Source organism: Lissotriton helveticus, chromosome 2_2 (assembly GCF_964261635.1).
Source record: "Lissotriton helveticus chromosome 2_2, aLisHel1.1, whole genome shotgun sequence".
In the NCBI taxonomy this organism is placed as follows: domain Eukaryota; kingdom Metazoa; phylum Chordata; class Amphibia; order Caudata; family Salamandridae; genus Lissotriton; species Lissotriton helveticus.
In genome coordinates, this window is record NC_136060.1 from 13460907 (window position 1) to 13605085 (window position 144179).

The following is a 144179-nucleotide window of genomic DNA, read 5'->3' on the forward strand; positions in this document are numbered from 1 at the left end:
TCCTTCGAATACCAATAAATTCCTAGTTAGACATATCTCAAGGATGTGTAGGGGGAACAGCCTTTACAACGCAGGCACTACCACGCGCTGCCATTACTACACTGCTTTTACAACGCAAGTCGTTTCACCGACTTGCACTGGAGGGCGCTGTTGGCAAAGGAATAGTTTAATTTTCTATTCCAACACTTTCCCCACTGTCAACGTGGGCTGGAGTTGGAATAGAAAATTCAACTATTCCACTATCCAGCCCTTACAGCGCAAGTCATTGTAACGACTTACGTTGTAAAACAGCATTGTAATGGCACGCGTGGTAATAGCCCGCGTTGTAGTGACATACATCCATTTGTAGCATAAAGTTGGTTGAGACAGTGTGAGGGCGTGGGCATTTGTTGAGGACAATTTCCATCACAAGTAGTAGTAGTTCTAAATCATGGGCGCCTAGTTGAATAAAGCCTGCCTTCTGGTCTTTTCCTTCTTGCATTTTTTTGTATTCAGTCTTGCAGTGTCCTGGCTCCTCTAGTGGTGCTGTCTAGCATCGGTCAGTAGTTTATTGATCAAGCATGCAGCCATGTTGCTTTGGATGGCCTTGTAGGTAATGCAGGTGGTCTTGAAAATGTTACCAGCCTGGAAGGAGTCCAATGTGGTTCCGCTGTCACAAATCAACAGTTTGAGAGTGACATCTATGAACAGAGTCATTAGGCATATATGACATATATGGACACCTGAATTCACTGAAAGCATACATATGCACAATAACTCATAGAATGCAGATGTCAGATGACATGCAGCACCTGTAGTACATTTTTGCTCCATGACATAGATTACCAGTGGCTGATGACCCATGTACAACCCTACTATTACAAAATCAAATGAAGCATGCAATTGTTCTCTTAGAGGGACACACAGTGTAATGGTGTGAAGAATTTTCATTTAAATGCCAAGTTCTTTCTGACAATAAGCTGTTAAAAAGGTCAAAAATAGTTTTAGATATGATTGTTGCAGGGACATGGCCAAGCAAGCAGCCAAGATGGCTACACAACATTTAAGCTCCGGCGGACTCAGCCCGTTAGCTAACTGGGATTGTCCCTTAATGTCTATCTGCACCCATCCTGAGCACAGGCCTATGATCCGCCTTACTGCGGGGCATACCTGTTGATGAATGAGAGGCAACTGAACCTTGGTTGCGGTGCTGGGGCAAAGACAGATCTGGCCTACACCTCAGAGCCCCCGCTGCTAAAGGGGCCACGGGCAATCCTAAGGTGGAGAGACCATCCGGTCTCACTGGACCGTCTGCTCTGTCCCAATGTATGAGGTGTACTAGGGCTACACTGGTGCGCAGGATCAGTCTACTGCTGCCCTGCGACCATCTGTGACCACCTGAAATCCTCTGGCCTGCTGTGGGCCGTGTTTGGTCCGGGTGCACCTCATGCCTTTGGCACGTCACAGTGAGTGTCGACTTAAACTGGTTACTGCCCCGGTTCCTGATCTCTGGCTGGAGCTCCCGAACCCTGCTGTAGCTGCATGAGAAGAGCACTGGTCTGACTGTGTTGCCCGTGGTTGGACCTCGCCCTTGCTTGCCCCTACAGCCCTGGAAGGACCACCAACATCATTGTGCCTGCTAAGGTGCCCCTGGGGCTCTACTAATGTGGGCCTCTGTGCTGCACATTCAACGTCGGTTCTGCCCGGGCTGCTGCTCCTTCATTCCCATGAATGGACCTACGTCCTGAGCAGAATGTGACTGGCCTTCTTCCTCCACCATTCTTTGCTCCAACGAGGTCCATAATTTGGTGAGCTGCGCGGTTGGAATAGATTACTACTGGATTCCCAAGTGTGCTGATCTGGATGGCCTCTCTGGCCTTGAACTCCTCAGCATAGCCCCCCTGTCCTGTACCTGCTCCTCCACTGGCCTGTCTATGTGCCTCCTGCTGTGCCTGTGAGTGACAGGTGTTTTGGCACTTTCTTAGCTGACTGCAGGGCCCCCACTCTGACCCTTGCCTCACCTGGTATGTTAATGAGTCTGTAGCTCCCTGCCCCTTTCTTCACATTCCCGCAACACTGATTGGCCACCGTTGGCCACCAGAGATATTCTTTGTGATTGCCTCACTTGTCACACAACTGTCTCTCATATTCCGCACATCCCGCGGGAGTTGCTGGTGAATGCACCTACCCGACGCCCCACTGCCGGCCATGGTACGAGGCAGCCAGAAGCAGCGGAAGCTCACGTTTGATAAAACTAAACATACTGAAGCTAAAGAGACAGCATCCATGCAAGAACTTAGAGCCATTGGGGATGCTGAACCTGAAGGACTGACAGGCACTGATGCCATTATGGTGAATTTAGGGTGGGGATCCATGTTATGGACACCCTGACTGGACGCCTTGATGCTTTGGGCTTGAGACTGAACAAATATGACATCCGCTGAGTAATGTAGTGGAACAGATTTTGACCCTCGAAGATGGCGCCGAACAAACTGCAAAGCAGCTGGAGCGATTTAAATCCCTGTTGAGAACAGTGGCAATCAAAAGATTTTGAGGCCAGAGAACATCACAATAACCTACGCATTTTGGGGATCGCCGAATTCACCAAAACAAAGACGCCTAGACTGCTTAGTCAAATGTATACTGACCGAGTTGCTGGGCAGGTCAAGCTTCACCGATGCATTTGTGGTGGAACACACCTATCACACCTTAGTCCACGAGCCATGTCTGGCAGACCACAGTGACCCATATTTGCTACACTACTCAATATTACAGACCTTGACACTGCTCTCTGATGGAACGGGCACCCTACAATGACAAGGGTGACCCATTTCTTTGTTCCACCACTTCACCATGGCAGTCCACGAGGCCTGCCACAAATACACAGACATCAAATCCAGGCTCCGCAAATTTGAGTTCCATTACAGCATGCCCTATCCTGCCTGCTTTTTGGTGAACCCTAATGATAAAACACACATGGAGAAGCACACCATTGCAGCGATTCACCCCGGAGTGCTCTCCCCTGGACTTGCAGCCCAATGCCAGTGCAAATTTGTTCCCTACAGGATTTATTTCCGGTCTCCTGCAAGTTCCTGCCCTGAGCTCTGTACATTAGCTTGCCTCTCCATGCTGCGCCATACAGCAACATCTTCTAATGTCTCTAATACTTATGAACAGTGACCCATCACTACCATCTATTCACTGAATTCGTCCATCGATCGGCCAAACCGCCAAAGTGTTGCCCACCCTCAGTGGAATACACACCATGTTGATTGTATCTTTTCTTGTGTGTCTTTTAGGGTGTTTGGGAAGTGTTTTGTGGGATTCGCTGGGATACAGTTGGCCTGGTGTGTGTAGGGGGGTGAGGGGACTCGAATCACAACATTTCTTGTGTTGATATTTGCTCTGTCTCTATGGACCACACATGCTAATCCTATTACATATACTTCCATCTACATAGCTAACCACCAACGACCTTATGGTGCCACGACACAACCCTAGGTCCCATTTGGCAGATGACACACTGGAATATTAGGGGACAGAATAACCGACAGCAGGGCAAACAGGTTTTGCAATATCTATTGTCATGAAGCAGGGATCGCCTTCTTACAGAAGATGCATCTTCCACCTGGGAATTCCCATACATTTGCCTCCACATGGGGACCTCATCATTAATATTCATGGTCTAGCAAGTACTCACACGGTGTTTGCATTCTTGTACATAAATCACTCCTGTTCCACTCAATAGGCTCTATCTTGAATGATAGGGGCAGATACACCCTGGTCACGGGAACATTGGCGGGACATAAGTTACTGCTTGCCAATGTGTATGCCCCCAATATTGACTCTTTCACATATTACATGCTCTAATCGGGAATATGAACTTCGATCACATCATCATGCACGGTGATTTCAACCTCCTGTTAGATCCCACTCGGGACTCAACATCGGAATCTCCGACTGGTAAACAGAAATCACGGATGTATGTCAGTACAACGCGATCTAAAAGATCGCGGTACTTGACAACGCGGGCATTACAACGCAAGTTGTTACAACGACTTGCGTTGGAGGGCGCGGATTTTGGAATATTATAATTTTATATTCCAACACCAGTCCACGTAACAGTAGGGAAGGTGTTGGAATATAAAATTACAACATTCCTTGCCCAACAGCGCCATCCAGCGCAAGTCGTAGTAACGACTTGCGTTGTAATGGCATCGACGTAAAGGCACTGCGGTGTAAACACCGCGTTGTAAACGATGTTCCCCAGAAATCACTCCACATCTTGCGCGATCTCTGCAATACACATGTGCTTCAAGATGCTTGCTATTTGCGCAGCACCCTCCCCCCCCATGGCCTACACACACTATTCAGCTACCCATAACACCTGGACTCGCATCAATTATTAATTCTTATTCCAGACTCATACTGAATGAAAAGGGAGGCCAGGAGATCACTATCCACCCTAGCATGAGAGGAATTTTAAATCTTTTGTGAAGTATTAACTTTAATTTCGTGTCCACAGCCAGCGAAAAAGGAACAACAATAGCGGAGAGCTTTTCCAGAGACTCCTGTCCATGTATTCAAGTGTCCCAATAATCTTTTTTGATACACGGTGTCATTAGATGCAGACAATTCAAGAAGGATTAAGATTTATGGGTGACCATAATTCAAGGATACTAGGAGGTAATTCTTGATGTCAGCAATGGTGTTTTCAATGCCTCACCATGGTCTATTAAACAGGCTTGCTCTCATTCAGTATTGAACTAAATTGTATAAATATATGCTGTGGTTGTGTGGCCTTCCCCTTCCATGATTTTGCTAATAAACTGTAATGACATAGGTCTATATTTCTCTAGTTCTAATTGGTAAGTCAACACTTCAATCAGTACTGGAATAAGTGCTGCATGCACTTGTGACCATTTCTTGTTGAAGAGTAGCATTTATGATAGTTGTTATCTATGGAACAAGTGTAAAGGACATATACAATTATAGGTGGGTAACAGTGAATTATGGGCATGTTTTTCACTGAGGGATTTCGAGTGACATCAAATCATGAATGAGAGTGAAGCTCTCATTGTCTGGGATGTCACCCAGAACCCTAAGGTGTCAAATATTCATGTAATTCACTTTTTCCCATCTATGATTTTATGTTATCTATGGGTCCCGAATCCTCTGCCCTAGTTTTCAGCTGCTAAGCAGTGGCATAGTAGTAAGGGGGGAGCTATACATAACATTGCCTCTCCTCCTTGACCCAAATGTGACAAAGATACCATACCTGCCATCCCTAACCAACCACCACCACATTTTCGGCCTTCTTCCCTCCTGCAGCTGTGCTTTCTGCTTTCAGTCAAAGCCGATAAGCACCGCTCTGCTGACTTGCTGACAGGAAGCAAGGTCAGGCTAAATTGCGAGGCCTCTAAGATGTAGCAACAGTGGGTGATGAAATTTGTCATCAACTATTGCTATGTTATAGCAAAGAGTAACCAGATTTAGAAGCTACTGTTAACTATTCCTATGGGAGCGATGTATAACATGGCTTTTGTTGGGTTAGCTGTACCTGGCACGGGCAGATATATTCAAGACTGTCAGCTACCCAGCCGCTTTATACTCTTGATCTGGGCTTAAGGCTACAAAGGAGGAGAAATCAGGTTTTCTTTTACGGAAACAGGCTTTTTACCAGGTAGTCACACAGATGTTTTGTTTTCTTTGCCCAATCTTGATTATTTTATCATTAAAAAAGGCTATAACATTTTCGCAAAGCATATTTTCTCTGAGACTAGTTTTGTGACGTCCCACTGGTCGTGTGTTTACATGCTTGGTCGAGTTTGGCCGTCAAAATTGACTATTTTTTTGTTTCTGGATTAGCCTATGCTATTACCTAGGTTTTGCCAAGCTCTCTGTCAGGCTCTTCTTGGGTTTTCCAATTTTTTGCTCACACTTTTCATTCTGCCACTTCTAAAACATTTGTCAGGAGCCTTCTCAATTGATCTTGATTTTTTAAGTTGAAGAGGAGCTCCTGAATTAAGGGTTCTGGAAAGGTCTTGAGCAATAGGGGAGTGTAATGTATTACGGCAAATTTGAAGTTCTTAATATGCGCCTCTTTTCCACCGCATGTAGAGTGGTATTAGGACTGTGTTGCTGATCTGTGCATGGAAAAAAAGCCCAAAACTAAACGTTCCCCTTGCATTTAGAAGCTATGTGAGTGGATATAAATGTCCTGTCCATTATACTAACTGTAGGGATGTCAGAGTGCAGCAGCTGTCTGCAACGCCCTCCTGGCGTTCTAGCAGGCAGGCACAATAAAGAAGTTGCCCTGCTGGGAGAATTCCCATGAAGAGCATTATAAGGGGCTTGCTAGTGAAATTAATTAATGTGAATACTATTAAGGACTGTGCAAGAATTCCTTGTACCGTGAATTTCCCACTGCGCGGAATGCATAATTCTCTGCAGGGCATTCCGACCGGCGTTCCACCTTCCTTCTAAATCATGGATAGACAGATGTGTTACCATGAGAAATGGAGGAATTGCCCACTGTTTGCACTTTTTTACCGCAGATTTTTGTTTTTTTTTAAGGAATTTACCCACCCCTTTTGAGGAGAGCCACTGGCTTATGGTCCATTAGCGAGGGAGGCATATGAATGGAAGGCAAATGTTTTGCTAAATAGTATTAGGGAAACATGTCTTCTTTATTTGTGAAGGGAGGAGAAGGTATGACTTGTGGCTTTCACTCTTTTGTGAACTCTTTGAGCTTTTGGGTTAAATGTGATAGGGAGGTGACCTGCCAATAATAAGGTGTGGACTTTGTGTTGGATGTGAAGATAACACAAATGAAGGTATGTTTAATATACGTGCTTCCAAGCAGGTGGGTGAGGTATCTATTGGTAAAAGCACAAGGATTCTTGATTGTCAGTGACTCCTGAAATGTATTTGTTACTCAGGATCTGCACCTGGAGATTGAGTCACCCTAAAACAGAATGTTCTGCAAGATGGCTTGAGTTGGCAGCATCGGATCCGAGATGGTCCTTCATGAGATAAGAGTAATGTGTCGATTCGGGGACCAATGCAAGAAGAGCTGGGACATGTGAAAGTTGCACATTCAACTGCTGAACATTCAAGTGCTTTAAAGAATGTTAATCTGAATTGTAATGACAGTAGTGTTTCAAGTCAAATGAGCACCAGACTTCTGCCTCTACCATGAGGCCGGTGTTCATTTTAGAACTGCTGCTACCTTGAGGTCTGTTGTCTTTTCTCAAACCTGCGGATATCACAAAGCAAAGGAAAAGATGCACATGCTTGTTATGAACCACACTCAGGGGCTGCAGGACAATTGTCAGTCAATATTTTCATCCGGGTCGGTGTCGATGGCCTTCTAAAGCCATTGAAAACATAAATGTGACAGGTACCCCGCACCACCTCAGCCAGGTAAAGGAGGAGCACAGATTTGAGGCAGCATTGCATGTGACATGCTGCTCTGTGCAATGGTCTGAATGCCAATGTCATCTGTTGGCAAAATACGCAGAAGCTCTGACAACCTTCCGTTTCTGCAGGATGCAACCAGCAATTCAGGACAGGGTACGCCTAGCACCCACCAATAAATGACCTGCATTTGGAAGACAGTTGAAACAAACCACTTTAATTTTTGAAGCTCATACCTATTGTCCATAAGACAACAGTCCTAAACCCGTATTTTGGTATGAATTCTTCCTGAAGCTGGACACATGCACTGCATCCAGGCAGCACCTGTCACCAGCCCACATCAGTTCAAAGTCTTTACCTGCCTAGTATGACCACACAACGTGTGAGACCACCTTCCCCACTGGTAAGTTTCTCTGTGAGTGACGTATAGGAAACCTGTCACCCACTTGCAAGTTCTTGAATAATATCCATATTCCAGGATCTATCAGGCTATCTGGTGAGTATGATGGAACGGTGGTTTCCAACAAATAGGTTTCAAACATTTGACATAATTATATTGTCTAGTTCATTGAGCGCCCCAAAGGTTCTGCCCACAAGTTGACAACGGCCCAAAACCAGTGATTCTATCAAAATTAGCTCATTTTGAATTTTCTTCGCTAATTGCCCGAGATGACCGCAACTCGATCAAATGCTGCACTTATTTTATACTGTTAGACACAAGATGATGTAGACAACATTGCTTTGATTATTTTTTTGTAATGTATGGTAATCCGATGAAGAAAAACATGATTAGAAGACTGATACAGTTTGATAGCAAACTTAAAAATGTTTTGCATTATGTGTCTACTGAGCTAACAGATATACGTGCCAGGGTGCACCAGTAAATAGCACTTAACATATAAAGAACCATCATTTTTCACAGGTTCACAGGAGGTTAAATGTGCCACAATGTTTGAAAGGCCTATTAGAATGAGTTGCAAAAAAATTATTTACAGAGGTGTGGAAACATCGTGGCAGGGTAATCATTAATTTATCGCTTTCATAGTCAGCTGAGGGAAAGCGTGCACTAATCAAAAAAACCTTTATCAAAACCCCCATTTAAATTATGTCAGTTTCTTATAGAGATCTAGATATGTTAAACCATTTTTTAAATCCAATCTGTGAACTCGAAGTTATGAAAGACTAGTTTGATTTTCTTAGCAGGGTATGAACGTGCAATGACTTGTGGGTAATTGTGTTCCTTGTTCTGGGTGTCACAGCAAAGAGGTGGAAAAGAGCGAGAACTGATTTCAAGCTTTCCCAATGTCCACTTTTTTTATTTTTTTTGCAGAGTTTTATATAGCGCGAACTAGACCCGAACCGAATCAGGTATCAGAGCGCTTTACATAGCACCAGTTACGTTACATGAGGACACGCTTTAATTTTTGTAGGCACGGGGAGATTAAGTGATTTGCCCAGAATCACAGGAGGTTGTTGGCGTCGTTACCGAGGCTCGAACCCAGATCCCCAGGTCCGAGGTCGAGCGCCTTAGCCGTTAGACCAACTCCTCTAAATCAGTACTTAGACCAGCAATATCAGCTACACAACTATCCAATTAGTAACACTTGTGTTCACAGTGAGGGACCACCTGACACTGCCAGTAATTGGCAACACAGAGTAGAAGTAATGTGCAAGGGCCCATCAATTGGTTAAGATATAGCGATATCTGAGTCTGTTTTATGTAGACTGTGGTGAATAATGACCTCTTGGAAGGACAATTTCTGCCTGCACAAAAAAATGTAGGCAGTCTTTGAGAGCCACTGAGGGAGCATGCTGTGGGTCCTTGGGCAGCTGTCTGCTTCTCCATTGCAATAGCCAGTATTCACAAGGTGGGACCAGCTTCCACTTTGCAAATGATAACATCCCATTCAAGGACTCTGTTTCTGATCAATTGACTGTACCCCAATAGTACTTGGCACATTACATAGCAAACCACAACTGGGGGAGGGGGCGGGGGGGGGGCAGTGCGTTGCAGGTCACAAATTGCATTTGGCAAGTGCGACTTGCAATGCACCTTAGGAATACTGTAATTTGTCTTTTTGCAGCCACAAAGCCTGGGATCCTTCAACTCACAGGGGGTTTTGAGGCTGCAAAAATAGGCTTGATACAGCAAGCCCTAAGACAATTTAGTAGGCCCAGGCAAAATTTAAATTACACAGGCGTAATGAGCATAATTTCTGCAATTGTGTTTAAGCTTATTACTTGAAATTCCCAAAATGGCTTCATTATACTGCATTGCGAAGTTACGCCACACTTCATGGCAACATTTTAGTACGGAAGCACAGGAACCATGCAAACATTATAAAGAGTATGTTGGTCATGGCACTTGTGTATTTCACACTTTTTAGCACATTATGCACCCTCGTGTCTTACAATATTATGCTAAATGACAGATTTGCATTTATCTTAAAAATATATGATTTCACTTAATTTACTCGCAATTTCATGTAATTATACTAAAGCAAATTACTCATATTTTGCACACCCCTACAAATTAACATGGCCTTCACAAAATGTATGCATATTTCTGAATATTACAGCTGTGCACGAAAGGCATCACCGTGGTTTTGATGGAGAAGTACAAGGTAATTTCGCCTCAAAACCCTTTCCCGGTGAAGCTGATACCATAGGCATTGGTAACTTGAGGCATTGGAGAGGGGAGCTAGAGGTATTCGGGTCCTGAGGGTCCCCTTATTATTATTTAAGAACTACCAGGAAATCGAGTAGCTGAAGACCATAATCCCATGAGTGAAACAAAAGAGTTCTGTTACTGCTGAATCTGTAATTCGCATAGGGACAGGAACCCCTATTACTGGCATCATCTCAATTAACAGGCCGATCAATAAGAGAACACAGCTTGCTCCTGAAATTTGGAAAATGTTACTACAGGTATCTTGCAAAGGATAACTATAGGGACCATTGACCTGGTCTCTTGGGATCACTGGCATTCACATTTTAAAACTGCTTCAGCTAAGTGTAGGCTGTTGTAATAGGCCTCCAGTAACGTCGTTTTTATGTTCTTCTAAGTGTGACTATAGTTACTCAACTAATGTGGTTACAAATGTGGTTAAAGTCCACTATTTGCAAATATTTTCTAGGGAGAACCCCCAAAAAACCTAGAAATTACGTTTCCCATTCATGGAAAGTAGTGCTTGGTTTGTGGCTGTGTTTACTGATGCTCGGCATCAGCACTTATTTCATAACACTAGCATATAAGGTGGAACTGGCAGTATATGTAAAAAAAAAGCTAAGTGTTTAAAAATTCAATATAGGATAAAAACATATTTTAATACCAGTGCGTGTCCTCATGCCATTCTTACAGCTTTGGGTCACTTTCTATAATCCAAATCGTCACATGTGTTGAACTCTAATGGTAAGAGTGCTTAACCTGAGCCGGTGGTTGCCGGTTGGGGCCACGAGCACTTAATTCTGCGGACCAGCACTTATTTTTAAGGACCTGCATTTCTCGAGAGCAAGAAAGTGAAAACCAAGCAAAGGAGAAAGAGAGAGTAGGAGGGGAGAGAGACGGAAAAACCTTTACAAGGGAGAATGAAGGCGAAAGCCAAGAGTGAAATAAAGAGGAAGGGAGTGTCTGGTATTGGATTAAAAAGGCCTGAGGTGGATGGAAGTCTATGCAGTCTTGGTATTCAGCACGCTGACATTTGATAGTGCTGGTCACAGGCTTCTGAGCACAGCTTTGGGCACCGGCACTCATTCTTTCACACATTAAGCACTGAATGCTAACTAGGGGTAATTGGAATTGGTGTTTGCCAGCTCTGGCGGTGACAGTAGGTGGTTAAGCTACAGTGGCCTCCTTGAAATCTCCTGGTCCTGGCACTTATTCTTTTAAACATTAAGCACTGAATGGTAAGTAGGGGTTATTGGAATGAATATGTGACGTTACAACGCGATTAAAATGATCGCGGAATAATACATCCCAGTTTTTACAATGCAAGTCGTTACAACTTGGAGGTTGCTGGACTTAGGAATAGTGTGAATTACTATTCCAACACCAGTCTAGGTACAGTGGGGAAGGTGTTAGAATAGTAAATCATACTGGGGCATATTACCAACAAGTAGCGATATTTATTGCTAAATAGGCTTAGCGACGTTTTTTTTATCGCTGAGCATCGCCGGAATTTATCGCTGAGATAACGTGCTATTAGCAACGTTTATCTCCAAAGTGATACATTTTACGGCGATGACGGCGAAATGCGTGAATATCGATGAGAATACAGCGATATTCACGCATTAGCGACGAAATGCTCTTAGCCATGTTATCCACCTCCCATTGGATAACATGGCTAAGAACTGGTCTGGGCAGGTGTTAGTATTTGGAGATATTCGCGCTTAGCGCAAATATTTCCATCGCTACGCCTGCTTTGCTAATAGGCGATAGCGATGTTAGCGACTGTTTTCAGTCGCTAACAGTTTGGGTACACCCACTTTGCATGTCATTAGCGATAAATATCGCTAACATGAAAAGCGGGCCCCAAACAGCTCGCTATCACCCAAAAGCTGTCGTTAACTGCTGTTAGCGACAGCTTGCTAATAGGGCGATAGAAGTATCGCCGCTTAGCGGCCGAAAACGGCCACTAAAGCGGCAAAAATTCACTATCGCCACCCTTGATAATATGCCCCACTATTCCTTAGGATATAGCACCATCCAGCGCAAGTCATTGTAACAACTTGCGTAATACCCGTGATGTAAAGGCATAGCGATGCAATGTCTGTGTGGTAATGGATGTTTCCCCATTGGAATTGGTGTGTGTCAGCTCTGGCAGGGACCATATGGTACAAGCTACAGTGGCCTCCTGCAAATCTCCCGGTCCTGGCACTCATTCATTTACACATTAAGCACTGAATGATAATTAGGGGTCATTGGAATTGGTGTTATCCAGCTCTGGCAGGGTCCGCAGGTGGTGCAAGCTACAGTGGCCTCCTGAGAAATTTCCTGGTCCTGGCACTTATTCGTTTACAAAGTAAGTGCTGCTGCCAGGTGCCTGTCCCACATTTCTCCAAAGACTAAACGGTCACTTTACATCTGTGGACATCACCACCACCTTGTTTGCTAATCCCTTGTTAAATGAATTGCATTGAATTTCCTCTTCAACATCACTGACATCCGTGTCGCATATCCTTAACTGCAAAAATATTGGCTGCGCTGTGGAAGTGCCGCAACTATTCAAAGATGACTTTCAATTTTGTTAACTATATTGTTTTTTTGTTTTTGTTTTTCCCTTTCAAACTTTGCTTGTGTGGGTAAAAAGTTGCTGAGCCTTTGTTATCGTCTAGCGCTTTGAACATGTGCTCGTGCATTATATCATGAGCCATTGTTCTTAAAAGTGTCTCCTTCCTGCATTACCAATTATTTTAAAATTATGTGACAGATCACGGGGATCCTGTGAAGGGGACGCTGCCTCGCAGGAGGCTGGCTTTTAACTGTCGAGAAAAGCATTGAAGAAGGCTGGATGCAAACACCTCCGAAACAACAAATAGATGCATTATAATCCATTAGGCATTAAAACATTTCGAACTATTGCCTAAAGTGTAGGTTTTATTGTTAGTGCGAGAGGTGCCGCTGTGTACTGCTGCTCATGGTGCATTTCACTGCCGCTGCTAAAGAAACATGAAGAGATTATTATGAATTGGATACCGCGATGATGCAATTGCTTACTTCAAATGCATGTGGGTCTTAGTAGTTATTTAACCAGTTCTATGAAATGTATTGCAGCCTATGTTATGTTATGTTATGTTAAATTGGCTCTTCTATAGCGCGCGGCTACTCCACGGAGTGTCCCGGTGCTTTGGCGAAGAGAGAAACAAGGAAAAGTTTACAGCATAACAGTGCTCCACGAAGGGACGGGATTTACCGGGTGAAAAGCCAGGTCTTTAGCTCCTTTCTGAAGGCTAGCAAGTTGGTAGCCAATCTTAAAGATCGAGGGAGATCGTTCCAGCAGCGCGGTGCAAGGTAACGAAAGGAGCGACATCCGATTCGAGTGCGCCTGATGGAAGGAACCATGGCTTTGGCCTCATAGGCAGACCTGAGAGTTCTTCTAGGGACATAGAAGGCGATCCGTTTACAAAGATAGTTTGGGCCAATACGATGAAGTGCCTTGAAAGCCAGAGTCAGAATCTTGAAAGTGACTCTCTTGGCGATCGGAAGCCAATGAAGTTGCTCTAGAAGCTCCGAAGCCCGCGCCCTTCGCGGGAGTCCAAAAATGGCTCTGGCCGCTGCATTTTGCACCACCTGCAAACGGGCCATCAGATATTTAGGGAGGCCCAGATAAAGAGCGTTCACGTAGTCAAGACGTGACCCTATCAGGGCCTGCACAGTGATTTTTTTGTGCTGGAGGGATAGTAAAGGGAGGAACTTCCTTAGCATTTTAAGGATGCCGAAACATTTCCCTGTCAGCCCGATGACCTGGGGTCTAAGGGAAAGGTCGACATCACACAGGAAGCCCAGATTTTTCGCCTTTACTGATGCAGTGTTGGGTGGAGACATGTCACCAGGCCACCATGACTTCCAGCCCGGATCGGGCGGACAGCCAAAGAAAAGCAGCTCGGACTTGTCCGAGTTGCACTTCAAACTGTGTCCCTGAAACCACTTAAAAACGGCTTCGAGGCATTCCTGAATCCGCCCGCTGTCGAAATTTTCCCCCTTGCCACATGAAAAAAGAAGCTGGGTGTCATCCGCGTAGGATAAGATCTGGGCACCAAAAGACTCCGCCACTGCCGCAAGAGGGGCCATATAGATATTAAACAGGGTGGGGCTCAGGATAGAACCCTGAGGAACCCCCACGTCAAGCGGCGGCATTTCGGCGGAGAACGGAGGTGCCCAGACCACTTGCCGGCGGTTGGTCAGAAAGGACTTAAACCAATTCAACACCGGAGACCGGCATGGGGCACGGTGTTGAACGCCGCCGACAAGTCCAGCAAGACCAAGATGGCTTTTCCCCCTCCATCCAGTATCTCTCGAATGGCATCAGTGATTTCAAGGAGAGCCGTCTCCGTGCTATAATTAGCACGGAAGCCCGACTGAGAGTCGTGCAGAATGTTATTACTCTCTATGAAGGTGGAAATAGAGAGGTGCACGTGCTTCTCAATCACTTTAGCCAATGAGGGGAGGAGGGAGATTTGTCTGTAATTCACATGTGCAAGGGGGTCTAAAGATGGTTTCTTCAACAGCGGGAGGATAAGGGCGTGCTTCCATGCATTAGGTACCTCTCCAGAAGTCAGGGAGGCATTAAGCAAGGGATTAAGCAGAGTATTAACTGCCGGTGTTATTTTCCCCAAACACTTGGCAGGGCAGGGGTCCAGCGGCGAGCCCGATTTAAGCCGCGAGAGCAGATTTAAAGAGGAAGCATGAGAGATAGAGGGGAAGTCCCAAAGCAAAGGGCCAGCATCCTTGCCGGGTGAAAACATAGATGCGGGAAGGTCGACCGCAGGGGAAAGCCCCGATGCCGGAAAAGAGCCTTGGATGAGTTTGATTTTATTGGTGAAGAATTCACCAAGTTGCCTGATCCAGGCTGCGGTGTGAGCATGATTAAGTGTGCAGGATACAGGTGATACAAATTCCCGGACAACTTTAAAGATTTCCTTGCTCACGCATTCAGCAGCATCAATTCTGCGCTCTAAATACACCTTTTTTGCCTCGAAGATGTGCTAATGATAGAGACAAATGAGCTCCTTGTATTTGCTCTTGTCTTCTAGGTCGTATCTCCGTCTCCAGTCCCTTTCTGCCCTCTTGCAGTCTTGGCGCATCCTGGCCAAGAGTGGAGTAAACCAGGGGGCCGATACCTGTCTCCCCGCATCCTTACTAGGCTTCCCAGGGGCTAACTCCTCCAGTCTGATAGAAAGCCATTTCTGAAACAGTTCCAGATCCTGTTCCAGATGACCTGTGAGCTGACAGGGGAACCGACCCAAAGCATCTGCTAGCATGTCCGCAGTGACTCAATAGAAAGGTCGAGACACTCTTGTTGCGTCTCTCACTCCTCTCGGGCCGGACGTGACTGCAGCTAAGAAGCAAAATTTGATCAAATAGTGGTCGGTCCATAAGACTGGCATAGGAGGAGATGCCTCTATGATCCTAGGGGAAAAAATCTGATCCAACACATGGCCTTTGTCATGAGTAGCACTGACAACATAGGGAGTCGTCCCAAGTGGACACACGATGTCAGACAGTTTGATGGTGTCGGGGTCTAAAGGCTTATCCATGTGTAGATTGAAATCACCCAGAAGGATGCAGTGCTCCGATCTAAGACACGGCACTGAGAGAGCAGCCTGTAGATCATCGAAAAAGGTGCCCAGCGGGCCGGGAGCCCTATAGATGATAATCCCTGAGCAGGTTTGGCGGGGGGACAGTTTAAGAATGAACCCCAGGGCCTCACTGCCAGCAATGTTTTCTACCGCAAAAGTCGAGCAGGGGATACTGTTGTCCACTATTATTGCCACTCCACCACCTCTGCCGTTATCTCTATCCCTCCTAAAGATGGTATAATTAGGGGGATAGCAGCGGCAACATCGGGGGCGGAGCTTTCGCTCAACCAAAGTCTCAGTGAGAAACAGACACGAGATTTTAGAGTCTGTAAGCAGATTCCAGATGTCTATGGAATGCTTGCTGAGCGATCTGGTGTTAAGCAGACAGCAGGGATACTGGAGGGAGTTATGCCCAGGAGCACACTCTTCCTTGGGAAACAACTTCCATCCACAGCCCGAGCAGCCCTTCCTGAGCAGACGACCGCCCGGAAAAACATGGTGGCAAGAGGGAGCAGAGCGCCTAAGCGCAAATAACTCACTTGCAGAATAGCATACCATAACAGCGCTATCGCAAAAAATAAAGAACACTAACTTTAAAAAGCCTACCACGCCTACATGTCCATACTCTAAAAAAAATCTATAGTTTAGGATTTGCCATACTCTAATATGCTGAGCCAGATGTGTTGCCGTGTAACAGATCGAATAATGGCTTCCTGTAAATTGGAGGGGGTTGGCTTTGTCCGCCCTTTTGTTTTGGCAGAAGTGCTATGCCCCACGTAGTTCCATCCTTGCCACCACGGTCGTGCACTTTGACCACAGTCTCTAGACGAGAAAGCCTAGTCCAGTGTTGCAATGCTCAGCCTTTCAAAAATACCAACTCATAAAGTCATTCATGTCTAGCACCAGATTCATCATCCCAATGTAATTGTAATTGGATTTATGTCGCGCCAACTACCCTTGATGGGTCATTGATGCACTTTACACATGCTACTCTGGAACCCAAGGTTAGTGGTTAGTCCAGTGGTTATTGTTGGTTACTGTGATTAGTTATCTGCTCTCAAGAAAATGTGCATCCATTTACTCCAGTTACTTTGTGATGTATTAGTACGAGTTAGTATGACAAAATCATTAGTGGGGGCAATGTTGTTTCAGGTATATGGTTGGTGGGATAGATAGGCTGACTGAGATTAGTTAATGCTACATTACAGGGATAAGGTTTTAAAGCAGGAGAGGTTGTGATCTATGAAATGAGGTATCAGCCAGTTTCAGAAATACAAAAAGAACAATTGAGGCAGACTGACAAGAGAAAAGTTGGCAGAATGATGACCTAGCAAGATGAAACCCTCTAGATGATCACCCCAAAGGGCTCCATGAAACTGAATAAAATATTGATTCAGAAGTGTGCCTAAAACTGGTCTAGAGACAGTGAACAGTTGATCAATCCTGCAAGACATAACTTCATATAAGGTGATTTCAGATTTTACTGCTAATTCAGCCAAGAAACATTGTTAAGGCCACAATACAATATCATGCTGTGAGGAAGAGGAATATGAAGCAGGGCCTTTGGCAGAGTGCACTTACACATATAAGGTGAAACAACACTTGAATGATTCGAATTAAATCAATCTCTTGGATATAAAAATATGATTACACAGTTATCACTCACAATCTAGTATGTGTTTTGGTCACATTATAATACTATTCTACAATACAATCTCAGAAAATAGAAACAAAAAACAAATTAGGTATCAGTAATGCGATGATCTTGCGATGGGCACCACAATGATTTAAGAGGGCACATTTTCTAAGGGTGAATGCAAGATGTTTTTGAGGGATTTTGATCATGCGTGGGCTTGGGTTTAACTTGTTTCTTGCATTTGTTGATCTACCTGACAAATGACCAGATTTTGGTTCTTTCAAGCAATGTTCAAAGCGCAAACAATATTGTTGAAAAGACAACTGAGGCCTTTATTGCCATATTGTACAATTACTCAGCATTACCGTTACAGCGGAATATTTTTTTTCTCAACATCCTTGAATTATCTAGTTCATTTTTTACATCCAAATGTAATTATTCTTCATTGTAGTTAACCGATTTGCCATGGAATTTTAACTAATTTTTTTGTATATTCATAGAAAGTAGTACTTCTCTATTCGCCTTGTACAAAGTGAGGCATGATTTTTTCACAGTGTCAGATCTCCCTATGGTAAAGAATAGGGAAAAGTAAATAAGTTATTCAAACTTGGAAAAAACTAGTACAAATATTTTTATTTGAAATTATATTGTAAATTAATGTTATATATCTAGTTTAACTATAGAACTAAATAATTAAAAAAAATATGTAACTAATTCAAATATATCAAATTAAATTAATTCATGGGGCCTAATTCGCAAAGGTAAAATTACACTTTTGATTAGCCCCTTTCCTGCGGCCGCGATTTTGCGGCAGTGCGGCACTTCCGCAAAATGGGCGGGGCCGCGTCGGCCGTTGGCCAACGGCAGCACTAGCGAGGTAGTGCTCCCGTCGGCCAACGGCCGACAGAAGCACGCAAGGGGATAAGTTTACACTTGCTGTAGTAACTTTACTACTATTTTGGTACTCACAAACTACAAAAACAAGTTTACTACTAGTAATTTTATAAGTGTAAAATTACACTCGTACTTTGTGAGAAAACAAAAAGTAGTAAAGTTACTACAACAAGTGCAAACTTACACTAGGTGTAAGTTTACCTTTTTGAATCAGGTCCTGTTTGTTAAAGATTTATTAAAAAAAATATCACCTAAATTAAAATATGTATATGCATTTATTATGCATTAATATTACAAAAGTTATGTATAGAATTAATTTTAAAAGTGTAATTATTTTTAAAATTAAAGTTGCACTTATTTAGTAAAAAAAAGTTTATTATATAAGTTACCATACTAATATATAGCTTTTTTGGCTGGTGCTCAACTATCATGAGACTGCCAGTTTTTTCCCTTGTTAGAAGCACACACTAGATTGGCCATTTTAGTTCTGCTAGCTCCAGTGTTTCTCTTTTCTCCTGACACCATGTGCAGGCCAGGCTACTTCTGGATGTCTGACTCGCATTTGTGCAGCTAAGCACTCTCTGCTTTCTCAGTCATTCGTATGAATTAACTGCTATATATTTTAAAGAGCTTTTAAACCCTTTAGATTTTTGATCTATATTGTTTTAACTGTATGGATTTGTATCTGTCTGGTTATAGTAGCATTTTTGCTTATTCGTGTCTTTGCACATTCTGGGCTTGTAGCTCGCCTATCTGTTTTACGTGGCCTTTTAGATTAGCCTGTTGAAGGTAGGGGTTAGTGTTTAGATGTAACTCTGTGTGGGAGTATTGTTTTTTTTTTGGTTCTGTTCCCCTGTTGGCGTCCCACCAGCCGGCTCCTCCGTTTGATTGGAATAGTCCCAGGTCAGAGCTGAAAAATAAAATGGGAATAAAGTTTATTTATTACCATTTTATTTTTCCGCAATTGACCCTTCCCAAACTGAGTGAAAGGACGGGGAGTGGCCACTGCTTCCGAGTGGCAGCAGGGAGCTGTGCACTTTAAAATGTGCATGTCTCTTTGGTCGGCAGTCTTGCGATAGCTAGCCAGTCATGCCTTTTAACTTTTCTTACAGAAAGTGCAGGGCTTCAGAGCTCTTGAGAGCGCTGAGTGAGGCTGTTCCAACCAATCATGGTGCTGAGATCAGCACCAGGATTTGTTAGGGTAGATGGCTAGGTCTTATAGAAGAGAGACATCGCATCTTACGGTAAGAGTGTTTTATTACTTTAGTTTTTGTATAGTGTCCCCCACCCCAAGACCCTCGGTGCAGCCACCACTGCATCCGACTTTGGAACAGTCCTTTTGGTTCTTCACTTTTTAGTGTTTTGCTTTTCTCCATTAGGATGACCCATTTGCTTCCACATAACGGATGGGGGTTCAGTGGGTGCACCGCTTACACGCCGAAGGCAAGTCAATCTACGCCCGTTCTCACTCCCTCCAGAACCCAGCAGGCTGCCAAATTTCCCTAGGGTAGCCAGGTTTTAAAAGCAACAATCACAAACTGATTTTTCTCCAAACCCCCTGGAGGCCGAAACGCACAACCAGTGGGGTGAGTGCATTAGCTGTAATACTGCAAATGCGGTATAATGATTTATTTTTATAAGATTTATGGGGAGCAGTACACTTAGATTTTTACTTTCCCAACAGGTATACAGCTGGAAGTTGGAATGAAGCTGTTCAAATTTATAGATTTATGAATGGAGGCACATTGGTAAGTGCCATTGAGATTACTCACAGACGCATTTACCGCTCTGACCATAGATTGCGTATTCATATTGGGTATGGTGATTTTAATGAGCCATTCCACCATTTTTCAGATGATCCTCATCTGTAAAACAGGTGCTGGTTGACAAGCTCCATCCGGGCTCGGAGGAGTGGATTCATTTCTTTTTGAAAATCCAGCTAAGAAGGGTGAGTACTCCTAGAGCATGGCGCCTCACACTCTTCTAATTACTTTATCCCACACCGCACTAATGGGAATCTCATTTCCTTTTTAAATAGGCTCACTTTAGCTACTAATTTAGGAAATAGTGCAAGCTAGAGTGAAAGACCAGAAAAGGACAGATAATTTATGTTTTGTTTTGTTTGTTTTTGGAATTTGAAAGGTCACTCATTTCACTTTTTGTCACCACAGTCACCCATTGAATTGTCTGCTTATTTGTCATTGTGTTTTTGTTAGACAGCCCGTATTAGCTTTCTGTGTAAAATGTTTATAAAGTTTGCCTGAAAAACAGAAAAATCCAAACAAAATAAGTAATACATTTATATATTTTTGCTAAATTGTTGGAAGTGTGGCACATTCATTAATGGTTAGTATAATCCCATAGGGATTCTGAAGTAATGTTTTGTTTCTTAAACTAGCACCTCGTGGTGCTTACCCAAAATAACCACTTGTAGCTTTGTAACTATACAGCCAGGTTCCCAAGGGAGACAGGATGACCCCATTGATCTTAAGTGCATATGGCCAGAAGCACACCTGCCTCGCAACCACCCACAAAAACTCTCTATCGTGCCTAGGCGAAATTCGACAACACAAGATTAAGGGATTGCTTAAAAATGGATATTCAGTCAAATACCATTGTTGACCATACCTTACTATTGTTGACAAAGCTAGTCAGTTAAATACCGGATTGTTGGAGTACTAAATGAGGTGCTGTCTCTTAAAACAAGAATCGCATATTGAAAATTGCCAGCCGCTCCCTGGTATTCTCAATAATTGACTCAAGCAAAAAGGAAATGTAAAAGGCTAAAGAGGATTTGGAGACAAGATCATTGTGTGGCAGGGCAAGATGCTTTAAAAATAGAACATATAATATATAATAGGCTTTGAAAGGGTCTAGGTGTATTTTTTTAATATAAAAAAAACGCAACTCTGCAAACGATTTTACTAGAGAACATTTTGTGGTATACAACTCTCTGGTAAAAAGTATGTAGCATTTACCCAAGGCTCCTCCAACACAGATGCTTTGCTCAGAACTGGCCGATTTCTTTCAGAATACAATTTCTATTATTTTATCATCAGTCACCCTGACATTGGAATCTGAAGAGAGATTTGATCAAGTTGCTAATCATTTTAATTGTTGGTCAGATTTTAGACTTATCTCAGAGGAGGAAGTAATATCTAAAATTTCCAAAAGCAAGTCAGGCTGTCCTCTCGACCCATGTCATGTTATCATTTTAAAGAGCTAGCCTCCTTTTTCTCTCATTTATTAACTATTATGTGTGGTACCTGCTTTTTGTAAATCATAATTAGTTACTCTGCTCTTAAAAAAGGAGACTCTAGTTATTTTGAGAATAACCTGGAGAGCTGGGTAAAATCACAGTTAGCTTCTTACAGCGAGGAATATGGTGTGTTTTTGATTATAACTGGTGCATTTCGGTGGTTTTGTAATAATAAAGAGGAAAAGCACCATGCACAAAATAAACTGACTAAACGTTTCATCTCGAGGGGCTATAAGCAAGCGATTATCCAAGTTGCTAGGGTTCAGGCTAATGGTAAACCACAAGAGGGCCTGTTATTTTCAACAAAAGCCCAACACAAGGGATAAGGCCATGAAACCAGAATGATCATGTTTATTGTACACAACATCGTCCATATATTGATCATACTATGTTCAATAAATCACAAATGACCATTAGAAGAGCTAAGGCCATGAGGCGTGAACTTGTGAGTGGCAGCCCTCAAACAAAAATGTCAAACAACTGGTTAGTCAGTAATGGAGGTTACACAGATGTCACAAATATAAGGCGTGTAACTATGGTGACAATAGGTCTGAGGTGATATCATCTCTCAAACACACCCCATTCAAGATCCATGGAACATGCCACTGTAAAAGTGACTATGTGGTGCACACCTTAGAGTGTTCATGCCCTAAAATGTATGTGGGCAATACCATTTTACAGGAGCGCTATAGGATTTTACAGCATGAAAGGACTATCAAGAACTAAGATCAGAGTTACCCTGTTGCCAAGCATTTCTAAAAAGTACATACCAGTAATGATCAATAGTTGAACTATTTTGTGATTGATTCAATATTGTTGAGCATTGCGAGGGGCAATAGGGAAAAGAAATTAAGATGATTAGAATCCTCCTACATTCTAGATTTAAATACTAAGACACCGGTTGCTCCAAACACTGAATAGGAGCTGTATATACATCTCTAGGCTATTTTCCCTCCCAACAGTCAATAGAGCTGATGAGATATGAGGATTGTAGCGTGCATATCCACCCAATGATATGTAAAACAGTTTTGTTTAGTCTTCTTATGTTGGAATAAGTGGTATGCTAATAGGCCTATTTAAAATCATGTATGCTTAATTTAAAAGGTGCCCTAGTTTACCATTAGGTTTAATTTGAATTCTGAGCAGCTGTTTTGTTTTGTTTAGCATATAGGCACTCAGAAAAAGATGTGACTGAATGCTTGAGATACATAGGACATATGGACATGTACTTCTGCTATAATCCTAATTTGCCCATTTGGGCACAATTCCAGCAGCTCAGATATTGTAAATTCAGTGTGAAAATTTAGTGCTGAAAAGTAAATGTTTAACACATGAATACAATACTTTTTCTGAATCAAATGTGGGTTGTGCTGATCAAAACATTGAAATACAATTGAACACAATTATGACATGAATAAACTCAGCAATGATTTTTTAATAGTAGCAACTCAGTATGAAGCAAGTATTTTGTTTATGTCTAACACGACTGACTAATCTTGAAACCATACTGTAGAATTGTGGCATGTATAAAATGATTAACACAACTATTCTTTACATTGTGATTAGATTCACGTGCACTTTATTCACAAAAAGAAGGTTTGATGATTTGTAGTAATTCTTTGTTGTGAAGTATGAGAATCATAAGCGTGTAAATAGTACCCCCAAAGTGCTGCTAGCTATGTGATCAAGGCTGTTGTAACAGCCGAAACGCATTGTGGTGGCTTTGCACAGTAAAATAAATGAAATTCAGACCATGTGGCATCTGAGCTTGTTTTGGATTGGCATTTTGAAAAGATATATATATATTATTTTGTATGTATTGAGGTCGCCATTGTGTAGTTTTAGTTTGGACCTAGTTACCATACCAGAGAAAATTGATTTTTTGCTCACTAATATTTGTGGCTCCATTTCGCAAATCTCCACAAGGGTGATCCATCAAACTGGAGTCAAGAAAAGAGGGGGGGCCAAAACACAATTTCCCCATGCAATTTTTATTAGGGTTTTTTGAACAGTGCTACAGCCAGATGGCTGAACAGAATTACACAAAATGTGGGAGAAAGATTGATTTGGTCTAAATCTGTTCATTTGTTTTTGAGAAATTAAAGTTAACATTTTATAGAGATTAGGGGGAATATTTCCAAAGAATTGGTGGAGTGAGGCGTTACCCGTCATGGCTTAACGCCTCACTCCGTCACTTTAGAAATGCAAGGCAGCACCATATTTACAAAGATATGGTGCAGCCTTGCGTTTCCTCCTGCACTAGCGCAATATTTAGCAGTGTAGAGCCAATGCATGCATCCTTGCACCACAGGACAAGGGTGTCTGTGTGCAGGGGAAGACTGTTTATGTGTAGGAAGTGTTCCCTTCCTGACCATGGCCAATCTTTAAATGTCGTTTTGTCACTTCTATGTGTGCTACTTAATAAAGCACACATGGAAATATCAAAATGTCATTTTTTTCAAAGATTGTTTACGTGCAGGAAGCGTGACCTTCCTACTCATAAACAATCCAAGGCATTTAGCTTTTTCCATGTGTGCGGCACAAGGCAGCACACATGTAAAACGCAAAAACAAGGAGAAATAAAGCATTTCTCCTAGTTTCGCCAAGCTAAGACCGGGTTTTTCCTGGTCTTAATTTTAACGCAACCTCCTATTTACTCTGCCCTTGTAAATAGGAGGCAGTGTCAAAATCACGCCAGCTGCAACACCACTGCCCACCCCTTTCACGCTAAGCATAGCTTGAAAGTGGGCCTTATTTACAAGGCAGCATTGGATCTTGTTTCAAACTAATATAGTGTGTGCATAGGCCTAGGTCTGTCCCTTGACATAAATGAGACATTGGACCTGCCAGTGGGGTTGCACCAAGCATGTCATCATTTGTTGGACAGAGGACAACCATCTCCATCATGGATTTAGCATGTCGAGTGGTGTGGCAGTGCACTATATTTTGTTACTCAGCAGTGGTGACCAGACCTTTTTTTATCTGTGTCACTGACAGTTAGTCCTACTGGCAAACCTGTGTAAATGTTCACTTCTATGTTGTAACTGAGATCCTAGCACGAACATCCCAAGTGTATTGTGTGCATGTTTGTGTTTCATTTAATACATGCATGATAAGAATGAGTGACCCAGAGTAATTGAAGATTTGGGATCAATACTGAATACCGCAAGTGTGGACTTGTGCACAGATGAAGGTGAGGTGATTTTCCCAGGCAATGGAAGTGCATTGCTGACATTTCTGAAGATGTAGGTTGGGGACTTAGATAGAGAAGTTTGTAAAGATCTGCACACACTTAAAAGGTGATGGGAGGAATGGTTGCAAATAGTGTAATCACTTGTAATTGCTTGGGGTAGCATTCAAACCCATCATTTTTCCCATTATGTCCCTCAGATTAGACCCAGCCATATGCAAATAAACATTAGTCCTGCTCCAATCAAAACAGCGAAGCCCAAACTGCCGAACCAGGTCCTCTCTGAACTGGAACACAAGCAATGCTACCCTGGTTTCGACCTAGTTGGCCTCTTCAGTCTCGCACAGTTTGTTTCCAGTGTTACAGTGAGAAAAGGGCCAACGTCAGGGCATAACTTGGTCACTTAGGGCATTACATCAAACACACAAAAGGTGAGGGGAAGAATGCTTGCAAATAGCCTAACTGCTGGCAATCACATGGGAAGCATTCCAATCAATTTTTTTGCCCATTATGCCACATCAGATTTGACCCACCAATAAGGAAATCAGCCTATGTCCTACTTTAATCAGAACAGTCCAGCCCGAACTGCCAAGCCATGTCCTCTCTGAACCAAAAGACAAGCAATGCAAGACTTGTTTTGGCCTAGTTTTGCTAATTTAGTCGGTGAAGCTTGGTTCCAGTGACACAGTGAGCACAGGTGTAGAGGAGACTGGGGCACTTTTAGAAAGCTGATTAGGTAATTTTGCAGTATGGACCTGCTGATTATTTTCCCTAAGCATTTGATATGATAGATGGTGAGGGTTGATTTTGAGAGTAAAGAAGCCATTAGTAGAGGCCAACCGTTTGCATAGTTTCTGGTCATTGATCAGAGTGGCTGGTGATAGCCATTTAAAAGCTCACACCTTTGTGTGCCTCTGTTATGGGTGGTCTAGGCTGGAAACTACCTTGTTGTGAAGAGCATTGCTCTACATAAGGGATATGTCTGGAGAGGCCATGTGATAGGAGAACCATCCAAAACTAGTTCTGAAAGTGCAGACAGTGAATCTTCATTGTCTGTTTGCTATGACTGTTTAAAAGAGGGACTCACTGACAGACTTGTTGGTTCAGTTATACATTCTCAATGACCAATTAAGGGAGTGCTCGACTGAGTTCTCATAGGACTGCTGTGCAACTGGGGGAATATTTATCAATATTTTACATAGCGCAGTGCAGCAAAACACCTTGCTGCACTGCGTGAAAGGGCAGGAATGTGCCAAATTTACCATTATATGGCATATTTTGGTCCTTTCCTAGCACTGTCACACTTTGGCTGCCTAGAGCAAATGCAGACACCCTTGCATCATTTTGCTTGGCTGCCTGCATTGTAGGTAGGATTTTTTGGTGCAGACAGTGACACCTTCCTGCACAAAAACAATCCTGAGAGGCATTTTCCTCTTTCTATGTGTGCTACACAATGCAGCACACGTAAAAAGATGAAACAAACTAGGAGAAATAAAGATATTTCTCCTTGTTACACTTCACCTGGGGTGGCTTAGCATTTTGACACATTCCCAGGTCTAGCACTAATGTACATCTGGGAATGCGCCAAAATCCATTGGGGGTGTGTGTTAGAACACCCATGCTCCAACCATGGAACGTCTCCCTGCCACAAAGTAATGCAAGGCAGCGATTTGCACGTCTGTGAGTTACTCTGGATTTATCAAGCCATGAAGACCTGCACGTGGCCATGATTGGCTTGATAAATCTCTCTGGGGTTTTGTGTTGCTCTTGCATCCCCTTGAGTGATGCAATGGCAATGCAAAAACTTCATAAATCTGGCCCCTGGTGTCTGCCTGACTGCCAGATTCACCTTAGTCCACCCCTTGCTGCAAGAGCTTATCACCAGTCCTGAAGCGCCTAGAAGCCTACCTACCTGCTAAGGGAAGGTAGTATCCACAAACACTGCATGAGGAGTGACTGTGCAGGAGGAGCGAAGTACAGTCTGATCCAGATGCAGTCAGGCTGGTGTTGGTGTGTCCCAGGCTCTCCAATGTGCTTCTGGTGAAATCGTGAAGCTGCGGTGTGACCACAGCAGCTGTGCTGGAATTGTGGAGATGTGAAGACACCTGGGTCTGTGAAGTTGCACCATGACCTAGCCCACTGAGCCGGAATTGAGACTGTGGGGTCGAAGCAGCTGCGCCTGCACCTAGTTACAGTGTGACCCAAAACAGCGGTTTGATCTCCTGAGACTACGGTACGTCTTAAGCCATGGTCCACCATCCAATCAGCAAAGCATGTGTGGGGCCTTACCATCTGCTTGAGCCTTGCTGGGCATGGCCACATACAGATCCAAACAGCTCGAGAGGGCCTGCACCAAGCACCTGCTGGACCAGCCATGAGAAGTTCCTTTGAACTCCTGATCAGCTGTTCCCGACCGCAGTCATATCACCTGGAAATGATGGCTACAGAGGCCAAGAGGAACTGCAGGCTCACACTTAGTCCAGAAGAGGCTGAGTTAATGAGCACTTGAGCAGTCTGGCAGCACCTTGCAAAAGGCCAGCCCATCCAAGGGCTGAAAAACACTTCTTTGGTGAGAATCAATGAACTAAGTTAAAAAGAATGTCTGCTAACATAATAGTACAGTAGTACCTGAACCTGATCATTATGAAACCAGACTTCGGAGTCAGCTGCTTGGACCATAAGGGAACTGCAGTATTAGTGAGGACAGGCCGGTTCTGCTGGCATGTTGAACTAATGCATCCACTGTAGGGGCCTGTGTTCGACCTCAGGGTGACAGATTCAAATCCTGGCAGGTCCATTCAGCCTTTCATTCTTCTGAGGTTGACAAAATGTGTACCATTGAGGTGGGTAACAATAAACATCTGTTATTCAATACCAAGATGCACTTGGGTGAACATGTACTTTCAAATACACATGTAATGTTATAAGAAGTGATGGCCTTCTTAAGTACCAGGACACTAAAATGCATCATGTACATTTCCCAGTGTGTAGTATTCAGTACTACTGTGCATTAAAATAGTAAAGTACTTTTATTATACTGATGCGTGTGTATTGAGTGCTTGGCTCCAGCACCCCAACATTACCTCCCTAAGAAACATATTTTTACTTTCAGTGCTCTCATTGAGAGTCATGTGGGTTAGAGGTTGTGCTTAACCCAGTTTGCAGATCCATAATAGGACATACACTGGGATATGCAAGACAAATTACCTCAAATCCCACAATTGTGACACAGGAGCCCCTGCTTGCTCCATGGCTCTAAAGTATTACCTGACACATCATGTACGATTTTGTTTTTTTAAATAATTCCCAAGACAACGAGATAGAGTTACATACAACTTTAATGCACCTTTAGTAATCACAAACAGTACACAGGATCCGACATATCGCCTAATCAGTCAAGTTGAGCTAAGGTTTCTGCTTAGTGCTATATGATGTGATTTTTACGTCTCACCTACCAAAACTTGATTTTGACGAACCTATGGTATCGAATACTTTAACGTAAAATTAAAGTGCCCTTTGAGTCAACCCACTATGGACCATTGGCTTTTTTATGTTCTTCCTCTTACAGCCATTAGTTTGGGACATTGAGGATTACTTCGTAGGTCAGGCTGCAGGCAAAGAGCTCTCATCTCATTCTATCAACCATTTATTTGTCCTCTCACCTCCTAAACACTTTTTGCATTCTAGGGTATGAGTGACAAATGTTTTCCTTATCTCTCTCTCTCCCTCTCTCTCTCGCTACTCAGCACTTCTCTCTCTGTTGCCCCCAGGCTCCCATTCCTTTCTTCACTCCCTCTCTCTTTATTTACCACCACCACGTTTTTATATCCCACTTCACATATCCCTTATGTCCAGTGTTCTCTCCCTCACCCCCTCTCTCGTTTTGCTCTCTCCCCACTTTCTTGCTATCTGTGAACCCCTCCTTGCGCTCTCCGCACCTTTAACACTGGCTTTGAAATGCCTGTATAATTACATTGGTAAATTAAATATCGGTAGGCAGCTATCTTTAAATGATGAAATGAATAAGGTGGTATGCACTCCATGTTTTTCAATGTTTTTTCTCAATCGGTATTTCACAAACTTAACTTGTCGCGTGCTGAATGAGCTGTGCTATGCCCTGAATGCACCTAGTAAATACAAACATATGGGGAGAGCCTCATCGACTCTCCACACCCAGACGCACTGCGTTATATGGATACCAGATCCAGTCATGTTTTCTCCATTTTGCCATTGTTCAAATTAATCCAATTTAAATCCAAATTTTTATCAAACTTTAGCCAGTTCTTCTCCTCCACGTTGTGCCATACTATGTTTTAGGAAAACTTCTCATATTTTCGTATGTCCATCCGGACCTTTTCGGAAATACGATCCCAAACCAAACAAGTGTTCAAAGCAGCATTTCTTTATTTTGAAAAACCCAATGCATTTCGGGCTCATTACGAGCCCTTCGTCAGGGGTAACTGTAAAGCAACAATTTCAGAAGAATATATTGTTACTGGGTTTGTTAAGTGCGTAGTCAAATCAATAATTCGTTATGCGCATGCAACATTATTAAAAAACACATATATATTAGGAATAACATTTTATGACAATTGAATTGAATGTGATACAAAGTCCCTATAACCCGTGGAAAATTATTTGTCACCACCCTTTGTTTTAAAATATAAACAGCGGCAGATAATATCGAATATTTAACGGACTATCTTTCCTTTGCCGCCCGTTTACTTCATCCTATTTAATTGTACAATCGTGCTGTGTTGACGAACCTTTAAAGAAAAATGCATGTTCTATACATTTTTCCCAAATATGAAATACTTCAACGTTTTCTATTGCATACTTGCATTAAAATTAAAGTATATTTAACATGCCTACATTAAACATCAAGAATATTTAACATGCCCTTCTCAAAGGAAAAACCCCACTGCACGCGTACCTGCTCGCTATTTTATCTCCTAGCAGTCAAAAACCGCTTTCATCTCAAGTGAACCGGAGCCTTCTTTGTGGCGCGCATTTAAACTGTCGGAGCTCCACCCCCTGCCCATTACGAGGTAATTCATTACCAAGCTATCTTTAAATGGCATTTTTTGTCCTGGAGGCATTTTGAGATGGCTTCTGGTGCAAGTCAACGCACCGCAGGCCACCTTTTAATAGACTAACGTATTCTTACTTCAATCTTTGCCAAACCGAACAAAATAGTCGCAAAACAATTAGGTATGTAGCTTATATTACAAGGGGAATCAATTGTCTTTGCCAAAGCTTGTTGTAAAATGTACCTGCTTCGAGGTTTTAAAGCTTCTGATATTTTGTCGGTGTTGTAGAATCTGATCAATCTTAATAGGTCACGACAGAGCAATAATCCTGAACCAAGTGCAGCTATCTGAATCATAAAAAATATTAGACCCAGACACAGTCTGTTTGAACCCCACAAACCCCCCAGCGCCACATCAGAGCCTCTGCTATTGGGAACCATACAACCAACAAATAACATTCTGCAGACCAAGGATAAGAGACAAACAGCCTGATTCATGAAGCAAAATTGCACTCGCAAAGGGCAAGATTCTCAGAATCTTGCCTTTTGCGAGTGCAATTTTGGCATTTGGGATTCACAATCCCAAATGCAAAAATCGCTAATGAGGAATTAGCAAATATGCGAGGATTAGCATTTAAGGAATCTCTATTAGAGATTCCTTAAATGCTATTCATGACACTTGCAAAAATTGCGATTTAGCAAAATTGGGCCGCTATTTACCGAGAGGTCAGACCTCTCGGTAAATAGCAAAAACATAGAAAAATGCTTTTAAAAGCATTTTTCTAAGTTGCATGTTGCACACACACATGTCCTTTGGACATGTGTGTGCGCAACACCTGTTCAAATGTGCATTTTAGGGGTGCTACAGGGTGTCCTTTGGACACCCCTGGCACCCTTAAAATCGCTATCTGATTTGCGAGTAGCAAATTGCTACTCGCAAATAAGGGATACTCCCCATTCATTCCTATGGGCCTTTTGGCCCATAGGAATGAATGGGGAGTTATTCCTTTTTTTGCGAGTAGCAAATTGCTACTCGCAAATAGAGAACATGTAGGAATCGCTATTGATTTAGCAATTCCTACATGAATGCCGTTTTGCGTGTCCTCAATAGCGAGTCGCTATGATTCGCTATTAGGGCCACGCAAAACGGCCCGTACATGAATCAGGCTGAAAGACACTGGTTAATACGCGGTTGCAACATCCGGCACCCCAATGGCTAAAGCAACACCATATCTATAACAGATGATATTCACAAACCTAAGTAAAATAACTGGGCCAACTCAATTGTAGTACTAACCATTGTAACAATAAACATAATCATATAGCGTCTGATTCTGCAAATCCAAACTTCAAAAGCTGGAAAGCGGCTGTGAAATTTCAGGGCCCCAGCAAATGAAGAAGACCACAAATCCAGCTGTGAGTAAGTAAGTGGGGTTTAATAAAACTGAGCCACCAACTGTTTAGACATAAACTGACACATAGAGGACTCTCCGCACATGAGATGTGGGAGAGTTCTAGTGTGATGTCACAGAGTTATTGCTCCAAGGATCGGACATCATAGGATGAACTCCACGTAGGCTCCCATAACTTTACACTGACGTTTGGAATATATTTCTCAGCCTTCACAAAAAATGCCAGGAATTCTCGTGGACATCCATGATAGTTGTATCTATTTAAGAGTAGTCCAACTTCATAAATTGAAATTGGTCAAGTTCAATCCTGGAGACATGCATATTATTTTGGTAGAAGTGTATATTGCCTTCCACTTTGGATCCATTATTTCCCTCCCAATGCCTTTTTCCCATGCTTCAATAAATATAATTCGATTTGAACATAAAAAATATCATTCATCAAATGAAGTTTCATTAAATAATGACACTCTTCTGACAATCATTTTTTGAGCAAAATGTAGATGCGGATTCCACTGATTCATACAAACTGTCTCTTACAACGTAGGCTAACTTAGACAACATTACTAGCATGTTATACGCACAACATTGTATGAGAATAATGTACTTTGTGATATTATCAATTTTGTATTAAAATATTTATGTCACTGATTTAGAGGATGGTTGTATGTCCATCAGGGAGACTGTGTGTATCTCCCCCTTTCCCTGACAGACAACACATTCCCCAAATCTAAAGTTGTCCTACGCCCCTGCTGACATCTATTAACATTTGCAGGATCCCCCATCACAGGGGTACCTGTCAATGTTGACCTATGGCTCTGTCAAACCGGACAGCCGTCCGTCAAACTTCTACATAGTTTTTTTCTTTTTTTTAAGGAACTGACAAACTTGTATGAGGGTTATTTTTTTCTTTTTACTGTCCCTCACCTCCAGTTTTTACCTGCTGATTACAGAGAGCAAAAACACATTTCTAAACTGGACAGACAGTAAGATGGCCAAACTCCAACAGCTCATACTATGTTGGGCTGTCAGAGGAGTATGTCAGCAACAAAGTCAGAGTATGCTCTGTTCACTGCATACTTAAGGTCAGACCAGCCCTAAATCGGGTGGGCAGACCATGAATTTGGCAGAGAGGGAACTCTGTTGCAACGGAGTACCTTCTCAACCAAACTCTAAATAAACCCCTACGTTTCAGTGGATATTGAATTGGCAATGCAAGTTTATGTGTCTCCTTCGCTGATATTTATTGACATCTATATGGAGAAACAATAAAGTGGTAGAAACATTAAAGACCACTTGTATCAATATTAGGAATAGCGATTACCTAATTGCGACTCTCTGCGAATTGCAATTGGGAAATCGCTATTCCTAATGTATGAAACTCATAGTTTCAATTAGTGATTCCTAGTGGATCACAAATCGACCGACCTCATAAATTTTAATGAGGTAGTATGCAATTTGCCACCCATTTGGAATCGCTAAAAACACAGGGACGATGGTCTGATGGGGTTAGCAGACCACAATCTCTGTGATTGCGTTTAAATAAAAAAAATGTATGCAGCCCATTTTCCTTAAGGAAAATAGTTTGCATTTATAAAAGAAAAATGAAAAGTTTGCTTTAAATTTTTTATGAGTAGACAGCTCTTGAAAAAACCTTTTTACATAACCTTAGGTACTCCTTCCCCTTTGTGAATGGGTTACAACCTACTTGAAGTAGGCGGTAAAATGTGAATGTTTAGCAAACACATTTCGGTCGCAACATATTCTTACATACCACTGCGATTCAATATCAGTAAGGGATACGTCCATTCTTGATACTGAGTTCATATGTATTCGCAATTGCAAACTGTGATTCCAAAACACATTACTGAATCGCAATTTGGGAATGATACATACCAAAATGCATTTTGGCTGTTAACCGGAAAAATGTTTGATAGATCTGGACCTAAATTCTCTGCATCTAATGAATAGGTTCATGGGGAATCCAAGTACATTTAAAATGGGGAGGGTAATTGCTAGCTATGCTTGGTAATGGAGATAACCTAATATAGTCGAGGTTTTACCATTCCTTTTCCTCTTCCTCGTTCCATTCGTTACATTTTAGGATCTCCTCAAGCTTCAAAACTGATAGAAGGCATGGACTATTTCTTCTCTGCGCAGTTGACGTCAAACCTGAACAGTACCTGAGGAGAAAACAGCAGTTTCCACCAGCCGCGGTCAGTAGTGGGAGTACCTGCCGGACGGTCACGTGGGGGGTAGCAAACTATGGATTACGGAGGTTTACAGGTAAGTAATTGCACTGCATCCCCAAATGAGATGCAGCACGCGCAAATAAATTAGTTTTATTTATTTATATGTTTACTTACCTGTAAACCTCCAAAATCCATAGTTTACTACCCCCACCCTGCCCCTCCCCTCCCCACGTCACCGCCCAGCTGGTACTCCCACTACCGGCGGCGGCTGCTGTCCACTGGACACACGAAAAAGAGGAGGGGCCAGACTAGGTTGTCCCTTGTAATTGCCCCCCCAGGTGGGAGTGGGAGACTAGGAGAGGAAAGCAATCCAGGCAGTAAAAGTATGTGTAAAATTAAATCCGGAAGTCCTAATCCATATGTCTGTTGGGAGGTGGAATGCCTCAGCGCTAATGATTGGAAAGAGGAGGAGAGCTAAGGGTAAGTGTGGAGAGTACCGAGCACAGGGCCTTGAAGACGAAACCAGTCAATTTGTTGCAGTCTGCATTTTTAGACATAAGCCTGTCAAACACCAATTTCATCCCACAACCGCTGTTTTCTTCATGTCCCCAAGAACATCAAAAGTAACAGGGAGCCTTTTTTCAAGCACAATTAACAGTTTGCTGTTAAATGCTTTTAGCTGTAAGTGGGGAAAATGCAGAGAGCCCCTCTGACAGATGTCAGTGTGATAATCTGTTTTAGGAAGATTTAAGTAATTTTCTTTCCTCTGTCCATGCTATAAGGCTATTAGAAATAGCTGGTTGAAAGCTTTGTACGTTGCTTCTGGCAAAATAACTGCACTGGGAGCACTTAGATTTCTTTTTGATCTTCCCAGCATAGATCTTCATATTCAGCAGGTTATTACGTGATACATGCCTGGGCCAGAACATGTAAGTGTTATGTATGGAGGCGCAGCGCTGCTCCTAATGACGGTTCTTACTCGCATTATTCCCCAGCGCTGCCGAGCTGATTTGTATGTCCTAAAGTTAAGGACGTCTGATTTAATTTCAGTTCTTTAAAACATCACTGATATATGCTTTTGGGAATGGTGTATATTGAGAATGTTATGTGCGCCAGGAAGGCACCGCACAATGTGTGAGAGCACGCCACAAATTCAAATGCTGTGGGGTGTTATTTGAATTGATGATGAATATTGTGCGATGTCCTTGATGGGACACGTTGTGTTGTGGTATGGTACGGTACAGTATGGGAGGGTAGGGTAAGGTATAGTATGGTATGCTATGCTATGCTATGGTATGGTAATGAATGAGAGGGTAAGATATGGTATGGTATGGTACGTTAGAGTGCAGTACAGTAGGGTACGGTATAGTTTGGTATGGTAAGGTAAAGTATGGTGCACAATTGTTTTGGTACAGTACGTTATGGTATGGTATGTAATGGTACAGAACGGGATGGTATGGTGGTATGGTATGGTATTGTGCTGTATGGTATGGGATGGTACGGTATGGTAATGTTATGGGTACAGTATTGTATGGTATGGTACAGTACAGTAGGTTACGGTATGGTCTGGTATGGTATGGTATAGATGGAATGGTATGGTACGGTACTGTATGGTATGGTACGGTATGGTATGGTATTGTATGGTACGTTACGGTATAGTATGGTATGGTATAGTATGGTACGGTACGATTTGGCGTGGTACGGTTTGGTATGGTATGGTATGGAACAATATGGTATGGTATCGGAAGCCGCAGCCCATGCATGGAAGAGCGGTGGGGCCGGGGGGGGGGAGGGGTTGGTTGGGGGAATTTTGATTGACGATGACGAGTGGAAATTAATTAATTGTTTAATGTTTCCTCATTGTTGTCTGGGGAAATCCACCCCACCCCAATCCGGCCTCACTGCTCTTACCTGCAAGGGCCGCGGCTGGGTATTGGTAATGTTATGTGGCATTATGCCACGTGATGTTTCGTGAGGCTCTGTTTATCAGACACAGGGGGTGTGGATAGCGGTGATGATAATACTTTGTGTGTGCGTTTCCATAGAGAGTCTCAGCGCCAGCTGCTAAGTGTCCAGTCTGAGTGTTTGTCCAGTACCATCCTAAACATCCAACGTACGTTTATCCACCCTAAATATACGTTTTTCTTTAATCAAACGTAATCCAAATAGATTACATGTTGGTAGAACAATACTGAACTGAATTTTGCAGCGCTGGCAGTATGGCCAGGGACTGCCGGAGGACCCCCACCCTTCCGTTAACCAACATTATTAACAGGACATGAGAGGGATTTCTTTGGAAGGCGGGGGATCTTTCGACCCCCCTGCCGTATTTATTAAAACATACAAAATAATTCAAAAAATTTAAATAAACAATATTTACACAATTACGCAGAAAACGTTTACAATTGATATATACAGATATCAGATGGCTAAACTTAACATACTTCTAGTACAAGGTATTTCCTATCCGAGACTAACATATCAATCACTTACAATATTTATTTTCTGCGTACCTATTTGGGCCTACGGCAAGGTCAATAACTGGTGTCAGATCCTTCCTAAATCACGCCCTCCTGAAGGAGTGCGCATGCGCAGAGGGCCCATTCACTGGGCGGGTACTTCACCCCCCGGTTACCCCCACACACCCTACTAACCACGCCCTTCCGTCGAAGTGCGCATGGGCAGAGGGCCCGTTTATAGGGAGGGTACTTTTCCCCTGGTTACCCCCGTACGCCCGATTAATCACGCCCTTCTGACAAAGTACTCATGCGCAGAGGGCCCGCTTACCATGAGGGTACTTCCGCCCTCGGTTACCCCGTACGCCCTATTAACTCCATTAAAAGGGGGCCCTTGCATCTCTGTTTACTGGCGTCATTGTGCACGTGCGGGGTGGCCAACCAGCCTAGAGAAAGCGTGACTCTCCCCTCCCCCGCACCCATGCACCCAACAGGCTGTATCTGCCCCCGGAGTTCTAGAAGAGACCACTTGTCCCTCCCTTTGGGCGACCCCATTCGAGAATGGCGCCGCCCCCCAAGGATCTTAAATTAACTGCTCAGCAATCATGACCTTACCGCCTGACCAAGGAATAGCAATAAATACAACGATTGAGGCATCCATTCTGTGACCCACTAAAGTAGCCCTGTAAAACATGCCTCAAGCTTGCCACTGCATCCTGTAACAAAGTTTTAAACTGTAATTTCACCTCTTAACCTTCCTTTTTATTACCTGTCGGTCACCTCTAAAATATGCCCTAAAAGTGCATCAGGCAAGATGCATAGTATTTGAAAAGTAGGACATGTGAGTTTAAGTTTTTCATGTCCTCACAGTGAAACCCTCCTAGAGTAATTTTTCACTGCTGTATGGCCTATCTTTCTCATAGACAGGGTTGCATTATTACCTTTAACAAGTGATAACTTCAGATGGGAGAGCAGATAGAGAAATTGTGTTTATATGCAAATTAATTGCAATTTAAAATCCTCTTTAATGGTGAAGTCAGATTTTAAGTTACAACTTCAAAAGTGCCACTTTTACAATGTTGACCTTTTTCTGCCAAAACCAACTGTGCCTTACTGCCAGTGTACTGGGTCACACAACTGTGAATGGCTCTGCTGTTGTGGGTTCTGTATTGCTCCCAGGCAGTGAGACAAAGAAGCACAAGGGTCTACCTGACAGTATACCTGGAGAGGAGCTGTACACTGCCCTGATTACACTTCAAAGGGCTCTGCCTGCAGCACACACAAGAGAACCTGATACCTGGGCTACCCTTGCATTTGTTACCCTATAAAGTTTGGAGCATGGACCATTGGAAGGGGAAGAACTGACAAGGACCAGTTTTGGGGGAGGGCCAGGGAGCTCCTCCACACAAAGGCTGTCACCAGGTATAAAAGAGGGACCTTCAGACCCTCTCGTCAAAACGTTCCTGGGCCTGTGGATGATTCAGAAGGAGGACTGCCCTGCTGTCTGGAGATGTGGGATTGCCCTGATGACTAAATGAGACTTGGTGCTGCTTGCTTTTATTCCCAGGGTACCCGGAGTGACTCCAAAGGTCAGTGGCTGACTTCCAGCATGGGCTACAGGGACACAACAAGTTTGTAGAGGTTTCCTGCAACCTTTTAGCTAATGAGTACCAACTAGATCCACCTGAACCTGTCTGAGCTCTGCAGCTGACCTATGCTTGAGTGTTTCCTGATCCACAAGAGTCCCCCCAGGTCCCTGACCATTGGCTGGCATCAGCGAGAACACCTCCTGAATAAAAAGTGAAGTTACAGAAGGCTGTGGGCTATTCATGACCACAAAGTAATCTATTCATGTGGAGAATCGACTGCCAACGCGAAGCTTCAGCAGGGCCTGCTGTTCGTGCCAACAGCAATCATTTGCAATGACCCGCAACACGAGACCTGCACTTCACGCTAACAGTGACCTTCTGTAATGATCTACCAACAAGAAGCTCTTTGAGCTATAGCAACGACCATCTGCGATGCTTGACCTGTTTCTTGCGCTGACAGCCTCATCCTCAAGTCCCCCCTCCAGCGCAAAAGGCACAATTTGCCCCGGGCTTGAGAAGGTAACTCTTCAATTGGACTAACCTGGTCCCAGGATCCAACCTGCACTCCGTCAGTATCATCCTGAACTTGTGACTCTACCCCAGTCTAGCGCAACCCGATAACTGTGAGTGTTGCTTTGTTCTTTTGGCTCTATTTTCACCGAAATCTTTAAAAATATATTTATCTTTTTGATGATTTTCATCATTTTGCCGACATTTTATTTATGAAACATTTCTCAATTTTGTAAATTGGTTTGGGATATTTCTTGTGATGTGATTTCACTTTATTACTGTTTGTGTACTGCATAAATACAGCATGAATCCTTTTCTCATTCAATGGACACTCCTCTGTGCTATCTAACACACAAAAGATGGCGTGCATGAAAACATGTTGCAACATCCTGACAGCAGGATCAAGGGTGTCTAGACAGTCAGGAGTATATTCACAAGAATGTGTAATAACTACCGCAAAAGTAGCACAATACAACTTTCAGCTTCGCCGCGTAACGCAGGAAAATAACCACGTGACAACGTGGAATTCACAAAAAATACAGTTGATGGACAGAATGTAGAACAATGTCATACATTCACCCCAGTACAAGGATCTGGGCCTAAATCCATCGTTTTTTTGCACTCCACACCACCCTGGGTTAGACACTGGCTATATGCAAATCAGCTCTGACCCTGTGCCTCATGGGAACAGTCCAGTCCGAACTACCAAGCCATGTCTTTCCCAGACCGGAATCAAGCATCCAAGGACCGGTTTCTGGCTATCAGCCTTCTTCAGCCTGGATAGCTTGACTCCAGTGGTGTGGAGAGCCTGGGACTCACGTCTGAGCATCCCCAGCCCACTCAGGGTGAAATTGCAAAAAATACAGTTGATGGACAGAATGTAGAACAATGTCATACATTCACCCCAGTACAAGGATCTGGGCCTAAATCCATCTTTTTTTGCACTCCACACCACCCTGGGTTAGACACTGGCTATATGCAAATCAGCTCTGACCCTGTGCCTCATGGGAACAGTCCAGTCCGAACTACCAAGCCATGTCTTTCCCAGACCGGAATCAAGCATCCAAGGACCGGTTTCTGGCTATCAGCCTTCTTCAGCCTGGATAGTTTGACTCCAGTGGTGTGGAGAGCCTGGGACTCACGTCTGAGAATCCCCAGCCCACTCGGGGTGAAATTGCCAAAAATACAGTTGATGGACAGAATGTAGAACAATGTCATACATTCACCCCAGTACAAGGATCTGGGCCTAAATCCATCGTTTTTTTGCACTCCACACCACCCTGGGTTAGACACTGGCTATATGCAAATCAGCTCTGACCCTGTGCCTCATGGGAACAGTCCAGTCCGAACTACCAAGCCATGTCTTTCCCAGACCGGAATCAAGCATCCAAGGACCGGTTTCTGGCTATCAGCCTTCTTCAGCCTGGATAGCTTGACTCCAGTGGTGTGGAGAGCCTGGGACTCACGTCTGAGCATCCCCAGCCCACTCGGGGTGAAATTGCAAAAAATACAGTTGATGGACAGAATGTAGAACAATGTCATACATTCACCCCAGTACAAGGATCTGGGCCTAAATCCATCGTTTTTTTGCACTCCACACCACCCTGGGTTAGACACTGGCTATATGCAAATCAGCTCTGACCCTGTGCCTCATGGGAACAGTCCAGTCCGAACTAACAAGCCATGTCTTTCCCAGACCGGAATCAAGCATCCAAGGACCGGTTTCTGGCTATCAGCCTTCTTCAGCCTGGATAGCTTGACTCCAGTGGTGTGGAGAGCCTGGGACTCACGTCTGAGCATCCCCAGCCCACTCGGGGTGAAATTGCAAAAAATACAGTTGATGGACAGAATGTAGTACAATGTCATACATTCACCCCAGTACAATGATCTGGGCCTAAATCCATCGTTTTTTTGCACTCCACACCACCCTGGGTTAGACACTGGCTATATGCAAATCAGCTCTGACCCTGTGCCTCATGGGAACAGTCCAGTCCGAACTACCAAGCCATGTCTTTCCCAGACAGGAATCAAGCATCCAAGGACCGGTTTCTGGCTATCAGCCTTCTTCAGGCTGGATAGCTTGACTCCAGTGGTGTGGAGAGCCTGGGACTCACGTCTGAGCATCCCCAGCCCACTCAGGGTGAAGTTGCAAAAAATACAGTTGATGGACAGAATGTAGAACAATGTCATACATTCACCCCAGTACAAGGATCTGGGCCTAAATCCATAGTTTTTTTTGCACTCCACACCACCCTGGGTTAGACACTGGCTATATGCAAATCAGCTCTGACCCTGTGCCTCATGGGAACAGTCCAGTCCGAACTACTAAGCCATGTCTTTCCCAGACTGGAATCAAGCATCCAAGGACCGGTTTCTGGCTATCAGCCTTCTTCAGCCTGGATAGCTTGACTCCAGTGGTGTGGAGAGCCTGGGACTCACGTCTGAGCATCCCCAGCCCACTCGGGGTGAAATTGCAAAAAATACAGTTGATGGACAGAATGTAGAACAATGTCATACATTCACCCCAGTACAAGGATCTGGGCCTAAATCCATCGTTTTTTTGCACTCCACACCACCCTGGGTTAGACACTGGCTATATGCAAATCAGCTCTGACCCTGTGCCTCATGTGAACAGTCCAGTCCGAACTACCAAGCCATGTCTTTCCCAGACCGGAATCAAGCATCCAAGGACCGGTTTCTGGCTATCAGCCTTCTTCAGCCTGGATAGCTTGACTCCAGTGGTGTGGAGAGCCTGGGACTCACGTCTGAGCATCCCCAGCCCACTCGGGGTGAAATTGCAAAAAATACAGTTGATGGACAGAATGTAGAACAATGTCATACATTCCCCCCACATTCTTGCAATTTTCACCTCGAGTGTGCTGGGTATGCTCAGACGTGAGTCCCAGGCTCTCCACACCACTGGAGTCAAGCTATCCAGGCTGATGAAGGCTGATAGCCAGAAACCGGTCCTTGGATGCTTGATTCCGGCCCACAGGAATGAGCTGATGCTGGCAACTACACCACCAAAATGTATAGGGTACAGGGGTAGGCCAGGATGACCATGGAGTGTTGTGGTCGTGTCTGGTAGGTGTACGTGTAGTTTGACATGTTGAATATGTAATGAACTGGGAGATTGAATACCTCCTCCCCTTTCTTGCCATATGTGCTGCAAATGGCCAATGGAGATTTACAGCATTTTCAAACAAATGGCTAGCTTCTTGTTCTATCATAAATAGAGGAAAAGAACCCCGGCCCTCTTACGGGCTACTTAACTAAACCTTTTGTACCTTCTTGCATTTTCTTGTTATGTCTTGTCTTCTGCTTTTGTACAGTATTATATATGTTGAACGTTGGTGTAAATAATGCATCATCCTCATTACATTTACATTCAAATATACCTAATTTAATTCCAGAATCATACAATTAAATACAACACAGTAATATCTGGATGTTTAATTATTTACAAAACATAAATTAATACAAATTAAATAATAATATAATGAGTGTCATTAAAAAAAGTAAGAAAAAACCTAGATTAAAAACTAACTATAAAATTACCCCACAGGCAAATGGAAAGTAGTTATTATGAAAATGTCAACCACATGCCAGGCAAGTAGATACTACAAAAGCCATGCAAGGCTGATCAGGCCATTTGCATAAATTATAAGCTTATTATCTGCTACGGATGCCCCGGTCACAAAAAATAGGTTTGAGCAAGTTTCTCACAGTATGCACGTATGGAAGAAATGCAATAATAAATGTTCCCTAATTTCTTTGTACACATGACAATATGCACATATAGAATTTACAAATGTAATCTTGTTCTGTTTCATTTTTCTTGCATCAAGGTAAAGTAATCTTCTACATAGGAAAAAATCAATTTCATTCAAGTAATGATTTTGCCTCAAATTACGTTACAATGAATGAACAATGGTGTCAGAGGACCTAACCAAATCTTTTGGAACTGGGAGTAAGTGATGTAGTAGCTGTAGCCCCCTTCTAGTAGAACTATCATTCATTAGTCCTTATTCTTCAAAATATTTCTGGACCCAGAGGAAAATATAGTTTGCACTTGTCCTTGTGGTAATAATTATGCACAATCACTATTGCACTTTATGTTTTTCTGCAATTTGCACAGCCTAGCACATAAGCACTTTTTAACACCTTTTCTGGTCTACAGCGTTGTCTTCCAACGCTGTAGACCAGATCTCCTTTACATACAATCTTGTGTCCCACTTTCAGTATATTTGTCTGTGCATATTTTAATGAATTTTTGGTAAATTAAACATTGAACCTCTGTCCAGCTGGATAAGTTTAACTAATACAGCACTGATCAGGTCTGTATGTATTGCCTCTCGTTCATCCCTACTCACCCCTAGGGACCACTGTTGTGTTTAATGTGTGAAAAAAGTATTTGACAGTTTCCACTGCTACAGCCTTTCGAGTGTACTGAGAAGCTGTGGTGAACCGCAGCAGATAATTCTCTTGATCAAGAACTTCTATAATAACTTTATTTGCAATGTAGGAGATAGTGAGTATAGCTATAAAGTCAATACAGGTGTGAGACACAGATGAGTGATGTCAGCGTTGCTCTGCAACAAAGCCATTGGATGGGTGATATAGCACACAACGGAAGACTAAGCCAGAATCTCTGGCAGGATTGTACTCTTTCCTTAATTTCCTCAACTACTCACTCTTTCCCTGACACATTCCCTTAATGTGTCCCAGAGCTGCTACTGCTCCATGTCACCTTTTCTCCATTCCATGCTTGCTCATTCTAGGCAGTTGAGCAAATGGACTCTTAACTTAGATAACTTTCCAACTGCAGTGAGTTTGTGGTGATATTGTTGACAGAAATGGTACAAGTGTGGCAGTTTTCATAACTCAAAGGTCCTGATTATAAGTTGAATAAAGATGTTGACCCCTGTAAAAGCACATATTTGCAAAGTGATCAGAATTCTGAGTTGAAGAACAATTATTGACCCATCACTGTATTTCCTTTATACGTTTCACCAAGTAAAATTAGCCAACATTCATCACAGTAAAATAGCATTAAAAAAAGGGACAACATGATAAATGAAATGCTGCATGTTATGCCTCATTTCCTGGTCCAAACCTTGAACTTGGTAACATTTAGTGCACTGAGTAGGTTCCTAATCCGGGTTACTGAAAAGAGACAGGTTGTACAGAAATACAGCACAAATAGTCTGTGTGGGTTTGTGTATGCTTCTGTTTACATGCAATTGTACTTTAAGGTGAGTTTGATTAGCTTTGTAATGCTTGTTTCTTAGTGGTGCTAATCTGTAGATGTTTTGGAAACTTGTTTTTGCGTGCTCTCTATTATTTTATATTACACCTGGAACAATGTTTTCCTTGACAAAATAAATCACCTCTTCCTGTTGCAACAAGAGAAACCCTATAAGCTCAACCTCCCAGGGACAGTCAGTTTGTGTATTGCAGCTGCTATTCTATCTCTATCAGAAGGCTTCATTTCTTGGCTTTCTCTTGCCTTTTTCCTCGCATTCTAGCTGGTTACTTCGAATCTATAAAGTAAAACTCACAGACAGACCTGATACACTGCACTTTCATACTGATGCTGCACAAGCTCAACTAGTTTCCACAACAAGGTTAGGGCAACCTGAGAATAGCCTCGGCCTGTGCAGGTATGAGCGGTGAGGCCAGGTTGCGGGGGTGGGGGGGTGGGGGGTTATTCGACAGACGATCTTGAGGGAAACTTAAATAAAGAATAAATTTTCCTTCGTTGTCATCTGTCATCACCCCATCACTCTTACCTGATCGGGCCGCGGCTGCCTGAGAACTTCCACAAAAATCATGGGCAAACAATTTGCACTGCGCATTATTTCCCGCTTATTATTATATTGTGGGTTTTTGGTTGGTTTCATCCCAAGAAGAAAACAAAGGATCCAAATGTTGCCTGCTTATTCCATCACCCATTGATGTCATACTGTCACTGATAGGCCATCCACCTTACTGTTGAGCATATAATTAAACAATTTCCAGCTGTAAACCTACTCTTTCTTGAAATTGTGTTAGTTCTATGCCATTTCCTATAAATTACACTTTGACCTAAACATACGTGTACAGTTTATGTAAACATACTTGTATACAGTTTATTTTCTAAAAGCTCTGAATACTCAAAACTACACCCCCATTATTGAGTATGTTTAATTGTGTCTTCTTTTATCATTTACCTGCACTTTCAAATACTGTGTGCAGCACTGAACACATCTACAGCACTCTACTCAAAACCATGTCTCTTCTTTTACCAGCAGGCGTTACAGAATTCATCTGAAATCAAGCAGCACACCTCAGGTGTCTACAAGGTAAGTCTTTTTAGTTATTTTCCTCACTAAACACGTCCTTTCATAATAGCGGTTAATGGTATTTTGTTGTAGGATACATGGAATTGAATTTCACGCTAATGACCAAACAACAAACACAGAACACATTCTAATCCATCAAACATATATTTGATTAAAATGAGAATTATATGGTTTCACAGTGTGAGTTTTTACGCAACGATGTGTTTAATGTAAAAAGCAAAAAGTGATGGATGTAATGCTTGAATTAAACATCACGGCAGGATCCAACTATATGCCAAGATGTCTTTTCCCTGCCTCAGCAAGGACAGTTCAGACAGATGTATGACAGACTATATGTTCACAAAAATATTGTGGTCCTAAATGATCGTTGTCAAAACACAGACAACCAAAATATTGACTGTACCTACTTCTAATGTAAAGTACAAGAATGTTGACTAGCAAAATATCATGCTTAGACATAGTGATATTATACTGATAAGTATATGTATGTAATTGTAATTAACATGATTATGAATTAAAATTAAAGGTTAAAAGATAAATATTTAACACATACATAATGTACAAAATAAGATAAACACATGCTTTTATTAACTTCCAAAAATATAATATGTATCTTTAAATAATGATTTAATTTATATAAAATAATTAATAAATTGCAGATTCGAATGCATTTAGTGTACACATAAAACCAGCTAATTTGAATTATCATATAGCCTGATTACTTTTGATTGAATAAATAATCACAATGTAAACATGTATAATCATTAATACATTAAAAATAACCATATTTTATATACCACATACCATTCTATGATTTTTGGGAAAATATGTAACAAAACGTAATAAAATATACCCACAAAAACACATGACAAAAAATAAAAAATAATTTAAACATCCATAAGGGAAAAAAGAGGAGTAATCAAAAGAAATACAATGAATCCCTGTGCTGGCACCAATTTGTCTGCCTATCGCCAACGTAGACACCCTTGTACCATGGTGCAAGGGTGCCAGCATTGCAGACAGGATTGTTTTTGTGTACAAGGAGTACCTTCCTGCACAAAAACAATCCCGGGAGGCAAATTCCTCTTTCTATGTATACTGGAGAAAACATTTAGCAAAATTATTATAATATATCAATAAATATAAAAAGTTACATACTTCAAAAATTACCCATCCAATTTTCTATTAAATCCCACAACCCTAAATGTATTCATAATTTTAAAAAACTATCTACCCATTCCCTAAAAAGGCTAACAACCCACAAACATTAGATAATAATTACAAATAAAACTTACAAAACATAATTAAATAAAAAACTGAAAATATTCAATAGAACAACGTAACAAGAAATATTATCACAAACAAAATGTTAAACTTAAATGCTATTGGAGATAAATTAGGAAAGTATTACTTATCTTCATTATTTGTTTTGTTGAGGACATTTGTGTTGTCACAATATTTTGACAATGATATTATGATATTTTTTTGTTGATATTTAGGGGGAATGCCATTCTAACAGACCTTGTAGACCACACACCCTCCAAAGAGAAAAACGAGCAATCCCAGACACGTTTGGCACTTTATAATCCCCATCAATAAGTTTCCTTTTAAGTCCTGTAACTTAGTCAGTCACAGGATCCAAGTTTTGTCATACATTTGCCATTTACTGCAACTCATTAAGAATGGGTTGGGCCTGATCACCAGTGCTTTCAATTGACTGCCGATTTCCAGCCATCACTTTTGTGCTGTAATGTTATGAAGATTTCCTGTGCCTTTTCTTCAATTTTATAGGAATCAGCTGATTCTGTTGCTACACGCATGTGTAAGTTAGTATTAAATGTGTTGTGACTCTAAAACTGAGGTTCTTTAATCCAAAAGTGACCAAAGTTCTAGCTGTGTATATTATTAAGCCAGTGGTTACCCAAACGGTGTGCCATGGCTCCCTGGGGAGCCATCAAACTTAGTCAGGGGAGCCACAAACTGAGCACTTTAATGCATTTAATGTTGAAGGGTCTGTCGGCTTCAGTTAAACTAATTAGACTTAAACACATAATGTTCACAATTTGTAAGTGACATTCCTAAAGCCGTACACGTAGTGCTTAATTGATGGCATGTCAAGGGAGATAACCTCCATATTTCACTAGATTCAGTTCCAACACTCCCAACGTAAGCAGAAGATGCCAGATTTATATTGTTAGACTTGTTAATAGTTTAGTTTATTTCCAAATGCATTGTACACCAATGCAAGCTATCAGGAAAGTACAGTTGTCCTGTCTATTAAACACACTCAATATTATTAAGTATTGACATTTGTACGTAAATCATAGGTATTCCAGTACCCATTTCTTTCAGTACACACACATTTCCAGAGAGGCCTGCTCTCTCCTTGAGCCAAGGGTAGTAAAACCCCATATACAGCATAATGAAAAGATTTGGAAGCAATAAAGAGGGACGTTTAAAAAAAAATCTGAGGAATTTATTTTACTTCCATTGGTTTGGAGGCAATTTTAGGGAGGAGTTGTATGTGGTTTAAAACACCTTGAGTCACCCTCCTGAGACAGGTGTGTTGGCACACATGACATGGGTAGAAATGGAAGTGCTTGCAAATATTCTTCAACCGCAAAAAAACACTTTGGCAATGGGGCCTACATGCGTAGGGAGGGTGCACCCCTATGCATGTAGTCACTAGGAGTATTTTGTTAGAGGCATCGCTTTAGTAATACAAAACACTATGTGTATATGTATGTAATACCACCATCAGCATCATCCCAATTATTTTCAGGTAGAAAATACAAGTACTCCTGAGGCCGGGCTTACATCCCCCCACCCTCCAAAAAAAGTAACAGTGGGAAGCCACGAGCAATGGCCAATGGGTCAAGGGAGCCGTGGGTCGAAAAAGTTTGGGAACCACTGTATTCAGCATATATTTTATATGCCCCCTGCATAAAAGAATAATTTTGTTTCCAAGTGGAAGGCTCTTTAACCCTTGCAGTGGGTGTGTGCATTCTTAAATTCTGAAACCGCTGTGTTTAATGATTTGCTTAATTTCCTTATTCCTTGAAGATGGCAACAGCCCCAAGGAGAGAGAATGATCTAATAGCTAAAAGGCAATTCAGGGAAAAGGGAGACCTTTTGAATTAAGATGACATTGAATCTTTATAGCTCTTACTACCCCTGATGAGGCATTGACCACCTGTATGGTGAGTAGCATGCAATCCTAGTACCGAAAATTAGTGGTTAATCAAGTTTTGAAAATGTAGCAGAGAAAGAAGATAATTGAAATAATTCAGAAAGTTAGAACCTCTGTGGCATGGATGGTGGGAGTCGAAATTGTTTCAGTGATAGGTTGTAAAGGAGTGCAATAGCATAACATAAAATGTGGATTTGTTCAGAATACATTCACCCCTTGGCGGTCTCTTGGCACTAATACCAAATAATGGATGTTATTTGTTATCAATATATTGGTATTCATAATGAAAAGCTAAGTCAACCTGCCTGGATTCGAACCTTTGACTACGGGATCATGCATAGATCCCTGAAAATGAAGTGGTGATCATTTATGAAACATTCACACATGTATGCTATGGTTATGAACTTTGTCTCAGTGTGTTCCCAAATAGTGGCAAACATGGTTCAAATGTTTCCCTAAAACTGCATTAAGGTCATCTGTGGCTCGCTCTCAACATGCTTAACTGTCCATAAGGAATGAATGGAAAACTTTAGCAGCTGACAAATCCATCTGAAACCAGCACTTCAAGGGTCCCCAGACACAGCCGCGGCCCATGCAGTTAAGAGCGGTGGGGTGGTGGAGCCGGGTGGGGCGAATTTGAATGGAAAATCGAATAAATAATTAATATTCCTAATGATCATCAGTCAAAATCCTCACCCCCCATCCAGCCCCACCGCTCTTACTTGCACGGACTGCGGCTGGCCAGGCACCTTGAACACTTGCAGCATTTTCTGAGGTCTCTCTGGATCTCCATGTTTACGAGGTCAGAAGTCAGAGAGGGCAAGAATTATTCATAAACAACACTGTTGAACATATTTAAATGACATAAACTGATTGAAAGAGAGAACTGTTTTAGTTGTATTGGTCATTACATGCATATAGGCTCGTTTTGTGTATTCACCATGATGAAGAATAAAATCTTTGTTTCACTTAGTGTACATGCAACAGTACTAACTACCAAAGTGGAGCATTTATCCCAAAACTGTAGTGGACATTTTATTGGGAAAACAAAAACAGTGGTTAGTGGGATGTTTGAACTAATCTCAGTCACTGGTAACTACTCTTGCAGCATTCCTGGCTATCATTTTGTTTGCTGAATTTGCCACTTCAGACAAAGAGGAATGTTACATAATTATGCAACGGTGCTCATCCAATAGAAACAGTCCACCACAAACCGTCAGCTCATAGCCTCTATGAAGGGCAACACAAGCAACACCAGACTGGTGTCAGCCTTGCTGTGCTCATGCATGCGTTGCAGAAGGGGAACAGGGTTGGGATATGATTGCTCTATTGGCATTGAGTTGAGTGCTCTATTGGCATTGCGTCAAACCTCCTTCTGTGGATGCACCCTGATGAAAGGAAACAAAGGGGTATATGTACAAGACCCTATTGCCATCACAACGTCACTTCCAGTGATGTTATTTTGGCGATAGGGACCTGCCTTATTTTCAAGGCAGCGTTAAGCCACTTAACATGGCTTAATGATGCCTTGTAAATAAGGCCCCCCTTTCACGTTATGCTTAGCCTGAAAGGGGTGGGTAGTGGGTGTTGCGGTGGGTGTTCCATCCCAACACCCATTGATTTTGACGCTGCCTCCTATTTACAAGGGGCAGCGTAAATAGAAGGCAGCGCCAAAATTAAGACCAGGGAAAACCTGGTCTTAAGTTGGCAAAATGAGGAGAAATGCTTTATTTCTCCTCGTTTTTGCTTTTTCCATGTGTGTTACCTTGTGCAGCACACATGGAAAAAACAAAATGCCTTGGATTGTTCATGCACAGGAAGGTCACATTCCTGTACAAAAACAATCTGAAAACAAAATGCCATTTTGTGACTTCCATGTGTGCTGCATTAAGTGACACAATGACATTTTAAGATTGTTTATGTACAGGAATGGGGACCTTCCTGTACATAAACAATATTTCCCCTGCACGCAGACACCCTTGTGCTATTGTGCAAAGGGTGCCTTCATTGGCGCTATACTGTTAAGTGTAGCTCCAGCGCACGGTGAAACGCAAGGCTGCACCATATCTTTGTAAATATGGTGCAGCCATGCATTTCTGTAGTGGCGGCTAACTCCTCACTCCGCCACTTCCTTGAACATATGCCCCAAAATCTCATTCGCCCAAAGTATATTCGTCAGCACTAATATGCAAGGTTGCACCGGAATGTGCCTCACTAAATTTGATTGGAATATAGGCACAGAATTGCAATATTTGAATGCAGAATTGAATGCATATAATCAATAACAAAGATCACCGACTGCATAATCACTATAAAATACATAGTTTAATTGCTAATTGTTAAACTACATCAAAAGAACTAGGAAAGACTGCTTGAATAGCCATCAGAGGAATTGTTGAGTGCTGAATACTAGTTGTCAGGGTCATCGTAGGTAACTGTTTCTCCGGCTTTCTCCTTTGAGCCTCTCTGCTTTCCAGAGGCTTTCAATTCTCTTCCTTGGCAGGGAAGACGCTTGCTTTTTAGCCAACATAAAGAAGACAGTATTCACAAGCTTCAAAAGTGGCTTTCTTCCACGCACAACCACATGCCTCCTGTCGAGTGATGGAGACGGTTGAAAACTGATCAACCATCCTCAAGCCTAGCAACAGTACATTCAAATAGCAAATGCATTTTACTGTAGCTTTTGATAAAGCAGAGTCGCATTTCCTCTGTGACCCACATTGTACTCTGTGGTACGCAGCATTGCACTGAACTGCAGAACTGGGTCCAGGAAATATTTTCATGTGTGACATTCCCACTGTCAATCAGCTCAGAGATGCTATCAGCTCTTCTTGGATTAAGCTGATAGCCCTGCTGCATTCAAGAAACTGGTTAGCAATGCCTTTAAGGGGAAGATTTACAAATATTTTGTGCTGGGTTATCATCACAAAAGTGACACTAACCAGCACAACATGTTTTTTTGCTAATTAACTTTCCAGTGCAAAACTTGTTTTGTGCTGTAAAAGGTACCTTGAAGGTAATGCAAAGCAGCACAAGGACTGCTTTGTGTTATTTAGCGCCGAAGTGGCCTTACATGGGTGGTACAGGGGTGTTCCCATGCAACCACCCATGCATTTTGTCGCAAAATCCTATCTACAAACAATAATAGACATGGTTTAGTGCAAAAAGCTACGTCCTTTTCAAAGGAGGCGTTAAAAGGAGAAATGTTTTTATTTCTTCTTTCTTTTCTTCATTGTGAAGCACACATACGAAGTAGGAAATGTTTTAAAGTGTGTCTAAGCATAGTATTTTGTACTGAAAGTGTATCCTTCCAGTACAAAATCTATTGCAGACTCAGGCACACACCCTTGCACAGTGGCGCAAAGGTAGGTGCCTGGCGCATAGCAGCTGAAATCAACACCAGCGCCACGGAGAGGGGAGGACAGAGCCACATCTCTATAGATATGGCACTCTCCTGCTTCCTCTCTGTCATGCAATGAAGCACAGTACTTTTGGTTGGTGCACTGCGTTCCTTGCTAGGTATGAAAATCTGGCCCTTAGTATGCACCCTCGTAAGCAAAGGCTGTTGCATGAAGAAACAGAGTAATAAATACAGTTTTGGAGAAGCAAGTAGTTACATCACTTAGCATTGTCTGTAAAAAACTTGAGCCCTCATTACAAGTTAGCTAGAATGGGTGAGATTTTTACCATATGTGGTATATAACACTTGACCAGAGTGAGGTACTTACCTCATCAGGTAAATACCACTTATTCCAACTTTTTAACTTGCAAATGTGGCAAAACATGCGGAATTAGAATTTAAGACATCAAATTCCACGGGCCTCATTTATGAGGCCTTGCGTGAGTTTTGCGCTTCCGATGCGTCACTTTTTGTGACGCATCGGCGGCGTAAAACATGCCTCCTGATGCGCACTATTTACAAAGTGACGCATCTAAGCAGATGCGTCACTTTGTAAACCCCTGCGCTACATTATACCTGCGTCAGGTATAATGTATGCAGAGGGGGCGTTCACCCGCAAAAAGCCTCATATTAGTGACGCAGTGAAATCTATGAGATTTCACTGCGTCACTTTTAGGATGCTGTTGCGTCAAAATCTTGTGCCTGCCTCACAGCAGGCGTAAGACTGACGCAAGCCCTTTCACAGCTTTCCCCATGTGAAAGGACGCATTGCTGGAGTTGCGTCACTTTTGTGACACACTCCAGCAATGCGTCACTTTTGCGCCTACAGATACGTCAGAAATACTGATGTATCTGTAACTCCTTGCGACATGATGCGTCATATTATAAATATGACGCATCAATAATGTCGCATGGAGAGCGCAGTGAAAAGTGACGCATCGCTGTTTTCACGCAGCGATGTGTCACTTTTCATAAATGAGGCCCCACATGTTTTGTATTTTTTAAAGTCCTTTTCCCCTCCGACACATTTCGGCAAGTTTGGCCTTCTGGAATTTCTCTGGGGAAAACTGAGAGCATGTGAAAATGATCACATAGTTTACTGACCCGTCTGCAGACATATGATTGCACGTGAATTGGAATTTAGCCCTGCACTTGTAATCAGGACCTTAGAGTTGTATTGTGCTTAAAACTATGTGTTACTTGTTCCAAACTCATGATATTGCCTCAAAATGTTTAAAGGCTGAGTGAGTCCTGCCAGAATCCAACCCTGCAATCCCGAGGCCACAGACAATTAGAGCAGAAGCACTATACACTAAATTACCTAGTTATTATAAATATGTTGCGGTATGATTGTAGGGACCTTCCTTGGCATGATATGCAGAATCCCCTAATGTTCTTTTGCTTTTATTGGGGTTGTGATCTGAGTAGCAAGATAATAGATGTATGAGATCTTTAGCAAACAACATAGTTAAAGAAATAAAAGTGCTGAAGTCCCACAATAAGTTTAAATAAAAATCTAATAAACATAGATGAGGATGAGCAAGGAGTTCAAAGGTTATAAATGAAAAATAAAACTTAGTATAAGCAACAAAATGGCTACTCCTCCTTTCCATTGAAAGCTTGGATAAGGATCTGCATCAGCCTGTGTATACCAACAGCTGTTTCATCATGCATGCCTGATGCTAAAAACACCTCGGTAACAATGGGATCAAGGGTAAGCAGGTAGCAGAAAGTTATATGCCTTTTCAGCTCCTGTAAAAGGTCAGTCATTACCTACTTGGCTTCTATCAATATTTATGGCCTCGAAAAACCTACTCTCCAAATTGATTCTATAACTGCCTCTCTCTTCCAGTAAATTACTTAAAATCATCTGTCTTTCTCCATACTTCTGCCTCTTAAATCTGATGAAACCTGACATAATTTAGCTGAACCCTAATCTGGAAGTGCCTCAATTTATTCAAAACAGCCTATTTTCTTCCTGACCCTACTGTACACTGACATCCTGTTGAACATCTTCAAAATATAAAGCTGCAAGAATCCATTTTAGTTTGCATTCTAAATTCAACCACTTCAAAACACAGCCCAAGTTATTTAACTTCTCCTTAGGGACCCCAATTGGGTGTCAAAGTGTTTTTTCTTTTTTCGCGTTGCCTCAGGCATGCAGTACACTTGTGGTTTATTTATTTATTTTGTGTTTTATAGAGCGCGAACTTGACCCGTGAGGGTATCAGAGCGCTTTTCACGGTATACGTTGTTGAACAAACAAAAGGTTTAAAGCGCAGAGACAAACAAGATCAACGTGTATGGTTACAATCACCGTAAGAGTCAGTAACAAAACAAAGGTCCCATATGTTCTCGACGTGGGGAGTTGGTGATCTGGGAAAGCGGTAGTCATAGAATAGTCAGGCACAATGTGGTGGTTGCAGGCAGGCCTTAGGCGAGGGGTTTACCATGAGGAAGGTTTTGGTCTCTTTTTTGAAGCGTGCTAGAGAAGGGATTTTGCGGAAGTATGACGTTACAACGCAGGCTATTACAACGCCTGCCTTTACAACACGGTTTTTACATCGCAATCCATTACAACGCATAGTGCTTTTGGGTGTTGGATAGTGAATAGTTTAATTTACTATTCCAACTCCAGTCCCCGTGGACACTAGGGAAGGTTATTGGATAGTAAATTAACCTATTCCCTATCCTAGAGCGCCCCCCAGCGCAATGCGTTGTAATGGTTTGCGTTGTAATGACCACGTTGTAATGGTAGTGCGTTGTAAAAGTTTTGTTGTAAAGGTTGTTTACCGGATTTTGCTGATGCAAGGTGGGAGAGAATTCCAAATTATTGGTGCTACTCCGGTGAACGCCCTGTTGTAGGTTCTTTTTTTCTGAAAGGAGGCAGGTTGGAGTAGGAGGTTTATAGCGGACCTGGAGTTCCTGCTTCCTCCGGATATCACTAATTTCCGTGCCAGATAAGCAGGGGAATTTGTGTGTAGAGCCTTGTGTATAGTGCATGCCAGTTTCAGTTCAGAAATTTCAGTTCAGTTCAGTTTCAGTTCAGAAATTTGCAGAAGCATTGCAAAATTACTGCAGGATTACTGTGGGATAAAAAAACTCGAAAAAAGTTTGGTGGATGTCCATGGGTTGTTGAGCAAGCGTGGGGGATTGGCCAGTTAATCAAAGACTATGCACAGCGTAGGGTAGGACTACTTATGGTAATTATTAATTTACTTAAAAAACAAGAAAAGAACTTGAAATTCACTGAAAAAAACAATGGTTAAAGTGACATCATAGTTTGGTGAAAATGTCAGTTAAAACATTACATTTAAGCTCTAAAAACCACTGCAGTTCAGCAGTTATGGTTAACTTAAGGAACTATGACTCGTATAACTCGTGCCCTTGACATGTAATGCTTATGACTTCACATGTTACATTACTCATGGAATGCTCTATGCAATCATTGATAACATCACTGATAACATCCAAAATGACATGATTGATGACAACACTGTAAAATGTAACATTTTAAATCAAATGTATATATATTCACTCAAAAAACAACGGTTAAAGTGACGTTATAGTTAGATGGTGGAAGGAGACACAAGGTAATGTTTAATAAACCCAAAACACTAAAATACACCAGTTCTACTTTAGTGAACTAACTATCATGCACTGCTTTTGACGTCAGATATAAACATTGTTTTTCTCTTCTTTTTTTTAACTATATTTAGCTCCTTTAAAAACATATTATGCCACAAATAACTAAAAACCCACACATCACGTCACATTTTTAACCCTCTGCTTTTGTGCCTGCATTGACATTTCGATGCTTATGTACTACAGCCTAACTTTCCAGGAAAGGTTTAACATTCAACAGCTCCTATTTCCCACAAAATGGTGTTCTGGGGTGCCTTGATTTTGTCTTGACTAAAAAATGTTAGCGCTCTAGTTTTTTATTACAACTCTGTGGTGATGCTGTGGTTCATTACTAGTGAGCTGACAGACAGACAATAAATATATATGTAGTATGCACTGCAGTGATTTTTTTTAAACAGGGCTGGAAGGGCTAGCAGTCCTTCTATGTTTAAAAATCACTTTAGATTAAACTTTAATCTGCCGTGGTTTTTAAACAAAAGGGACTGCTCCATCTCCCCGCCCTGTTTAACAATCACTTCAAAGCACGGGACAAAAGTGCATACCTTTCAGTGCCCATACACACTCTGTAGTGATCCATATTCAATGTAATTCTACAGAATTCAATAGAATAAATCAACACCAATTCCGCCCACCCCCAATACTTAAATCCTTAGAGATGGGGGTGCAAAGGGAATTAAAAGCCCCATATATGTTCTTGGGTGCTTCGTTTGGGGTAGCCAGTGTTGTTATTTCACAACTATTATCCTTAATTTGCCTATGTGAAAATGTCTCTGTATCTTTCTTATCTCATTTGATCCAAATTCCTTTATTACATGTGTGTGCTAGAGTCATATTCTCACGCCCTACACCATCATACAAGTATAGTTCAGGAGTAATTACCAGTGAGTTATGGTTTCTTAGACAAGAGGATACTACCAGCAAAGCAGTAAAATCCGAGCACAACATCACACAGTCAATGTAACTGCTGTTCCCATTTCCTTTAAATGTTTGAAGGGGGTGACTCTGTAAGTCTATACTCTTTTGCAAAATACAGGTGTTTAGTAACTATAATCCTCTTTAATGTCTCCCTAAAAGGGACATGTTGGAAATGGGACATATCTTACCATTCCTGAGTATTTTTTTCCACAAAAAGGGGTATAAATCCTCCTTTATATGCCCATCTTGGAACCCCTAGCCTATGATTAAAGTATGGCTCTATGGGTTGGGGGTCACACACCCCATACCCCATAGTAGAGAAGTGTGGCTCAATGGTTAGAGCGCCAGACCCTGATGCAGTAGTCTGGCCGGGACCAGGGTTCAATTCCTGCCTCGGCGGCTCTCGGGCTCAATTTCCTCGGACCTGATAATTCTCGCCTTGGTGCCTTTTCTAATCATGAGTCCCACTCTGCACCTCTGGGCAATAGCTTGCTTAATCTCTACAACGGCCCCAACAACGCTGAGGATGCCTGACTTCACCTTGGGGGTGCCCAGGAGTGGGCTCCTCACAGGGAAAGGCCAGGAAGGGTTCCTCGGCGGTATTCGTACAAACGCCGAGATGCCTACGAGTAGTCGTGCGCTATACAAGTGCGTAATCATTTCATTTCATACCCTAATATTAATTATTTGGACCTAGGAGAGGAGGGTCACTGGGGCATGTTAATACTCGGGGAGGGGAGCCATGCACTCCCATCCCCTGTAATTAAAGTATGGCCCTGGGCCCATCTGGGCTCAAGGAAGGAGGCCATGTCCCCCCGCCCATAATAATATATTTTTTGGCCCCAGGGGATGGGGGAAGTGGTTTTGGGAGAAGGCCACATGCCTCCCTCCCTTTAAGTAAAAAAGAAGGTCCTGGGGGTCAGGCTCCCTGGGGATATTAGAGGCTCGGGATGGGGGCTGCATGCACCCCTGTCCCTTTTTAAAAATGAAACGCTTCAGGATGGAGCTCTCAGGGCCAATAGTGGCTTAGGAAGGGAGTTATACCTTTATACCTATAGTTATTCTCATCTGAAGAAACTATACCTCATGCAGTTATAGGCCACAAGTATATATATATTCACTGAAAAAAACATAGGTTATAGACCATATATAGTTAGGAATTAGCATTTACAAAACCTTGAAAATTCACTGAAAAAACCATAGGTTATAGACCATAATTAGTTAGGAATTAGCATTTAAAAAACCTTATTTTACTCACACAAAACCATTGAAATTCCATATATAGTTAGTTGCACTAACTATATATCGCGCACCCGCAATCCACTGCTGATGATGTCACATATTACATCATTCATGACATGGTCAGTGACATCACTGATGACATCACTGATGACATCTCAAATGACATCACTGATGACATCACTGATGACATCATCCAGTGACTGTGTGTTTCTGTAAAGTTTAAATATGTTTTACATATTGAAGAATGAGTAGATGTATAAGTGTCTGGACGAAGGATTTAGTAGGTGCATGACTGAATGTATGAGTGAGTGATTAAATGTGTCTCACTGAGTGCATGGGTTAGTGACTAAACTGTCTTAATTTGTGCATCATTATGTCTGTTGTTCTGTAAACTGCTGCATGTGTTGATCAGTAGCTATATGATTAACTATATGGGTTATTGATTGATTGTCCAAGTATTTGTATGGGAGACTGAGTGTGTGTGTGGCTGGCTGGGAGGTGTGTGACTCTCTGCAGATCAATGTGTACTTGTATCAATGATTGTATAAGAAAGTAAGTATGTGTTAGTATATGTTTGAAAATGTAAGGTGCTCTATGTTTAACTGTATAGACAAGAAAATGGAAGTGTGATTGATTCTTTACAGGACTGACTAGGTGTGTGAGTAACTCCATGGATGAGTGGCAGAGTGTGAGTGTCTGTATAGGTGTACGAGTGCATATGATAGTGTTGTAAAGATGAGTGATTGTATGTTTGAATGATTGTATGGGTGAATGAGTGAATGTGTGTGTAGACGTAGGAATCAGTGAGTGCGTATGTAGTAACTAGTATTGGTGTGTCAATGGTTTCAAAAATTATACTCTGTATTTAACACTGGGTGAAACAGAGGTTATATTAAAATGTGAGGAGATGCATTGTATTGTCACATGAATGATATCATCAGTGATGTGGTCATTGATGTCAAATGAGATGTCATCAGTGATGTCATCAGTGATGTCATTTGAGATGTCATCAGTGATGTCATCAGTGATGTCACTGACCATGTCATGAATGATGTAATATGTGACATCATCAGCAGTGGATTGCGGGTGCGCGATATATAGTTAGTGCAACTAACTATATATGGAATTTCAATGGTTTTGTGTGAGTAAAATAAGGTTTTTTAAATGCTAATTCCTAACTATATATGGTCTATAACCTATGGTTTTTTCAGTGAATTTTCAAGGTTTTGTAAATGCTAATTCCTAACTATATATGGTCTATAACCTATTTTTCTATTTTTCTATTTAGGGGGTTTTGTAGAGCGCTTGGTGACGCACAGCGGCATGTCCCCGCGCTAATGAGCTAATGTGTACCAGACTGATAAATGCAGAAAATTACTGTGAAAATAGAGCAGTCTTCAGCTTGGCTCTGAAGAGTGTTTCTGAGGGTTCTAGTCGCAGTGCCATTGGTAGCTTGTTCCATCTGGATGCTGCAAGGAGCCTAAAAGATCTTCCACCCATCCGGGCTCTGGACACCTTGGGAATTGACAGGAGTCCTGAACCGGAAGATCTCAGAGAGCGAGATGGCTCATAGGGTGTCAGCAATCCTTTCAAAGGGAGCGGAGCTCTCCCGTTGATGATCCGGTGGCACGTGCACAGGGCTTTGAATTCCACCCTGCTGCGAATCGGGAGCCAGTGCAGAGACCGGAGGGCTGCTGCGGAGCCCGCTCTTCTAGGTAGCCTAAGCACTAGTCTAGCAGCGGCATTCTGGAGAACCTGGAGACGGCTCAGGTTCTTTTCCAAGGTTCCCAAGTAGAGAAGATTGCCGTAATCCATCTTTGACGTGACTAGTGCATGCACCAGAGTTTGGCGGGCTCTGATAGGTAAGAATTTTAATACCTTCCTGAGACTTTTAAGGGTCCCAAAACATGATCCAACCACCTGATTGATCTGAGGACCGAAGGCAAGGTCAGAATCAAACCAAATGCCCAGGTTCTTTGCTTTCTGGCAAGGGGCAGGTAGTGGGCCCAAGCACGGTGGCCACCACGCCGACGTCCACGCTGATTGGCCTCCCCCCACTACCAGTACCTCGGTCTTGCCTCCGTTGAGTTTGAGGCAATTGGCGGACATCCAGGCCGCGAGATCTTGCATGCAAGCTCTGAAGATGTCCGCCGAGGGACCGGGGGTACGTGATAGGGAGATGACCAACTGCGTGTCGTCGGCATATGATACCATTTGGAGGCCATAGCTCTCTACCAAGGTAGCAATCGGGGCGACATAAAGATTAAAAAGAGTAGGGCTCAGGGACGAGCCCTGCGGCACCCCCTGATCCAGAGAGATGCGCTCAGAGTAATGGTCACCCTGCCTCACTTGGAAACCCCGGCCTGTAAGAAATGAATAAATCCACTTCAATGCTGCCCCTCTCACCCCGCCTTTGCTCAGACACTGTAGCAAGATGGAATGTGCTACAGTGTCGAACGCGGCGCTGAGGTCCAGGAGGATTAAGGCCATGGTTTGTCCCTCATCAGCACCTTGCCTGAGGGTTTCGGTAGCCCTAAGAAGGGCACACTCCGTAGAGTGACGCGGCCGAAACCCGAATTGCGTAGGGTGAAGGAGGTTACTTTCTTCCACAAATTTCATTAGCTGCTTATTTGCCACTTTCTCTGCGATCTTAGAAAAATAAGGCAGCAAGGAGATGGGACGAAGATTCTCTAGCTTCTCGGCGCTAATGTTGGGCTTCTTACGTAAGGGGAGCACCACAGCCTGTTTCCAGTCCTCTGGTATGGAACTGGATGAAAAGGAGATGTCTAGCAGATGTCTGATATAGGGTTCTAATGTTTCCAGACTGTCTCCCAGCCTCTTTGGAGAGGCGGGATCCCGAGGAGAGCCAGATTTAACAGATCTGCAAATCCCAACTAAATCCACCGGTGGTAAAATTAAGTAGTAGATTGTGATCGGCTTCATCACTCAATAAGTCTGCTGACATTTCCGCTGCAGGAGGTATAAGGGGAAAAGCGTAGTAAATCTTGGAGACTTTATCTCCGAAGTAGTTCGCAATGCGATTACATGCTGCTACTGAGTGGTCATCCTCTAAGGTAGAGGTTTTAGGGGTAGCCAGGGTTTTATATATGCTGAACAGTTCCCTGGACGAGTTCTCTGCCTCGTGGATTCTGTCAGCATAGTATGTGGCCTTCTCTATCCGTATCTTGTTGTGATAGGCACGTCTCTTAACGAGATAGGCCTCTTTCATCCGGTCGTCGTATGCCACTCTCCACTGCCTTTCTGCACGTTTACAGTCCCTTTTGGCACAGCGCAGCACCTCGCCAAACCAGGGGGCCGTTCTTTGTCTCTGTGCCCCTTTGGTTGGACGTCCCAGCGGGGCTGTGCAGTCCAAAGCAGCAGTAATACGGTCGTTAAGCAACCTATTCGCTGTATTCACATCATTGCCTCCTGGAGGACCTTCCGCCGTGAGGGCCGTATTAAAGTTTTGTAGGGAAAATCTTGCCCACCTACGCCGAGGATAATTGAGAGGGGTGGGGGCGCTGGCTTTATATTTGGGCAGGAAGATGGCAAATGGGACCAAAAAATGGTCTGTCCAAGGCAGGGGCACTGGAGGAGCAACTGAAACATCCTCCCAGTTTGCAAATATAGGATCAAGCAGATGCCCGCGATTATGTGTAGGAAGCAGCCCCTTTAGTTCCAGCTGTAGGGTGTGAAGTTCATCCCGGAACTCCACCGCTCCTTTATCTGCTGGGTCGTCAAGATGTGTGTTTAGGTCTCCTAACAATAGAAACTTATCCCTCCTGATCGCTGATTCAGTCACACACTCTAAAAGATTCCCTTCGAATCTGGACATAGGTCCTGGAGGGCGATAGACTAGCAGACCCTTGATCGTCGTGCTCCCATCAATGGTTTTTTCAGTGAATTTCAATGGTTTTTTAATAGCAAATATCATAAGCTGTCGAATGTCAAGTACGTGGTAAGTGAAAACATTTTCGTGTTTATGCACACTGATCTGCTTTGAATGGTGCCCCCCCCCCTCATTTCTATTAGGAGTACTCTCTCTTTGCAGATAGTGAAAGGTAGTTAACGCAGGCCTTTGCCCCCGTTGTAATACGTCGTGCCTGCTTCTCTCTCCATTTGATTGATTGTTATCCAAGCATTTACTGTTTTAGAATTGGTTCTCTTTGGTTCATTCTCTATTTACAAACAGACACAGAGTCGCAATACTCTGTTTAGTCTTTGCAGATAACGAAAAATCGTGTAAAAAAAAAAGAAAAGGAATCGAGCAAAATCAGTAGGCCACTAATGGGATCTCTTTTTGACCTCGCTAAAATAGAAACATTAGGAACAACCCCTCATGACAAATACAAAACTAATGAGATGAACTGAACTCCACACAATGATGGCTGCAAAACAGCTCGGCTCCGCCACCCACCCCGCCCAAAACAACGATAAAGAGCGGCTGCCATGATTGGTTGCGGAATGGCCACGACGGAGCTACGAAATGGTGGTGCTCTCATGCTAACCCCAGCTTCAGTCTGAAACATCCAGAAACACTGTAGACTACCAATTCGATCAGTTCCGGTAGCGCCCCAATGTAACCCGGTAGAGAAGAACTAGCCCTCCCCTCTTTGACTGATGGTTCTTGTTGCCTGTCCCTTCTGTTGTCATTTAACAGAACTATTTAGCCTGCTGAAAGGGGTTGTGTTCCGACCGCTGGTTGGTGGAGACATTTTGACTATATTCTGGACCTGCGTTGTCGCGTAATGCGTCATATGACGCGCCGCGTTAGCGCATCCGGAAGTCATCCGGGGCGCGACGCGCAGTGCGTAACGTAAGCATAACAAGTCATGTGACTTGTTAATAAAACTTTTCATTGGTTCATTTTACTTTTCTTATTCTAATGATGAAAGGCTTGGTCATATGACCTAAAAATTACGCTTTTTATTACTTCCGAACATTATTTTTTCTTAAATATATGTTATAATGTTCCAGGCTAATGTACTTTCCCGGAAAATTTACAACTGTCCTGCAAGTAAAATATATTCTTTTTTCGAGAAAAAGAGCGTTTCTTCGTCCCATGACGGAGCCGTTGAGCAAAAGAGGGTCGACCTGCTGTCTTAGTCGCCGATACGCCTGAATATGAGATTCTTATCGATCACTTTATGTTGCAGGAGTAGAAAACACAACAGCCCTTGACCATTTATCTTTACTGCGTTCCTGCGTATTATACCTTTTACCCTTCATGTAATTGGTCTGCTTTATTTCACTTGCCTTTTAATGATTCTAAAACAGTGACTATTATTAAAAACTTTACCAATGTATATACTACTACCATGTTTTCTTTTAAAAACCTTTATTGTGAAAATTTCATTATACAAATACGAGCCTATAACCACGTGGGCCGGCCACGGAGCAAACTGTAATCGTATATGATGAGTAGACATTTACACTGTAGAGGAACGTAACGGGCGGCGGGCCATTAGGTTGCAAGAACTAAGGTGTCTAACAGTTGCGGAATCGGTGGACGTACATTTTATAATTAAAATACGACAGGGCCAGTTACAATAAAATTATCTAGATATACATTTGCGGGCAAGTACCATGGGTGACGTTAATTCGAACTTTCAATAGTACAGTAATCAATAACACATCAGAACTTAATATCAATAGGGATGTCGAAATATTCAATCAATTCTCGTCCCCGCCCGCCATATGCTTCAAAACTGCATACGTATCTCGTGATTTCAAGGTTCTGCAACCAGTACACAACAAGGAGTTACGAGTCCCATTTATTCCGGCGCCATTTTGGGCGAGGACGGGCAGGTCCAGGATATAGTCAAAATGTCTCTACCAACCATCGACTATGATGATGTTCATATGCTGTATTTATTAGAGTAACACTCATCTGTCCACATGAAATTAATTTGCCACAATCTAAACATGTCATTTTAATCTTTCCAAAGTTCTAAATATTTGGGACCATTTCCCTTGCCTCTGATGCTGTCAGTGCCACTTCTTTGATGAATGTACTGGCAGGTCGGGGGTTCTCCTCCAAATCTCTCTTTTATGCAGCACTATAATTAATTGGTGCCACCTCTCCATATGACGATGCATGGTATAGTTACCATAACTATATTTTTTTTCGGTTCCTCTGGAGAGTACATCGTGGCAGATGAAGCGTGTAACGTACCGGGCATTTACCTTTTTTTGCATGTACAGGAAAGGAAAAAAAAAAATCGAGCGTCCGAGTTCTAAAGTGTCCCAGGGCCATTTTAGTAGACCAGGCCCAAATCCAAAGAACAAGCCGCCATTTTGAGAGTCCTGTTGCAGCCGCCTGTCGCTGTAGCATCAAGAGCAGCCGAAACTCAGCTGAATGGCAACTGAAACGGTAAAGGGGCGCCCCACTACAGCAGACGAGCCTCCACCTAGGAAGGCCCGTTCACGCCGCCTCCCCCCCCCCCCCTTCGGGCACCCCACGCCGTTATTCGGAGCAGTATTGTAGGATGGCCACACCAGTGCGGCAACTTGCTAGACATCACCTCGGTGGTAACCGAATCTCAGCGCCTTTTGGTGTCTTCTCTTCAGAAAATATTGTTGCGCTGCCTTTGGCCCCATTCGCACATCGGTCCGCTACTGACGCCATCTCACAGGCTAATGGGGCGCCCCACGCCGAGTTTCAGCATTGTAGGATGACCACACCAGTACAGCAACTTGCTAGACATCACCTCGGTGCCATCCGGATCTTCGCATCTCAACGCCTAGTGGTATCTTCCATACAGAAAATATTGTTGCGCTGCCTTTGGCCCCATTCGCACATCGGTCCGCTACTGACACCATCTCACAGGCCAACAGGGCGCCCCACGCCGACTTTTACCATTGTAGGATGGCCACACCAGTGCCACAACTTGCTAGACACCACCTCGGTGCCATCCGGATCTTGGCATCTCAGCGCCTTGTGGTGTCTTCTATACAGAAAATATTGTTGCGCTGCCTTTGGCCCCATTCGCACATCGGTCCGCTACTGACGCCATCTCACAGGCCAACGGGGCGCCCCACGCCGACTTTCAACATTGTAGGATGGCCACACCAGTGCGGCAACTTGCTAGACACCACCTCGGTGCCATCCGGATCTTGGCATCTCAGCGCCTTGTGGTGTCTTCTAGTCAGAAAATATTGTTGCGCTGCCTTTGGCCCCATTCGCACATCGGTCCGCTACTGACGCCATCTCACAGGCCAACAGGGCGCCCCACGCTGACTTTTACCATTGTAGGATGGCCACACCAGTGCCACAACTTGCTAGACACCACCTCGGTGCCATCCGGATCTTGGCATCTCAGCGCCTTGTGGTGTCTTCTATACAGAAAATATTGTTGCGCTGCCTTTGGCCCCATTCGCACATCGGTCCGCTACTGACGCCATCTCACAGGCCAACGGGGCGCCCCACGCCGACTTTCAACATTGTAGGATGGCCACACCAGTGCGGCAACTTGCTAGACACCACCTCGGTGCCATCCGGATCTTGGCATCTCAGTGCCTTGTGGTGTCTTCTAGTCAGAAAATATTGTTGCGCTGCCTTTGGCCCCATTCGCACATCGGTCCGCTACTGACACCATCTCACAGGCCAACAGGGCGCCCCACGCCGACTTTTACCATTGTAGGATGGCCACACCAGTGCCACAACTTGCTAGACACCACCTCGGTGCCATCCGGATATTGGCATCTCAGCGCCTTGTGGTGTCTTCTAGTCAGAAAATATTGTTGCGCTGCCTTTGGCCCCATTCGCACCTCGGTCCGCTACTGACGCCATCTCACAGGCCAACGGGGCGCCCCACGCCGACTTTCAACATTGTAGGATGGCCACACCAGTGCGACAACTTGCTAGACACCACCTCGGTGCCATCCGGATCTTGGCGCGTTGTGCTGCCTTCGGCCTATTCGCACATCGGTCCGCTACTGACGCGAACTCACAGGCCAACAGGGCGCCCCACGCCGACTTTCAGCATTGTAGGATGGCCACACCAGTGCTGCAACTTGCTGGACACCACCTCGGTGCCATCCGGATCTTGGCGCGTTGTGTTGCCTTCGGCCTATTCGCACATCGGTCCGCTACTGACGCCGCCTCACGTGCCAACGTATTTTCTCCGCATTTTATACCCTATGCCGCATAACAGGTCATGTGACTTGTTTATAAAACTTTTCATTGGTTCATTTGACTTTTGGTTTCCTAATGATGGAAGGCTTGATCATATGACCTAAAAACAACACTTTTCATTGGATGAAAACTTTTTTTTTTCCCCAAACGATGAAAGCCCCACCTTGTTTCTGGATGTTTCAGACTGAAGCTGGCGTCACCATGAAAGCACCACCATCTCGTGGCTCCGTCGTAGTCATTCCGCGAGCAATCATGGCAGCCGCTCCCCACCAGAAGCCTGCAGGAGTCGGGGGCCCCCAAAACTTTTGATGAATCCTCAAGGCGGAGGGGACGCTTTCGAGAATGGGGTCCAAGAACTAGCAGACAAGCGTCCGATTTCCAAGGTGTCCCAGGGCCATTTCAGTGGACCAGGCCCAAAAAGGAAAGGGCCTGGCGCCATTTTGAGAGTCCTGTGACAGCCGCCTATCGCTGCACCGCAAGAGTGGGCGCAACTCAGCTGAATTGCGGCTTTTGACACAGTGGACCAAAAGCGGACGGAATGGCAACTGAAACGGTAAAGGGGCGCCCCACTACAACAGACAAGACTCCACCTGGAGAGGCCCGTTCACGCCGCCTCCCCCGGGGCGCCCCACGCCGTTATTTGGAGCAGCATTGGAGGATACCAAAACCAGTGCGGCAACTTACTGGACATCACCTTGGTGCCATCGTTCTGCTGCCTTGGAACTATTCGCACAACAGTTTGCTACTGATGACCCACCCCCCGCGACGCCCCACGCCGGATTCCGAAATCAGTGAAATCTGGACGTTGTGCTGCGTTGGGACTATTCGCACAGCCGACCGCTACTTCGTTGTTTTTCCCTAAAAATGTTTATATGTTATTACTGTTTTTGTTTTCTTGTATATATTTATAAGTTATTAAAGTTTTATAATCTTACTACTTTGTTGGAGTGCTATATATTTTTAATGTGACACATAATTGTAAAAACTTTGATGTACAAAGAGTCATCCCTGGAATCTTCCGCTTCAGGCTCGGTCCCCTCCCCAATCACAATACAGGATGGTTTTCAGATAATAGGAACGCGTCTGCTGTGACGGATCTCATCGAGTGTGGGCCTTGATCTACTATAACTCCTTTGAAGAGGGGTGATTCTTTACAGCTGGGGCCATAAACTACATCTGCAGGGCTAGCTGATACCCTAGGACCGGCCTGGACAATCGGACACAGAGGAAAAGGAGTGTCAGAGGGTGCGGTAGTGAATAGGGCGAAAGGGAGGTGTCGGGCGGGCACAGGGTGTGATTCTCAGGGAAGAGCAGCGCAGATGGGGGGTGGTTTATTACCCATGCATAAGACAGAGAGCGGGGGTGACCACTGCCTGGGGGAGATGCTTGCGAGGGTGGGGAGCCATGCTAAGGATCGACAGCGTGCAGAGAGTGGGTCTGGTCAAGGCATCTAAAATGACTGCCGTGCACGACAAAAGTGTGGCATTTGAAAAAAGGCAAGATAGCGCAGACAATGTTTTTCAACACTTCCTGATTTCCTTCGAATCGAACGTTAACAGACGTTGGGGCATATTACCAAAGTTAAGCGATATTTATCCCTAACGATGCTTAGTAACGAATTTTTTACCGCTAAGCATCTTCAGAAATTATCGCAGATAAACCTTGCTATTATCAAGGTTTATCGCAAATACGATAAAAAACGACCGCAATGCATTAATATCGCTGAAAACTCAGCGATATTCATGCATTACCGAGCTAATGCTCTTAGCCATGTTATCCACCTCCCATTGGATAACATGGCTAAGAACTGCTCAGGGCAGGTGGTAGCTTTTGGAGATATTCGCGCTTATCGCGAATATTTCCAAAAGTTGGTAATAGGAGATAGCGATGTTAGCGACTGTTTCCAGTCGCTAACATCTTGGCAGGCCCACTTTGCATGTCATTAGTGATAAATATCACTCACATGCAAAGTGGGGCCCAAGATGGTCGCTATCTCCTACTAGCCGTCGCTAACTGGTGTTAGCAACAGCTAGGTAATACAGAGATAATTTTATCTCCGCGAAGCGGAGCGCTGTTACAGATATATATCTTGTTTTTGAACGTTAATTTCTCAAAATCCACTGAAGCACATATATTGAGACCTAGCAAAGGCACATCGAGCTACCAGTCCCTACAATTTTGCCAAGTTTCGTGCAAATCCATTCAGCCGTTCGATTATTATTATTATTATTTTTTTTGCCCCGCGGGGCCCTTTTAAGACCTCCACATCAAACCTAAGAGGTCAAGGAGGATCTACTATGCCCCCTTATGGTCATTTGCCCCTTCGCTTTGGCCTCCTCTTGTCTCTCGATCCTACCGAGAGACAAGATGGCGGCCGCTACGGACTGTTTGCAATGTTTACAGACGCCGGAGAACCAATCAGCTTCGCAAACCTCCGTTACGCAAAGCAGAGCGCTGTTACAGATATATATCTTTTTTTGAACGTTAATTTCTCAAAATCCACTGGAGCACATATATTGAGACCTAGCAAAGGCACATCGGGCTACCAGTCCCTAATATTTTACCAAGTTTCGAACAAATCCATTCAGTCGTTTGATTATTATTATTATTATTATTTTTTGCCCCGCGGGGCCCTTTTAAAACCTCCACATCAAACCTAGGGGGTCAGCGAGGATCTACTATGCCCCCTTATGGTCATTTGCCCCTTCGCTTTGGCCTCCTCTTGTCTCTCGATCCTACCGAGAGACAAGATGGCGGCCGCTACGGACTGTTTGGAATGTTCACAGACGCCGGAGAACCAATCAGCTTCGCTTCACAAAGCTCCGTACCGCGAAAAGTCCGCGAACCGGAACGCTGCCCGGTCCGCTGTTACAGATATATATCTTTTTTTGAACGTTAATTTCTCAAAATCCACTGAAGCACATATATTGAGACCTAGCAAAGGCACATCGGGCTACCAGTCCCTACAATTTTGCCAAGTTTCGTGCAAATCCATTCAGCCGTTCGGGCTAAAAGTGAGGCCAACCGCCCTATGGAAAACTCAATGTTAAAAACACGTTTTGGGACCCCCCTTTTTTCTCGGCCCCCCCTTGACGAACCCCCCCAAATTTTCAAGGGCTGCTCAGAAACAAAATGTGCCATTTTCCTGAAAATTTCAGCCAATTCCGTCCACAAACGCCAAAGTTATTAGACATAGAATTTTCAAAAATCCCATAGAGAAAAAATCCTAACTATATATACCTACTGGCGACCGCCAGTAGGTAATGTAGATATATATATATATATATATATATATATATATATATATATATATATATATATATATATATATATATATATATATAAAGGAGAGAACTCTGGGTAGTTCCCAAGTTTAGGTGGAAGGCAGCTCCTGTATAGAGCACCCTCAACACCAGCGACACTCTACATTTGCTCACCTCAAATGTTTGCTTTTCTATCAAAGTTTTTAAGCATAGGATTAACACAGTGCTATCCATGTTGAGATAGAAATGGACAAAGTCTTTTGCCATTTGTACAGCAAAGTCTTTAAGCATAGGATTAGCAAAGTGCTATCCACGTAGAGCTGTAAAATGACAAAGGCCATTTATCACTCCAGGATCAATATTACAGCTTTGAATTGGTAAAATACCATCCAAGCCAACCTGAAATTAACATATATATATCATTTGAGATGTCATCAGTGATGTCACTGACAATGTCATGAATGATCTAATATGTGACATCATCAGCAGTGGATTGCGGGTGCACGAAATATAGTTAGTACAACTAACTATATTGGAGCAATTACAATGGTTTTGTATGAGTGACATGTCCAGCTAACTATAACACCCCTAAAACTTATAGTTTTTTGAGTGAATTTCAAAGGTTTTTTAAAAGCGAATTCCTAACTATATAACGCCTGAAACCTATGGTTTTGTCAGTGAATTTCAAAGGTTTTTTAAATGCTAATTCCTAACTATATAAGGCCGAAACCTAAGGTTTTTTCAGTGAATTTGCAAGGTTTTTTAAATGCTAATTCCTAACTATATAAGGCCTGAAACCTAAGGCAAAAATTAAAAAAAAAAATGTTTTAAAAGTCGTATGGTACGCGTACCGTGCACGTACGTACGCGTACGGTACGCGTACCCCGCGACTTTTAAAAAAACATTTTTTTATTTTTTTTTACCTTGTGGGTCCTTGTGGGACCCCCTGAGCAGGCCTAAGGGGTCAGGGTGCTTCTACCCTGCCCCCTTTTTGAGTTCTACACATTTGTTTTTCTGCTTTCCTGTACCTCACTCTACCGAGGCACAAGATGGCTGCCCACAATTTCTGTTTTAGAGTGTTGACAGACAGTGGCAGCCAATCAGCATGCAGCTCGTGCACGTAGGGGTACGCGTACGGTACACGTACGTACGGTACGCGTACCGGCAAGCTTAGGAGTAAGCTTAGGGTGAGCTGCTATAGATATATATGTGTTTTTGAAGTTAATTTTCATAAAAATGTTATTTGTTATCTATAATCTGAGATCTGGACTGCAATATTTACAAAGAGAATGTCTCGTAGTAAAAGTATAATTCATGTATAGTTATGCAGAAACAGCCCGATTAAAACTAAATAAGAAGGTCTAGTGCCTAATTTATGACATAGTTCTCTATGTTGCTGTTTACATATATATACATTCGGACTAGTGCCTATAAAGTATATAACCCAAACTGTAGAGTATTGTGTTCTATAAACAGTATCCATATGTTATAGTTAGGAATAGATCATTCTCCGACTATACCTCTCTATGTATACACCTATCCATGCAAAATGATTTAAAAAAGGAAAATCTAACACCATTTTAAACCCGGACAATGTTCAATACAAAAACAGTGAAATACGTGAATTAAAGTGAATTTCTTATCTTAATCAAGTGCAGTGATTTCCTATTGTGCCGAAGAAAAGGGTAGGGAAGATGTGCAGTGCATGTGAAAAAGATTGAATTCTCCCTTCCTTTTCTCCTGGAAAAAATAATAAAATATGCATTAAAAGATTATACAAGAATTCTATAAACATTCATTACAGAAGCGATTCAGTACAGTATATTCACAATATACAGGATAGGATTACTCTTCATAGAGGTGTGTTGCAAGTTCCTCATCGAGGTTGTGGCCCCCCGGAAATCTACTTTCTAACTCCATAATCCATTTGGATTCTTTCTTTCTGAGTGCTAGAGTGCGATTACCCCCTTTTCTGCCTACATTGACTTGTTCCACTGCAAAGTATCTTAGCAAGGAGGACTTAGATTGGTGATATTCCTGAAAATGTCTTGCGACTGGATATCGTACATCAACATTGGTTATTGCTCGTAAATGTTCTTGTATGCGTTTTTTTGCCATGCACGTGGTGCTGCCCACATATCTCATGTTGCATGGACATACAAGAACATAAATAACATAGCATGTGCTGCATGTGAGGAATTGTTTAATTTTGTGTGTTGTTTTTTGTCCCGGGATACTAACTTCTTGTACCATGTAGCTTGATTTACACGCCACACAGTATCCACAAGGATAAAATCCTTTAAGGCCCTGTACGTGTTGTTTTTTTGTGTCCGTGATATCACCTTTGACCAAGATGTCTCTAAGATAGCGACCCCTTCTATAAGTTATTACGGGTAGCTTAGGTCCTAATATATTGTCCGACTGAAGAATGTTCCAATTGTCAGCTATAATTTTACGGACCTTGTCTGACCTTTGGTGAAATATGGTTATAATTCTTGTGGGTGTACTGTCTTTCTCATTGTCAATTTTAGGGATGAGTGTTTCAGCTCTCTCTACCTCTGCAACTTTGCCCACAGCTTTTCTCAACACCCATTCTGGATAGCCTCTATCCCGGAATCTCGTCAACATACATTCTTGTTCTTTCTCAAACCCCTCTGTATTGCTGCAATTTCTCTTTGCTCTAAGTAATTCCCCATATGGGATGCTCCATTTCAGTGGGTCAGGGTGTGCACTCAAAGCATGAAGTAGGCTGTTGCCAGCCGTATCCTTTCTATGTAATCTGGAGATCAGTTTTCCTTCCACAACTTCTATTTCTGTATCCAGAAATTCAACCTGATGTTTGCTCATAGTGTAGGTGAGGTGTATATTGTATGTGTTCTGGTTCAGTTTCTCAATGAACCTGGTCGCCTCCTCCTCTGTTCCACCCCACACTATGAACAAATCATCTATATATCTGATCCATGTTTTAACCTTGGTGAAATCCTCCTTCAACATATCATCATTTCTTAATTCCTCTTCCCATTTCCCCACAAACAGGTTCGCGAAACTAGGCGCGAAGGCCGAACCCATAGCCGCGCCACGGGTTTGTTTGTAGATTGTACCGTCAAACATAAAGATATTGTTTTTGAGGCACAATTTCATCATACGTATCAGCATGGTAGTGTGTTCTCGGAAGCCTATTTCTCTCTGTTTGAGGAAGTGGTAGCTAGCTTCCATCCCCTGTGTGTGGTCTATGATGGTATAGAGCGCGCTTACATCCATAGTGATGAGTAAGGCACCCTCTGACCATATGATGTTCTCTAGCAGTTTGAGGAAATCGGTTGTATCTTTAGTATATGAAGGTAATTGGCAGACATGTTCTCTTAAAAAATGGTCAATATATTTTGAAAGATTTTCGTTAATGCCGCCTATGGAAGAGATAATAGGTCTCCCTGGAGGTACACGTGAGTTCTTATGGACCTTCGGAAGAAGGTAAAATATTGGAAGTTTAGGAAAATCTTTTTTAAGGTAGCGGAACTCATGCCAGGAAATAAGTCCCTCATTGTGCCACTCTGTCAGTTGTTCCCATGTATCTAAGATACTTTTGTTATACTCATCCATGCTGCTTGTACAATAAAAGATGCCCCCCTCGAGTTGAGATAGGGCTTTTTTTATGTAGAGTTCTCTCCCCCACAAAACAATATTACCTCCCTTATCAGAAGGTCGCAGTATAACATTTTTATCATCTGCCACAGAGAAGATGAAATCCATCTCTCCCTTGGTCAGATTAATGTCTCCTTTTCTCCGTTTGGGACATGTATGTTTAAGTCTAGTAAGTTCTTTGGTTACTACCGCGTGAAAGGTGTCAATAGCATCGTGGGGAAGTGTAGGAAAGAACACTGACTTAGGTCTAAATGAGGTATTGGCGGCCCTATCAGTTCTTGTTTCTCTAACTCCTATAACATCTATGTCAGTCTCAGTATCAGGGACAATACCTCCTAAGGAATATACAGTTTGTAGGATCTCAGTGTCACCTATTGTGAGTTCTGGTATGTTTACTCCTGCTTCTGAGTTAGTTCTTGCTTTCTTATTAACAAGCGAGTGTCATTTAGTCAGTTTCAATTTCCTAATAAATTTAAAAACATCCACTCTTGTGTCCGCTTAGTCAAATAATTCAGTAGGGCAAAATGTAAGTCCCAGGCATAATGTTTGTTTTTCTTTAAAGTCAATGTTCTAGAAGATAAGTTTATTATTGTTTTATTTACCGTTTCTTCATCCATATTTATTTCCTTCTTTGGTAACCCCTGCGTTTGGTCCCCACTGGTTTTTTGTTTGATTCTTCTCCTCTGCTGGAGCTTGAGTCGTCTCTGTTTCGATCTCCCCTGCCTCTTGCTCTTCCCCTTGGTCGTCCTCTTGTTGGGTTCTGTTTGGGTCCTGTTTGTTGTCCTAAGTTTGTGTCTTTTTTTCTGCGTGTTCGCAAGACCCGGAACTCCTGTAAAAAATTCGCCGGTTTCTTAGTGATATCGACCACAGATATTGTACTTGAGGATTGTTGGGAAGTATCGGTTTCTGAACCACTTGTTGGAATTGCTATGGTTTGATCAATTTCCACATCGATTTGGTTTGCGGTGCTCAGGGTGGTTTCCTGTTGGTTATAGAGATAATCATATTTTGGGCTATACGTCAGGATCCGCCCACTCTCATAATCTCCGCAGTCACGGTGTAATTTCCTTTGTTTACGGTATTTAATGTCATCTTCATGTTTTTTTAGTCTATTTTTAAGATCTTCTTTAAATTTTTTGATGGTATCAAGTTCCTTACTTTTAAGAAATTCATCCTCCAATTCTTTTATTTGTTGTAGGATAACATCTCGGTCCTCCCATGCATATTTAATTAATATGCTTAACATGTTTTTAGAGCTCATGGCAGAATTCTGCGCCCAATCATCCAACATTTGTGGGTTCAACGATTCGTGGGATGGTGTAATATAGATTCTTAAGCCTCTTGGTATCATTTCTTTCTCCACATAATCTTGCAATGATGTTGCTTCCCACCATTTCGCGCTTTCCTGCTGGAAATTTTACTGGCATAAAACCAATGAAATTCCCACGTTATAGTTAGTTGGACTCATCAGTGATGTCATGAGTGATGTCACTGACCATGTCATGAGTGATGTAATATGTGACGTCATCAGCAGTGCATTGCACGCGCAAGTTATAGTGAGTCCAACTAACTATAACGTGGACATTTCATTGGTTTTATGGCAGTAAAATTTCCAGCTAACTATAACTGGTGTGAAACCTATGGTTTTTTCAGTGAATTTAATAGGTTTTTTAAATGCTAATTCCTAACTATAACTGGTGTGAAACCTATGGTTTTTTTCAGTGAATTTCATAGTTTTTTTAATAGCAAATCTCTATAGGTATGAAAAGTAATATTTTTTATAATGAATTTTATATTGTATAATTATGTATTTTTTTTTTTTTTTGCCCGGGGCGCGTACCGGGGAGCGCCCCGGTCAGCGCAATGTTGCGGCGCACCCCGGAGCGCATACCATGGGGGCGTCCCGTTAGCGCTATTTTCGCGAACAAAAACAACATCGTGACGTTTGGCGTAGACGCGTGATGCGTCATATGACGCACAGCGTAAGCGCACCCGGAAGCACGCGAGCGCATACGATCGCGCAACGTCTTGACACGCTTACACTACGTGCCCGCGGGCGCGCCCCGGAGTGCGACTACGGGCGCGCCCCTGGGCGCGTAGCGTAAGCGCGTCGGGTCTTGTGACCTGAAAATAACACTTTCTATTGGTGCAGAACAGTTTTGGTTTCCAAATGAGGTGTAGGTGTGTGTGTGTGTGGGGGGGGGAGGTGTGTGTGTGGGATGTGTGGGGTGTGTCTGTGAGGTATCTGTGTGTGCGTGTGTGTGTGTGTTGGGGGGTGAGGTGTGTGTGTGAGTGTGGGTGTGTGGGATGTGGGTGTGGGTGTGGATGTGTATGGTGTCGGTGTGGGGGTGGGGTGTTTGGGTGTGGGTGGAGGTGTGCATGTGTGAGGTGTGTGTGGGGAGTGTGTGGGTGTGGGAGTGTGGGGTTGTGTGTGTGTGGGTGTGTGTGGGACGTACTTGTAGGTACCTAAAACAGCCACAGAACCCAAAAGCTCTTTTCAGAGCTACCCTACCTGTAATCACTCAAAATGATTATTTTACACTATTATTTTCACTATTTTTCACCAAAGTACGCTCCCCGGTACGCTCCCCGGTGCGCGTACCGGGCGCTTCCCCCACGAAAATTGAAAAAAAAGAAATTATTTTCACCCGCGGGACCCTTTTATGGCCCCCACATCAAACCTGCGGGGTCAGGGGGGGTCCACCCTGCCCCCTTATGGTCATTTCCCCCTTTGTTTTTGCCACCTCTTGTGTCTCGATCCTACCGAGACACAAGATGGCGGCCACTGCGGACTGTTTCGAATGTTTACAGACACCCGAGAGCCATTCCGTGCGCAAGTCGCGTGGCGCGCCCGGAGCGCGTACCGGGGCGCGGCTATAGATATATACATTTTTTTGAACCTAAATTACTCAAAATCCTCTGGAGCACATATCTTGAGACATAGCAAAGGCACATCGGGCTACCAGTCCCTACAATTTTGCCAAGTTTTGTGAAAATCTATTCAGCCGTTCGAGCTGAAAGTGAGTTCGACCGCCCTATGGAAATTAACATGAGGAAAACACGTTTTGGGACCCCCCTTTTATCTCGGCCCCCGCTTGACAAATGCCCCCCAAACTTTCAGGAAAGGAGCGGAGCGCCGCGAGGCAAAGTTGAGGAAAAGTTCAGGCAGATTCCTCCACCGGCGCCAAAGTTATTCCCAATAGAATGTTACAATTTCCCTATGGAAATCAATCCTAACTATAAGTACCTACTGGCGACCGCCAGTAGGTAATATATATATATATATATATATATATATATATATATATATATATATATATATATACATAATATATACACACATATGTATATTTATATATATATATATATATATATATATATATATATATATATATATATATATATATATACATATATTTGTACATATATATATACACACAAGTCACACTCCACCACTGCTGTCAAACTCATGATGGGTGCTACTGCAAGTGTGATGGTAGAAATTATAAAATTATATTAAAGCTCACAAAGTTCAGCAGAGCACTCACGGGGTTGTCGGCCATATGTTTAGTAGGTGCAGATGCGTTTCTGTGAAAAATCGCCTTTCTCAATGTTTACTATTCACATTAACAGACAGCTCTCTGGAGGTTAAATGTATGGGACCTCGTCCCCATAGATGGATTCAAATGATTTTAACATAGATGAAGGACTGCAATAATTACATACTGATTTTGGCCGCCATGTCGGTGTTAGTGATCATATATTTCATACTTTTCTTGCTGACTCAAATGTCTTACATTATCACCTCAATAGGTAAGTCCAAAATAGAATCCTAACATTCAAGGCTCGCCAAAATACTAATTATATCTGCAATGTTTTTACGCATTCAACCTCCATTCATGCTACATGTTGCCATACCCCTTGCCTGCCACTGGATCTCATTCAGAGATCTATTCTTCAGGAGTCAGTCCATTACAGGAATGCTAGATTTAGTCTCAGATTTCACTTGTACAAAACCAGTGAAATTCAGTAGTTATAGTTACCTCAGCTAACTATAATTTACGCCTCCAATGCACTGCTTATGACCCCACATATTACATCGCTCATGACAAGGATCAGTGACATCACTGATGACATCACTAATGACATTTCAAATCACATCACTGATGAGCTCATCCACAGAACCACTCACACACCCTCTCACACCCCTATAAACTCTCAAACACCCATTTACATACCCATTCACAGACCCATATAAGTACTCACACAACCACTTTCCCATCCATAAATTCACTCACACAGCCACTTACTCACCCATACAGCTGTTCATACAACCAGTCAAAAGAGAATGGACACTTGTAACTGCGTTACAATAGATTAATGGATCACCCTCAGAAACGCTATGTATACTTGCAGTTTATATTGTTTTTCCGCCCCACATATGCGTTACGGCATTTATCATTGGGTGTTCCAAAAGTGCTTTATGCCAGCCTCAAGCCTGAGGCAATCTCTGATGTGGCGTAGTTGTGTCCAGAGATATAAATGTACCTCCAAAGGGAAAAGGTGATGTTCACATAAAAAACAATCTTTCATCTGGTTTTAAACTTTAATTACTAAAGATGAAATTTTGTGGTTAAGAACAAAGGGTATAATCATAGATCGTGTAACTAGATCTTTTTATATCACTTGAAGAGAAGTCAACATGTTTCTGCCCGTTTCGCCCAGCCGGGTCTAAAGGGCATTCGTCAGGACAAACACAACGGAATAAAATATATATTTCACACAATTTGTGCGATATATTGTGTTTTTTTCTGTTACCACTCTGTTTCTGAATAGGTTTAATGTACCTGTAGTGAAAAGAAACACAAAGGAAAGGGGGTACAAATTTAGCACTAAGCATTAACTCTCTATTTGAGGTGTGCACAGATAAAAATGCATGATTATTGCATGTAATTCATAGGAACAGTCTACATGGAGACCGTAATGTTTTATTAAGAGGTGACTTTTAGAGATAACTTGATGACATAGTTATTTTATACTTTTCTTATTGTGGCGATAAAGATTATATTTTATCCACATTCTATAGCTCATTCCTAATCTCATAAATCTGATTATGATTAAGACTTGTGATTTTAAAATTCAAATCGCATAGTGATGACTCCCGATTTAGATATATTTATAGGGGTTTCCTATAACGATAAAGATGATATTATCCCCATTCTCAAGCTCATTCTTAATCTCATTCATCTAATTATGGTTAAGACTCATGATTTAAAAATTCAAATCGCGTAGTAATGACTCCCGATTTAAATTTAATTTTGGGATACTGAGGAGATGAGTATAGTTACCTTCAGTAGAATAGTACCGAATTTCAACAGGAACACAGCACTCTCTAGTCCTAAGCTGAAAGGAATGTGCAAAAAGGCGTTTTTTACTTTACCGGAATATTCACAAAAGGCCCTTCCTCGTGTTTGTGATCGGTAATCTCACCCGCACTTCGGAACTTCTCCGTGTCTGTTGCTGACTCTGCCCCTGGACGCGGAGGGAAGTTTCCGGCTTACTTTTATTCTCCTCGTGTTGTAGTGTTTGGTGCTAGAAAGAGGACTATGCGGTTCCTCTTGATGGTTTCCAATTTTTGTCTAGATTTTTACTTTGTTCTCAGTAATAGAAAGTACAACAGTATATCTTTCTTATTTACAACAAAAGCTACTCAAAGCGCAACATTTACAGAAAATTCACAAGTGTGAATATTCTCCACTATTAGGCATTATTTTTAGTATAAAAATCACCTTATCGTTGCTCCCTTCATAATAACATTGCTGCAATATAATGTCGTAGTTATTAAGGGTAGTCTTCTTTATTTTATTTTTGTCGTTTCAATGACTAGAGCTAGAAAAGGGACTATGGATGTATTGTGACCCTTTTCTCTGTTGTCAGTAAAACATCTAGTGAAGTGGTAAATAATGTTCCTATTTTATTCACATTTCTGAAGAGGGAATTTCAGATCTATTACACAGTAAATAGTGTGTTTCACATTGTTTGTATTTATTGCCTCGTTTGGACAGATAGTATATATTTGCTAATGAAATCCATATCGATAATAATAGGAAAGGACTTTGTTATTTCTTATGCTTTATATTTACAGGTTACTGTGTCTATGGCATGGATAGCGAAAGGGTATGGATTCATATCACACGTTTTGTCAAGTGGTGATCCATAGATGTGGTCTTTGTTTTGCCTCATAATGCGAATTGATGCCATGGTACGTTGTCATTGAGTCCATATTGGTGTGTTTTCAGACGGTTCACCCACCTTTGCTCCTTTTCAAAAAGTATTTTTTCAGCATTTGATGTTTTATCTTGGAGCATTTCTAAGACTGTCCATCTTAGTTCTTCAGGTTTATGGCCAAGTTCAATAAAAATGAGAACACAATTTGGTTGTGTTTTTTTGTAGTCTCTTGTGTTCCCCTATCCTGATCTTTATTTTCCTGCATGTCATGCCAATGTACCTTTTTTCACAAGGGCACCATATCATGTAAATTACATGTGTTGAGTTACAGTTAGTATGCTGTTTCTGTATCCAATGTAGTGTGTCAGTCAACTGTAATGATTTAGTCATTGTTGTTAATTTACACACCAGACAAGTGCCACAAGGATAATGGCCAATGATTGGGGTAATCTCTCTGTTTCTTGTTTGGGTTATTCTGTTGCATTTTGCAGGTCGTGTATGTACTAGGATATCTTTTAAGTTCTGAGTTCTTCTATTTGCGAATCTTGGCTGTGGCCAATTGAATTTGCCTGTTGTTAATATTCGCCAATTTTTCTTGACCATCTTCTGCATCGCATAAGTTGCTGGACAGTAGGTTGTGACACATGTCATGAGGTCAGGGGTGGGTTGCTTCACATTAGTTTGTAAAAGGCAATCTCTTGATTGGTATTTTGCTCTTTTACGGCATTTCTCTATTGAGGTGGGTGTGTAGTCTCTGTTCTTCAATTTTTCACTCAGTTCTTGTGCTTGTATTTTTAAGTCATTTGACTTGCTGCAACTTCTCTTCAGCCTCAAGAACTGGCTATACGGTAAATTGTCCCGCAATGGTTTAGGATGAAAACTCTTGTATGATAAGAGACTGTTCTTTGCTGTTGGTTTTTGGTATGTTTTTGTTTCAATTTGTCCGTTGTCAATGAAGATTGTTAGATCTAGAAAATCTATACTCATCTTGTCAGAGGTGAAGGTGCATTTTAACCATTTGTCTCTGTTATTTAGCCATTCAATGAATAGAATTAGAGCTTTGTCTGTTCTCCAGATCATAAGGGTATCATCTATATATCTTTTCCAATAGAGTATATTGGATGCATATGGATTTGTATCAGTCAGTACAAACTGGGTTTCAAAGTTGCTGACATAAAGACCTGCTACAGATGGACAAACGCACTTCCCATGGAAGTTCCATGGTTTTGTAAAAACAAGGTTCCGTTATACTCAAAATAATTTTCGGTTAGGGCTAGTCGGCAACATTCTAAAACAAAATGCCGTGGGGTTTGGTGATTCTAATCTTCCATAAACAGTGGATCTTCCAGCATTTGTAGTGTTTCTTTTTGAAGGAGACTTGTATAAAGTGACTCCACATCTAGCCCCACGAGAATGAGCCGGAGAATGGGGATAATATAATCTTTATCGCTATAGGAAACCCCTATAAATATATATAAATCGGGAGTCATCATTATGCGATTTGAATTTTAAAATCACAAGTCTTAATCATAATCAGATTTATGAGATTAAGAATGAGCTATAGATTGTGGATAAAATATAATCTTTATCGCCACAATAAGAAAAGTATAAAATAACTATGTCATCAAGTTATCTCTAAATGTCACCTCTTAATAAAACATGACGGTCTCCATATAGACTGTTCCTATGAATTCCATGCAATAATCATGCATTTTTATCTGTGTACACCTCAAATAAAGAGTTTATGCTAGTGCTAAATTTGTACCCCCTTTCCTTTGTGTTTCTTCTCACTACAGGTACATTAAACCTATTCAGAAACAGAGTGGTAACAGAAAAACCCACAATATATCGCACAAATTGTGTGAAATATATATTTTATTCCGTTGTGTTTGTCCTGACGAATGCCCTTTAGACCCGGCTGGGCGAAACGGGCAGAAACATGTTGACTTCTCTTCAAGTGATATAAAAAGATCTAGTTACACGATCTACGATTATACCCTTTGTTCTTAACCACAAAATTTCATCTTTAGTAATTAAAGTTTAAAACCAGATGAAAGATTGTTTTTTATGTGAACATCACCTTCTCCCTTTGGGGGTACATTTATATCTCTGGACACTACTATGCCACATCAGAGATTGCCTCAGGCTTGAGGCTGGCATAAAGCACTTTTGGAACACCCAATGATAAATGCCATAGCGCATATGTGGGGCGGAAAAACAATATAAACCGCAAGTATACATAGCGTTTATGAGGGTGATCCATTAATCTATTGTAACGTAGTTACAAGTGTCCATTCTGTTTTGATTATGTGAATTACTGATTTGGGGAATTGAATGGACAATTAATTCCTGCTCACTATTTTGATAAATATCATACAACCAGTCACTCAGTTCACTTAGTGATTTCTAAGTTTTTTATATTCTATTGTCCATTACATATTCTACAACATATCTACATAATGGACCATGAGCAAATGTCTCCCATGACCTTGTGTGTGTTTTGGCAACGTAATTGTTCCGTATGCATCTTTATCCATAAACCGGTGATAGTATGAATTCTCATATAGAGAAGAAAAAAAAGACTGCAACGAGGTAAATCTCCACCAAACAAGGATACTTTCTCTTAACAATATTAATCAAGTGCTCCTTTGTTTGGTTAAGATATCCTCATATACCACAGCATCAAGAATGCACATCAGCAGCAGCCTGTTGGTTTTCACTTGCCATCTTGTGAGGCTACCCATCTCCTCTCTCACCGGCCTCCCCCCTTGCCCACTGTGAGTGAGTTCCTCGCTCAGGTCACTTGCAGTCCTGTACTATTGTGAGGACAGAGGGTATTATGGAGGGGCATGAGGAAGATCTCCAAATCTCAACAGGGTATGGGACATGGAGTACACTTGGTCTGCACTATTTCTTATCACGCCTCTCCTGGAACAGCCTCCTAGGGTAAGGAACGGGGTTAATAAATTGAGGTGACCCTGTGATGAACTGGCTGAAATGGCATCCCTGTATGGCTCCCTGGTCCACCTTGCTTGGGTACCCGCTGTCTGTCCTCCACTGAGCATCCCAAATCAGAAGGGTACTTAGAAGCAACTGTGGTGTAAACAAGTATCAGAGAAATTTGAATATCTGCTGCTAAATCTGACATTTAACATTTTTGGCGCTTAGATTTGTGGCCTCCTCTTCTGATTGACAGTGGATATAAAATGAGCTTTTAGTGCTGGGGTGATAACCCTGCCCCCCTGGATTCCGTGCTGAAGTTGTGCCTGCTGGCGCCTATCCTTGTGGGAAACGGGGTTACCAGGCACAGGTGAGGTCAAAAGGATCTAGTGACCCCAAGTTTAGGTAGTATTTTGTCCTGTGCTGCGGGATTGCAGAGGCGCTTTAGTGCTGGGGTGACAACCCCATTCCCTTGTGTTCCATTCTGCATTTGCACCTCCTGTCGCCCCATCTCGCTCCTCCCGTTTACAGCCAAAGTGATCGAGAAGACCGTCAACAAGCAGCTGGCCGCCTTCCTCGAGTGGCTCCCTCAACCGCTCGCAGTCTGGCTTCCGAGCCAACCACAGCACCGAGACCGCCCTCATCGCAGCCACTGATGACATCCGAGCCCTGCTCGACAACGGGGAAACAGCGGCCCTCATCCTCCTGGACCTCTCTGCGGCATTCGACACTGTCTGCCACCGCACCCTAGTGCAGCGCCTCTGCAACGTCAGAATCCAAGAGAAGGCACTAGATTGGATCATCTCCTTCCTTGCCGGAAGGACACAGAGAGTCCGCCTCCCCCCGTTCAGATCAGAAGCCACCGAAGTCATCTGTGGCGTTCCTCAAGGCTCCTCGCTCAGCCCCACCCTCTTCAATGTCTACATGAGCCCCCTGGCGGCCATCACACGCCAATACAACCTCAACATCATCTCCTACGCCGACGACACCCAGCTAATCCTCTCCCTCACCAACAACCCCGCCACCGCCAGAGCCAACCTACACGAAGGGATGAAAGACGTAGCCGAGTGGATGATGAACAGCCGCCTGAATTTGAACTCGGACAAGACGGAAGTCCTCATCCTAGGATCGTCGCCCTCCGCCTGGGACGACTCCTGGTGGCCCCCCGCCCTGGGCAGCGCACCCAAACCAACAGACCACGCACACAACCTGGGCTTCATCTTGGACTCCTCCCTCTCCATGACCAGACAAGTCAACGCCATCTCCTCGTCATGCTTCAACATCCTGCGCATACTACGAAAAATCTTCCGATGGATCCCCACCGAGACCAGATAGACGGTCACCCAGGCCCTCGTCACCAGCCGACTGGACTACGGCAACTCCCTCTACGCCGGAACCACTGCCAAACTCCAGAAGAGACTCCAGCGGATCCAGAACGCCTCAGCAAGACTCATCCTGGACATCCCCTGACACAGCCACATCTCCGGACACCTGAGAGACCTGCACTGGCTCCCAGTCAACAAGAGAATCACGTTCCGACTCCTCACCCACGCACACAAAGCCCTACACAACCAAGGCCCAAGATACCTCAATGACCGCCTCAACTTCTAGACTCCCACACGCCAGCTTCGATCGACCAACCACGCCCTCGCCGCCGTCCCCCGCATCCGCAGAGCTACCGCAGGAGGAAGGTCCTTCTCCTACCTGGCCGCCAAGACATGGAACTCCCTCCCCACCCACCTCCGCCTGACCCAAGACCATCTCACCTTCAGGAAGCAGCTCAAGACCTGGCTGTTCGAGCAGTAGCGGACCCCCCCTCCCCAAGCGCCTTGAGACCCTCCGGGTGAGTAGCGCGCTATACAAATGCATTGATTGATTGATTGATTGATTGACCCTGATGGGAAATGGGGTCCCCAGGCACATGTGAGGTCAAAAGGGGCTACTGACTCTAAGTTCTGGGAGTGTATTTTCCCACTTGATGGGATAGCAGAGGTGTTTTTAGTGCTGGGGTGATGGCCTACCCCTTGGGCTCTGTTCTTCAGTTTTGCCTCCTGATGCATAGCCTGGTAGGAAATGAGCTCCCCAGCCACAAGTGAGATGAAAAGCAGCTTGTAACATCCCTCTTTAATGTTAACTGTAGCCCCAGGGAGGTGGTGGTCCCCGGGGATGCATGGGGGCCCCCTATTTAATGTCACTTGTAGAGATGGTGGTCCTTTGGGCCCAGAGGGGTCTATGAGGCCTCCATGCATTTTAAATTAACATAAGTCCCGTGGAGGCTACTGGGGGTCCCCGTGGCCCCCTATTTGTTTTAGTTTTATCCCCAGGTAGGTGGTGGTCCCCAAGACCGGGGGCCCATGTAGCCCCCCACCATAACTTTATCATAAGCAGCGGAGGTGATGGCTCATGGAGAGGGACCATGTGCACCCACCTCCTATAATTTAATTAAAGAGGCATGGCCCTGGATCGTGCCCACCCGGGGGCTTTATTAAAAACAAATGGAGGAGACCATGCTTGCTTTTTTCAATTGTGCCATGAATTTGGGCATCCACCTGCAATTTTGTGGTAAAATTGATAATAATTAGTTTATTTAAGGCCCAGCACCACATCTAGGCATTCAGGCAATGCCTACCCTGCCCCCTTTTCTACAAGTTAAAAATGTTTTGTTGTGTCCCATAACAGCTGCCAACACTTCTTGGTTGAAGTGTTGGCAGCGAATCAGATTTCAGCATGGGATATGTTGGATCCGCTGAGGATCTGCACCCCCAGATATACAAATTTGGGTTTTGGTTAATTTTGCTAAAACTACAGAACAGATTCACACCAAACTTCCCAAAGGCCCTATTCTGGAGCAAGATCTATCTCCCTGTCAAATTTGATGTAATTCTGTTCAGTGGACCGAGCAGCAGCCCTCTTCAAAAACCCTATGGGAATTAACATGGGGAAAACACGTTTTGGCGCCACCTTTTTTCTCAGACCCTGCTTCACAGATCACCCCAAACCTTTCCAGACAGAAGCTGAAGTGATGGTCAATTTGTGGGGAAAAAGTTTGTGAAGATTCTTCAACCTGACCAAAGATATAGGCCAGTCAAAAATCACTTTTTTAATGGAAACTAAGTCATAACTATAACTACCTACTGGTGACCGCCAGTAGGTAATATACATCAGTGATGACTTCATTCACAGAGCCATACCAGTACTTACACACCCATTCACTGATTCATAGCTCTGCACACATCCACTCGCTCGCACATACAGCCACTCATACACTCACTCACTCACTAACTAATACAGCTACTGACATATTCACACATACACCCATACAAATAGTCACACTCTGAGCGAGTCACCCATAGAACTACTCACACACCTAGACATTCACCCATACCGTCAATTACACTGCCACTTACTCACTGGAACAGCTACACACACACCCTCTTACTCATACAAATAGTAATATGCAGTCAACCACCTATACAGTCAATGACAGAAGCATGCACACATCCATATAGCTGCTCACACATTCACTCACACATACAGCCACTCATATACCCAGTCACTCACCTATACTGCTTTCACATATCCAGTCACTCACCCATACTGACACAAGCACTCAATCACTGACACAGCCATACAGACACTCACTCACCCATACAACTTCGCACACATGCACACACTACCCCTTACAGCCACTGACTCACCCACACACTCATCCATACAGGCAGTCACACACCTCCTCATCCACACACACAGACACCCAGACAACTATAGAGATAGCCAGACAACCAATCACCCATATAGCCATTCACATACCCACTAACACACTCATACACCCACTTAGACATCAACTGATAGACAGATACACACATTCACAAAACCACTCACCCATACATTCACTAAGACATCTAATCACTCACTTATATTGTCATGCACCCTATCAGTCATTCATTCAGTCACTCATACACCCACTGATTCACCAATACACATAGGTATTTATATTTAACACTCCTAAACTTTTTAAAAACACTCACAGTCCTGGATGATGACATCAGTGATGTCATCAGTAATGTCAATTGAGATGCCATCAGTGATGTCACTGACCATGTCATGAGTGATGTAATATGTGAGGTCATTAGCAGTGCACTGCAGGGGCGCGAGTTATAGTTAACTCAGGTAACTACACTCAGGTAACTACACCTGAATTTCTTTGGTTTTGTATGAGTGAAATCTGACCCTAACTATAATGTCCCTGTAACCTATGTTGTTTTGTGTGAATTCCTAAGGTTTTTTTAAATTCTATTTGCAATCTATAACACCCTTGTAACCTTGGTTTTTTTTAATGAATTTCTGAGTTTTTAAAATGATAATTCCTAACTATAACGTCCCCGTAACCTTCGAGTTTTTTAGTGAATTTCTATGTTTTTTTTTAACTAGCAGTCTCATTTGCAGAGTGGTGTAGAAAGTGAGCTGGGATTCCAACCTACTCTCAGGAATTCCACTGCATAGGACTTACAGGAAGTACCAGGTGGGTTACTTGACCCCCAAGATCCCTCTGGAGCCAAGGGGACTTTATCACCAACTAGTAGTGCACCAGGAGGCACGTTTGCAGAGTGGTGGAGAAAGAGGGCATGGCTTGTAACTTCTCAGCAATCCTGCAGTGTGGGACTTACTGGAGGTAATGGGATGGCTGAGAGCGGCGGCTACGATTTAAGCGTCTCCACCACCCGGTGATCGGTGAGTGCTACACGGCGACTTTCCACTTTAAGTGCGAGTGCATTGCATGTAAACTTTCACCCTAAGTAATCTTACGATGTAATTTACGGGTTTAGATCACTCGGATAGAATAAACGACACTCATACGTAAGGCATGGCACTTGAAGAGTTGCACGTTATCTTCATTAATGCACAGACGCACGGGGCTTTTACCTCGCGTTCAACCAATATCTACACTCGGGCTACTTGTTTGCTGACTTGTTTGCTGACTTGTTTGGTTTCTGTTTTCACCATTCTCTAAGCATTCCCGTTGTTGGTTCGTTTTACACACCACTATATGCTTTTTTAGTCATTTCATGAGAACCTCATTGATTGTTTTACGCAGACTGTGACCTGCTTCCCTCTTATTAATTTCCTTCCGTTTTAATTTACCCCACAGAAATGTATTTCCCCTGATGAAGTGCATTTCAGCACGAAATGCATTGGGCATGTGGATGAATTAGTTGTTTATGTACATTTTCAAATGGACCATTGATGAACTTTCACAAAGTTGTGATGCAACAACTTTATTTTGCATAAATTGAATCACAAGAAATAAAACCAATGTACTAATCGAACTAACCTGGAATACAGTGCGAGTATCTGTTTGTTAAAAACTATGACTTAATTTATTGGACCTTTAAGGAGGTGATTCCCACATAAGAGTGCGACTGGCCAATCTGTCAATTCAGACAGCATTCATTTCGTAGCTACTAACTCCCCACAGGGCAGAGGGAGCAGACCGGTCAGCACCTAAAAATTGAATGTTACTCACTTTTGATCACAATATTGAGTGCCACGCCACCCCTCATTAATCTAGTGTGGAAATGCCACTTCTAGACATGGGTGTGCGTGTGCAGTGAGTGTGCTGGCGTGTGATTGGCTGGAGCTGGCTGGTGAGCCTGGCTCCAGGAGTCTGGATGGGTCTGCCCCGGTGGTGAGTGGAGAGATTAGCATGCTGATGTGAGGGAGGGGTGCACCTGGGACCTGAATAGGGCTGGGCTTTCCCCTGTGGTGCGACTGATGACCCTAGCCTAACTAGTGAATAGGAAGGGTGGCTGAGCACATCAAGAGTGCTCCAAAACCAGCTGCGACTGGTTTCTCTCCCACCCTGCACCCAGACAAAGGTTTTCACTGTATAAAAAGGGGCTGTGTCCCCTTATAAAAGGTTCTCTTGCTGATCCTAATTTGGGGGGGGGGCTGCTGCTGGGCCCCAGGAGGAACCGCCACTGGGACTGCCTCCCTGCTTGGAGGGCCCTGTGAGCTGGCCTGCCTGGGCCCAGCCTTTGCCCCCCCTACCTCCTGAAGGACTTTTAGGGGACCTTTGTGAACTATAGCGCCTGGGAGTGCTTTATTTTTCCTCCAGCGCCTGAGAGCGCTTTACTTTTCCCCTAGCGCTTGGGAGCGCTTTATTCTGGGACCTTGCCTCTAAAGCGCCTGGGAGCGCTCTCGCTTTTTATTTGGTTTAGGTGCTTTTTGGGGCCCTTGGGGAGCGCTGGGTTACGGGCCTCTTGGCCGTGGAAGAAGCAGGTGCCCACCCTGCATGTGACCCGCGATTTTGCAGTAGGTGGAAGACTTGGGCCGGTATCTCACGGCAGCCCACCCCGTATTCAGCCGAAATCACCGCAGCGGACCCAGGGTCTGCCCGCGCCGTCGTCCCTGCCGCACTGGGATTGGCCAGCAGGAGGTAGAGGTGCCCTGCAATTGGAGGCCCGGCGGCAGAGCGACGCCCACGTGGTCGGGGTCTCGACCGCAGCACAGCGCTGGGATTGGTCCAGAGCAGGGGGTGAAGAGGCCAGAAGTCCCGCCCCCGCCGCGTCACGATGAGACGGGGCACGGGAAGCTGGGCCCGGCCGGAAGAGAGCCCCGTGAGGGCAGCTGACCCACAGGAAGGCGAAAGGAAGGGGGCCCGAGGCGCATTGTCGGCGCCTGCCCCAGGGAGACAGAGGAGCTGCCTCGTGAGTCCCGGTGAGTGGGGCTTCGTTTTGGCAGTCACAGGGGCAGTCTTATTCCAAGTCCCCAGGAGGGGGACTCCAACGTGCGCGGGCAGTTTCTGGTTGCTTAGAGCGGCCCCGGTTGGCAGCGGGCCACTCCCACGATTTTGGGGCATATTTGTTGATGAGCCCCGGGAGGCTCAAGCGGCATAGTTGTTCCACGAGCCCCGAGAGGCTCAACCCGGCATAGTTTTTCAACTAGCCCCGAGAGGTTCAGACCGGCCCATTTGTTTTAGAGCCCTGAGAGGGCTCCGGGGGCCATTGTCTTTTGAGTCCCCCGTGAGGGACTCCCACGTTAGTCCAACATCTATGGGGCCATTTTTGGTTATTTGGAGCCTGAGAGGCTCTGGGGACATTTATTGATTTCGGGTCCCCAGAGGGGGGGACTCCAACGTTGGGGCCACATTTGCTGCAGAGCCCACGAGAGGCTCCAGGTTCCCACGTTGTTTTGGGCCCCTTGTCCCGGTGGAAGCCCAGAGGAGTTCTAAAGCTGCCCAGCACTTAGTGGTCAGCTGCCGCGTTTAGGCTTGTCCTTTAGCTGCCGGCGCAGCCTGCCCTGACTTTGCTGGACAGAGGGCGTGTGAGCCCCCGAGAAAGCCAGGTTGGCCTAGGGGGTCAGTGTTATGATGTTTTCGCGCAGATGTTTTGCCTGCCTAATGTGATTTAAGCAATGCTTTTGCCCTTACCTCTAACAATGGGTTTTTATGTCTAGGAGGTGGTTTTCCCTAGTATAGTGATGTTAGAGAAGTTATGGTGCCCTGCGTGATGTTTGCCTAGATGTATTAGGATTACGTAGGGGATACTCACCCGTTACCAGTGAGTACTGGTTGTGTGCTATATGTGCTGTTTTGGTACTACAGTATGATTATATTCTACGTGCTAATTCTAAAAGTGATTATTCCTGACAGTGGTCCATGTGGCCCTGTCCTGTACATATATCCCCTGTAAATTCTGCCCGTGCCCATGGCACCTTGTAAAGGATATGTTTATTATCTAATGTTTGTGGTATAATACAAAGACTATTTTTTATATATACCCTTGTGTGGAGTTTCCTTTGTGGTGGGCCTTGGGTGTTGTTGCTGGGTGCGCGCGCAAACGCTTTACACATCACCTCTGGGGCGTTATAGTTAGTTGGACATTTCACTTGTACAAAACCATCGAAACTCCCCCCGTTATAGTTAGTTCAGCTTACTATAACTCGCACATCCGCAATGCACTGCTGATGACGTCACATATTACATCACTCATGACATGGTCAGTGACATCACTCATGACATCAGTGATGACATCTCAAATTACATGACTGATGACATCATCCAGTGAATGTGTGTTTTTCTGAAAATTAAATAGGTTTTATATATGTATATCTCAAGGTCGATGGAAGAATAAATGGGTATATAAGTGTCAAAATGGGTGATTTATTTTGTAAAATAAATTCTATAACTGACTGATTAAGTGTATCTTAGTGAATACATGGGTTAGTCAGTAATGTTTAAATATGTAAATATTTGTATTAGTCTCTCACTTTGAGTGTAAGTGACTCCATGGGTTGGTGAGTAGCTACATGAGTGTCTATAAGGGTTATTAGTTGTTTTTTTGAGTATCAGTATGAGTGTGTGAGTGTCTGTATGGATCGGTGGGGGTATTACTTAGTGCATAGATGCATGAATGAGTGACTCACTGTTTGTATGTGTTGAAGACAGCATGTGTGCAGGACTGTATGGTGGATGAGTGTGTGTATGGGTGTGTTAGTGAGTGAATGACTGTCTCAATAGTGTCTTTATGAGAAACTACATATGTTTTAAACTAGTATATGTGAGTATTCGTGTATGTGACAGTGAGAGATTGGAAGAGTTCCTGTATAAATACATATGTTTTTCTATAAGTGATTGTTTGAGAGTAAGTATGTGTAAGTTTCTGTAGAAGAAAGTGTGGTGGTGTGTGTATAACTGTATATGCAAGTAATTGGATGTTTGATACTTTGTTTGTATGTGTGGCTATGTATGTGAGTAACTCTATGGATGAGTGTCGGTGTGTAACAGGATGTATACGTGTATGAGTACATATGATGAGTGAGTACATGTATGAGTGACTGTATAGGACTGGGGCGGGTCCGCGAGGCTCCTGCCCTGCCATAGCAAACTGCAGTGTCCCGGAGGTGGGCACTGCGGGGGTGCGGGGGTGGGCCCTGGGGTGGTGGCCCTCAAGGCCATCACTGGCTCTAGGAGGGGGGCCGCGCAGCCCCCTCCCAATCTGTACATAGCCCCGGGGAGGTGGTGGTCCCCGGGGCTCGGGGGTCATTAATGGACTGCCTAATTTAGATATTAGTGCCCCGGGGAGGTGGCGGTTCCCGGGGCATGTGGGGGGCTCAAACTCCCCACACAGGTACATTGTTTTTTAAAAAAAGAAGCCCCAGGGGTGGGAGTCCCTGGGGGGGGCAGTGTGCCCATGCAAATATAATAATGGGAGCCACGGGGGTGGGTGTCCCCGGGGCTTGTGGAGCCTCAGAGGCCCCCAACTTTATAAAAACCAGCCCCAGGGGTGGCGCTACCCAGGGCTGTGGGGGGAGCCGTGTGCCCCTTCAAATATTTATGCAAAGCCTCAGGGGGGCGGGGGACCCCGGGGCAGTGTGGGGGGATTGGGACCCCTACCACATTTATTTTTTCCACTGCCCGGGGACCTGGCCCACCCGGGGGCTAAATATTAACGAAGCGCGGGAGCACGCGCTTCGTTTTTTAAATGTTCTCGGCGGATCCGTGGATCCTCCGTGGATTTCGCCGATTTTCTTTTTTTTTTAATGCTTTTTTTTTGCCCTGGTGGTCCTTGTGGGACCCCCTGAGCAGGCAAAGGGGGTCAGGGTGTTTCTACCCTGCCCCATTTTCATGTTTTGCGCCTTTGTTTTTCTCTTTTGTTGTGCCTCGGTTCTACCTAGGCACAAGATGGCTGCCATCACTTGAAGTGTTGACAGCCAATTAGCATGCAGCTCATTATCGGTAGAGTGCGCGGATCCTCCATGCCTCTTTATATTGATATTTTTATTCTTTGAATTTCTCAGCAACAACTGAATGGATTTACACCATTTAAGAAAAAGAGTGGTTTTTGAACCAAGCACTACCTTTCTACCAAATTTGGTGTAATTCCGTTCAGCAGTTCCAGCTGTAGCCCTGTCTTAAGTTTCCTATGGAAAATGCATTTTTTACCTCCTTTTTAAATTTCTCAGAAACTACTGAAAGGATTTACACCATTTAACAAAAAGAGTTCTTTCTGAACCAAGGGCTACCTTTTTGCCAAATTTGGTGTAATTCCGTTAAGCAGTTCGGGCTGTAGCCGTGTCTAAAATTTCCTACGGGAATTAACATGGAAAAAAACACGTTTTGGGACCCCCTTTATTCTCGGCCCCCACTTTCCGAATCCCCCCAAAACTGTCAAGATATGAGCTGAGCGGAGCGCACCATGAGTTTTGAAAATTTCGCGAAGATTCGTCAACCGGCGCCAAAGTTATTGGGAAAAGATTGTTACGAATTTCCTAAGGATAATAGGTCCTAACTATAGGTAATTTAAAAATATTTACATATATATATATATATATATATATATATATATATAATCCCAGAAAACAGTTCAGTAAACACGCTCTCAGGAATGAAAAGGGAGTATACCAGTCAAAGTAAAGTGCTGTTTAATCACAACGCGTTTCACCAAACAAATGGCTTGATCACGTGATTGTATGCTCGTTGTGCAAAGGTTAAATAACATCACCAATGTGCTAAACATAAACATAGGACTGCGGTCAGAGGGCAGACATTACTGAAAAGTCAGGCATGATCAGGCAAAACGTGAATTACATATGCAGTTAAACATGACTCAAAACGCCACAAATCATGCTGTTGTAAACATATTTGGCAAGAAACTGAGATGATTGCTCTCATAAAGCTGCCTGCTGTTGACAAAACATTGTCGCGCATGTGCGCAATCACAGCATACAATAAAATAAAATGAGTCGAAATGGCATGATTCAAAATGTGTGTCATTAAATGCATGCATGGCCTGGAATAAACCCAATTAATTGCAAGGCAGGCCGATGCCCAACAGTTCAAACACATAAAATAGAAAACAGTCCTAGCACGACATGTTGTTCATGCTGACCCCATAGACACGGTCATGTCCTGAAAAAGTGGCGCAAAGCCAGGCACCTAGGTTAAAGAAAATATCACAACAGAGTCTCTGTAAATACAGGGCAAGTGCCCAAGTCCTGAGATGATGCCCTTACTGTACGAAGTCATTCAGATGCCCTCAAGTGCCGCTCTCACATCTAACAAGCAAACCAGTGCCCCCGTGTGCAGGAAACAGGAGAAGGGGAGGAGTCCCGTGATCGTGAAATATAAGTGAAAAAGGGGCCCCTTCTCGTGTGTTTCTGAAATAAAACAAAATGTACAAAACGTAAGTATCAACAATTCAGCTGAGCAAGCTGAAAGCATAGAATATCATTAAAAAATCAGTCTTGGAGGTACTGATTGTCCAGAGAGAGGATCCTAAAAAGAGGAAAACATGGTTAAAAACACGTCATATACTGGAGAGACAGAGACACCAGGGCCCTGGTGTCTAATGGGGAAGTTGGCATGCACATGGTTAATTTTTGAGATGTACTGATAGATCCTCATTTTCATTTAGACCTCCCGGGGTTTTGGTTTGAAAGTCAATGATGAGTTTAGACTCCCTTTGGCGCAATTTCAGAACTCTATTGCCCCCCCTGGGATTCTTGGTGACTTGTTCCAGGATGATGTACCTTAAATCCCTTACATTAGAGAAATGAGTTTCTCTAAAATGTCGGGCCACCGGATATTTGGGATCGAAATTGGTAATTGCTCTGGTATGCTCCAGTATTCTCTTTTTCGCCATGCACGTGGTGCTCCCGATGTACCATTTGTTACAGGTGCAAATGATTGCATATATAACAAATGTGGAGCTGCAGGTCAAGAAAGGTTTAATACTTTTCTTGACGCCATTGTGACTGACTTCCTTACAGGACTTGCTGTTGGCACACGCCTTGCAGTGTCCGCAAGGGTAAAAACCATCGATGCCCTCTATGTTGGTAGGGGGGTGCACCGTGATGTCACTATGGACCAGCATGTCCCGTATATTCTTGCCACGTCTGTACGTGATACTGGGTCTGTTGGACAGATCTGCTCCTAGAACATTGTCACTTTTGAGAATGTCCCAATTTTTTGTGACAATTCTCTTGATTGCTTTGGCATCTGAGCTGTATGTCAGAATAAGTCTGGTGGTTTGTCCCATCTGAACATCATCATCTGGTTTATCCCTGATGGTTTCGGATCTATCTATGGCATTAACCCTCATTCTGGCTTTCTTCAGAACCCATTCAGGGTAACCCCTTTCTCTGAATCTTATCATCATGACCTTGCTTTCTTCCTCGAAACTTTGACTGGTATTACAGTTGCGTTTGGCCCTCAGTAGTTCGCCAAACGGAATGCTCCATTTGAGATTATCTGGATGACTACTGAGGGCATGCAGCATACTGTTCCCTGCAGTATTTTTGCGAAAGAGTGAGGTCAAAACCTGGTTGTTTTTTATTTCCACTCTAATGTCAAGATACTCTATGGAAGTCTTGCTTTTGTTGCCACTCAAAACGATGTTCCTGTCATTGTTGTTGAGTTTGTCAACAAAAGCGTCAGCCTCATCCATAGTGCCACTCCACACAATGAAGAGATCGTCAATGTATCTCAACCATACCTTGACCTTGGCAAAATCTGTCTGGAGATTGATATCGTTGCGTATATCTGCTTCCCATTTGCCCAGAAACAGATTGGCAAAACTGGGTGAAAAACAAGATCCCATGGCTGACCCGCTTACCTGTCTGTATAGTTCACAATTAAACATAAATGGGACAAACCACCAGACTTATTCTGACATACAGCTCAGATGCCAAAGCAATCAAGAGAATTGTCACAAAAAATTGGGACATTCTCAAAAGTGACAATGTTCTAGGAGCAGATCTGTCCAACAGACCCAGTATCACGTACAGACGTGGCAAGAATATACGGGACATGCTGGTCCATAGTGACATCACGGTGCACCCCCCTACCAACATAGAGGGCATCGATGGTTTTTACCCTTGCGGACACTGCAAGGCGTGTGCCAACAGCAAGTCCTGTAAGGAAGTCAGTCACAATGGCGTCAAGAAAAGTATTAAACCTTTCTTGACCTGCAGCTCCACATTTGTTATATATGCAATCATTTGCACCTGTAACAAATGGTACATCGGGAGCACCACGTGCATGGCGAAAAAGAGAATACTGGAGCATACCAGAGCAATCACCAATTTCGATCCCAAATATCCGGTGGCCCGACATTTTAGAGAAACTCATTTCTCTAATGTAAGGGATTTAAGGTACATCATCCTGGAACAAGTCACCAAGAATCCCAGGGGGGGCAATAGAGTTCTGAAATTGCGCCAAAGGGAGTCTAAACTCATCATTGACTTTCAAACCAAAACCCCGGGAGGTCTAAATGAAAATGAGGATCTATCAGTACATCTCAAAAATTAACCATGTGCATGCCAACTTCCCCATTAGACACCAGGGCCCTGGTGTCTCTGTCTCTCCAGTATATGACGTGTTTTTAACCATGTTTTCCTCTTTTTAGGATCCTCTCTCTGGACAATCAGTACCTCCAAGACTGATTTTTTAATGATATTCTATGCTTTCAGCTTGCTCAGCTGAATTGTTGATACTTACGTTTTGTACATTTTGTTTTATTTCAGAAACACACGAGAAGGGGCCCCTTTTTCACTTATATTTCACGATCACGGGACTCCTCCCCTTCTCCTGTTTCCTGCACACGGGGGCACTGGTTTGCTTGTTAGACGTGAGAGCGGCACTTGAGGGCATCTGAATGACTTCGTACAGTAAGGGCATCATCTCAGGACTTGGGCACTTGCCCTGTATTTACAGAGACTCTGTTGTGATATTTTCTTTAACCTAGGTGCCTGGCTTTGCGCCACTTTTTCAGGACATGACCGTGTCTATGGGGTCAGCATGAACAACATGTCGTGCTAGGACTGTTTTCTATTTTATGTGTTTGAACTGTTGGGCATCGGCCTGCCTTGCAATTAATTGGGTTTATTCCAGGCCATGCATGCATTTAATGACACACATTTTGAATCATGCCATTTCGACTCATTTTATTTTATTGTATGCTGTGATTGCGCACATGCGCGACAATGTTTTGTCAACAGCAGGCAGCTTTATGAGAGCAATCATCTCAGTTTCTTGCCAAATATGTTTACAACAGCATGATTTGTGGCGTTTTGAGTCATGTTTAACTGCATATGTAATTCACGTTTTGCCTGATCATGCCTGATTTTTCAGTAATGTCTGCCCTCTGACCGCAGTCCTATGTTTATGTTTAGCACATTGGTGATGTTATTTAACCTTTGCACAACAAGCATACAATCACGTGATCAAGCCATTTGTTTGGTGAAACGCGTTGTGATTAAACAGCACTTTACTTTGACTGGTATACTCCCTTTTCATTCCTGAGAGCGTGTTTACTGAACTCTTTTCTGGGATTATAGAAATTCTGCCGTTTTTTCTCCGCCGGCGCACGCGCCACCTTCCATGGGTCGGAGGGATCCAGAAGGAGTGGTTTACTTTGGATATATATATATATATATATATATATATATATATATATATATATATATATATATATTCACTGAAAAAACCATAGGTTATACACCATATATAGTTAGGAATTAGCATTTAAAAAACCTTATTTTACTCACACAAAACCATTGAAATTCCATATATAGTTAGTTGTACTAACTATATATCGCGCACCCGCAATCCACTGCTGATCATGTCACATATTACATCATTCATGACATGGTCAGTGACATCACTGATGACATCACTGATGACATCTCAAATGACATCACTGATGACATCACTGATGACATCTCAAATGACATCACTGATGACATCACTGATGACATCTCATTTGACATTACTGATCACATCACTGATGACATCATTCATGTGATAATACGATGAAGCTCTTCAGACTCTAATATAACCTTAGATACACTCAGTGTAAACAGACACTCACAGACTGTCACTCATCCATGGAGTTACTCACACACCTACTCAGTCATGCAAAGAATCAATCACACCTCCATTTCCTCAACTATACAGTTATACACACCTTACTTATTCAAACATATACTAACACATATTTACTCTCTTATACAATCTCTGATACAAGTTCACAATGATCCATACAGCCACTCACACATTCACTGGCTCTTTTGCACAGTTATTTATATATGTCAACTCTCACATGTACTGTGTTTTACATATGTACTTACTTTGACATGTAGCACTGAGATATCCATTCACTCACCAATACACTCATGCACACAGTCAACCGCCCATACAGCTGTTTCCACATGCACTTTTGAACCCATACATCTAGTGAATCAACTGCTCACACATCTATGCACAGAGTCATACACCTCCCAGCCACCCATACACACTCTCAGTCTCCCATACAAATACTTGGGCAACCAATCAATAACCCATATAGTTAATCATATAGCTAATGATCAACACATGCAGCAGTTTATAGAACAACAGACATAATGATGCACAAATGTTGAGACAGTTTAGTCACTAACCCATGCACTCAGTGAGACACATTTAATCACTCATTCATACAGTCAGTCATGCACCTACTAAATCATTCATCCAGACACTTATACATCCACTCAATCGTCAATATGTAAGACATATTTTAACTTTACAGAAAAATACAGTCACTGGATGTTGTCATCAGTGATGTCATTTGAGATGTCATCAGTGATGTCATCAGTGATGTCACTGACCATGTCATGAATGATGTAATATGTGACATGATCAGCAGTGGATTGCGGGTGCGCGATATATAGTTAGTACAACTAACTATATATGGAATTTCAATGGTTTTGTGTGAGTAAAATAAGGTTTTTTAAATGCTAATTCCTAACTATATATGGTGTATAACCTATGGTTTTTTCAGTGAATTTTCAAGGTTTTGTAAATGCTAATTCCTAACTATATATGGTCTATAACCTATGGTTTTTTCTGTGAATATATCATCACATGAATGATGTCATCAGTGATGTCATCAGTGATGTCACTGACCATGTCATGAATGATGTAATATGTGACATCATCAGCAGTGGATTGCAGGTGCGCGATATATAGTTGGTGCAACTAACTATATATGGAATTTCAATGGTTTTGTGTGAGTAAAATAAGGTTTTCTAAATGCTATTTCCTAACTATATATGGTCTATAACCTATGGTTTTTTCAGTGAATTTTCAAGGTTTTGTAAATGCTAATTCCTAACTATATATGGTCTATAACCTATGGTTTTTTCTGTGAATTTCATTGGTTTTTTAACAGCTAATATTTGTAGCTGTAAAATGTATTCTTCTTTAAATCCAAAAATATATTTTATATGTTTATGAATAATTTTTTTTTAAAATATTTTTTTTTCTTCGTTCCCGCTTCGCGAATCGGGAAGCTTCCCGTTAGCTGACCTTGATGCCGCGAAATAGACCGCGAGCCGGTAAACGTTTCTTTACCGCAAGTGCCGCGTTAGAAAACAACATCGTGACGCCTCCCGTCCGCATGACGTTCCACGTTGTCGCTTGATACGTCATATGACGTGCTACGTTAGCAAACTGGTACGCGAAGCGAGTGCCAAAGCGCAGGTTTCTGGAAGCAAACCGGGAGGCCCTGCAAAGCGCTTAACGTAAACACAGCAAGTCATGTGACTTGGTAATAACACTTTTCATTGGTTCATTTCACTTTTGGTTTCCTAATGATGTAAGACTAGGTCATATAATCTAAAATGAACACTTTTGATTGGTTGAGAACTCTTGTTTTTCCCAAATGATGAAAATCCCTCCTTCTTTCCTCACTCTGACTTTCATCATTGTGAGAGAAAGACCCTTTGTGATCACTGAGCAATGGCTTCTTTAGTAGCTTCAGCTGGTGCTTCCCCACCACCTCCACCACATCCAAGGAAGAGTGGACCACCTGCTCAAGTTGTAATTCAACAAGAAGAAGAAGAAGAGGAACAGGAGGACGAGCACGAAGAGAGGCAGTTTTTGCCTGAGCAGCCCAAGACGTCTCACCGGAAAGAAAACTTCATTTGGCAATTTTTTAAAATTCCCAAAGGTCAGAAAAAAGTAAATGCAAGATACGTAACTTGCCTTATATGTCAAGATAGACTGTCCAGAGGGACCGACAAAAAATACAGTTTCGGAAACTACACAATGCATCGCCATATGACTAGGTGGCATCCTAACAACTACAGTGCTGCACAGTTTCGGAACGACCTAGATAATCTCCCTATTATGGCCAGAAGATCTGTTGTACCGGAAGTAACGGGACCAGAGGGCAGGGAGATGGTGCCAAATATACAAATGAGATTTGGTGAAGTAAAACACACCTGCGTATTTTGCGATGGATTCATTTCCTACGGAGAAAGAAGCATCACTCTGATCAACAGAGCTATTGACTATCATATGCAAGTTTGTCCGAAACGCCCAAAATAATAAATACTTCTTTTTTTTGTTTTGTTGCTCCTGTTGAGCCCTTTACAATGAATCGTTTTCATTGCCCCCTCCAAGAAAAACCCAAAAAAATATAAAACTGTTCCGAAAAATTCAAAAACAGTAAAAAAATGTTCAGAAAAATAAAAAAAAAAGTTCTTTTCAGAACTACCTCCCCGTTATTAAAAAATTGGTACAATATTTGGAACTGTGCCAACCTCTATTTCTCTTAGTTCGCTTCCTAGTTCGCTCGCTGGTACGCGAACTGGAAGCGAACCAAAAACAGTAAGTATAAGGGAAGGAAACACACACTTATGTTAAAAGAAAGACAGCTATAGGGGAGTAAACTAGAGATACTATTACCCATAATCCACTACTGATGATGTCACATATTACATCATTCATGACATGCTCAGTGACATCATCAGCAGAGGATTGCGGGTTTTTTGGCAACATGCCTTATCCACGGTTTAATAACGCTGCCTTTTGCTTTATATAAGTTTTCAAATTGTATGAAATATATACCAATAGGTCTTTATGAACCTTTAGGTAGTGCTTTTGTTCATGAGGTCTGGTCGCTTCCATACACATACAGATGTTTCAAAGATGATCAAGAAGTTTATCTGAATGGAGAGGAATGCACTGAGACGCCAGATCATTCACTAATGTGTAGGCACATACAGTTACACGATTCATGCAACAAACACCGACCAAATATGGCTTGCGTGTTGCAAGGCACGCCAGTTCCTGCTATCATCCCCACGTTCAAGTTGTTGGAAAATGGTAGTTATTTGAAGCTCAATAATGAAGATTGTTCTGAGTTAATTAAAAAGTATTCCTTTTATCGTAACAGTAAGTGAACGGGTTATTTGCTGCAGAAATGTTCTATTTCCTCCCACACATGAACATAGGGAGTTTTCAATCTGGCCACAAATAACAACCTTGGGACACGTTTCAACGGCATGACAAGAATAAGAGCTCTTTTGTCTCAGAGAGAGGTGGCCTTGAGTTCGGCCCGTGAAACTTTCGTACTTCACATAGCGAACACCCGTACACAGGTTTGCCTTTCAATTTCAGCAACATGTTTCCGACTATCTTTAACGCATCCTCCACAAAATCCCTGGCACACTTTTTTAAAGTTGTTACCAGTGGTCTCGTGACTTCATTTGAGAAAATCTTTGGAGTCATCCCTGCTCCCTTTCATTCCATTTTCTCCACTCTGGTTCGTGGATTGCATTTTTACTTGCATTACCAGCGGACGCTCTTGTGCTTTTTTACATTTTTAAATATGGATGTCCCTCCTATGCAACCTCCGACCCTGCAGCTGCTGACACTGTTCCGCAATCGCATGCTAGAATATTATGGCACAATGCCGTTGGCGATATTAAGCACGGCATATGGATTATCTTTTCGGTTCTCCTACTTCACCTGTGTCCAGCCTGTATTTCACTGCCTGACCTGTGATTTCGATTGGGCCATTGATTTGTGTCTCTGCGGACCGGTTTCTCCTGACGTCGACTTTAATCAGCTGATGACTCCTATCATTACTCACGAGTTGATTTGTCCTGGCGAAAGGATTATGGCTGTGGCATTGATGCATGGACTACTTGGTCCCTGGAATTTACTGGCGGCAGCACAGTCTTTCTTGGAACACAGCTTTCTTGAAAACCCACCGAGCTGTCCTCTGATGGTGATAGAGGATCCGGTGCTGGGAGAGCACGTATGTTCTTTTCCGCTTTTAAATTGGATGGCTGAACTGTTTTCGGATGAAGACGGTGACTTCCTATTGGAGGCTGTTGCAGCTTATTTTGCATACACAGTTATGTCATAGACCTTTTTCATGTTTGATATGCTGAGTACTAGCATTTCATTGACAATTCATTGACTTATTTGTCAAGTTTTTATTATTTACCTTGCCTATTGGCTTAAGACTCGATAAAGTACTTGGCTGTTTTATTTTTCTTTAGCATTGAATTTTCCTAGTTTTTAATGCTTTACCTTGCGGACCGTCCACATATAAACTTGCAATCTGCTCTCATGAGATGGCACTTCTATTATCTTATTCAGTTCGTTTCCGGATCATGAGGAGGTGTCATCTAGGTCCTGGATATCTTTACACCGTGTTAAGTTAGCATGGGCTCATTACCGGTTTAAACGCCATTTTTCCTTTTTTGCAACTTCTGCACACGACACTTAGTTGTTGCTTTAGCTTTCCACCTAGTAGTTCATCGTGGTTTACATGAGAATAATATGTTATTGGTCTACTATCTGCTTTACTTGTTAAACTATATCTGTACAGCGAGTGCTAAAGTTTCAAGAACAACACGATACAGAATTGTTATGAGGTCTGATCTCCACGACTTCATACTCATAACATAAGTGCAACTTCTGCCAATTCTGGGCATGAGGCGGGTTTTATATTGCTTTGCCGAACACACATACACAACAGTTGATGCGGTTCACATGAAGAGAGAGCTGGTGTATGCTGATGTGATTCCTTCAAATCTAAGACACTAAAGTATGGACACGCCCTAAACCAACACAAAGAGACCTTCTTAGCAAATAATATAATATGTGTATTAGGGAGGGTGAGATATAAGCAGCCGCGGGCCGTGGAGGGAGTTACGATGGGGCAGGGAGGCGGGGAGGGGGAGAAGCAGGGTGGAGCCCTCTCTACCTTGCCCCTCCCCCTCCCCGCCTCCCTGCCCCACCGTAACTCCCTCCACGGCCCGCGGCTGCTTATAAGTGTTGCTAACTCTTATTCATTTACAGCATGTTAACATACTGTCACCATTCGCTTTTTATGTACTAGTAACTATGCTGGTAATTTTGCTACTGATAATATGTGTACTTGTATTCTCCACCCTGCTTCTCCCCCTCCCCGCCTCCCTGCCTCACCGTAACTCCCTCCACGGCCCGCGGCTGCTTATAAGTGTTGCTAACTCTTATTCATTTACAGCATGTTAACATACTATCACCATTCACTTTTTATGTACTAGTAACTATGCTGGTAATTTTGCTACTGATAATATGTGTACTTTTATTATCTAAGGTACTACGCCTGAGAAGACGGCATTAGTAAATAAACATTTCAAATACACATGTGTTCTTCTTAACTCCATGTTCTGGTTTCTAAGAAATATATAACGACCGACTGTTCATGAGTTCCACGTATCCTGAGGTACTATAAGTTCATATTCTGGATTGTCTAAACATTGAGAGTTTGTTATATCCAATGTGACACTGTACCTAGCTTGCTAAATAGTTTTTGATTACTAACGTGAGTTTTGGGACACCCTAATTCGCCGAGGTTCCAATCCTCTGTCCACAGTTCTGTGTGAGAACAGAAACCCTGCGACAGGGGCACCCCCGACCCTTGCTGGAGCTTCATCACACTTGCGATACAACTCCAGCAATGCGCCACCTTTACGGCACAGATACATCACGCATCTGTGCTGTTTTTGCCCCATGATGCGCCGCATTGTAAATGCAGCACACCATAGGTGACGGAACAGCGGCACAGAATGACTAACACATCCCTGGTGATGCGCCAGTCATCATAAATCTATCCCTATGCTTCTTATCTTGTTAGAGATGAACCGCCATATGTATCATAAAAGTTATTTGCATTTCCTAAATAGCGAACTTTAAGGAATAAATAGCGATTCTTTACCATTCCTAGTTTGCGATGAGCTATTTGCTAATTAGCCGAATGTAGCCCAATGAAGCCCAATGTAGCCCAATGTAGCCCAAAGATGGCCGCCAGACACACAAAAAAACAAATGTAGCCCAAATATCAGCCAGATGTAGCCCAACTATAGCCCAGTGACAGAATGACCAATCAGCTTCGCAAACCTCCGTTACGCGAAGCGGAGCGCTGTTACAGATATATATCTTTTTTTGAACGTTAATTTCTCAAAATCCACTGGAGCACATATATTGAGACCTAGCAAAGGCACATCGGGCTACCAGTCCCTAATATTTTGGCAAGTTTCGTGCAAATCCATTCAGCCGTTCAATTATTATTTTTATTTTATTTTTTTGCCCCGCGGGGCCCTTTTAAAACCTCCACATCAAACCTAGGGGGTCAGCGAGGATCTACTATGCCCCCTTATAGTTATTTCCCCCTTTGTTTTGACCTCCTCTTGTCTCTCGATCCTACCGAGAGACAAGATGGCGGCCGCTACGGACTGTTTGGAATGTTGACAGACGCCGGAGAACCAATCAGCTTCGCTTCACAAAGCTCCGTTGCGCGAAAAGTCCGCGAACCAGAGCGCTAACCGGTCCGCTGTTACAGATATATATCTTTTTTTAAACGTTAATTTCTCAAAATCCACTGGAGCACATATATTGAGACCTACAAAAGGCACATCGGGCTACCAGTCCCTACAATTTTGCCAAGTTTCGTGCAAATCCATTCAGCCGTTCGGGCTAAAAGTGAGGCCAACCGCCCTATGGAAAACTCAATGTTAAAAACACGTTTTGGGACCCCCCTTTTTTCTCGGCCCCCACTGGACGAACCCCCCCCAAATTTTCAAGGGCTGCTCAGAAACAAAATGTGCCATTTTCCTGAAAATTTCAGCCGATTCCGTCCACAAACGCCAAAGTTATTAGACATAGAATTTTCAAAAAACCCATAGAGAAAAAATCCTAACTATATATACCTACTGGCGACCGCCAGTAGGTAATATATATATATATATATATATATATATATATATATATATATATTCCATATATAGTTAGTTGCACTAACTATATATCGCGCACCCGCAATCCACTGCTGATGATGTCACATATTACATCATTCATGACATGGTCAGTGACATCACTGATGACATCACTGATGACAACATCCAGTGATTATGTGTTTCTGTAAAGTTTAAATATGTTTTACATATTGAAGAATGAGTGGATGTATAAGTGTCTGAATGAAGGTTTTAGTAGGTGCGTGATTGACTGTATGAGTGAGTGATTAAATGCGTCTTACTGAATGCACAGGTTAGTGACTAAACTGTCTAAAAGTGTGCATCAGTATGTCTGTTGTTGTGCAAGCTGTTGCATGTGTTGATCAGTACCTATATAAGTAGCTATATGGGTTATTGATTGGTTGCACAAGTATTTGTATGGGAGACTGAGTGTGTGTATGGCTGGCTGGGAGGTGTGTGACTGTGCAGATCAATGTGTACTTGTATCAGTGATTCTATAAGAGAGTAACTATGTGTTAGTATATGTTTCAAAAATGTAAGGTGTTCTGTGTTTAACTGTATAGATGAGAAAATGGAAGTGTGATTGATTCTTTTCAGGACTGACTAGGTGTGTGAGTAACTCCATGGATGAGTGGCAGAGTGTGAGTGTCTGTATAGGTGTATGAGTGCATATGATAGTGTTGTAAAGATGAGTGATTGTATGTATGAATGATTGTATGAGTGAATGTGTGTGTAGACATAGGAATCAGTGAGTGCGTATGTAGTAACTAGTATTGGTGTGTCAATGGTTTCAAAAATGATACTCTCTATTTAACACTGGGTGTAACGGAGGTTATATTAGAGTGTGAGGAGATGCATTGTATTATCACATGAATGATATCATCAGTGATGTGATCATTGATGTCAAGTAAGATGTCATCAGTGATGTCATTTGAGATGTCATCAGTGATGTCATCAGTGATGTCACTGACCATGTCATGAATGATGTAATATGTGACATCATCAGCAGTGGATTGCGGGTGCGCGATATATAGTTAGTGCAACTAACTATATATGGAATTTCAATGGTTTTGTGTGAGTAAAATAAGGTTTTTTAAATGCTAATTCCTAACTATATATGGTCTATAACCTATGGTTTTTTCAGTGAATTTTCAAGGTTTTGTAAATGCTAATTCCTAACTATATATGGTCTATAACCTATGGTTTTTTCAGTGAATTTCATTGGTTTTTTAACAGCTAATATCTGTAGCTGTAAAATGTATTCTTCTTCAAATCCAAAAATATATTTTATATGTTTATTAATAACTTTTTTTTTTAATATTTTTTTTTCTTCGTTCCCGCTTCGCGAATCGGGAAGCTTCCCGTTAGCTGACCTTGATGCCGCGAAATAGACCGCGAGCCGGTAAACGTTTCTTTACCGCAACTGCCGCGTTAGAAAACAACATCGTGACGCGTCCCGTCCGCATGACGTTTCGCGTTGTCGCGTGATACGTCATATGACGTGCTACGTTAGCGAACTCGTACGCTTACCGAGTCGCAAAGCACAGGTTTCTGGAAGCAAACCGGGAGGCCCTGCAAAGCGCGTAACGTAAACACAGCAGGTCATGTGACTTGGTAATAACACTTTTCATTGGTTCATTTCACTTTCGGTTTCCTAATGATGTAAGACTAGGTCATATGATCTAAAATGAACACTTTTCATTGGTTGAGAACTATTTTTTTTCCCAAATGGTGAAAATCCCTCCTTCTTTCCTCACTCTGACTTTCATCATTGTGAGAGAAAGACCCTTTGTTACCAGTGAGCAATGGCTTCTTTACTAGCTTCAGCTGGTGCTTCCCCACCACCTCCACCACATCCAAGGAAGAGTGGACCACCTGCTAAAGTTATAATTCAGCAAGAAGAGGAAGAAGAGGAACAGGACGACCTAGATAATCTCCCTATTATGGCCAGAAGATCTGTTGTACCGGAAGTAACGGGACCAGAGGGCAGGGAGATGGTGCCAAATATACAAACGAGATTTCGTGAAGTAAAACAAGTCTGCTTACATTGCAGTGGATTCATTTGCTACGGAGAAAGTAGCATCACTCTGATCAACAGAGCTATTGACAATCATGCTCATGTTTGTCCGAAACTCCCCAAACAATAAATTCTTTTTTTTTGTTTTCTTGCTCCTGTTGAGCCCTTTACAATGAATCGTTTTCGTTGCCCCCTCCGAAAAAAAAACAAAAAAAATATTAAACTGTTCAGAAAAATTCAAAAAAAGTAAAAAAATGTTCAGAAAAATAATAAAAAAAATATAAAACAACAAAAACAATTTTAAAAAAAGTTCTTTCCAGAACTACCTCCCCGTTATTAAAAAATTGGTACAATATTTGCAACTGTGCCAACCTCTATTTCTCTTAGTTCGCTTCCCAGTTCGCTCCCCGGTACGCGAACCGGAAGCGAACCAAAAAATTTTTTTTTTTAAAAAGAACAGTAAGTATAAGGGAAGGAAACAGACAGTTATGTTAAAAGAAAGACAGCTATAGGGGAGTAAACTAGAGATACTATTACCCGTAATCCACTGCTGATGATGTCACATATTACATCATTCATGACATGCTCAGTGACATCATCAGCAGAGGATTGCGGGTAACAGTATCCCTAGTTTATTCCCTATAGCTGTGTTTCTTTTAACATAACTGTCTGTTTCCTTCCCTTATACTTACTGTTCTTTTTAAAAAAAATTTTTTAGATCAGTCAGAAACAGTGAAAGTAATGAAATATAAAAGACTACGTAGAATATGAGCACTGTATGCAACAACTTTGACACTTACAGAAGCCTCACCTTCTCCATACCTCCTACACAGTTCTACATGTACATCATAAATGCAAACAGAACAGAATTAATTATACATGTTAAATGGTTTATTTTTGCTGTTCTCAGAATGTATCAAATTTCACTAAAACAGTGACTTGAAGGTATTCATCATATAACAGCGGGAAAAAAAAAACACAATCAAAGTGATTGTGTTTAAAAAACCCATACAACATTACAAATCAGAATTCAGAACTCCTTAAAGTTAACTTACTTTCCATGACGGCCAAGGATGTCCTATGAACAGCTTACACTCTGTTGTGCTGTTATTACTTTCAACCCGCCACTTTCTGAAAGAAAACTTCCATCGTTTTCAAAAACATGTTACATACAATAAATGACTTCTTGCTCTCTACCACAAGATTCCACAAGGCCAAATCTTGTCAGAGCCATGTATAACTCTTGGAATTCTTGTTAGCCAATCCCGTCTTTTCGCATTTCCGCAACTTTCAGAATTAAAATGTTGAAGATCATTTACACAATCCTGGAGTAGTAATATCTTCCCCTTCTTGCTCAATCATGTTCTACATTTCCTATCACACTGATACTGCTTACTATGAAGCAGACTTACACTACCTTTATGACTAGTACAATTATTTAATTCTCTACATCACTTTTAATCACAAAGCAATGTAAAACAGTAGACAGCATTGCAGACTTACATTCCCTCTACTCCATGTTTTGATTCGCTGCTTCAATTAGCTTATAAAAAGAAATAGTTTTTCTGAACTCATTCAAAGTGCACGTATTTCTCAATAACGTCCAGTGTTATGGTAAAAAGTTATGTCTCTGTACTACACTTATCTTCAAGGCCAAATAGTGTAGGAGCCATGAGAACTTCTTGAAATTCCTCAGAGCACATCCCGAGATTCTTTCCCTAAAATTTTGGTTTTAAAAACACCAGGTAACAGTTTTTAAGGTCATATGGCAATTTTTTTTTGAAAATTAAAACAGAATCATTGCAGAATGACCAGCCATTTCTACACTTTAAATAAGCTGTATAATGTCCTGATGTTATTGAAGAACCATCATGATATATAATTGCTACAGTTACAAAAGTCCTTCCTGATATTGACAACTGTGAAGCCACAACATTTTTAATTAAAGTTGTCAATTTTGTTCCATCAGGCCTACATCGTTGGAACATTAAAATGACATACTGGCCATATGTTCGTATAAATAATGTGGACATCATTTCAGATTTACATTGCCTACACTCCATATTGTGATCAGCTGCTTTTACTAGCTTATTAAAAGAGACTGATTTACTGTCTGGCAAAGTTAAATATATAAATCTTTCTGAGTCTACACTAGTACTACTTGATACCCTACAGTTCTCGCAGTCATGCTGCCATTGATAAGAAAGCCCAAACAGATGATCTACATCTACACCTTCAGCATACAATACATCAAGCATATACATTAAAAACTCCTGACAATCTTGCTGACTATTTTGAGAGAATTGTGTTTGGTCTGAACATCTGTCTAACAGATTTCGAATTTCAGACACACTTTCTATGTTTGTTCTATCAGTGCTACATTTCTCTAACACAGAATTTAACAAACTGCAAAATCTTTGATCAGAATTGACCACAATCTCTTCTTTTACATTTTGTAGAGAAAACAAAACATTAACCACTACATTAGCATAGCAGTTGACACCAGAACTGTTTTCAAATTGAAAACCAACAACATCTTCAACAGAATCCTTTTTGTTTCTGCTTATAATTTCAGGTTCATCGACTTTTCGTCTTTTTGCTACAACCTCCCCAGTATTGGTCACATTTCTTCGTTTCCGGCCTACCACACGTTTCTCAAACAAAGGATACTGAGGCAAATGTGGCGCATACTCTCTTCTCAACCTATTGTATTCCTTAACACAATCTAGATCCGCACAAATGTTTGTGACATCACACTCAATCAAGTACAATCCCGATAAAGTCCTAACTCGTGACAATGCCACATATGCCATACCCTCCTTGAACACAGAACTGCCAATATTCACCAATGCACAGTCTACACTTAAACCTTGCGATTTATGGATTGTCACCGCATATGCCAAGCAAACAGGAAACTGCTTACGACGAACATATAAGTCTTTTACAAGCAAAAATCTAGCAGAACAACGAGCAATTAGCTGTACTTCCTCAATGCCATCAAATTTAATTTTTAAAAATTCAATTCCATCTCTATTTCTGTATTTCACAAAATCAACAACATTACCCATTGATCCATTTACCAGACCTCTTTCAACATGTAAATTCCTTCTTAAAATTATACGGCAGTTCAAGCACACATTCAGAGTCTTTTCAAAACCCGCAGTTTTAGATGTACTCTTCTCTAATGAATCCAATTTTGTTTTCAGATTCTCAGACAAAATAATTGTTGATCCCATATGCTCTACTCTGTCAATAGCTTCCAATTTCTCAATCTCTTGCTTTTCTAAATGCAACATTTTGTTGTTGAATTTGGCACATTCTGCAAGAGTTGGCATCAAACATATTCCAGATTTTTTCTCAGTAACTTTCTGAAAAATATTCTCAGGCACAACATCTTCGTCTGGATATAAATTTGTCAGTAATCGTGCATGTAAAGCTTCTTTCCCATGCTCGGTCACTTTTCCAATTCTAACATCTTGTAGAATAGTCTTGTAAACTTCATCCTTTGCCTGACGCATATTTTCATGCAGTTCAGCATAATTGAAGTTTAACCATATATTGACGTTGCCAATACTCCCTAAGCACTTCCTGGTATCTTCATGCGTGAGCATTTTGAACACAGGTTGCCCTTTCACTGGTGTCAGCTGCAGAAGATCTCCGAAAACAATGATGTGTTTGCCACCAAATAACACATCATACTCTGTTTTGAGAACTTCTTGCATTCTCAAATGCACAAAGGCAAGCATGACATTGGAAACCATGCTTACTTCGTCAATGATAAGAAGTTTCATTTTCCTCAAGACTCTTGAAACTTCAAAACAAGCATCTCCAGATAGCTTGTGATATTCTAATTTGTTGTCATGCTCCACTGGCAGCATCAGTAAATGATGTAAAGTAATCCCTTTAATGTTATGTGCTGCCAGTCCAGTTGGAGCGGTGACAACACAAGACAGCGATGACTCTGTCCTTTCCTGCAAATAACATGAAATTGCTTTAATAAGGAAACTTTTTCCAGTTCCCGCTTCTCCACTCACGTACAGTCGGACAGGCTTCAACGACGTACATGAGCACTCTTTCTTGTCATGACTTAATCCATGATCAATTTGCATGGTAAGTTCGTCATATATTTTCCTCTGCTCAACGTTGAGTTGTCTTTCCAACTCTTCTAAGTTAACCACATCCTCCTGAGCATGTGCCATGGCTCTTTCCACTTCATTCATAGCAGTGGCAGCTTCATTTTCGATAAGAGGTCCTCCTAGTGGATCCGGACTCAATGAAGCAGAACTCTGACTGTCCTGAGAACTGTCTCTGGCAATCTCGGCTGCAATCGTTGCTTCCTGCTCAATTTCCACATTCAACATTTCTACATATTTGGGAAAAGCAGGACATTCTATGGTCTCCTTGGCAGCATTGAATGAGTCTTCGTAACAAAGGAAATCTCCAAGCAGTTCCTCTTCTGCATGCCAAGGCTTAAAAAGTTGCAAAAGTGCTAAATAGAAAAACTCCTTTTTTTCAGGAGATTCGCCACTCAATTTTCGATGGTTTATCAAGTGGCATTTTCTTTGCTTGACCAGACATCCCTCACTTCCTATTACAGCATACACTCCTTTCTCAGTATCTTCTTTGATGTTCCTCTTGAATATGTAATTTTGCAGAACCTCATACAGGCAAACATTCTCGAGGTGACTGCTTCGATTTGGATAATATGTATCCAACATGTTGCTCTTCAAAATGTCGGTACTGTTTGGCTCCTTTTCCGCCAAATACTCAATTTCCCGCACAGGTTTCAGAACTCGATTACGCGTTGCAGCAAGACCAACACTCGCCCAAACGATACTCCTGGACTTGGCATAGAGACTTGCTGAAGACAACCGGTCAGAACATTCGTAAGCTCCGATTTCTCGATGCGACAACATCTTCAGACTGAAACTGTACAACTTCTTGCTGAGGCTCTTTTCATGGGAAATGTCCTCCCACATATCCTTCAATTCTGTCTTCTCTTTTTTGGTGATGTAAGATGTCACATACCGAGCCACAGCCATACAGTTATCAGCCACAAACTGTATATCCATGTTAGCATTCCACATGGACAAAATCACCGGGTTGTAGTCGTTGATGTACTTAGACTCTTCGTTCCTCTTCAAATTGTATGTGTTTTTAGGTGATTTCTTCATCACATTATGTCGCAGCGAAGACATCAAACTGTTCACTCTTCCTTTAGAAATCACCGATCGTGGAAAGCCGAAACGACATTTGGTGTAGAACTTGTCTTTGTTCCGGAATTTACGACGACAGTACTTTCCACATCGATGGCTTTGGAAACGTAGAACTTTTTCTCTTAGGCTTTTTTTCTCCTTTGCGTTTGGAACAGCACACGTAGAATACTGTTCTATGAAACTCATCACTGAGTCATCTGCATCCGTTCCAAATTTAGGTGCATCCTTGATCCACAGCAACATATGTATATGAGGAGCACCTCTTGCTTGGTACTCCTTCCTCCAGAAGAAATCCAACACCTCTCCAAGAGGTGGATTCTTCTTATTCATGATGAAAGACATCATACCTTCAAATCTATGATTGAAGTACCTACATACATTGACTGGATCCAAAGAGCACAGTTCTCCGGGTGTCTTGAATTCGATGTTTTCTACGTTAGCATTTGCCTCTCGTAGAAATTCAAGTAAGTCTTCCCAGCCATACTCAGCACAGCTCAAAGTGAGGAACCATGTGGGAGTTCCTAAGTTCCTCAGCATACATTTTAAATCACCATGACGACGGTACCAGTACTCATTAGTACCACGCTGACACGCCATGAGATTAATCAGGTGAGAATCCAAAATACTGTCTTGGACATTGACTTTATCCATAAAGTCACTTGCCGAGATGTTTTGCATGTGTATACCACTTTTCAAGATGTGGTTCACTGCATATGACAGTCCAGACAGATCGCTTTCAAACAGGAGATGAAACAAATAAGGAATGCATTGTCGAAACCTAGGATCTCCTGCATACAATCGCAAAGTCCGGTATTCAGAAGCAGGAATTTGATGAGGTCGCTCATCATATCTTCCTCCCTGACCTGTTGGAAAAAGCTGTGGGAAACACCGAGCTTCCAAACTTTCCTCCCAAACACTAATGGGACTCCCTTTCGCTTGTTTCATTTGAAACAACTCAATAGCATTCCCCATGACTTCCTTGGAATGCAAAGGATGAACACTATAATGTTCATATATTTCTTCACTAGTACAGGGTTCTACTTTCTCAATTTGACCAGCACACAAATCGCTATCCTCTTCCTCACTTACTTCCTCTTCTGCAACATATACATTTTTATAGTATTTATTATATTTTTTCAAATACAATGTTGCCCTTTTGACTTTCCTAACATCTACTAAATCTTGCCATATTTTCTTATTCTTTGTCGGAACCCCATTAACTAAGATAACAAGAGGTTCCTCTTCCACTTTTTCTACTCCAATTGTGTTAATGTTTTTCTTCAAATCTAGAGGCAAATAAACAACTCTTCCCTTTAATCCTCTCTGTAAATCTGATGGAGGCAATTTCCCTGTCTTTGGCTCCATTCTTACAATAGCCTGAAAGGGATGGATACTTTGAATCAAAATAGATTCATAAGTATTTAAATCCTTCAATTCAGAAGGAATCTCAACCAATTCCAGATTATTATGAACTGCTCTAGCAGGCATCTGGTTTTGATTTAATTTGTTACAACAATAAGTACACACACGTTGATCCAATCCCAAATCAAAACAATTTTCTACCATCAAGTATGTTGTAAAATCCTTCCATTCACTATTATTTTCCCTTTCACTTTTTCCATATAAATCCACTAACTTAGTCTGATTCTTATAATAAGTGCGTCGACAACACACACAAGTGAAATTTGGCCTCTCACTTGATTTCACCTCAAACGTCGCAATTTCCCTCTGGAAATTATCTGTACTGGAAACCTGTACACTATCTTCCACATTACTCTCTTCTTCTTGGTCAATTTCAACATTCTCCTCTTTACTTCCAAAGTAACAAAACTCAATTTCTTCACATATATTCTTCACATCTATTTCAGAACCATGCAAAAGAGCAGCGCATAATTGTTTAAGCATAATTGCTGGACTCTTAGCATAATACAACATTCTAACTAATTTCCTCACTTTATTATGATGCACTGCTAGCATCCTGAAATGATGAAAAACACTCTGGCATACTCTCCTGGAAAGACAAGCCAGTGAATGACCATGCAAACCTATCACTTCTCTCACTCTGCAAGGATCTAATTCTTGCAACAACTTCATTTTCTGCTTCAAACTTTTCTTACTAAATGACCGTATAAAATCACAAAGCAAATTGATGGAATCCTGTCGTACACTGCAAATACTACTACACTTCCAGGTGTACACAGGACCCTTAGGACGTCTCCCTAAAACCTCATTACCTAACACCTCTTCTATCTCTGTTCTCACAAGTTTTTCTTTTTCAACTGGACAACCATCTTTCACTTCATAAGCTCGACCACTGGTGTCAACTGCATGCACCAAATCATTATCCTGGAAATAACTCTCCTCATTAAAAAATGCCTCAGAGCTTGAACTATGCATCCATTCTCCAGAAAAAACTTCACAAAAATTACTACGATTAACTATTCTCTTCCATCTACTATTTCTTTTGAAATCATAAATTACCTTGTTTAGCTTCCTAATTCTATTGATTGTCAAAATAAATAACTTACGTTTAATTTCAAATGCCTGATCAATAACTTTCTCAACTATTTTTTTTCTCTTATAAAAAACCACTTTCTGCTGACCTTTCTTAATATTTTTTAACAAATTCCCAATTATCCTGTTGCGGAACATTCGTTTACGAATATCCCTAAACTGTTGTTTCCTTCTACTTTCATGCATAGAGTTATCTCTTACTCTAGCAGTAACATTTCTCATTGGCCTTTCCTTACCATTTGAATTCTTTCTCCTTTTCTGGACTGAAACATTTTCTGTAGTAATATTTTTTTTACTACACATATTTCTTATGACTGTTTTTCGACTCTTACCCGGTGCTTTCTTGGTGACTTGACAAATCTTTTTGTTAGAGGACTGCTGCATTATTCCATGGTCCTGCTGTCTTTGACGTTTTGCAGCCTTTCTTACTCTTTCTTTGCTAGGCATCCTAAAATCTTGAAATAATCTGCAGTTGAATCTGTGGTAAAATATAATAAAAAATTTTATTAACCACTATTACCCAACAGTAAATTAATAACAGTCATCAAAAACTTAACACACTACTTAAGTATATAATATACTGAAGCCTATCTCCAATTTTTCACTGAACAGGACTCATCTCTTCTTAACCTTGGATAAACCTCACCTACTCTGTGTCCCCTGCACATAATTAAATGTAAAGGGGCAGATTTATATTAACTAGCACATCCCCAGGGATGCACCAGTTAACGTGCACCGCTGCTCTGCCACCCACGGTGTGCCGCATTTACAATCAGATAGGACAAAGCTACATCAAAACCCTGCGCCTGCTTGAAGCAGGCATAGATCTTGACGCAGTTAGGCTGAAAGCTAAAGCAACAACTAAGTGTCGTGTGCAGAAGTTACAAAAAAGGAAAAATGGCGTTTAAACCAGTAATGAGCCCATGCTAACTTAACACGGTGTAAAGATATCCAGGACCTAGATGACACCTCCTCATGATCCGGAAACGAACTGAATAAGATAATAGAAGTGCCATCTCATGAGAGCAGATTGCAAGTTTATATGTGGACGGTCCGCAAGGTAAAGCATTAAAAACTAGGAAAATTTAATGCTAAAGAAAAATAAAACAGCCAAGTACTTTATCGAGTCTTAAGCCAATAGGCAAGGTAAATAATAAAAACTTGACAAATAAGTCAATGAATTGTCAATGAAATGCTAGTCCTCAGCATATCAAACATGAAAAAGGTCTATGACATAACTGTGTATGCAAAATAAGCTGCAACAGCCTCCAATAGTTCAGCCATCCAATTTAAAAGCGGAAAAGAACATACGTGCTCTCCCAGCACCGGATCCTCTATCACCATCAGAGGACAGCTCGGTGGGTTTTCAAGAAAGCTCTGTTCCAAGAAAGACTGTGCTGCCGCCAGTAAATTCCAGGGACCAAGTAGTCCATGCATCAATGCCACAGCCATAATCCTTTCGCCAGGACAAACCAACTCGTGAGTAATGATAGGAGTCATCAGCTGATTAAAGTCGACGTCAGGAGAAACCGGTCCGCAGAGACACAAATCAATGGCCCAATCGAAATCACAGGTCAGGCAGTGAAATACAGGCTGGACACAGGTGAAGTAGGAGAACCGAAAAGATAATCCATATGCCGTGCTTAATATCGCCAACGGCATTGTGCCATAATATTCTAGCATGCGATTGCGGAACAGTGTCAGCAGCTGCAGGGTCGGAGGTTGCATAGGAGGGACATCCATATTTAAAAATGTAAAAAAGCACAAGAGCGTCCGCTGGTAATGCAAGTAAAAATGCCAATCCACGAAGCAGAGTGCAGAAAATACAATGAAAGGAAGCAGGGATGACTCCAAAGATTTTCTCAAATGAAGTCACGAGACCACTGGTAACAACTTTAAAAAAGTGCACCAGGGACTTTGTGGAGGATGCGTTAAAGATAGTCGGAAACATGTTGCTGAAATTGAAAGGCAAATGTTAATTGAAAAAGGTTTTGCACCTCTGTATGGGTGTTCGCTATGTGAAGTACGAAAGTTTCACGGTCCGAACTCAAGGCCACCTCTCTCTGAGACAAAAGAGCTCTTATTCTTGCCATGCCGTTGAAACGTGTCTCAAGGTTGGTATTTGTGGCCAGATTGAAAACTCCCTATGTTCATGTGTGGGAGGAAATAGAACATTTCTGCAGCAAATAACCCGTTCACTTACTGTTACGATAAAAGGAATACTTTTAATTAACTCAGAACAATCTTCATTATTGAGCATCAAATAACTACCATTTTCCAACAACTTGAACGTGGGGATGATAGCAGGAACTGGCGTGCCTTGCAACACGCAAGCCATATTTGGTCGGTGTTTGTTGCATGAACCGTGTAAATGTATGTGCCTACACATTAGTGAATGATCTGGCGTCTCAGTGCATTCCTCTCCATTCAGATAAACTTCTTGATCATCTTTGAAACATCTGTATGTGTATGGAAGCGACCAGACCTCATGAAGAAAAGCACTACCTAAAGGTTCATAACGACCTATTGGTATATATTTCATACAATTTGAAAACTTATATAAAGCAAAAGGCAGCGTTATTAAACCGTGGATAAGGCATGTTGCCAAAAAACCCGCAATCCTCTGCTGATGATGTCACTGAGCATGTCATGAATGATGTAATATGTGACATCATCAGCAGTGGATTACGGGTAATGGTATCTCTAGTTTACTCCCTTATAGCTGTCTTTCTTTTAACATAAGTGTCTGTTTCCTTCCCTTATACTTACTGTTTTTGGGTCGCTTCCGGTTCGCGTACCCGCGAGCGAACTGGGAAGCGAACTAAGAGAAATAGAGGTTGGCACAGTTCCAAATATTGTACCAATTTTTTAATAACGGGGAGGTAGTTCTGAAAAGAACTTTTTTTTTTATTTTTCTGAACATTTTTTTACTGTTTTTGAATTTTTCGGAACAGTTTTATATTTTTTGGGGTTTTTCTTGGAGGGGGCAATGAAAACGATTCATTGTAAAGGGCTCAACAGGAGCAACAAAACAAAAAAAAGAAGTATTTATTATTTTGGGCGTTTCGGACAAACTTGCATATGATAGTCAATAGCTCTGTTGATCAGAGTGATGCTTTTTTCTCCGTAGGAAATGAATCCATCGCAAAATGCGCAGATGTGTTTTACATCACCAAATCTCATTTGTATATTTGGCACCATCTCCCTGCCCTCTGGTCCCGTTACTTCCGGTACAACAGATCTTCTGGCCATAATAGGGAGATTATCTAGGTCGTTCCGAAACTGTGCAGCACTGTAGTTGTTAGGATGCCACCTAGTCATATGGCGATGCATTGTGTAGTTTCCGAAACTGTATTTTTTGTCGGTCCCTCTGGACAGTCTATCTTGACATATAAGGCAAGTTACGTATCTTGCATTTACTTTTTTCTGACCTTTGGGAATTTTAAAAAATTGCCAAATGAAGTTTTCTTTCCGGTGAGACGTCCTGGGCTGCTCAGGCAAAAACTGCCTCTCTTCGTGCTCGTCCTCCTGTTCCTCTTCTTCTTCTTCTTGTTGAATTACAACTTGAGCAGGTGGTCCACTCTTCCTTGGATGTGGTGGAGGTGGTGTGGAAGCACCAGCTGAAGCTACTAAAGAAGCCATTGCTCAGTGATCACAAAGGGTCTTTCTCTCACAATGATGAAAGTCAGAGTGAGGAAAGAAGGAGGGATTTTCATCATTTGGGAAAAACAAGAGTTCTCAACCAATCAAAAGTGTTCATTTTAGATTATATGACCTAGTCTTACATCATTAGGAAACCAAAAGTGAAATGAACCAATGAAAAGTGTTATTACCAAGTCACATGACTTGCTGTGTTTACGTTAAGCGCTTTGCAGGGCCTCCCGGTTTGCTTCTAGAAACCTGCGCTTTGCGACTCGCTTCGCGTACCAGTTCGCTAACGTAGCACGTCATATGACGTATCACGCGACAACGTGAAACGTCATGCGGACGGGAGGCGTCACGATGTTGTTTTCTAACGCGGCACTTGCGGTAAAGAAACGTTTACCGGCTCGCGGTCTATTTCGCGGCATCAAGGTCAGCTAACGGGAAGCTTCCCGATTCGCGAAGCGGGAACGAAGAAAAAAAAATATTTTAAAAAAAAATTATTCATAAACATATAAAATATATTTTTGGATTTAAAGAAGAATACATTTTACAGCTACAGATATTAGCTGTTAAAAAACCAATGAAATTCACAGAAAAAACCATAGGTTATAGACCATATATAGTTAGGAATTAGCATTTACAAAACCTTGAAAATTCACTGAAAAAACCATAGGTTATAGACCATATATAGTTAGGAATTAGCATTTAAAAAACCTTATTTTACTCACACAAAACCATTGAAATTCCATATATAGTTAGTTGCACTAACTATATATCGCGCACCCGCAATCCACTGCTGATGATGTCACATATTACATCATTCATGACATGGTCAGTGACATCACTGATTACATCACTGATGACATCTCAAATGACATCACTGATGACATCACTGATGACAACATCCAGTGACTATGTTTCTGTAAAGTTAAAATATGTCTTACATATTGAAGAATGAGTGGATGTATAAGTGTCTGAATGAAGGTTTTAGTAGGTGCGTGATTGACTGTATGAGTGAGTGATTAAATGCGTCTTACTGAATGCACGGGTTAGTGACTAAACTGTCTGAAAGTGTGCATCAGTATGTCTGTTGTTGTGCAAGCTGCTGCATGTGTTGATCAGTAGCTATATAAGTAGCTATATGGGTTATTGATTGGTTGCACAAGTATTTGTATGGGAGACTGAGTGTGTGTATGGCTGGCTGGGAGGTGTGTGACTCTGTGCAGATCAATGTGTACTTGTATCAGTGATTCTATAAGAGAGTAACTATGTGTTAGTATATGTTTCAAAAATGTAAGGTGTTCTGTGTTTAACTGTATAGATGAGAAAATGGAAGTGTGATTGATTCTTTTCAGGACTGACTAGGTGTGTGAGTAACTCCATGGATGAGTGGCAGAGTGTGAGTGTCTGTATAGGTGTATGAGTGCATATGATAGTGTTGTAAAGATGAGTGATTGTATGTATGAATGATTGTATGAGTGAATGTGTGTGTAGACATAGGAATCAGTGAGTGCGTATGTAGTAACTAGTATTGGTGTGTCAATGGTTTCAAAAATGATACTCTCTATTTAACACTGGGTGTAACGGAGGTTATATTACAGTGTGAGGAGATGCATTGTATTATGACATGAATGATATCATCAGTGATGTGATCATTGATGTCAAGTGAGATGTCATCAGTGATGTCATTTGAGATGTCATCAGTGATGTCATCAGTGATGTCATTTGAGATGTCATCAGTGATGTAATCAGTGATGTCACTGACCATGTCATGAATGATGTAATATGTGACATCATCAGCAGTGGATTGCGGGTGCGCGATATATAGTTAGTGCAACTAACTATATATGGAATTTCAATGGTTTTGTGTGAGTAAAATAAGGTTTTTTAAATGCTAATTCCTAACTATATATGGTCTATAACCTATGGTTTTTTCAGTGAATATATATATATATGAATAGAACTTCGTCATTCGCTCCAAGAAAATCCGGAAACCAAACAAACGAAACGGACCCTTGTAGGTTGATTTTAAGAGCTTAATTTATTCTGTGCACCCTCTTGTCCGCCATGACGCGTTTCGGGCCCGAGAGCCCTTGGTCACATGACATGGTCGAATTACACCCAGTGATTTGTAGTGCAGGAACGATCACGTGGTTCCAGGCCTATAGAAATAGAAAAAATATTTTTCAGCCTGATCCGGTTTGTTTTGATAAGATGACATTTCCTTTTTGTAAGTTATACGTTTTTACTTCAACACTTCCTCCTCGCATTATTACCCTTAGATCTGTGCAACATATTCGCAATAAATACAATAAATATTTAAAAATAAATATTTACATATGTGCAAATTAATAATTGCAATTTGTCCATTTTCCATTTGCCATTAATTATTAACATTTCTGATCAAGTATATATACACTTCCCTTTAAAACTATTATACAACTCAATTTGTTATTTAAAGGGAGAGTCAAACAATGTGAAAGTTGGTAAAGAAAAAAAAGTGCATAATGCCATTTACAAACTTGATTACCTGTACAGTGCTAGGTAAAAAATTGTTTTTCTTTTTAAGTATTTCAACCGTTATTTACATTAATTCACAAATATATACATATTTACTACAGATCAGTATATCCCTCAATTCATAGATTTATGTGCAAATTAGCAAACTAAAGTGCTTAGTGCATAACTGGTCTTGTTTGCTAGTGGGTTTTAATGCTTTTATGAGGAATTTCCATTGATATTACCCATGTGGGCATTCTTATCACCATTCCAGACCACTGCTACTATACTGCCTGTTTTAATCTGCATTACCCCTGCACTATGAAAAAAGAAACTAGTGTGATTATAACTTGTTTATGTGTGTTTGTTTGAACTACTGATTTAAAATCTGGCAGTACTAGATGATATAGCATGATTAGATGACCATCTATTTCTCTGTTTCATTTATACAATTCCAGTTTTTGATCCATATACCCTGTTTTGTGATATTACTCCAAATGTAAACAGGTATATAAATCCTCTGTCGCATTGAGGCCATGCGGTGTCTTGGTGTCAAGCTCCAGGATGTAACGGGTTTCTAACACTCTCAGCTGTGCTTCTCTATTACCTCCTCTCCGCAAAGGCTGCAGCATGTCTATTGCATAATATTTCAGGCAGTTTACATCTCCCTTATGGCATGAATTAACGTGTCTCGCCACAGGGTAGGCTTCGTCCTTATTGATTACTGCCCTCATATGTTGCAATATCCGTTTATGGACTTGTAGCTTCGTACTTCCAACGTAACGAAGTCCACAAACACATTCCAGTACGTAGACAACATAATCTGTCTTACAAGTTATTTTTGGGGAAATTATAATTTCTGTCTCACTGAAGGGAGAACTATACGTTGTTTTATTCTTCCCTATGGTGCACGCTTTGCATACTGCACATTTTAGAAAACCCTTGCTTTTGCCCAGCCATTTATTGCAGATTGATATCTCCGGGCTACTCCTGACCAGCATGTCATTCATAGAACGAGCTCGACTGTATGTGATTGCAAGGAAAGTTGCCATCGTTTTTCCAATCACAGGATCCCCTGTGATAATATGCCAATTTTTCTTGACAAAGTTCTGTATTTGTCTATGTTGGCAACTATATCCCAAGATAAATCTGGGTTGGCCACCTGCACTGCCTGACAGTAACTGTTCTGCCCCTGCATCCGCTGGCAATAACGGTAACAATACAGTCTTATTGGCCCTTTCCATTGCTTTTGACACCACACTCTCTGCATAGCCTCTCTGTACGAATCTTGCTTTACTCTCTTTCTGTGCTACCAAACAGGCCGTATCTGTGCTACAGATTCTTCTAATCCTCAGCATCTCCCCATAGGGGATGCTTCGGATTAGGTGGTTGGGGTGCTGGCTAGAGGCATGGAGAATTGTGTTACCTGCAGTTTCTTTGCGGTGTAATTTTGTCTGCAATCTCCCTTCTTCTATATAAACCTCTACATCTAAAAAGTTGACTTTATTGTCACTAATAGTGCCTGTGAAGTTCAAGTTCAATTCATTTTCATTGATGTCACTAATGAATTGTTCTGCTTCACTTATTGTTCCCTTCCAAATTATAAACAAATCGTCTATAAATCTGTGCCAAGATACCACTTTACTGGACACGATCTCACTAAAGGCATTGCCCAAGACCTGCTCCTCCCACAGCCCCATGTGTAAACATGCGTAGCCGAGGGAGAAGCAGGCCCCCATGGCTACTCCCCGCAACTGCTGAAACATCTGATTTTGGAAGAGAAAATAATTACTGTTTAAACACATTTCCAACATCTCTACCAACATCTTATTGTGTTCCAACATACACATTGGTCTTTTGCTTAGAAAGTGCTTTACTGCATATATATATATATATAACATTTCTATGGCAAAATGAAACCCCTCATTTTGTTCCTTTGCAAATTAAATGTTTTAAGTGTTAACACTTTATTCCAATCAAGATGACTTCAGGTGTGCCATACTTTTGTCATAAGTAAGACTGTTAGCGCTCTAGTTGTTCTTTAGAACACTCTGGGACATTCTGTCACTGGGCTATAGTTGGGCTACATCTGGCTGATATTTGGGCTACATTTGTTTTTTTTTGTCTCTGGTGGCCATCTTTGGGCTACATTGGGCTACATTGGGCTACATTGGGCTACATTTGGGCTCTAACATATATATAGCCCAATGTAGCCCAATATATATTTTTCAAAGTTAATTTTCGTAAAAACCACTGGAGCATATATCTTGAGACATAGCAAAGGCACATTGGGCTACCAGTCCCTACAATTTTGCCAAGTTTTGTGGAAATCCATTCAGCCGTTCGAGCTAAAAGTGAGTCCAACCGCCCTATGGAAAACTCAATGTTAAAAACACGTTTTGGGACCCCCCTTTTTTCTCGGCCCCCGCTTGACGAAACCCCCCCCAAACTTTCAGGGGACGCTCAGAAACAAAATATGCCATTTTCCTGAAAATGTCAGCCAATTCCGTCCATCAACGCCAAAGTTATTCAACATAGAATTTTCAGAAATCCCTATTCAAAAAAATCCTAACTATATATACCTACTGGCAACCGCCAGTAGGTAATATATAACATTTCTATGGCAAAATGAAACCCCTCATTTTGTTCCTTTGCAAATTAAATGTTTTAAGTGTTAACACTTTATTCCAATCAAGATGACTTCAGGTGTGCCATACTTTTGTCATAAGTAAGACTGTTAGCGCTCTAGTTGTTCTTTAGAACACTCTGGGACATGCTGTCACTGGGCTATAGTTGGGCTACATCTGGCTGATATTTGGGCTACATTTGGGCTCTTTTGTCTCTGGTGGCCATCTTTGGGCTACATTGGGCTACATTGGGCTACATTTGGGCTCCAACATATATATAGCCCAATGTAGCCCAATATATATTTTTCAAAGTTAGTTTTCGTAAAAACCACTGGAGCATATATCTTGAGACATAGCAAAGGCACATTGGGCTGCCAGTCCCTACAATTTTGCCAAGTTTTGTGGAAATCCATTCAGCCGTTCGAGCTAAAAGTGAGTCCAACCGCCCTATGGAAAACTCAATGTTAAAAACGCGTTTTGGGACCCCCCTTTTTTCTCGGCCCCCCCTTGACGAAACCCCCCCAAATTGTCAGGGGCTGCTCAGAAACAAAATGTTCAATTTTCCTGAAAATTTCAGCCAATTCCATCCTCAAACGCCAAAGTTATTCGACATAGAATTTTCAAAAATCCCATAGGAAAAAAATCCTAACTATATATACCTACTGGCGACCGCCAGTAGGTAATATATATATATAGATATATATCTATATATATATATATATATATATAGATATATATCTATATATATATATATATATAGATATATATCTATATATATATATATATATATATTTTCATCATACCAAACTTTCCATCAAAGAAGGCGCTGACTCCGTGTATCAAAATTCAAGCGTTTATTTTCAGTATCAGCTTCTGCTCAGACGCGTTTCGGCGGCTCACTCCCGCCTTGCTCACTAACATCTGACCATCTCTAGGTGCACTTATATATACATACTGTGTCAGGGGCCGACAAATCACACACTTAATTAGCATTCTTTGGTTGCTAAGGTGACTAAATTACATCCTGGCGAGTGACGTCACAGTTTACTTAACTCAGCACATTAATTACATGGCCGTATTGTAATTTCACTGTTTAAACACTCGTACATAATTTTAAAACATTGCATCATGTTCAAAATATTAACATATTACATTGTATGTTCTGTGCAAGGATGTATACAAAAGTTAATCGTACATCGAGGCAACATATAGAATATATGCTAAGAATCTCCGTGATTTAAGGTCATCCAAATTATCCCTCCCATGTCAGCCCACGAGACCATGTCTTCAGTTCTGATACGTTGGTTGAACTAGGCTGGGATGAAAGTGTGTCCCTGATTGGCTGAGGGCTATTGTTATCTGTATAACCATAGTAACCACGCAGTCAAACCTGGTTTGCTACCTGATGCGCGGAGCCCTCACACACGTTAGTCGTGTCAGTCGGAGATCTGAGCTCCTGATCGCGGCATAGTGCCGGTGAGTCCTTGTGTTCTGGCTATGTGTATACCCTAGTGGAGCGTTACTTCGCTGTGTGTGGTGGGTAGGATGAAGGATTCAGCCACAGAGAATTAGCTACGTGTAGGTGTGCCTCAATGTTTGTAGTGAATTGCGATGCCCTTTGTCGACACGGAGTGAATGAGTAAGGTGAAAGTTCTGGATGGTGGATGTTTTAACTGGGTACTCGGGGAAGGGAACTAAGGCAGCTAAATGTGGACTGTAAGGGCTTCATCAGCGTTCAGCCCTGACGGGATCTTGGAATTCAAGAGAATAATGTATCTTGATTCCAATCGGCGTAAGGCCAATTTACGATTCCCGCCTCTCACTTTTTTAGGGATATTGTCGATGACAAAATATGTCAGACCTGAAGAGTCTCCACCATGCGCTTCGTGAATGTGACGCGCTACTGGGTAGGTTTGGTCTTTGTTGGTAATGGCCCGCAAGTGCTGTAGGATTCTGACGTGTGCTTGGTGAATGGTTGATCCTACATATCGTTTCCCGCATTCGCAGGTGAGTACATACACCGCGAATTCTGTCTTGCAGGTAAACTGATCTCTGATGGTAAGAGGTTTTTTTCTGAATGGTGTCACTACACTTGTTGTGTTGACGCCATGGGTGCATGCCTTGCATTTGCTGCATTTTTTGAAGCCGGTTTGGGACTGTAGCCAGTTTTTCTTCTTTTTGACCGCCGGGGCATTGCACACTAATTCCGCCCGCATGGATTTGGCTTTCCTAAAAGAAACTAATGGGTGATTGCCCATTAAGTTTCCTATTGTTGTATCATTGCTGATTAACGGCCAGTGCCTTCTAAGGATCTTTCGAAGGTTAGCATGGTGGCGATTGTACCCCGTGATTAGTCTAGGAGGTTGTCTTTGTTGTGTGGCTGTCTCACCTTCTGTTACCTGAGGGAACAGTAGGTCGTGTCGGTTTTTGGTACTGCATTTGGCTTCAGCAATGTTACAGGTTTTCTCAGAATATCCCCTTCTTTTGAGTCTCATAAAGAGATTCAGTTTGGCATCAGTTAGTCCTTCTGTGGTGCTGCAGTTGCGTGTCATCCTGAGACATTCAGCGTAGGGAATTGACTGTTTTAATGGTGTGGGATGAAAGCTATTGGCATGAAGGATCGAGTTACCAGCAGTTGGTTTGCGGTATGTGCGTGTTTGTACCTTACTGTTTTGAATGAAAAGTTCTACATCCAGAAATTGAATGTTTTCCCTACTTGTGTTGCAGGTAAACTTTAAATTTACAGCATTTTCATTCAGCTTTTCTGTAAACAACAATGCACTTTCCACACTGCCCTCCCACAAAATGAAAATGTCATCTATATAACGTTTATAGATAATTACATTTTTGGTCATAATGTCTTGGTACCCTTTCATGAGTACTTGCTCCTCCCACCAGCCCATGTGTAAATTCGCATAGCTGGGAGAGAAGCAAGTACCCATGGCCGATCCTTGGACCTGTTGGTAAAATAGTCTGTCAAAAATGAACGTGTTATTGGTCAAACACCATTCCGTCATTTCCAAAAGCATTTTGGTGTGCTCAAATAGTGTTATTGGTCTTTTCCCCAAAAAATGTTTCATGGCATTGAGGCCATCTTTATGTCTGATACTCGTGTACAACGATTGGACATCCAGTGTTAGAAATAGATAGTCTTTTTTCCATGTGATATCATATACTTTGGTCAAAAAATCTCCCGTGTCTTTTATGTATGCTGGTAATTTCCGGACTTCAGGTTGCAGAAAATGATCAATGAAAATGCTTGTGTTTTCAAATAAGCTGCCCATTGCCGATATAATCGGCCTTCCTGGTGGTGTTTTATCGTTTTTGTGGATTTTAGGAATTAGGTACATTTGAGCCGTCACTGGGTAATCATTTTTCAGGAACTCAAATTCTTTTTTGTTTAGTAGTCCTTTTCCTTTCCATTTGTATAGCTCCATGTGGTATTTCTCTTGGATTCCGATTAGGTGTGTCGGGCTAATTCGTGAATAACATTCTCTGTCTTGTAATTGACATAATGCCTCATTGTTGTACATTTCCAAGGGCCAAAGGACTATGTTACCCCCCTTGTCGGACCACCTTACAACTATGTCAGATCTTGATTTGATTTTTTCCATCAGAACATTGTATTTTCTGTTGTGATCTAGATTGTCTTGATGATTTTGTTTTGTACTTCTCACAGAAAGTTCCTTGAGATCCCTTATTACATATTCAGCAAAGAGGTCAAGTCCATCTTTAGGCATCGTTGGTAGAAAAATGGATTTAGGTTTGAATCCTGTTTTGACTGACTGCCAAATGTCGATATCTGCACTCCTGGCTGCCCCACTGGGTGTGATTTCTTCGTTTACAATTTCACTGGATTGTTCTAAATCTATTAAATTTTGTAACAATTCCATGTGTTCTACATTGAGCATTGGTTCAGAGTCATTGTACGATTGTATTCCGGCAGCACTTTGGCTTGTATTGGAAAAATACTTTTGCAATTTTAACTTACGCACATATAAAAACAAATCAATTCGAGTCTGTGTGTAGTCAAAGTTTGTATTGCTACAGAAAGTCAGTCCCAGAGATAAAATATCGAGTTCTTGTTGAGATAGCTCCATGTTTGTTAAATTAATTACTGTGTTATCTCTTAATGACTCCATCATCGGCGCCTGTTTCTTCTGTATTTGGGTTTGTCCTGTCTTTGCACCTGCTTTGCCCCATCTCCTGTTTTTTCTCCTCCGGCTTTTTGTTGTTGGTTTTGGTTTTGTTTTTTCTTTCCAGATTCCTCCCCTCGGTCCTGTGTTATCCGGGGACGTAGTGTTCTGAGGCGCTGTGTGCGTAAAAAAATCAATTCTTGTGCTGGAGTTGGTGCAGGGCCCGGCCTTTCTGCGCTTTTGACGCTCTCATTATCGGTGTCGTATTCAGAACTTATTTCAGGCTCGCTTTGTTCAATTCTACCATCTTGGTTTTTACGAGTCGCATCTGGCGTTTCCCGTCTTATCTGGTCAAATTTCCGTGCAAATGTGTATATCCTGCCATTGATGTAATCATTGCGATCTCGCTGAAATTTGATTGCTTTTCTTTCCTTGATTTCGTTTTCATGTTTTTCTACTCCGGATATAATTTCTTTCATTCTTTCAGTAATTTCCTCTTTGTTTTCTTTTGAGTCTAATTCTTTCAAAATTTCTTCTATGCGTGTGATTATTTTGTCTCTGTCACTGGCCGCAAACTGCGTGAGTATTTTCAACATATTTTCGGATGATTTGGCACTATTTTCTGCCCACATTTGTAGCATCAGGGGGTCCGGGTCTTCATATGTCGGTGCGACCAGGACTCTCAATCCCCGTGGCACGGATGTATGACGTTATAACGCATACTATTACTCCGCATACCATTACAACGCGACTTTTACTCCGCATACCGTTACAACGCATAGCGCCTTGGGGCGCTGGATAGTGGTAAGTATAATTTACTATTCTAACTCCAGTCCCCGTGGACCCTAGGGAAGGTGTTGGATAGTAAATTATACTTATTCCCTATCCTAGAGCGCCCCCCAGCGCAATGCGTTGTAATGGTATGCGGAGTAAAAGTCGCGTTGTAATGGTAGTGCGGAGTAAAAGATGCGTTGTAACGGGTGTATACCCCGTGGCACTCTGCCTACATCCAAATATCTTGTCAGTGATTTCACCTCCCACCATTTTGCGACCTCCTTTTTCCGCAATCTTTCCAATTCATTCAATAGTGCCTTTGTTGCATCTTTCTCTTTAGTTTGAGCTGGTATCTCTGAATTGGTTTTGTTGCCTTTGCCAGTGTCCGTGTCTGTAAATATATCTAAAGCTGCCTCCTCTCTTCCCCTTTCCCACTCAGCAGCCATACTGATCGATTCTTGATTGATTTTTTGGCGCTTGTATAGATACACTGCCTGTGTGTTTGTTGCGGTTCACCGCACACAGGCTCGCTCTCCCACTGAACCACCGTTTGGCGCCCGCTCCCTGTTAATCACACCGTTTCACGGCTTACCTAGAGGTCTCCGACCACTTCTCCAGCTATCGTTGATCTCCGGGCAGTCGATCTCCGATGGTTTCGCAGGTTACTCGGGTCACAGTAACATTCCGGTTCTTGGGGGGAACTGTGTGTCTCTTTACTCAAAAGTTCAATTTCTTAATGTCCTTTGCGACACAGTGCAGCCAAATCGAGGAGGGTCAACGTAGGGCTTGCAGGACAAACGGCCCTTTGTATTTTCATCATACCAAACTTTCCATCAAAGAAGGCGCTGACTCCGTGTATCAAAATTCAAGCGTTTATTTTCAGTATCAGCTTCTGCTCATCTGATTTTGGAAGAGAAAATAATTACTGTTTAAACACATTTCCAACATCTCTACCAACATCTTATTGTGTTCCAACATACACATTGGTCTTTTGCTTAGAAAGTGCTTTACTGCATATATATATATATATAACATTTCTATGGCAAAATGAAACCCCTCATTTTGTTCCTTTGCAAATTAAATGTTTTAAGTGTTAACACTTTATTCCAATCAAGATGACTTCAGGTGTGCCATACTTTTGTCATAAGTAAGACTGTTAGCGCTCTAGTTGTTCTTTAGAACACTCTGGGACATTCTGTCACTGGGCTATAGTTGGGCTACATCTGGCTGATATTTGGGCTACATTTGTTTTTTTTTGTCTCTGGTGGCCATCTTTGGGCTACATTGGGCTACATTGGGCTACATTGGGCTACATTTGGGCTCTAACATATATATAGCCCAATGTAGCCCAATATATATTTTTCAAAGTTACTTTTCGTAAAAACCACTGGAGCATATATCTTGAGACATAGCAAAGGCACATTGGGCTACCAGTCCCTACAATTTTGCCAAGTTTTGTGGAAATCCATTCAGCCGTTCGAGCTAAAAGTGAGTCCAACCGCCCTATGGAAAACTCAATGTTAAAAACACGTTTTGGGACCCCCCTTTTTTCTCGGCCCCCGCTTGACGAAACCCCCCCCAAACACTCAGGGGACGCTCAGAAACAAAATATGCCATTTTCCTGAAAATGTCAGCCAATTCCGTCCATCAACGCCAAAGTTATTCAACATAGAATTTTCAGAAATCCCTATTCAAAAAAATCCTAACTATATATACCTACTGGCAACCGCCAGTAGGTAATATATAACATTTCTATGGCAAAATGAAACCCCTCATTTTGTTCCTTTGCAAATTAAATGTTTTAAGTGTTAACACTTTATTCCAATCAAGATGACTTCAGGTGTGCCATACTTTTGTCATAAGTAAGACTGTTAGCGCTCTAGTTGTTCTTTAGAACACTCTGGGACATGCTGTCACTGGGCTATAGTTGGGCTACATCTGGCTGATATTTGGGCTACATTTGGGCTCTTTTGTCTCTGGTGGCCATCTTTGGGCTACATTGGGCTACATTTGGGCTCCAACATATATATAGCCCAATGTAGCCCAATATATATTTTTCAAAGTTAGTTTTCGTAAAAACCACTGGAGCATATATCTTGAGACATAGCAAAGGCACATCGGGCTGCCAGTCCCTACAATTTTGCCAAGTTTTGTGGAAATCCATTCAGCCGTTCGAGCTAAAAGTGAGTCCAACCGCCCTATGGAAAACTCAATGTTAAAAACGCGTTTTGGGACCCCCCTTTTTTCTCGGCCCCCCCTTGACGAAACCCCCCCAAATTTTCAGGGGCTGCTCAGAAACAAAATGTTCAATTTTCCTGAAAATTTCAGCCAATTCCATACTCAAACGCCAAAGTTATTCGACATAGAATTTTCAAAAATCCCATAGGAAAAAAATCCTAACTATATATACCTACTGGCGACCTCCAGTAGGTAATATATATATATAGATATATATCTATATATATTACCTACTGGCGGTCGCCAGTAGGTATATATAGTTAGGATTTTTTCTCTATGGGTTTTTTGAAAATTCTATGTCTAATAACTTTGGCGTTTGTGGACGGAATTGGCTGAAATTTTCAGGAAAATGGCACATTTTGTTTCTGAGCAGCCCTTGAAAATTTGGGGGGGGTTCGTCCAGTGGGGGCCGAGAAAAAAGGGGGGTCCCAAAACGTGTTTTTAACATTGAGTTTTCCATAGGGCGGTTGGCCTCACTTTTAGCCCGAACGGCTGAATGGATTTGCACGAAACTTGGCAAAATTGTAGGGACTGGTAGCCCGATGTGCCTTTTGTAGGTCTCAATATATGTGCTCCAGTGGATTTTGAGAAATTAACGTTTAAAAAAAGATATATATCTGTAACAGCGGACCGGGCAGCGCACTGGTTCGCGGACTTTTCGCGCAACGGAGCTTTGTGAAGCGAAGCTGATTGGTTCTCCGGCGTCTGTCAACATTCCAAACAGTCCGTAGCGGCCGCCATCTTGTCTCTCGGTAGGATCGAGAGACAAGAGGAGGTCAAAACAAAGGGGGAAATAACTATAAGGGGGCATAGTAGATCCTCGCTGACCCCCTAGGTTTGATGTGGAGGTTTTAAAAGGGCCCCGCGGGGCAAAAAAAATAATAATAATAATAATTGAACGGCTGAATGGATTTGCACGAAACTTGGCAAAATATTAGGGACTGGTAGCCCGATGTGCCTTTGCTAGGTCTCAATATATGTGCTCCAGTGGATTTTGAGAAATTAACGTTCAAAAAAAGATATATATCTGTAACAGCGCTCCGCTTCGCGTAACGGAGGTTTGCGAAGCTGATTGGTCATTCTGTCACTGGGCTATAGTTGGGCTACATCTGGCTGATATTTGGGCTACATTTGTTTTTTTGTGTGTCTGGCGGCCATCTTTGGGCTACATTGGGCTACATTGGGCTTCATTGGGCTACATTCGGCTAATTAGCAAATAGCTCATCGCAAACTAGGAATGGTAAAGAATCGCTATTTATTCCTTAAAGTTCGCTATTTAGGAAATGCAAATAACTTTGATGATACATATGGCGGTTCATCTCTAACAAGATAAGAAGCATAGGGATACATTTATGATGACTGGCACATCACCAGGGATGTGTTAGTCATTTTGTGCCGCTGTTCCGTCACCTATGGTGTGCTGCATTTACAATGCGGCGCATCATGGGGCAAAAACAGCACAGATGCGTGATGTATCTGTGCCGTAAAGGTGGCGCATTGCTGGAGTTGTATCGCAAGTGTGATGAAGCTCCAGCAAGGGTCGGGGGTGCCCCTGTCGCAGGGTTTCTGTTCTCACACAGAACTGTGGACAGAGGATTGGAACCTCGGCGAATGCATTGCTGGAGTTGTATCGCAAGTGTGATGAAGCTCCAGCAAGGGTCGGGGGTGCCCCTGTCGCAGGGTTTCTGTTCTCACACAGAACTGTGGACAGAGGATTGGAACCTCGGCGAATTAGGGTGTCCCAAAACTCACGTTAGTAATCAAAAACTCCTTAGCAAGCTAGGTACAGTGTCACATTGGATATAACAAACTCTCAATGTTTAGACAATCCAGAATATGAACTTATAGTACCTCAGGATACGTGGAACTCATGAACAGTCGGTCGTTATAGATTTCTTAGAAACCAGAACATGGAGTTAAGAAGAACAGATGTGTACTTGAAATGTTTATTTACTAATGCCGTCTTCTCAGGCGTAGTACCTTAGATAATAAAAGTACACATATTATCAGTAGCAAAATTACCAGCATAGTTACTAGTACATAAAAAGTGAATGGTGATAGTATGTTAACATGCTGTAAATGAATAAGAGTTAGCAACACTTATAAGCAGCCGCGGGCCATGGAGGGAGTTACGGTGAGGCAGGGAGGCGGGGAGGGGGAGAAGCAGGGTGGAGAATACAAGTACACATATTATCAGTAGCAAAATTACCAGCATAGTTACTAGTACATAAAAAGCGAATGGTGACAGTATGTTAACATGCTGTAAATGAATAAGAGTTAGCAACACTTATAAGCAGCCGCGGGCCGTGGAGGGAGTTACGGTGGGGCAGGGAGGCGGGGAGGGGGAGGGGCAAGGTAGAGAGGGCTCCACCCTGCTTCTCCCCCTCCCCGCCTCCCTGCCCCATCGTAACTCCCTCCACGGCCCGCGGCTGCTTATATCTCACCCTCCCTAATACACATATTATATTATTTGCTAAGAAGGTCTCTTTGTGTTGGTTTAGGGCGTGCCCATACTTTAGTGTCTTAGATTTGAAGGAATCACATCAGCATACACCAGCTCTCTCTTCATGTGAACCGCATCAACTGTTGTGTATGTGTGTTCGGCAAAGCAATATAAAACCCGCCTCATGCCCAGAATTGGCAGAAGTTGCACTTATGTTATGAGTATGAAGTCGTGGAGATCAGACCTCATAACAATTCTGTATCGTGTTGTTCTTGAAACTTTAGCACTCGCTGTACAGATATAGTTTAACAAGTAAAGCAGATAGTAGACCAATAACATATTATTCTCATGTAAACCACGATGAACTACTAGGTGGAAAGCTAAAGCAACAACTAAGTGTCGTGTGCAGAAGTTGCAAAAAAGGAAAAATGGCGTTTAAACCGGTAATGAGCCCATGCTAACTTAACACGGTGTAAAGATATCCAGGACCTAGATGACACCTCCTCATGTTCCGGAAACGAACTGAATAAGATAATAGAAGTGCCATCTCATGAGAGCAGATTGCAAGTTTATATGTGGACGGTCCGCAAGGTAAAGCATTAAAAACTAGGAAAATTTAATGCTAAAGAAAAATAAAACAGCCAAGTACTTTATCGAGTCTTAAGCCAATAGGCAAGGTAAATAATAAAAACTTGACAAATAAGTCAATGAATTGTCAATGAAATGCTAGTACTCAGCATATCAAACATGAAAAAGGTCTATGACATAACTGTGTATGCAAAATAAGCTGCAACAGCCTCCAATAGGAAGTCACCGTCTTCATCCGAAAACAGTTCAGCCATCCAATTTAAAAGCGGAAAAGAACATACGTGCTCTCCCAGCACCGGATCCTCTATCACCATCAGAGGACAGCTCGGTGGGTTTTCAAGAAAGCTCTGTTCCAAGAAAGACTGTGCTGCCGCCAGTAAATTCCAGGGACCAAGTAGTCCATGCATCAATGCCACAGCCATAATCCTTTCGCCAGGACAAACCAACTCGTGAGTAATGATAGGAGTCATCAGCTGATTAAAGTCGACGTCAGGAGAAACCGGTCCGCAGAGACACAAATCAATGGCCCAATCGAAATCACAGGTCAGGCAGTGAAATACAGGCTGGACACAGGTGAAGTAGGAGAACCGAAAAGATAATCCATATGCCGTGCTTAATATCGCCAACGGCATTGTGCCATAATATTCTAGCATGCGATTGCGGAACAGTGTCAGCAGCTGCAGGGTCGGAGGTTGCATAGGAGGGACATCCATATTTAAAAATGTAAAAAAGCACAAGAGCGTCCGCTGGTAATGCAAGTAAAAATGCCAATCTACGAACCAGAGTGCAGAAAATACAATGAAAGGAAGCAGGGATGACTCCAAAGATTTTCTCAAATGAAGTCACGAGACCACTGGTAACAACTTTAAAAAAGTGTGCCAGGGACTTTGTGGAGGATGCGTTAAAGATAGTCGGAAACATGTTGCTGAAATTGAAAGGCAAATCTGAATTGAAAAGGGTGTGCACCTCTGTATGGGTGTTCGCTATGTGAAGTACGAAAGTTTCACGGGCCGAACTCATGGCCACCTCTCTCTGAGACAAAAGAGCTCTTATTCTTGCCATGCCGTTGAAACGTGTCCCAAGGTTGGTATTTGTGGCCAGATTGAAAACTCCCTATGTTCATGTGTGGGAGGAAATAGAACATTTCTGCAGCAAATAACCCGTTCACTTACTGTTACGATAAAAGGAATACTTTTAATTAACTCAGAACAATCTTCATTATTGAGCATCAAATAACTACCATTTTCCAACAACTTGAACGTGGGGATGATAGCAGGAACTGGCGTGCCTTGCAACACGCAAGCCATATTTGGTCGGTGTTTGTTGCATGAACCGTGTAACTGTATGTGCCTACACATTAGTGAATGATCTGGCGTCTCAGTGCATTCCTCTCCATTCAGATAAACTTCTTGATCATCTTTGAAACATCTGTATGTGTATGGAAGCGACCAGACCTCATGAAGAAAAGCACTACCTAAAGGTTCATAACGACCTATTGGTATATATTTCATACAATTTGAAAACTTATATAAAGCAAAAGGCAGCGTTATTAAACCGTGGATAAGGCATGTTGCCAAAAAACCCGCAATCCTCTGCTGATGATGTCACTGAGCATGTCATGAATGATGTAATATGTGACATCATCAGCAGTGGATTACGGGTAATGGTATCTCTAGTTTACTCCCTTATAGCTGTGTTTCTTTTAACATAAGTGTCTGTTTCCTTCCCTTATACTTACTGTTTTTGGTTCGCTTCCGGTTCGCGTACCAGCGAGCGAACTAGGAAGCGAACTAAGAGAAATAGAGGTTGGCACAATTCCAAATATTGTACCAATTTTTTAATAACGGGGAGGTAGTTCTGAAAAGAACTTTTTTTTTTATTTTTCTGAACATTTTTTTACTGTTTTTGAATTTTTCGGAACAGTTTTATATTTTTTTGGGTTTTTCTTGGAGGGGGCAATGAAAACGATTCATTGTAAAGGGCTCAACAGGAGCAACAAAACAAAAAAAAGAAGTATTTATTATTTTGGGCGTTTCGGACAAACTTGCATATGATAGTCAATAGCTCTGTTGATCAGAGTGATGCTTTTTTCTCCGTAGGAAATGAATCCATCGCAAAATGCGCAGATGTGTTTTACATCACCAAATCTCATTTGTATATTTGGCACCATCTCCCTGCCCTCTGGTCCCGTTACTTCCGGTACAACAGATCTTCTGGCCATAATAGGGAGATTATCTAGGTCGTTCCGAAACTGTGCAGCACTGTAGTTGTTAGGATGCCACCTAGTCATATGGCGATGCATTGTGTAGTTTCCGAAACTGTATTTTTTGTCGGTCCCTCTGGACAGTCTATCTTGACATATAAGGCAAGTTACGTATCTTGCATTTACTTTTTTCTGACCTTTGGGAATTTTAAAAAATTGCCAAATGAAGTTTTCTTTCCGGTGAGACGTCCTGGGCTGCTCAGGCAAAAACTGCCTCTCTTCGTGCTCGTCCTCCTGTTCCTCTTCTTCTTCTTCTTGTTGAATTAGAACTTGAGCAGGTGGTCCACTCTTCCTTGGATGTGGTGGAGGTGGTGGGGAAGCACCAGCTGAAGCTACTAAAGAAGCCATTGCTCAGTGATCACAAAGGGTCTTTCTCTCACAATGATGAAAGTCAGAGTGAGGAAAGAAGGAGGGATTTTCATCATTTGGGAAAAACAAGAGTTCTCAACCAATCAAAAGTGTTCATTTTAGATTATATGACCTAGTCTTACATCATTAGGAAACCAAAAGTGAAATGAACCAATGAAAAGTGTTATTACCAAGTCACATGACTTGCTGTGTTTACGTTAAGCGCTTTGCAGGGCCTCCCGGTTTGCTTCCAGAAACCTGCGCTTTGCGACTCGCTTCGCGTACCAGTTCGCTAACGTAGCACGTCATATGACGTATCACGCGACAACGTGAAACGTCATGCGGACGGGAGGCGTCACGATGTTGTTTTCTAACGCGGCACTTGCGGTAAAGAAACGTTTACCGGCTCGCGGTCTATTTCGCGGCATCAAGGTCAGCTAACGGGAAGCTTCCCGATTCGCGAAGCGGGAACGAAGAAAAAAAAATATTTTAAAAAAAAATTATTCATAAACATATAAAATATATTTTTGGATTTAAAGAAGAATACATTTTACAGCTACAGATATTAGCTGTTAAAAAACCAATGAAATTCACAGAAAAAACCATAGGTTATAGACCATATATAGTTAGGAATTAGCATTTACAAAACCTTGAAAATTCACTGAAAAAACCATAGGTTATAGACCATATATAGTTAGGAATTAGCATTTAGAAAACCTTATTTTACTCACACAAAACCATTGAAATTCCATATATAGTTAGTTGCACTAACTATATATCGCGCACCCGCAATCCACTGCTGATCATGTCACATATTACATCATTCATGACATGGTCAGTGACATCACTGATGACATCACTGATGACATCTCAAATGACATCACTGATGACATCACTGATGACATCTCATTTGACATCATTCTTGTGCTAATACGATAAACCTCTTCAGACTCTAATATAACCTTAGATACACTCAGTGTATACAGACACTCACACACTGCCACTCATCCATGGAGTTACTCACACACCCAGTCAGTCATGCAAAGAAACAATCTCACCTCCATTTCTTCAACTATACAGTTAAACACACCTTACTTATTGAAACATATACTAACACATATTTACTCTCTTATACAATCCCTGATACAAGTTCACAATGATCGATACAACCACTCACTCATTCAGTGGCTCTCATGCACAGTTATTTATATATGCCAACTCTCACATGTACTGTGTTTTACATATGTACTTACTATGACATGTAGCATTGAGATATCCATTCACTCATCAATACACTCATGCACACAGTCAACTGCCCATGTAGCTGTTTCCACATGCACTCTTGAACTCATACACCTAGTTAATAAACTGCTCACACATCTATGCATAGAGTCACACACCTTCCAGCCACCCCCACACAAACTCAATCTCCCATAGAAATACTTGGGCAACCAATTAATAACACATATAGCCTCTCGTATAGCTAATGATCAACACATGCAGCAGTTTACAGAACAACAGACATAATGATGCACAAATTAAGACAGTTTAGTCACTAACCCATGCATTCAGTGAGACACATTTAATCACTCACTCATACAGTCAGTCATGCACCTACTAAATCCTTCATCCAGACACTTATACATCCACTCAAGACATATTTTAACTTTACAGAAAAATACAGTCACTGGATGTTGTCATCAGTGATGTCATCAGTGATGTCATTTGAGATGTCATCAGTGATGTCATCAGTGATGTCACTGACCATGTCATGAATGATGTAATATGTGACATGATCAGCAGTGGATTGCGGGTGCGCGATATATAGTTAGTGCAACTAACTATATATGGAATTTCAATGGTTTTGTGTGAGTAAAATAAGGTTTTCTAAATGCTAATTCCTAACTATATATGGTCTATAACCTATGGTTTTTTCAGTGAATTTTCAAGGTTTTGTAAATGCTAATTCCTAACTATATATGGTCTATAACCTATGGTTTTTTCTGTGAATATATATATATATAGATATATATATATATATATATATATATATATATATATATATCTATATATATATTCACTGAAAAAACCATAGGTTATAGACCATATATAGTTAGGAATTAGCATTTAAAAAACCTTATTTTACTCACACAAAACCATTGAAATTCCATATATAGTTAGTTGCACTAACTATATATCGCGCACCCGCAATCCACTGCTGATCATGTCACATATTACATCATTCATGACATGGTCAGTGACATCACTGATGACATCACTGATGACATCTCAAATGACATCACTGATGACATCACTGATGACATCATCCAGTGACTGTGTGTTTCTGTAAAGTTTAAATATGTTTTAGATATTGAAGAATGAGTAGATGTATAACTGTCTGGACGAAGGATTTAGTAGGTGCATGACTGAATGTATGAGTGAGTGATTAAATGTGTCTCACTGAGTGCATGGGTTAGTGACTAAACTGTCTTAATTTGTGCATCATTATGTCTGTTGTTCTGTAAACTACTGCATGTGTTGATCAGTAGCTATATGATTAACTATATGGGTTATTGATTGATTGTCCAAGTATTTGTATGGGAGACTGAGTGTGTGTGTGGCTGGCTGGGAGGTGTGTGACTCTGTGCAGATCAATGTGTACTTGTATCAATGATTGTATAAGAAAGTAAGTATGTGTTACTATATGTTTGAAAATGTAAGGTGCTCTATGTTTAACTGTATAGACAAGAAAATGGAAGTGTGATTGATTCTTTACAGGACTGACTAGGTGTGTGAGTAACTCCATGGATGAGTGGCAGAGTGTGAGTGTCTGTATAGGTGTATGAGTGCATATGATAGTGTTGTAAAGATGAGTGATTGTATGTATGAATGATTGTATGGGTGAATGAGTGAATGTGTTTGTAGACGTAGGAATCAGTGAGTACGTATGTAGTAACTAGTATTGGTGTGTCAATGGTTTCAAAAATTATACTCTGTATTTAACACTGGGTGAAACAGAGGTTATATTAAAATGTGAGGAGATGCATTGTATTGTCACATGAATGATATCATCAGTGATGTGGTCATTGATGTCAAATGAGATGTCATCAGTGATGTCATCAGTGATGTCATTTGAGATGTCATCAGTGATGTCATCAGTGATGTCACTGACCATGTCATGAATGATGTAATATGTGACATGATCAGCAGTGGATTGCGGGTGCGCGATATATAGTTAGTGCAACTAACTATATATGGAATTTCAATGGTTTTGTGTGAGTAAAATAAGGTTTTTTAAATGCTAATTCCTAACTATATATGGTCTATAACCTATGGTTTTTTCAGTGAATTTTCAAGGTTTTGTAAATGCTAATTCCTAACTATATATGGTCTATAACCTATGGTTTTTTCAGTGAATTTCAATGGTTTTTTAATAGCAAATATCATAAGCTGTCGAATGTCAAGTACGTGGTAAGTGAAAACATTTTCGTGTTTATGCACACTGATCTGCTTTGAATGGTGCCCCCCCCCCCTCATTTCTATTAGGAGTACTCTCTCTTTGCAGATAGTGAAAGGTAGTTAACGCAGGCCTTTGCCCCCGTTGTAATCCGTCGTGCCTGCTTCTCTCTCCATTTGATTGATTGTTATCCAAGTATTTACTGTTTTAGAATTAGTTCTCTTTGGTTCATTCTCTATTTACAAACAAACACAGAGTCGCAATACTCTGTTTAGTCTTTGCAGATAACGAAAAATCGTGTAAAAAAAAAGAAAAGGAATCGAGCAAAATCAGTAGGCCACTAATGGGATCTCTTTTTGACCTCGCTAAAATAGAAACATTAGGAACAACCCCTCATGACAAATACAAAACTAGTGAGATGAACTGAACTCCACACAATGATGGCTGCAAAACAGCTCGGCTCCGCCACCCACCCCGCCCAAAATAACGATAAAGAGCGGCTGCCATGATTGGTTGCGGAATGGCCACAACGGAGCTACGAAATGGTGCTGCTCTCATGCTAACCCCAGCTTCGGTCTGAAAAATCCAGAAACACTGTAGACTACCAATTCGATCAGTTCCGGTAGCGCCCCAATGTAACCCGGTAGAGAAGAACTATCCCTCCCCTCTTTGACTGATGGTTCTTGTTGCCTGTCCCTTCTGTTGTCATTTAACAGAACTATTTAGCCTGCTGAAAGGGGTTGTGTTTCGACCGCTGGTTGGTGGAGACATTTTGACTATATTCTGGACCTGCGTTGTCGCGTAATGCGTCATATGACGCGCCGCGTTAGCGCATCCGGAAGTCATCCGGGGCGCGCAGCGCGTAACGTAAGCATAACAAGTCATGTGACTTGTTAATAAAACTTTTCATTGGTTCATTTTACTTTTCTTATTCTAATGATGAAAGCCTTGGTCATATCACCTAAAAATTACGCTTTTAATTACTTCCGAACATTATTTTCTCTTAAATATATGTTATAATGTTCCAGGCTAATGTACTTTCCCGGAAATTTTACAACTGTCCTGCAAGTAAAATATATTCTTTTTTCGAGAAAAAGAGCGTTTCTTCGTCCCATGAGGGAGCCGTTGAGCAAAAGAGGGTCGACCTGCTGTCTTAGTCGCCGATACGCCTGAATATGAGATTCTTATCGATCACTTTATGTTGCAGGAATAGAAAACACAACAGCCCTTGACCATTTATCTTTACTGCGTTCCTTCGTATTATACCTTTTACCCTTCATGTAATTGGTCTGCTTTATTTCACTTGCCTTTTAATGATTCTAAAACAGTGACTATTATTAAAAACTTTACCAATGTATACACTACTACCATGTTTTCTTTTAAAAACCTTTATTGTGAAAATTTCATTATACAAATACGAGCCTATAACCACGTGGGCCTGCCACGGAGCAAACTGTAATCGTATATGATGAATAGACATTTACACTGTAGAGGAACGTAACGGGCGGGCCATTAGGTTGCAAAAACTAAGGTGTCTAACAGTTACGGAATCGGTGGACGTACATTTTATAATTAAAATACGACAGGGCCAGTTACAATAAAATTATCTAGATATACATTTGCGGGCAAGTACCATGGGTGACGTTAATTCGAATTTTCAACAGTACAGTAATCAATAACACATCAGAACTTAATATCAATAGGGATGTCGAAATATTCAATCAATTCTCGTCCCCGCCCGCCATGTGCTTCAAAACTGCATACGTATCTCGTGATTTCAAGGTTCTGCAACCAGTACACAACAAGGAGTTACGAGTCCCATTTATTCCGGCGCCATTTTGGGCGAGGACGGGCAGGTCCAGGATATAGTCAAAATGTCTCTACCAACCATCGACTATGATGATGTTCATATGCTGTATTTATTAGAGTAACACTCATCTGCCCACATGAAATTAATTTACCACAATCTAAACATGTCATTTTAATCTTTCCAAAGTTCTTCTAAATATTTGGGACCGTTTCCCTTGCCTCTGAAGCTCTCAGTGCCACTTCTTTGATGAATGTACTAGCAGGTCAGGGGTTCTCCTCCAAATCTCTCTTTTATGCAGCACTATAATTAATTGGTGCCACCTCTCCATATGACGATGCATGGTATAGTTACCACAACTATATTTTTTTTCGGTTCCTCTGGAGAGTTCATCGTGGCAGATGAAGCGTGTAACATACCGGGCATTTACCTTTTTTTGCATGTACAGGAAAGGAAAAAAAAATCGAGCGTCCGAGTTCTAAGGTGTCCCAGGGCCATTTTAGTGGACCAGGCCCAAATCCAAAGAACAGGCCGCCATTTTGAGAGTCCTCTTGCAGCCGCCTGTCGCTGTAGCATCAAGAGCGGCCGAAACTCAGCTGAATGGCAACTGAAACGGTAAAGGGGCGCCCCACTACATTTCAGCATTGTAGGATGACCACACCAGTACAGCAACTTGCTAGACATCACCTCGGTGCCATCCGGATCTCGGCGCCCCACTGCAGATGAAGTGCCTCTCAACTATGAAACCACCACGGTGACATCCGGATCTTGGCGCGTTGTGCTGCCTTCGGCCTATTCGCACATCGGTCCGCTACTGACGCCATCTCACAGGCTAATGGGGTGACCCACGCCGAGTTTCAGCATTGTAGGATGACCACACCAACTTGCTAGACATCACCTCGGTGCCATCCGAATCTTGGCATCTCAACGCCTAGTGGTATCTTCCATACAGAAAACATTGTTACGCTGCCTTTGGCCCCATTCGCACATCAGTCCGCAACTTAGACATCACCTCGATGCCATCCGGATCTTGGCATCTCAGCGCCTTGTGGTGTCAGTCAGAAAATATTGTTGCGCTGCCTTTGGCCCCATTCGCACATCAGTCCGCTACTGACACCATCTCACAGGCCAATAGGGCGCCCCACGCCGACTTTTACCATTGTACGATGGCCACACCAGTGGCACAACTTGCTAGACATCACCTCGGTGCCATCCGAATCTTGGCATCTCAACGCCTAGTGGTATCTTCCATACAGAAAATCTTGTTACGCTACCTTTGGCCCCATTCGCACATCGGTCCGCAACTTAGACATCACCTCGGTGCCATCCGGATCTTGGCATCTCAGCGCCTTGTGGTGTATTCTCTTCAGAAAATATTGTTGAGCTGCCTTTGGCCCCATTCGCACATCGGTCCGCAACTTACACATCACCTCGGTGCCATCCGGATCTTGGCATCTCAGCGCCTTGTGGTGTCTTCTACTCCGAAAATATAGTAGAAAATATTGTTGCGCTGCCTTTGGCCCCATTCACACATCAGTCCGCTACTGACACCATCTCACAGGCCAACAGGGCGCCCCACGCCGACTTTTACCATTGTACGATGGCCACACCAGTGCCACAACTTGCTAGACACCACCTCGGTGCCATCCGGATCTTGGCATCTCAGCGCCTTGTGGTGTCTTCAAATCAGAAAATATTGTTGCGCTGCCTTTGGCCCCATTCGCACATCGGTCCGCTACTGACGCCATCTCACAGGCCAACGGGGTGCCCCACGCCGACTTTCAGCATTGTAGGATGGCCACACCAGTGCGGCAACTTACTAGACACCACCTCGGTGCCATCCGGATCTTGGCGCGTTGTGCTGCCTTCGGCCTATTCGCACATCGGTCCGCTACTGACGCAAACTCACAGGCCAACGGGGCGCCCCACGCCGACTTTCAGCATTGTAGGATGGCCACACCAGTGCGGCAACTTACTAGACACCACCTCGGTGCCATCCAGATCTTGGCGCGTTGTGCTGCCTTCGGCCTATTCGCACATCGGTCCGCTACTGACGCAAACTCACAGGCCAACGGGGCGCCCCACGCCGACTTTCAGCATTGTTGGATGGCCACACCAGTGCGGCAACTTACTAGACACCACCTCGGTGCCATCCGGATCTTGGCGCGTTGTGCTGCCTTCGGCCTATTCGCACATCGGTCCGCTACTGACGCAAACTCACAGGCCAACGGGGCGCCCCACGCCGACTTTCAGCATTGTTGGATAGCCACACCAGTGCGGCAACTTACTAGACACCACCTCGGTGCCATCCGGATCTTGGCGCGTTGTGCTGCCTTCGGCCTATTCGCACATCGGTCCGCTACTGACGCAAACTCACAGGCCAACGGGGCGCCCCACGCCGACTTTCAGCATTGTAGGATGGCCACACCAGTGCACCTTACTAGACACCACCTCGGTGCCATCCGGATCTTGACGCGTAGTGAAGCTGCAGCAGCTGCAAATAAGCTTCAGACAGTGTTACAACCGCTGCTCAGAACTCTCAACTATGACACCACCTCGGTGCCATCCGGATCTTGGCGCGTTGTGCTGCCTTCGGCCTATTCGCACATCGGTCCGCTACTGACGCAAACTCACAAGCCAACGGGGCGCCCCACGCCGACTTTTAGCATTGTAGGATGGCCACACCAGTGCTGCAACTTGCTGGACACCACCTCGGTGCCATCCGGATCTTGGCGCGTTGTGTTGCCTTCGGCCTATTCGCACATCGGTCCGCTACTGACGCCGCCTCACGTGCCAACGTATTTTCTCCTAATTTTACACCCTATGCCGCATAACAGGTCATGTGACTTGTTTATAAAACTTTTCATTGGTTCATTTTACTTTTGGTTTCCTAATGATGGAAGGCTTGATCATGTGACCTAAAAACAACACTTTTCATAGGATGAAAACTTTTTTTTTTCCCCAAACGATGAAAGCCCCACCTTGTTTCTGGATGTTTCAGACTGAAGCTGGCGTCAGCATGAAAGCACCACCATCTCGTAGCTCAGTCGTGGTCATTCCGCGAGCAATCATGGCAGCCGCTCCCCACCAGAAGCCTGCAGGAGTCGGAGCCCCCAAAACTTTTGATGAATTCTCAAGGCGGAGGGGACGCTTTCGAGAATGAGGTCCAAGACCTAGCAGACAAGCGTCCGATTTCCAAGGTGTCCCAGGGCCATTTCAGTGGACCAGGCCCAAAAAGGAAAGAGCCTGCCGCCATTTTGAGAGTCCTGTGACAGCCGCCTATCGCTGCACCGCAAGAGTGGGCGCAACTCAGCTGAATTGCGGCTTTTGACACAGTGGACCAAAAACGGACGGAATGGCAACTGAAATGGTAAAGGGGCGCCCCACTACAACAGACGAGACTCCACCTGGAGAGGCCCGTTCACGCCGCCTCCCCCGGGGCGCTCCACGCCGTTATTCGGAGCAGCATTGTAGGATACCAAAACCAGTGCGGCAACTTACTGGACATCACCTTGGTGCCATCGTTCTGCTGCCTTGGAACTATTCGCGCAACAGTTTGCTACTGATGACCCACCCCCCGCGACGCCCCATGCCGTTATTTGCTGGGTGGCAACTTACTAGACATCACTTTCGTGTCATCTAGATTTCGGCGCGTTCTGCTGCCTTGGAACTATTCGCACAACAGTTTGCTACTGATGACCCACCCCCCGCGACGCCCCACGCCGGAAATCTGGACGTTGTGCTGCGTTGGGACTATTCGCACAGCCGACCGCTACTTCGTTGTTTTTCCCTAAAAATGTTTATATGTTATTACTATTTTTGTTTTCTTGTATATATTTATAAATTATTAAAGTTTTATAATCTTACTACTTTGTCGGAGTGCTATATATTTTTAATGTGACACATAATTGTAAAAACTTTGATGTACAAAGAGTCATCCCTGGAATCTTCCGCTTCAGGCTCGGTCCCCTCCCCAATCACAATACAGGATGGTTTTCAGATAATAGCAACGCTTCTGCTGTGACGGATCTCATCGAGTGTGGGCCTTGATCTACTATAACTCCTTTGAAGAGGGGTGATTCTTTACAGCTGTGGCCATAAACTACATCTGCAGGGCTAGCTGATACCCTAGGACCAGCCTGGACAATCGGACACAGAGGAAAAGGAGTGTCAGAGGGTGCGGTAGTGAATAGGGCGAAAGGGAGGTGTCGGGCGGGCACAGGGTGTGATTCTCAGGGAACAGCAGCGCAGATGGGGGAGGTTTATTACCCATGCATAAGACAGAGAGCGGGGGTGACCACTGCCTGGGGGAGATGCTTGCGAGGGTGGGGAGCCATGCTAAGGATCGACAGCGTGCACAGAGTGGGTCTGGTCAAGGCATCTAAAATGGCTGCCGTGCACGACAAAAGTGTGGCATTTGAAAAAAGACAAGATGGCGCAGACAATGTTTTTCAACACTTCCTGATTTCCTTCGAATCGAACGTTAACAGACGTTGGGGCATATTACCAAAGTTAAGCGATATTTATCCCTAACGATGCTTAGCAACGATTTTTTTACCGTCAGAAATTATCGCAGATAAACCTTGCTATTATCAAGGTTTATCGGAAATACGATAAAAAACGACCGCAATGCATTAATATCGCTGAAAACTCAGCGATATTCATGCATTACCGAGCTAATGCTCTTAGCCATGTTATCCACCTCCCATTGGATAACATGGCTAAGA